Source organism: Enoplosus armatus, chromosome 19, assembly GCF_043641665.1.
Source record: "Enoplosus armatus isolate fEnoArm2 chromosome 19, fEnoArm2.hap1, whole genome shotgun sequence".
NCBI classification, from domain to species: Eukaryota; Metazoa; Chordata; class Actinopteri; order Centrarchiformes; family Enoplosidae; genus Enoplosus; species Enoplosus armatus.
This window is the reverse complement of record NC_092198.1, coordinates 8,030,122-8,164,634: the sequence shown is the minus strand read 5'-3', so window position 1 is coordinate 8,164,634 and position 134,513 is coordinate 8,030,122. Positions and strand designations below refer to the sequence as shown.

General features: G+C 41.7%; 1 protein-coding gene across 1 annotated transcript; it reads right to left on the bottom strand.

Annotated features, from left to right (window-relative positions):
- Nucleotides 1–33,862: 33,862 nt before the first annotated feature.
- Nucleotides 33,863–130,234, bottom strand: plcb1l (phospholipase C beta 1-like). The gene is made up of 33 exons (XM_070926091.1): nucleotides 130,136–130,234; nucleotides 125,725–125,802; nucleotides 103,055–103,123; nucleotides 76,724–76,864; nucleotides 76,205–76,284; nucleotides 73,809–73,862; nucleotides 72,015–72,090; nucleotides 70,271–70,371; nucleotides 69,330–69,496; nucleotides 64,551–64,697; nucleotides 63,144–63,301; nucleotides 61,103–61,185; nucleotides 60,736–60,820; nucleotides 57,066–57,240; nucleotides 55,232–55,318; nucleotides 54,788–54,858; nucleotides 54,442–54,538; nucleotides 54,058–54,142; nucleotides 53,651–53,775; nucleotides 53,263–53,417; nucleotides 52,980–53,144; nucleotides 52,765–52,864; nucleotides 52,426–52,530; nucleotides 52,209–52,324; nucleotides 50,023–50,161; nucleotides 49,424–49,477; nucleotides 48,850–49,069; nucleotides 47,595–47,763; nucleotides 46,414–46,490; nucleotides 46,214–46,303; nucleotides 45,810–45,867; nucleotides 45,495–45,581; nucleotides 33,863–34,087 (listed from the first exon to the last, which is right to left on the bottom strand). Exons 1-33 carry the CDS (start codon nucleotides 130,232–130,234, stop codon nucleotides 33,863–33,865), a joined length of 3,738 nt encoding a protein of 1,245 aa, XP_070782192.1.
- Nucleotides 130,235–134,513: the final 4,279 nt, after the last annotated feature.

Sequence of the window (134,513 nt, the reverse complement as noted above, 5' to 3'; positions counted from 1 at the left end):
TAAATGAATTGGGGTCTTTACTCCTGAAAGAGTGTTATTAATCCACTTCAATAAAAGCACTATAGTAAGCAAAACACAAAAAAGCACTCAACAGTTAAATGATGAACAGAAAAAGAGCAAAGTATTTAATAATGTAGCGATTTATCATTATGAATTTATTTCACATTTTACACATCCACTGATTTCACATTTTGCTCTATTTTATTTCTGAGTGTTCTGTTTTATAAAGTAATATAATAGATGAGATTTCCTATTATATTATTGATATTTGGCATACTATGCTCAGTCCATTGAATCCGTCTTGGGCGGCCGTTCACACTCGTCTCACACACACAGGATATTCCTGAAGTACTGTATCCCACATTTCAACTCTAAAACTCAACTTCAGTACTCATATATTAACTTGTGTTATTTCTAGTCGGCTGTTTTCAGACCTAAAACATGAACCTCAACAGACACAGAGATGTGGGCTTTTACATTAGGTAGAGATTTTAAACAAAGCCATGACCCATTAAGTGACAAGATAAAGGGCTAGCCTTGGACTGGCGCGCAATGACATTAATGGAGATTTCTTAAAGTAGAAACAAATCAATCACCGCAGTCATAAAATCTGATTTTGCTTGGCTCCGAATCGCAATCGCTTCATTATGCAGTTACTGGCAGCCCAACAGCAGACGTTTTAAAAAAATACCTTGCATCTCAGCACAACCCTCCTCCACAACCTCTCTAAACACATGCCTTATTCAGCCTCGCAGTATTTCAGTGCAATGTTTTATCCAACAAGACAGGCATTGCTGGGTTGTTGAGTTGCAATTCAGAGTTTGGATCATATATATTTTTTATTTATGCTTGAAGGAATACAAACCCTAGAAACTCTAACTGCCAAAACACGGAGCCTTGCAATTTTAGGACTATTTCTAAATGTTTTAAAATGTTTATCTTGGCTTCGCTCATGACTAGCAAAAGTTTTTCAATGTGACATGCAGTAAGAAATTTGCTACAAAGTTACAATGAATCTCTAGTAGCCTCACTACGCCAGAATGCAATGGAACTATAATATGTACAGTATAAGTAATGAAGCATAAGTAGGCAAGACCACATCAACACAGGATTAACCCCTGGGTGGGACTGAACAACACAGCATATCTGACAGTTCGGAGGGTGGAATTTTCCATTAAGTCTACTTTTATCTCACACTTGGCCTCAAACAGTCTGGATGTGCACTGTACTCCTTGATTCATGTGACACACCTGCACGTGTAGCATCACACCAAGATATCCAGTTCGGGTAGTGGGAGGGGGTCCTGACAGGAAACTGTAATATTGTTGATGACACCACCCAAATATAGGCTCTCCTTACGTCAGCCTCAAATGTGTCAGGCAAAACTAAGAGGGAGAAGTGCACTTGATAACGTGACATACTATGTATAGTCTGAGAGCTCAGCCGGTATTAAGTCATTATGGGAATACTCTGAGGTGTGATTCGACTTGGATTCGGAAGTGTTTCAGCCTATAGGGCTAAGATTCCTTCATGATAATAATTACAGACAGTATGTACAATGTCTTGTATACAGAAAGGTACATATAACATATAATAAAAACAAGCATATACTTTCCGGTGGCTATAATGTAGTCTGTACTGAAGGTGTGATTTATTTTAACCTCTTCACCACAAATTTTATTGGTGAAAATGTCCGCCTGCATGAGTGTGTCTGTGTGTGGAAGCACCCTGCTGTTTGTCAGTTAGCTCGGAGACTGGAGTCCCACATTTCATGCAGAAAACCACCCATTTTCCTCCCAGGGATAAACAGAGGGAAAGTGGATGTTGATGGGTGAGATGACAAAGATGGAAATAGAGGAAGGGTGATACAGAGAGGGAAATAAATAGGGACAAACAGAGAGTAAGTGTTAGAGAGAGATGGGAGGAGAGAATAAAGGCACAGGGAAAATGAAGCGACAGATAAGAGAGGCAAGAGAAAATAAAAGCAGTGGACTAAAAGTAATATATAAAGCCAGTGAGAGGTAGGAAGAGGTGACAGACAGAAGGATGAAAGAGAGAGAGAGAGATGAGAGACAAGGAGGGTGACATGAGGAGCGTAGAGATAAAACAGAACAGTGGTGGGTAGGGAGAGATGGATGAGTGAAGCAGCTGTGTGTGACAGAGGTTGGCTGGAGAGGCTCGGGGACAGGGTGGCGAGTACAGCGGGGGGGGTGCCTGCATTTGATGTGGGGAACACAGATCAGAGACAACATCAACAGCGGCTACAGAAAACTACTAGCCGGGTGGGCTACAGTCCACCCCAGGGCATGACAAATGCAGATGAAGAAAGGCTTTTGAGATGTCCGTAAGCTGTCATTGTGAAAATACAGTGATTCAGAAAGGCTGAACAATTATACAGCGACTAATAAGAGCTAATCTCACCCGGTTCATTAGGTTCATTAAAAGATACAATTGCTCGGTGAACTCAGAAAATGAGAACAGATACTACTATTCCTTTTATCTGGTCCTGACCCAAAAGTGTAGTCTGCTATATATACACAGTGCTACAGGACATGTAGCAGCCAGGCCAGGTCAATACACCCAAATAGCCAACTTCCTGAGACCCAGCCCTCAACCATCTGTGGCATCCTACCAGGGGACCATAACACAGACACACACATCCTTGTCAGAGGAATGAAAACACAGATGCACACTTCCTGTGGAGATTAAGAACTGAGGCCATGCAGGGCGCCAACAACACAACCCGCAGAGAGAAGGCCTGTCTGGATTATTTAATAATACTAAACCAAATCTGATGGAAATGTTACATATTCCTAAATCGGATTCAAAATGATTCAGATAGGACAAATCGCATATCTAATTTGGACTAATTGGGTTGTGCTGTCCTGTCTGATGTTAGCCTAGATCTCGCCACTCTCAACAGTATGCATTAGATAACATCTTCCTCAACGGGATGAAATCTGTCCAATGGCAGCGCGGCACGCTGAGGTTCTGTAAGGCCATGGCAGCGCCCACATCAGGGCCTCCGAGCTCCTGGACGTGTGAGTGTGCACGTGAGGAGCCGAGGGAAACTGAAGGAAGCGAGTGAGGTCCGAGCCCCCTGTCCAACCCCTGACAAGGAGATAATTACGATAGATAGGAGCCCCGTGAGGCACACTGTTCCCAGCCTCCTCATCTAAAATGGCAGCTAGGGTAACACCCAGCGGTCCCACACCTCATAAACTAAAATTAGGCTACATCAGTCAGCCAGTGGTGCAAGGGTTGACTGGGGACACACTCAAATGGACACAAGTGAACAACACACACGGTGAGGCCCATCTGACGTGGCTGGCACAATAACTAAAGCTCTCTTTTAATGCATAATCCACAGCAGGTATTAAGTAAAGGGCTTCAACGTTAAAAATAACACTTTTTAACTAAGCAAGTGAAACCACAGGAAAATGAAGGAGAAAACTTTCATGCCTCATTTGACCATACAGCACAAACCATCACCTGATGTTTTCAGCGTTACTGTCATCATGCATTCATTTAATATGTGACCCCATCTGAGCCAACGTTCAGGATAATACTGATAAAAAGATGTTGAGTTATGGGAAATGAGAATCTCCAAAGGCTTATAAAAGCACTACATCTCTGCAATATCTCAAAATGATCTAGATTCACAAGAGGCTCACAGGAGTTCTCGCATAAACCAGATGAGTACAGATTCTGAGAAACCTGAATTAAGAGTACAGTACTAACATTATCATTACAATAAAACATACGGTATTGCCATATAATCATAAATCAAGACCATATTCATGTTTGTTACTGATTGTTCTCTTACCTTGAATGTGGCCTTGGCTGGGAAGATACAGTACAGGATACTGTAAATTAATTATACACTCAGGAGTCACTAGTCTATTAGGCTGAAGCTGGATTTATAACAGCTGGAACAGGATTGGCCAATCTCATAGCCTCATAGATTTGAAAAAACAAAACAAGCTTCTACATCAATGCCTTACAAGTATTAAAAGTATTCTAATCCCAGTTAAACATAATTGTCCTGCAGTCCTTCTATAGCCTCGTTGCTCACTGTCAAACTATATCTGAAACAGCTGGTCAGAGTTACAGCAGAAGATAAACGTTACATATATGATGGTCTTCATCATCAACCTGACAGTGATTGCCCAGGTGCTCGGTGTTTGACCATGTATGGCCAGACTCTTAAAAAATCTTGAAGTTACAGTGTCAGTGTTGGATCTAGGCTGGACCAAGAATTATTTGCTTTACTTTAGTACATACACTGTATATTGCCTCTTTGTTATCTTTCAGGACCAGAACTGTATAACCTGGCAGATTAACAACAGACAGTTAAGCTATTATACAACATAACAGGAGAAAAAAACCAAAGGCAAGCAAAGGTAAAGCAAACTATTTTACAGTGTAGCACTGAACACAACTATTAGAGTTATTAGGTGTATTTTTTCCACTTTTGACAGAGTTAGCAAGCTGTTCCTCCCCACTTTGCCTGTGTGTTTTGCTTCACTATACATTTCCTGGACCTTTGTGGTGAGCAGAGAGATTGAACTAAAAATAGATTTTCTCATCTGACTATGGGTATGAAAAAGTAGCTTTCCCAAAATGTCAAATGTACTTTGAAGTGCTTATGCACTTTTTGGTACCACCCATGTCTCCAGACTATAGGCTTGCATCTCAAAACATTAACTCAAGTGTCACTTCATAACACAAGACTACACCCATGAGTACTGCTAGTTTGACATTCTTTAGGTCCATTATTTGTGCATGTTTTTAAAACATAGCCTTCTTTTTCTGCCTGTCAAGCAATAAAGCAGAAAAAAAACGAGTTAAATAAAGTGATCTTTACCTGTATTCATTCATGTCACCATTCTAAGAAAAGTGGAACTGAAAAATCCCAGGCACCTCCACCTCAGGTTTCAGAAATATGCATTTCTATCATTTCCTGGGAACGTTTTTGTCCTCTCTAAAGGATGACTGTGTCTGGTTTACAAAATGCTGGGCCCACTTGCTGTTTCCATGGCATCAATGAGCAGGTGAAAGGTATCATCTCTAATTGCTATCAGATAGTAAACCTACTTCAGTAATGAAGAGGATGTGAGGATTAGAAGACAGGAGATGACACACAGATATTTAAGTTTCTCTGGCCCATTAGACCTATTTTCAGGTTCCATGTTCCATGTATACTGAATGACTTTGCTCCTCCTGCCTCAGATTCTAGGAACTAGGAGTGCAACAGTGCTTTTACACTGTACTACTGCTCCACACCCACACTGCTGTGTTAGTTTTAGAAAAAGTCAAGTCAAACATGCTTTAACACTAATGGCACTCTGGCATGATAGTACCATGGCCTTTATTTTTCCCCTCACTGGACCTATGTACAAGTCTGTTTTATTGCACATGTACGTACAGTACAATCACATTACTGTCTCACTGCTGCATCCGGGTCTCTAATCTAAACTCTACATATGACAAAGTGTCATCATGTCCTCTTATCTGTTTGTCTAGGATATTTGCCTTGTCTTGCGGCTACAAGAGTGTGGATGTGAAGGCACGTAACACACCGCTCCTGTCTTTCTGCATACAGCAGGCTGCAAACTACTGACCAGTCGTAACAACATGAGTCTATATAGAAGTGCTATTGTCAAGTATAACAATACAGAGATGCAACTGAAAATACTGAAAGCATTTTGCTTTTTCATTATACACTTCAGCCCTATGCATGCCTGCTAGAAGGCATAGAAAGCCATGAACATAGAACGCCTCTTATGTGGACCCCCTACACTATTTCTTAATGTGCCTCTCCTTCAACAAGACCATCAGTCTTCCTCTCTCACTATTAGGGTCAGAGCAGCCCTTGAGGCTGAAGCAATCTTAGGACACACACATCTAACAACTCACCTACACTGACTCTCTACTACCCAAAAGAAATCCACCGCCACTGAGAGCAATTTTCTTCATGCCCATCAGAATTGTCAAAAAGCCAAAGATGTGAACCTTCATGTTTGTTTAGTACCTCCTACAGTCGCCTTCTAAGACAGTTTTTTATAATACAGAATTTGGATACATTGATGACAGATAACACTGATCATTTTCCTCACATTACTTCTGTCTGCCAGCCTTGTAAGTCAACACAGGTTGTTTAATCCAACAATGCTTCTGTGGCACTTGATAAGTCTCCAACAAATTACATATGTACGTACAATATGTTGCACACAAGTGTCATTATAAATCTGCTGGCAAAGGCTAATTAAAGTTGAATTTTCAAAGTGCTGGCATGTCATGTCATTCCTGTGTCTATTGTGTAAGGCCAACTTTTCATTTTTATCATAAAGACCCAATTGTCTTTACATGCCTATCTAGAATGAATGTTTCTTCTAAAATATTACTTCTGCCATGATACATTACAATAAGAAATAAACAATTATATTAATAATTCAGCTGCATCACATCATATTGCAATTAAAATTGCATTTTAAGGATGAAAAATTAAACAGCACTTTGGCAGACAATTTGGAAAGAAAACTATGACGCACGTGGCTGCTCCCTACTCCCGTTGTTTTTGGATGAGGAGAAGAAGATGGAGACAGAGCGAGGTTTGGAGAGAAAAACAAGATTAAGAAGGGGGTGAACCTTTAATTGTCTCCAGATTTTAAATTTTTTTTTTTCTATAGATTTCATGAAAAATGCTAACATATCATATTGCTACTGTGGTGTGTAGTCCCTGCCGAGAAAACAGAGCCCCTAGAGTGTGCGCGCATACAGTACACACACCTGCAGGGTTCCTGCACTGAGCAGGATCGGCGGGGGGGGGGGGGGGGGGGCTCGGATGAGAGCAAAGGGGAGGAGATGAGGAGAAACCCTGAGGCCAGGTCATGGGATACAGTTTGTGGCTGCATTATATTATAAAGTGTTCCTGTCGTTGTGAAACCCAGTTGCTCATCTGCACATACGATGGGGACAAAATAACTGGAACACCTTATAACATATTGCAATCCAAGACAATTATGGCACAAAATGTATCGTTTTGTTGAATCAACACCTTTCTGACATGGCTTCAATACAAATGTAACACAAGCTTCACGATGGTAGAATTTATTGCAGGGCGTTTTGATTGCGTTATATTGAACAGGTGTTCATGATATTGTGGCATGTTTCCAGTATTCACACTAAGAGGGAAAGTGAGGTGGGAAAAAAGAACACACCTCAGGTCAACTGGTTTAGTTAAACAGTCCATGCCTCCGGCAAGACAACCAGAATACACAGGGAAAAAAATGACACATGCAAAATATCCTGGAAGCAAACTTCAACAGGCTGCCCTCCTGATGTGACATTGATTCAAGATCGTAGACAGACTACAACATTCTGCTGGTGGCAGGTTTGTTCAATTGCATTACCATGAATTAGATTAAACTCTGCCCTATCAGATAGAATCCAGTTAGCTGAAGGGTTCACGTTTGCCCATACTTTGCTCAGTCACATAGTGCTCACGCCGTGAGACACAGAGCAATAGCATAAAAATGCTGCTGTTTACACTGTATAAAAAGTAGTCTTTAATTCAATGAAAGCCCTTAGCAAGGCATATGGTGTTTTTACAACACCCAGAAGACCTTTGGTCTCTGAGCAAACAGCACATATGGCAGTGAAATCAATGTTACTATCTCCTGCATCTGTTTTTACATTTCCTTTAGTCATTAAACTGCAAGGTGGTGTAAGAGGGGACAGTGATCGCTAAGTAAACATGTACTTCCCTTAACAAGGATGGAGATCCTGTGTGCCTGTGTGTGACCTGTTTAAGACCTCTGCTTTCACTGGCTTTCACACCTCCTCAACTCAACTCAGCTCAACTAAAGCCTAATGTAGCATGCCAAATTGTGGGCTATATGCTACTACATGAAAACCTGGCATGCAGGGAACAACTTCTGAACAATTTGAGAGAGCTGCAGCACTGATGAAAGAATGAGTAGGGAGGAGGGGGGAGTGGAAAACCTGAATGGCGAGACCCACCACTAATCACTACTGAAATTCTCTGTAATTCCCATTTCGCTCGTTTCAATTGATCCACATTTGTGCTCCACTCTGCTCACTGACTGTTGAGTGTCAACTGAGGTTTCTGCAGCCCCTCCAGCAGTGTGTGACTTTATGTGTTTGTATGTGTGTGCCATGGCTATGTCTGTGTATGTGTCCCCATGTTTGTCTATGTCCACGCCTGTTTGTGTCCATGTGTTTGTCAACTCATGTGTGTTTAAGTTTGTTTTCTTTAGCCCTAAAGAGTCACTAACAGGAGCTATTGTTCAGAAGATAGCTCCGGGTTAGAGAAGTAGGGTTGTGATGAGAAGATAGCAAATTGTGATCTCCACACTGTGTTGGAAGAACCGCACATTCAAAATCAAGAAACAACAATTTTTCTTCCTTCAACAACTGGGAAAAATGGGACCCGGTGGCCTCCCTTAAGTTATTACAGGCTCCGTACAGACTTCAACAAAAACATAAGTGGACCGCAAATCTATAACTGATGGCACTTCTTTAGTTCATTGTAAATTAACTTGGGAAAGACGTCTTCATGATGAAGAGGTCTGCTGCTTGATTGTTTGTCCCATGACAAAAAGACAAGAACTGTTTCCACCCACTTGTGTCTCTTTCAAAAAAACAGAAATGCCCTTGAGCAAGGCACACAACTTGAGTAAACAACTGCTCCAGTGAAGCTGCTAAATGGCTAACAGTAAATTGTGACCGTGTACGTGGCAGCTCCCAAGTGTGAATGTGTCAAACCGAGAGAAAACAGGTGAATACCCTTACACAATGGATTATGGGAAAATCAAGGATTAAGGATTGTTCAGTGTCCACAAAAGTAAAAATGGGTTCCTGCTTGGTACCCTCTCCATATTCTTGTTTTACAAAATTGATTATGGTAGTTTCACCAGTCATTACTACTATTAAAAATTGTAAACTTTAATGTTGATATACCAATTCTCTCCAATTAAGACATCTACTGTAACCCTATGTAGTGTGTAATATTTTATATAACTGTTATAACTGTTATTTATAGAATTTTTACCAGTCTATAAGCAAGTTTCTGATCACACCTTAATGGCAAAATTGCTCTTTCTGTGCAGAAGAGAGAGATAGGAAGTAATTCCTAGTTAATAGAAATAAGTGTCAGTTGGCTAATATAGTTTTTCTTGGGTGCTATGCACAAAAAGCTGTAATCACCATTTGTTTCTGTGGGATTGTGGATGAGAAAGTATTATGCCGTTGAAGGGAAGAATGTCTTTTTCCAAGCCAAATGTCCCTCTTCTTTGCCTTTTATAGTTGAGGATCACCCTGCTCACTCACGCTCCACAGTCCTGGGTTACATAATTAACTTGAGCCTGGGATGGAAACTGGCTGTCTTTCAGTCATACACACTGAGTACAGTACCCAACTGTGGTCGGACAGAACGTATGTGCAGATAGGAGCACTTAACACACACACAAATATCATACATAACGTGCATGGACGTCAATAACAATAAGAGTCCCACATTCAAATGAAGCAGCAGGATCTCCCTCACTTTCAAACACTCGACCTTTTGTCAGGGCAGTTTCCAGGGTTCATCCCGACTGAACAGCAGATGAAGATGTAAATTAGTTCATAAAACACACAACCATACTGGGACACACACATCCACATACTCAAAGAGTTCTATATATAGTCATCCACATCCACCTTCTGCCAAATTGAGTTACACAAAGAATTTAACACATGGCCTAATGGACGAAGCGTCCTCCTAATAAATGACGGCCTAAAGCCTTTGCCAAATGGTGGATATTAGTGTGTGTGTGTGTGTGTGTCAGAGAGAGCCGAGGGCCAATGACTGCCCTCACAGTGAGGCAACACTGAGGCCCCTCAGAGGGAATGAGAGGAATGGAGGGAAGGAGGTGAGAGAGGGGTAAGGGCTGTCCCCGGGTTATCAGCAATCTTAATCAGAGGTATTTAGAGCACTGTGCGTGTGTGTGTGTGTGTGTGTGTGTGTGTGTATGTCTGTTTAAAAAGGCACTTAGTCAGGGAGTTCCCTGAATGCAATGAGGTGGAGGGGCCAGGCTAACGCATAACTTATCCCAACCCGGCGACTGGGACACAGCTCTCTGGTCGAAACCTCCCCTGACCAGCAGATCTGTATCACAACTACTTTTATTTGCGAGTATAAGGAATACACAAGGTATTTAAGTTAATTGACAGTCAAATTGCAAGAAAGTGAAACAATACTGAACTAAAACTTTAGGCTGTGTCAGCAATGCAGAAAAGACTTTTACATTAATTGGGGAATCCCTATTACAGCAATATTTTAGGTAGCTTTGTATGGGGGAAATGAGTCTATAATATAACCAGAAATCTTTGCACAGTGATGAATATGTGTAACTGAAGCCACCAAATGGAATATGGAAAAGACCATTTTTCATGAGGTGATGGCGAGGAGATGGTATCCGCGTCTGGTTAATAATAGAAACATCACACCGGAACACTGGTATTAGAGAGACTTAAAAGTCTATGCAGTTGATTTTAAACAGTGTGTGGACATACCATGGGTAGGAAATGTTAAAAAAAAGAATAGCACAGAGGAGTGATGTGGATGGGACTGAAGAGTGAGCCTATGAGCAGCCTGTGTAAACGGCAGTTCAATTTCTCTTCTGACTGATGACTACAAAATTAATCTCAATCGCTTCTGAAGTAAACTCACTTCTATTTTGGTCCAAGCTCATCCTCAGGAAGTAACATTGAAAATGCTTTTGCCTGAACGCAAGCATTAGGTTCATATTTGGTTTTGTTACTTGCAGAAACGTTCTACTATTTAATATAAAGTTGTTGCACTGCATAATTTCTCTGCTGTGTTGGCCCCTAACAAAGTCAGTTAATACTGAAGAAGCACTTTTGGCTATTTGACATCCATGTTATAATATTCCTGGAGGCATGTGAGGACACAGCCAGAATCTAACTCAAGGCTTAGTCTAATCTTGGCATAAATGGATTGATGTTTCACTTGGAGGTGATGAAGGTAGGTGCAGGGCAACCTGCAAAAGCCTGTTAATTTGGGCATGGAAGTTAGGTAACTGGCCTTTGCAGAGGGATGCCTGTAGAGTGAAAACACCAAATTATCCCAAAATTACTATGTTACATCACAGACTCTGCTGTACTGGGCTGTGCGGCACTGTGCTGTGTGTGCGACGGTCTCATTTAGACCAGATTAGGAGGTCGAAGGTTTGGTTTGCCCAGCTACACATACCCTGCCGAGGGCTCTTCGTGGGCCAGGTTTGCCCAAACATGGTCAAAAGATACTGAGGACACACACACACACACACACACACACACACACACACACACACACACACACACACACACACACACACACACACACACACACACACACACACACACACACACACACACACACACACACACACACACACACACACCATATTCTGGTTGACCTATGTGAAGTGTTTGAGAAGCCTCCGAATTGCATTTGAAAAGGATTAAATTTTTCTCAGATAAACTCAATCCACTTGCAGTTCACTGTGCTAGCTACTGCAAAACGGCACCATAGGGTACGCGATACAGAACCTAAACGGGTTTAAAATGTTCCAAATGAACAGATACTCAAACAAACTCCATTGTCAGGTCTGAAATGCTTGCCAGAAATGCGGCTTTCCACCCATTCCCCTTACTGCTGTCCATGTCAGAGGGGAATGAGGGATACCCCAGCAAGAGAGGAGAAAATGAGTAATAAATAGAAGCTTGAGAGTTTGAGACAAGGAGAACTGGGCAGGAGGAGGACAGGGGGGAGGGAAGTAGGGGTTGCTCAAAACTATGGGATTTCTCCCATTGCCCAAATAAGTACCTATTAAAAGAGAATTTGTGCCCTGCTGAGCTGCCGATAAGGCAGCCAGGAGAAAGGAGCTGTGGAAACAGAACATGTCCATATAGAGAGGGGAGCTGTGGAGAGAGGGAACAGGAAGGGGGCAGGGGTTAAATGCTTCCCCAGACTGTGTGCTTTCCACTGGCGTAAACCCAGTGAAAAGAGTCCCCGAGTCCTTGCTGATTGACACAGCCTGACACAGTAGGCCCTGTGAGCATGATTGAGCACAGGCGGCTGAACTATTGCCCAAGAAATCACAGCTTTTAAATCGGTTTCACATTAGAGTGCCATGTTTACCAATGTTTGAAAACACTAATGAGACTAAATTAGTCGGGAGATTTTTCATCAGTCAGCGTTAGTCTTTCCAAGTAGTGAGTTTTTGACTGCTACACTGACAGAGAAAGAGAGAAGACAGAAAGAGGAAAACCTGTCTTGACAAACACCCCGCAGATGTTGCTCCTCTCTGACAGCACTGGTCTCCATAGCAACCCTACTGGACAGTAATAGCCTCTAGCTCGCCTGGCTGCAGCAGCATCATGAAGACGCGCACACACATTCACATACATACACACACACAAAAAGGCACATTTCAGCCTCTGAATGGGATCCCAGTGCGTATTTATAGAGACAGAGGGACTTACTAGCCCACCCAGCCAAACCACCCCCTCAGGCCTTACCAGAGAACACACATATCTAAACAGAGACCATCTACCCCTGTCATTAAAAGCCCTGGCCGCACACACACACAGCCATAAAAACAGATCCACCAAGTCCCTTGGTTCTAGTAAACAAGCCCTGTAATTGTCGATAACAGATAGCTGGGAATTATACATTAGAGATGGCTTGTGCTGTCCCTTTCCCACTACGTGCAAAAAGCACTGGCTGAATTGTCTGCTTAATATTAAGATGTACACTCATTTTGACATGAAGAAATTAAGCTTTTCTCTACATTTTATGATGCACCATCATGAACAGAAGAAAGCTTCCTGTAACCAAAACATTCAGATTCTGCACAGCATAGTTTTCATTCAGAACTGAATCCTGTTGTCAACAGGTGTCCTTGGCACAAATGCACCCACAGAATACCTCAACATATTCTTTCTTTACTTTTTGTTACCTTTAATGTGATGCAATAGCTTTGTCTTGTTCTAACTAGCAAAAAAATATCCATAATTTAAACTGAACTGAATTGACATGCAACAGGTGTGGGGTTGCTGGCCTTGTAGTGAAACAGCAACTGTTGTCTCTTGTTTGACAATATTACAAGGGGTGTCATAAAGATCTGAAAAATGGCTATTTGTTTTATTTCTGACACTTTATAATAATGACATCAAGTATTGTCTGTTGGACTTTTCCTGTCTGTCTAAAGTGGAAAATAACAACACCCTAATACTCACCAGAGATATGTATATTGTATATGCCTATCATGTGCTACTTTACACACTGCCAACTTTACACAATGCCTTTTCATGTACATTAGCAAAAAATTATGTGCCTTTTTATAAAAGGTGACAGCAATTTGCAGTTCAAGCCAGCCAGTGAGCCGATGATTACATAAAGGATTGAAAAACACAGAAAGCTGCTGTAGTGTATATGTGGGAGGTGAATCTGTGTGTACTTACCAGGTGACAGACGGAGGGACAGAAAACTGAGGGGAGGGGAAACACTGGAGGACAGCACTGGACCACTCTAAAAAGAGATTAATAGGAACAGAAGGAGAGGGAGGGAGGGAGGAAAGAAAGAAAGAAAGACAGGAACAAAAAAAGGACAAAAAAGAAATTAGTGAAGTGTAATTTGCAGATATGCTGCTGACTACGTGCTGCTGACTTCATTATTCAGCTTCCTCTTGTACACTTACAGGAATATTACAGATGCTCGTGATGCCTTCAGGGGAGACACCGACACGCAAACACTCACACAAGCATATACACGCACAAACTGGGGTGTAATCACTGGCCCCCCCTCATCCTATTTGGCTTGTGCAGAATTTTAATCATTCCTCTGGCTTCTGCTTAATAAACGTTTAATAGGAAGCTGCTTCCCTTAAGAAAGGCTGCCTTCGTCAGAGAGAGTGGTGGAAATGAGCTGGCAAATTAGACAAACGGCACCACCTCCGCATCTGCTCTGCCACAGTTTCTGAGTGGTAGGTATGTCACTGAGGATAAGAAGGTCTACTAAAAGCTTAAAATGTAAATGTAAAGTACAGGTTGAGTCAAAGGGACAGACAGAGAGAAGGAGCCAAACACAAACAAAACTATAGATGGAAAGGAGGATAATCCTCCACTTGGCAAGTCATCTTACATCCTTGTCCGCGCTGAAGACAAGACAAATTCCTCAACACTTCCTGTACTTAGCAGTGACTGTGATTCTGCTTGTGTCTCTCCTCACCTCATCATCACAGCTCCATCTTGCTTTGCCCAGTTCAGGACAGGAACTGTAGCGGTAATGGTTTCTTTATACAATCGTTGTACAAGATAAACTTTGCCAGATAAGCGTAGACAGGGAAGGATAGATTACTGTTCTGCAGATTGTATTTACATCTGGGATTATCGTAGTTTATTAATGTTTTGTAAGCTCAGTCAAAAAATGTATCCTGTGACTGGCCCCTTGGTTCTATTTTTCAGAAGGCTCATCATACAGCACATCATTTAGGTAGAAAGAGGAAGAAAGGACGAGAGGAAGAACAATGGTCTATATTAACCTGTATCATTCACAATGTCAGGTCTTCTGTTGCTTTTTCAGGGCATTTTGGACATGTATACGCAGGATGAACCACAGTCTTTAATGCATTTTGCAACAGACACAGCTATCCAACTGTTTAACAATGCATGCTAAAGATGTTGTCCTGACACATTTTCCACTCTGTCATTTCCATTGTTTGGCAATTTACACAAGCTCTCTGCCTATTACTTCCTGTATGGCCATTTCCTGAAGTCTTTCCCAGGGGGACCCATCTTTAGTGAGTGTCATGTACACAAGAAAAAAAGAAGGTTTTTGCAAAATGTGGACCAAAGCAGAACTAAAGATATACCATGTTAAACATAAAAATATATTATTGAGGTTAAGTGCTGAAAGGAAATTCTGACAATCTGCTGTAATACAACTGAGTTGTGTCTTTTTCCATTTTTGTCATTTATATAGCCCAATATCACCATCACACGACACCCTGTGGATACGATTATGAATTAAACGTCTCTATATGTAACCCATGTTAAAGACTTTAGATTAAAGTCAGTACAATTTTATGACTATTGCCCACAATAATCTAATTTCTAGTTTCCTTAAACATGTAAAAAACACACAGTAGCAACCACTTCCCTATATGAGACAACAACTGGTCCAATGGCCACTTAATATGCTCTCTTCGAGTGCTTGTAACCATCTAACAGTGGTGTAAATTGAACAACTGGCGCCTCTAAGCCATCGTAAATCATTAACACAAAGGGCAGCAAGTTGTATACAAGAAATATTCTGGCACTTAGCTGCATATAACCACATTTAAAAAATGACTACAAGGGTGTGTTTTGGAAAAAAATATATTATTTTGGATAACAGACCTTTATAGAAAATTATTTACTTTGTGGAGGGAATAAAAAAAAAAATCAATTTGTAATCAGGAACTGATTTTAGGAGTCGATATTTCTTAGGTAATCTGCCATTGATCCACTCAATATTGATCCTGCTCCATCCCTTCTGTCTTTGGAGTCAACTGCCCCCCATCTCTCTCTCTCTCTCTCTCTCTCTTTCTCTCTCCTCTCCTCTCCTCGTCATGTGGATGGGGCCTCTCCCACAGTGGCAGCTTATGTGGATCAAACATTCTACATGTCAAGTGGCCTCACTGGCCCGAGAGCTGTTCACAGGCCTCTTCAGCCAGGGGAGAGGATCAGCGGGCACGCGCTGCACCAAAAAAGGCAAGCCATGTCACGTATACATAGACCAGTATTTATGTTCTGCGTTTTGGTGAGAACACGACAGTAGGATCCAGAGAGAGACAGAACAGACAGATAGATTGATAGACAGCCAATTCAAATCATCCTTTCTGTGGTATTCGACAAACTAAACAGAAAACCAACTTAACATTTTTAAATAAATTCTTCAACATATAGCAGCCTATATAGCCCTGTAATAAGGTTAATGTGCTCCTGGTGGCGTAAATGTGTACAGTGCAGGCCTGTCCAAAGCTTTTTGATTAAGACAGGTGAAAGAACACACTGTCAACACTAATAGTTTTATTGAAAGTAACAATGTTTTCATCTTATACTTTCGCCAGGCATCCTCTATCCATCAAAATAAGACTCAACTAGTCTAGTAACAGATTGAAAATGTAGCAGCGGATTTTCAAAACTGAGACCACAGTTGGTTCTTGAGATCCTGCTGAGTGTAAATACTGCATGGGTATGAGCTATACTACACTATTATCTCCAATTCTATTTCTTGATTTTCAATAGTAAATCTTGTTCACCTTCACCATAGAAGAACTATACTAGCAAACTAGAGCGCAAAAGGGCTACCATGGAAACTCCCAGCAAGCACCATTACCAGTATAGTCCAGTGATGGATACACAACATCAAACAAAGGATGGATGTACTTTGCTACCTGATAGGCTCTCACCCTCTACGCTTTCTGTGTGTGTGTGTATTTTTAGAAGGTAACATCCAGCGGTGCAGTAATAATTCCTTTGATTAGGGCAACAGGTAAGAGGCTGGTAATCTCACCCCTGCCTGCCAGAGGATTTAAAAAGGTGTAAGCTCTACCATCTTCACTCAACCAGTGACAGCTCTACAGGGGAACCACACAGGGGTGCAGATTAAAAGGACAGCCAACCACACACACTCCCACAGGTATCACAAGATGGGATATGGCAGGGGAAGTGACATTATCCATGTTACCTGGAATAGCCTAATCTAAAAATAACACACATGCACACACAAACTTTTACACGCGCGCACACACACACACACAGAGGAAAAATGTGGTAATAAAACAAGAGTAACATGACTAGAAGAAAGCCTAGAATAGAGCCATCTAATAATAAACATGCATATATATCTTCATGTGCAATATAAAAGTAAATAGCTAATGACAGGAAGGGTGACAGCCACCAAAATGTCTCTTATAAGCTGGTTTGGATGTGAAGAGAATGACTGGGTGGATCAAGAACTAAAAGCATATGTCCCCGCCTCAGGAAATCGACCCAACCGGTAGCCTGACATGCAGCTCTGTGTGAGACTCACTGTTGGCTGCTTTGCTGCCATGAACCGCACCTGTCAGGGTATTGAGAGGATAACTCTGATGCCGTCCCTGATGTCATCTTCCGCTTCTATATTGCTCTTTTGAGAGTCACTGTGACGGGGACATCAAACAACACCAGTCCTCTGACCAATGGAGCACTCTGAGAAAACCCCGCCCCGTGTTCATCATGCAGCTGTGTCCCAAAGGGCGGCACGGTTGAAGTAGGGTCACCAGATTGGAAAGCGCTGAAGCAGTGAGACCTAGGCTGTTTGTAATTGCATACTAACATACTATTCATACTTAGTATGATGTAAAATTAGGTATGTAGAGCGTTCCAACTGCACAGTATGTGGATTTTGTGTACACAAGAAATACCCGGATGTATACTAGATCAGTAATAATTGTATGCGACGTGAGCTTGCTGCACATACACAACTCAGACAACAAAATAATTATGAATGATGGAGAGTGAACGTGAAGCAGAAGCTTCTCAGGACCCAGGATATTATGGTACAGTTAAGAGGAACAAGGTGGGAGCTCACATATGTAATGTATCTGTTTATATGTAGCAACAAATATTTAATATCAAGTTAGCGTAACTTAGCAAAAGGACTGGAAACAGGGGGAAAAGGCTACCCTGGCTCTGTCCAAAAGTAATTTAAATTACTAGCACCTCTAAAGCTCAATAATAAACACTTTACATCTTGTTTGTTTGATCCATACACAAAACAAAAGTGTCTTGTCATCACTGTGCCAGGCAACCAGCTGAGACTCCAGGAGGTTACTGCGCCTGTTTCCAGTCTTTGTGCTAAGCTAAGCTAACTGGCAGCATCATATTTAGCGCAGAGACATGAGAATGGTATCAATCTTCTCATCTCAGCAAGACAGTGAATAAGCACATTTCCCAAACTGTCAAACTCTTCTTTTAAAATGCACAACTTACATTTTTTACTGTCACGGTTCTGTGAGATTGTGTATCTGTCCACAACTTTGCTGTGTTGTGGTTTGCATTACCAGCTTTGTTTTAATACCAATTTTGTTAACAAACGATGGATGAAATAAATATACTGCGGACCACTACTTTTGGACACATATTGCATAATCTGCAGCTGGTCCTAATATCTGCCGTGAAAGGCTAACATTTTAAAACAAACACTATTCTGTATTCTGGTATTTTTTACTTATTATGATGATTTGATGATATTAATTGTATTCTCTATATTATGTTTACCATGTTAAATGTGCCTGGTGAAGAAATAGAAGAATAAACTTTGAAATACCTATGAATTATTTTATTGTTTGCCATGTCTAAATACGTTATACGCAAGTGGCTCCAATAAAATACATGATTTATTTCTTTCATGTAAAATACACCAAAAAAATCACCAAAGAAAAGACCAGCACTGGCTTGAATGGAATGAATGACTTGAAACAACACTCTTTCTTCCTGTCTTCTCCGTAGAACGTGGGTGAAATTGAAAAGGGAGGTAAAGACAAAAGGAGAGGCGTCCTGAGAGAAGCAGAGGATGATGGAGGAGGAGAGAAAGGCAGTCAGACAAAGAGGGAGATGCACGCGCACCAAAACATTTCACATACACTTTGACTTTTCAATTTTTTCTTTTCTCTGTGATGCTGTCAGGAGGCAGCTCCCTGAGGGCCAGAGAGAGAGAGTAAAATCCAGGCAGGAGAGAAAAGGTGAGAGGGAGAGCTTTTCTACTTAGTGAGTCAGAGAGAGAGCACAGAAAGAACATCACTCCTTTTGCCTGGGAGATGATGGACGACTGTCTTTAACAAGGACAAAATTAGGTCTGGGTCTCTCTGCACACACACCCACATACACTGGGAGAGCACTTCTCCCCTTCAACCAATGTGTTGGTTAATTAGTGGATTACATTAGCAGTGATGGAGTCCAGGATCCAGGGCCACTGTCACAGGGACATGTTCTTTACCACCAATGATGGGAAACCATTCAACCTCGGCTAATACTGATAGGTGTTTTACAGCTTAATTTGTGCTGGTATCTGGCTCTGCAGACAGCTGCAAACTTGCAGCACTTCAGTGTTACTTCAGCCCTTTTCAGACATAATTTGTCAAATATTTCTGTAAGCTATGCCGTTTTGGCTCAAACTTAAGTCCTAAGTTGTTAGACAAGTATTTCATTATGACTTTACTCAAACATGACGTGATCATTACAGATGTAGCTGTAATTCACACAGAATATTTGGCATCCGGTACATGAGAGGGAGCGTGGCCCTGCAGCGGTGAGATGGAAAATAATGATATGGAGAAAGAAAAGTCTTCTCTGTTTGCGACTCTCATGTAATTTCTATTTGCTCACATTCTACTACTTCTTTGACACCATTTATGGCCTGCATTTTTTCAGCAATAGCCATTCAATGTATTTACATCTGTATACAGTATATTAGTTTTCATTGTAGAAACAAGGCATGCATGTAATCTATTTTATCAATTACAGCCTCACTGTTGACTCTTCTAACACCATATCAGAGCTGTATTGAGTTACTTCTAATGTAAACTGAACATTTCCTAGTGCTGCTGCTTAACATTAAAGGCATTCAACTGGTAGAACACAGGCCAGCTTTTATTATCTACAGAAGAAATCGCAGGAAACGCAACGTATTTGTCACTGCGGTTAGCGCTGACTGCTATGGTTCAACAAAAATGCATATTCATTGCCCCCAGAATTCTGGGACCTGTAGTATTAAACTGTACTTGCTGTTACCATGGCAACCACAGGTGTTATTCTGAGGATTAGAAGTGTTTAGCTGGATATTCATATTCTAAGCCGTAGCATCGAGGAAAGTTTCAATTTTAGGGTCAGGGAGAATAAAAAAACATATTTTTATAGACTGATCTGATCTGAGGCTTGACATGCAGGCTTATTCAAACCTGTAACATATACAATTTCCAGTGCATTTACATAATCAAGTGCTTGTGTCAAAGGGGCTTTTAATTCAAGGCCTGAGGTGAAAGTAACAACAACAATTTCTTTCAGTATGTTGTACTACACTGAAACTAGTCATACAGTTTTCCTTCTCATTGTAGACTCAAACTCTGGCAACTTGTATAACTGATCTCCATCAGTAGGAGTTGCACAAACAAAACGATCGAGTCAGTTTTAACTGAGCCAAGAAAGAGAAACTTTGCAGTGAAATGATCAACTCACACACATCTGGTATTGTGTTTGGTGACTGGCCACTTCACATTTCATTCATATTTATTTCAGCCAATGTTTTCTGTTCTTTAACTACATGGACCATGGAGACAATGCATGCTGAAGATGCTGGAAAGAGTTTTCTCTGAGTAATTGCCTTCAGGATTACGCAAGTGCAGCTTGGAAAAACAAAATATGTGATATACACAACATATATTATTTCCTGTTCTTCCTCGTGTGGTATAATTGTGTCATTTAGGGAAAAATGTCTACCAGCATTTGCTAAAAGATCTAGATCACTCCTCTTATGATGTGCTTTGATTGTGACACTTTTCTAAACTTTACATTACTTCCACTCTTTGTTATGATAGCCATCTAATGGATTCATGTGCTAAGTCTTGAGGTTTGTTTAAATGACATGCGAGAAGTGTCTGATGAAAAATGGCTGGGGGCCTTTGACAAATATCTGGCACTGTCGGAAATCCATGTGAGGGTACTGTTTGTCTGTGATACTGTGTGTTTATACTCAGCCTAACATTTGTTTATTTCCCTCAGTCCTAGAGTTCAGGGATTGGTTTTTATTTTATGAGTTGAATGCCTGACAAAAACGCCATTATAATCCGTCTTCAATGCATTAAAACAAATAAAGACATAAATTAGGCCCATATTAAATACTTTCCACTCAGGGATATCTGCTGAAAACCAGGCATTCCCTTGCAGCCATTAGATTATGCAAGTCAATACTAAAATAGAGACAATTGTGTCATGCTCGGCATTCTGCATTTCACCTTAGCTGAGTAGGATAAGTGATAAGCTCAGCAGCTAAATGTTACATAATTGCTTGGACTTGTTATCTTGTACAGTAGTGGGCTGATTAAAGATGTTCTTCTGGCAAATACTGTACACACACGAAAAACATCTCTATCTTCTCTTTCCCCGACAGACAAGAGCAGCGCTGTAGAAAGAGGAAGAAGCAACATTCCTGCTGTTTATCTAGTCATCTGATCTGGGCAGAGAGTCATGTGTTGGAGCCGTGTTAGAAGCTCAGAAGCATGCTTTAGGCTAACCCTAGCCTAATGTATTCTGCTATGTCTTCGGCATCTCAACTTGGACACATTTGGAGCTTAGTGGTTTTATGTTGCAGGGAAAATGCTTATAGATGTATCTGAAAACAGTTTCCTCATCCAGCAACCAGCACTGATTTTCTTTCTTTTCTCTGCCTAACAAAGCCTTTGTTGTAAGAAACCCCAAACCACAATCTGCTCTACATTAGAGATGGTATCTCTGGTGATCAAAGGACAGGTTTGGTTACCTTATGTCACACAAACAAATAAATCAATATATACATAGACAATATACAATCAATCAATAGTTAAGTGTTTCTAAAAGGTTTCTTAACTCCCCATCTCAAATATTGACAAATATTGTCAATATTTATCAAATATTGATAAATGTACTAATTATTTTGCTGACTTCAATAATCCTCGTCAGTGCATTGTAAAGCTCTATTCTCTCTATTATTGGGCTGGCTGGGTAATAATAGCTATCCAGGAGAGGATGGTACAAAATCAAGTTTTGCATTCTGGAGCGAAGGTCGACAGTTTAATTGGAAGTGCAAATTGCGTTCACATGTATCCCCATAGTGGATTGAGCCATGGGTAAAGTGAATGTGCACACTGCGAGAGTGTGTGTGCATTTAAAAGGAGAAGGGGGGGATGGAAGGAGGGAATAGTCAACCGGGTAGGGGTGGGTAATAGCTCTCCTATTCAGTTCCAATGTATTTTTAGAGCCACGCGTACAGCCGAACTACAATTATTATCACTGAGGTGTTGTTTTTACTCTTCGAAAGCCTCTTTCACACAAACCAGGATGCTCAGGATGCTCCGGCTGCCTGCTACTGAATCAGCTAAGCTACTGCTGCTGCCAATTTTTTGTTAAGAAAGAGTAAATATTGACTTGGTGACAGCAGCTCCCATCAGTTGGTGGGAGAGCGAGCAGCTCCCTCTCTTTCAGTCCGCTTTTCTTTTCGCTCTCTCTCTCCCTCTCTCTCTGCTGCTGGCTGAGAGTCTGCGGAGAATACCCCTGTCATTATGTTCACCCTCCAGCCACACTTGCCCTTGTAGTGAAGACACACTCTCTCATCATTGATCCTGCTCTTTCTTTAAGCAGCAAAAGACTGCGCTCGCATATTAATCTACAAAATCTGGACCAGTAAGGGTTGAGGCCATCAGCTGTGTTGTATTTGAAGCCTGAGACTGATGGAGTGGCGTTGAGTTTGTCAGAAGCAGAGAGCAGAGGGGGATGCTGGGATTTACTGCGCCTTTTAGTGGTGTCACAGGCCGGCAGAAGTGAGCAACCATGACGATAGTTTCATGTAGTATCTCAGAAGGTTCGCTATAGAAGTGCTCACCCTGAGTGATCTTGTTAGTCATGCCTGATCTTTAAAAGATTTTGTCAAAATAAATAATTTAACTGCACACACACATTCAATCAGATTGTTACCATGATTCACTTTTTATATTACCAAACTAGCTGCTTCAGCATATTCAGATGAACATGAAACCGGTTTTGCCATTCAAGAGGGGCCATTTTCTTCCTACTTCTGGATTACATTTATAGATGCACTTCCTTTGAAAGTGACACCTCGTCTGCCTCAAGTGACTGTCACATCCATATTTTCCAACTAATGTCAAGGTCTTAAAATGCAGCCGAGGGTAGGACAGTGTTTCAGGGTGCTGGATCCATGCAAACACTTTACAAGGCACAGAATTAGGTATGATGACTCTACTGCTGCTGACACCGCTACTAGTCCAGGCATTGTTGATGCATGACTGCTGCTGCTACTAATAGCAACTGAGTTTTCACTGTTTGAGGTGCTTCATCAGAGGCACCATTGAATCCAACATTCTGGGAGCCTGTGATGTCCTTTACTATTACGTCTGTTTCTGTTTTTTATATGAAAGAACACTGAGCTCAATGGTTATTTTGTCATATCACACATAGGTGTCAATTTGCTTTATTACATAAAAACACCTTGATAGATATTGCTATTGCTCAAAGGAGTTTCTATCCAATGTAATCTTGCTGGGTAGTTGACATGTTAAGCCACCTTAACATGAGCAAACACACTTCCCCTGCTGTACCCAATACATGTTGAAATAAACTGAGCCAGGACCACAAAACTGAGAAACGTGAACTGCGTTTAATGTGAGACATTTCATCCCTCATTGACTACAAAGAGGGGGACTGTTTCCCTCTGTCATATTTTTACAAACATGCAGCCACATTAGGACAAAATGGAAAAACTACAAGAGAGTGTGACAGTGCTTGCCTCTTGCTCTAGGCATGAGAACCACTAGAGAATTTGGGGCCAAGTAATATCATGTTTTTCAAATCCCAAAAAGATGCGAGCCCCTGATCAAAGACCAATGACCTGGTAATGTGAGAAGTCATATACAAGTTTGATATTTGCTAACTGATTTGTGTTGGAGTCCCATGGTATGTGGGAATCATAGATTACAGTGACAACCAAAAATAGGCATAAATAGGTAAGCTTAAGAGAAAGACATTGTACTAATAATATATTATTAATATATTAACATTGGATTTTTCTAAAAGAGCTGTTATCTATTTCTTCCCTCAGCACATATCTCTGCACAGTGCAGTGAATTTAAACATTAATATATGTAAAATATATCAGGAAGTAGCCAAGAAATAACAGGGCTGACACTTCAAAAGTCAGCAGCATAATCTCAGATACATAGGATATTGATGAATTAAGAGAAATCTGTCTATACAGTATGTGATGTTTTACGTTTTAAAAGTAGTTAAGGATTTTAAAGTGTCCTTATGTGCCTCATTTTTGCCCCGACAGTGTTAAAGCGGTATTTTCCTATTCATTGTGGTATGTCATATGCATAAATACTTACAGGGTACTTGCAATGAAGCAAATCTAATTTAGGGATAATGAAAATCTCTCTCTCTCTCTCTCTATACATATACATATATATATATATATATATATATAAAAATAAAGCATCTGAAAATGAATCAAGCCCAGCCAAAAGACAGCCTTCATGCTACACATCACATCATTAATACCAATTACATCATTAATACAGAACATTTTATAGAGAGCAATCACCTCTCAGCCCCATTACAGTTTCTAGCTTGGCATGAGGGAGCGCACCGCGGCAGCAGCAGCAGCAGCCAAGCAACCTGCTTATCAATGAGTGATGTCTGGCGGTGGATCGGCGCACGCTGCACATCAGTCTTGCATGAAAGATACGGTGAAAAATTAGGCCTCTTGCTGTCATCACTCAGCAGAAATCCAATAAAATGTCAGTCGTTTCCAGCTCTCAATGCAACTTGTTTGTAATGTTGAACACTTTGAAGGAAAAAGCATGTGTATTCTCTGATGAGACCTCAACGACAGAGTCGCATTAACAAGAGTAAGATGGATATCTGCGCTAAATTTTAGGTGGCAGGAAAATCCTTTTCATTCATCACCTTCTTGTTGGCTGTTGTTTTTTGGTTTCTCCCTTTGTTTTTTTGTGCATCCAGAAGCACATTAGATTACACACTGAGACATCCAGATTACATAACTTGTCAGGCAGGCCTACAGGCAGCATGAGGCCATATGTTTCACACACATTATGCACACACTTTAATCAATTGACTTAGTGCAGACTAAGTTATTAATATGCAATCATGAACCAGGTGCTCTGGAAAGTAGAAACTAATATTGAAGAGGTAGCCTGTGTTAGACTAAATTCTAGGAACAGAGCCTTTTCATCATTTGCTACCATATGGTATTAGCCAGCAGTGCTGTTAGACAAAACCTAACTGGGACAGAATAAAAATAACACAAGAAAAATGTGTATTGCTGTAGTGACCACTGGCAGTGAACAACCCCAAAACTCACCAGTTCAGCATCAATAATGTTCAGCGGGAGAAGCTCATGTCTTGACCTGCAGAGACAAAAAAGGACATACGGTAAGAAGGGGAGAGAATTTCATAAATCACAGAGGCCAGAATCTGGACTTATTTGGCTGAGGTCTAAAACCCTGCCATACAGTAGGAAGGGCAGGAGCTGAGGCGAACCACACAGAGACACGCGCACATACCACATCCCGCTACTGCCCTGCCAAGGAAAACATACAGTAAATCACAATATCAGCAAACAACTTTGCAACAGTCTTAGCTTGTCAACAATGAGGGCAGTAATGTCTGTGGCTGTGAGTCAACATGTTTTCAACATACTACCACAACACTAGGCCTGTCAGTCGGTGTGTCAGGCTACTTGTCTGTTGGCCTATCAATCCATCAGTCTGCACTTCCACGTTCGTAGGTCTCTCTGTGAGGCCTTAAAAACATCCATGAGGATGACTGACAGCTTTTGTCAAGGCTGCTGTGAGAAGAAACTGCGCTGTGATGAAAACCTGATAGCCCCATCGAAATAAAAAAAAAGGGACAGAACTGGAGACAGAGGAGCTAATCAAGACCAGATCCTCGTAATTATGAAAAGAAGCAGCGCAAAATAAATAAGAGAGGAAACGAGGGAGGGAGCACGCCAGGCTTCAGAAAAAGAAAAACAAGCAATCGAGATGTACAGTGAACTGGCAGGCAGAGGGATGGATTCCAACTTAAGTCCCGCTAGAATAAACCTCTAACCTTCGAGCAATTCAATATATTGTTGGCAAGTGCGCCACTGTGAAAACATACAAACAGAGAAAAAGAGATTTTCTCACTTCATTGCTGTTTGGACCGAACCCTACAGCTACATTCAAGCTCACCATAGAAATACAATCATCCCAAAAGATAACACTGGGAAATGTTTGCCTTAGACGCAGTTCACAGCCTAATCAACCTAATATTGTATCTATGGCTGCAACATACTGCAGGTCCCATCTGTAAACCCTGAAACTGTAACAAATTGCTAGGTCTGGCATGTGTGTGCTAGGACTTTGAGATGTTGTTTTACTTTCCTCCATCTCCATTATATGCTGTCTTTTTCATCCAAGAGGCGAAATCTAGTTTTGTTGTTAGCCTCTCCATGACTCAAAGCAAAGATATTGTTATTCTGTCTGGCTAAATGCACAGAGATATCAAAAAAACTACTGCAATGCAGCTTCAATCTATCAAATTCTGAACAGTAAATTAGATCGCACCCCCCCCACCGCCTTGCATTGCACACTTACATGCAATACATTTCAAGCCGGACTCGGTAGGGTGATTTCACTCAGTTTAGAACAAAAACAGAAGCCAGGCCCACTGTGCATGTGGCTACACCTGTCAGATGGGGACTGGCAAGTTTGAGAAAAACACTTACCTTTCTTAAAGCTAAGTTGGCATCAAAATTAGCCAGCCAAACTCTCAAAAGTGGGGCAATCGGTGCTCAGAAAATCTACAAATACCAAAATGCCATTAAATGTGTTATATAATAATGGTTGTTTCCCAGTATGATAACGAAAAGCAATCATAGGATGAAGGAAGTGCAGTCAGTTTTGTTCCTAAAATCATCAAAACTAATAATAGCGGGTGATAATCATGATCACAGTACAGTATTTGCAAAAAATAATAGGGATTACCATTAAAGCCCTAATCATGCAGCCATCCTATTACCTAGTAAACATACAGCAGGATAGCACTGTATTGTGCCAGCCTCCTAAAAACAATTCTATCAAAGGCACTGACCACTGAGTGCGCCAAAGATATACACAGACACTTGCAATGTCATCTGGTCCAAAAAAAATAATAAAACACCTGCACACCCTCAGTTAGCCTTTAAGCTTCTTAGTCCACCTCTATTCATCAAAATGCCTCACAGTCCAGGTTTAAGCCACAGGTAAGGGATTGTTATTGTGTGAGGGAGGGCAATGTTTGCCCCTGTAATCACCAGTGAAACGTTTACGCGGCAATGTCAATAAGCCAGAGCGGAATTTGTTTTTCTTTACGTAATACTTGCGATCTTTCACTGGCTGCAGAGGACACACTTTGGAAGGAGAGAGACCTTCTGCAGTTTTACAATAATAGACAATGACACACTCGGTGCGGTCCCTGACAAAAAGCCTGTTGAGATTAGATACAACATTTCGAATAAACTGTAATACACCTGTGCTGAATTCGACAAGAAGAACACGGGGTTCAGAGCAGGTCAATGCAAGACGATGCAACAAGTTTGACAAGAAGACATCATCTACACCCATCAATTAATTTTGAAGCGCTGCCAAGCCAAGTGAAAACCTCGACCAAAATTATACATTATGGGCTATTTGCACTGCAAATAAGCCTAGAGAGTTACCCACAGGTTATTCCTGAACAAATAACACCCTCTTACCTTCTGGGTGTGTGTGATCAAACAGGTTTTGAAAATAGGATCCTGCTGTCTGACTCTATGGCAAAAGAGATATACATCTTCCCCTCAATAAAAACGGATGAGAAGTTCCAGACAGTAAAATGACATTGAGTTAACCTAGAATTAATGTAAAGGTGTCAACACTGAAATCTAATATTCAACATCTTTTTCACTCATTCATTTGACGCAAGTGGACTGAATGCACTGAAAACAGACCAAACATAAAGATTTTGGTAGACATAACACTAAAGACTGACACTGTTTTAACATCTTACTGCTCATTGGTTAAATACTGATGACACTGAAGATGGGATTAAATTGACACAAAATCAACACTGTTTTTGGAAGAAACTAGTACTTTCTGGTCGGCCTGACAGTGAATCAATGACACCTTACTGTCTGGGATGTATGCATGGCAGCTGCAGCTCCCTGATTCACTTAGCTGCCTGCCCGACTAGCAGCAGCAGCAGCCTTTGGATGCACCAATTCAACAGATTCAATTAACAGCATGTTAAGATTATTTGATCAGATTAATAAAATGTGAATATTACAGTGCAGCAAACCACAATGCACACACATATACAAGACATGAAAAGACAGACTATGTGGGATTGTCCGTTGACTTTTATGGCCACTGTGCAGTGTGCACTGTGCCTGTCATCGGCCGGCTGGCTTCTTATCTGTCCCGCTACAGCTAGCTCCACCGGCTAGCCTCCCAGCCCGCTGGACACAGCAATAACCCCTGCATTTCATCAAGTTTTCAAGCCACGGCGGCTCGTATTTACCTGGAAGAGAAGCCACTGCGCCGAGCAAAGCGAGAGTAAATTCGATATCAAATTGCTAAAAAGGTCCATTTGAATGCGTCTGGCTAGCTAGCTAGCAAGCAAGGGCTTCTGTCTCCAGCTGTGTGTGGCGTGTGTGTGTGCGTGTGTGTGTGTGTGTGTGCGTGTGACAGAGAGACAGTGAGGCAGTGAGAGGATGTGTGATGTCTAAATGAGGAGCAGGATTTGGAGTGAGCCTCTGAAAGCTAGCGTGATGGAGTTCAAACGAAAGGTCCTGTCTCAACAACTAAACTAACACATTCAATTCAACACAGTCTAGCCTAACGTACGTTTAACGGCACGGTAACTCTGAATATTCCGTTAGCAGCTATGAGAGACATTTCAGACAGCGTTGTGTTTGTTTCTTACGTGATTTCGGTGTTGGAGACGGGGACGGGTTTAATCCAACGGCGGAAAGAAAGGATGCTTTGAGGAGTCCTGGTGGGGGTTTTCTCTGTGTCTCTGCCTGTGTGTCTTCCAGCTGCTGCTGCTGCTGCTGCTGCTCTATCCCGTCTCCCTCCGACTGTCTGCTCCGTCTCGCTGCTGCCGGAGTGTCCCGGTGCTCTTGTACCACTCGCCCTCCAGTGGAGAATGAACGGCCCTGATGCGCTTTGATTAGGAACCCCTCCTCAGCTAGGCAGCGCGCGCCCCCACCCACCCCCCTCCCACCAAACGTGCCTGCGCGTGAATGAGTGTGCGTGCGCGCGCGTCTGTGTGTGTACGAGAGTGCGCGCAAATGAGTGAATGAGTGTGTTTTGGGTTGATAGAGTGAGTCATCCAGTAGAACCAGATCCAGCTCCGCCCTGCTTTTCTAACAGCTGACTACTGTAGCCGCCATGCGTCGATAAAGACAAATACTGGCTCCCCCTCCTCCCCCTGTACTCTCACTGTAATGCTGCTCTGCTTTTCCTATAGAGGCTACTGTGCGTCTGACTTTGAGGCGCTCAGTAGTGACTTCATTGCACTTTATTTTATTTCTATCTATGGCATCACTTCATGTGATATTAGTCCTATTGCAGTGGTGTAGCAGATGCTTTTTTTTAAAAATATAAATAGAGTTTACCAACCTTTTTTCAGGCTGACACGAATCTCTGTGACATTAATTCATAACCAGAATTATGTTAAGCTGAACCAAAATCAAGTCAGTTACAGAAGGATACAGTGCAGTGTTTTTTACCCATATTCTGTGACCTATTTTACCCGTGTTTCATTGCTATATAACTTTTGCTGTGATAAATGTCCTTTGGCTATAGTTGTGTGAAATGCATGTTGTTCTGTGGAAAATGGTGAAGCATTGCTATTCTAGCAATTTAGTATTGCTCACCTATAAACTTGGGGGACTTGTGAGCGGCAGATAAAAAATGGTCAAAATAAATGCACCCGAGGCCAAGATATCATGACTATTAGTCTCAATTCCTACAATTCCCATAATGCAGGTCAAAGCATGTGTGTTTCAAACAAGTGTTTTCACAGGATAAGTAGTACCCAATGAAGAGTACACTGGTGTTAATTTGTAAAATCGGTAAAAGTCAACCGCTGCATTGTTTCCCAATTCCTGTGCCACAGAATACAAAAGGAGACTAAACCTGCTGTAACATTAGAACGGAAATCCCCTTGATACAGTGCATGCTCTTGCATTTCTGTGCTATTAAGACTTAATTAGTCAAAAAAAAGATGTGGCGAAAGAATGATGAGGAAAGTCTTCCAAAACAAGGGCACTGTGCTTTTTCCTCATCCCTCTAAAGAGGTTTTAAGACATGGTTTTATGGATAATCTCAGAATTACAATCAAAATTGGATTCAGAATAGATCATGGTGTGGTTTAATGTTAGCATCACTTTTGGGTTAGGTCTAAAACCGGATTAGGTTTACATTGGGTTTAGATTTGAATATTTAAGGCCAAGGACTGAAAGTAGTCAGTGAAGATCCTTTCAAGTAGTACTACAGCACGTCTATTAATGTCTCCATGCGTTTATGTGTCTATTTGTGCGTGTGTGTGTGTGTCTGCTTAGTGTACCTTCCAAGCAGCACCCTGTGGTCCTCTCCTCTTCTGTTGTCCTGGTGTGCCTCATTAAAGCCCAGTTACAGGACACCTCCTCCTCCTCATACCCGCAGCAGATGGACAGACGCAGGGTGATAATATTCCTGGGAGTTTGGAAGGGCGTCACTGTTTATATAACCCAGAGAATCTTATTAAAAAGCCGCCCTCCTTCCGTCCTGAACTCGGGGTTAATTAGCTCACTTCCTAGTTGCCGGTATGCATGGAGGCCTCTGAATGGTCACAGTGGTTGTTATGGACGACCAAGCTTGTCTTATCTCCTGTTGCCTGTTGGGATTCTGCTGAGGAGCTGAGACTGAGAAGGACACAGTGTTTATGTAGTCTGGAAAACACATGCACACACTCTGCAGCACATGGACACAGACATAGTATGCTTTTACACAGAAACCTACAGGCACAAGTCACCAACACTCACACACTGAGTAACAAGCTTTGTTTGAAAATGTGTTGTCACTGGTCACACTCAAAGCAAAATAGTGGCAGCAGACGGAAGCTTGAGTGGATTTTTCAGTCAAATTAAAGTGAGGATGTATAATACAAATATGCCCACAAACATGTACATGCATGTGCACATACTGTCTACTTTCACTTGTTTAGTTATGATATAAGTGCTCTTGCATTGCCAGAAAAAAAGTCCACTCTATCTTAGTCCATAATGACCAAGATCAAAGCAAATTTGCATGACTCGCGAGTGTCGTCCTCAGAAATGAATCTGTATGATTTCAGTGTTTCTCAGGCTTCAAGGGGTGACCAGTGATTCAGTCATGGAAGTGCTCAAATGTTCCTCTTAGGATTATTTCAAAGACATGTTACCTAGGAGATGATAGGAAGTAGGTCATCAAGGCTTTCCCCGCATCCCCCTGCCCCTGCATGTGACATACATACCATACATATACACTCTCCCACATAGATACAGTACATACATGCCCACAGACGCTGCCAAACACACTCTCTGTAGCTTCACATGTGGCCTGCTTTCTTGTAATGCAGCACATAGTCGCTCATCCCCTGTTATTCTTTGTCTCCATCATTATTTGTCAGTCTTTGCTACATTACAAAGACTGTGGGTTATATAAATAATAAAGCAAGACAAGACAAGGACAAGTGACGGCTTTTAAGGCAAACAAAATGCAAACACAACCTGCAACTAAGAACTGGATAAAAGGAATGATCAGAGACCTACTGAGGGTGATGGAAAAGCTAACAAAATAAAGACAATGAAGTGATGCATGAATGACAGTCATTTCCAAATACATGACATACACAGACTTAAAAGTTTAAGATGTAAAAAATAAAAACGAAAAACACAATTTTAGGTTGACCAATGACAAATCAAAAGACACACAACTCCACTCCAGCAAAGTACAATAATAGCCACATTTATTGTAATTACAGGCAAATTCCCTTTACACTATATTTTTTTTTTATCAACTTCATGTTTTATCCTTTATGTCATACATACATTTACATTTCCAGAGTGCATACACATAAGTTGATGAGAATGGGGGGGGGGGGGGGTTCAAGACAAAAAAGAAGAAGAAGGATGTCTCGCATTTTTTATGAGACACATGTCAAATACTGCTCATCACAAGCATTACTCAGTAGTGGTACTGTACTTAAAAGTGCACACGGTCTATTCAATATCAGACAGCTTCATATTATATAATATTAATGGCAATTTAAACAATGATGCATTTCACACATTCAACATCAAACAAGGCAAACCTATTCAAAGGCACAGGACTCTCACATCAATATCATCTTTTTAAAAAGTATTTTGTACTTACATGTCAGGTAATCCTTCACTTTTTTTTCAGCTGAAATATGATTTGATATCAAATGACCCGTGAGTTAAATGGCACTGGACAACTAGGAAGTCAAAAACACTTCCTTGTGGTTACTAAATGGGAACAGCTTCTTAGTTAAAGAGGAAATAGTCCAGTTGTTCATTAGATCATGTTAACGCTGGTGTTTTATTGATATGAACGGAGCGTTTGGGGTCTGTTTAAACATAACTGAACTATTTCCCCTCTTCAAACTACAGCTACCACTTTTGGGTGAATATTGAGAGTAACGCCACATATATGGGCGACATGTTTCCTGTGGTCCCAGGCATCTGCTCTGTGTACTTGGGAACTGAACTGTACACACATTCCCCAGTAGGTACACAGTGAGCCAGTTAAGAGGAAGGCCACTTCTATAAAACTACAGCAGGATCCTCTTCTTCAGTTTGAATATCCTGGTGTGACTGTTTTAGTTAGGTAAAGAATACAATGTGCACCCTGTTAACTCCAACCAGCTACTGTTGGATCTAAGAAAAGGGTGTGTTGTTACTTATTTTAGTCCTGTTCGCTTATGCCACACTGGGTCCCACACTGTTTTGCAGGTTTAGTTTAAATGTTTCAGAGAAAATAGATTTACATTTAATAAACATCTCTGCTACAGAGCTACTGTAACATTTACAGTTGTTCAAATACATGCAGATACTGTACAACACACTTTCCCTTCACTTCCTCTCTTGGCAGAAATGCCCACAAACAATGCAAACTTGTTAAAAAACTAGCCCAAAAAAAAAAAAGACAGAGCACTGCATAATATTACCATGCCAAATATCATACAAACCAAATAATGGTTAAAAAATTATGGGTTTTAAAACAAAGTAGCAGCAACACATAGGCTTAGTTCTGTGAGAACAAAATCGAGAACCAGCAAGCCACCAGTGCCTCTGGGTTAAAGTAAAAGAGTTACATAGTTACGTTGTGAGCCTTCAGTGCAAATATGTAAGGGTGAAATCTAAATCTTATGAAGATGGAAGCTCTAAAGGCTGAATATGCAGTGGTTTCTTTACAGTACAAGTTGACTCCACTTAAATGACAATGTCCACTGTAAGTGAATTCAAAACCTTGGCACCACACACCTCACTGACCGCCACTACTGTCAACATCATGATAATAAAAAATAAGAAAAAGAAACTACTCTCTCTGTGCAATAGTTCAAGTAAGTTATTTCCTGCAAATAGTTAGTGCTTTTTAACACATCCTGTGGCCGTACCGAAAGAGACGACAACATAAAGATAACATATATATACACAAAAAGTTACTATTTATATGAAATGGTTTTCCAGACAAGACTGCACTCTAAGCAGAGAGGACCTCTACTCACCAATTCAGGCTCAGATTTGATCTAATCCTCCCATTGGTTAGAATTAGGACCAAAGTTGGGGCAGTCTCATCCTAGATCTGTGGTCACAAACACATCCACCAATCAGTGTCCCAGTGTGAAGCAAAGCGTCATGGTTAAAACTCTAAAGGGGCGTGTCGTAGACCCGTTCCGACGAACCCTCCTCCGTGTCGTCCTCGGACTGCGACGCCTTGTGGTTGAGCCTCTCTGTTGTTGAGGAGGCAACAAGGTTTCCATGGACACCATCGTCGCTAACCTTGGCCTTGCTGCTGTCCTGGACAAACTCCTGGATCTCCACGGGTAGCCGGCGAAATTTGTCCTGGTACTCCTGGTCCAGATCGCTCTGCAGCTGCGGAGGAAGAACATACACGTCAGCCAGGAATTCCTACATGAGGAAAAAAGATGCAATTAGAAGATGACAACATGGTCACACAAGTAATTCTTTCCCCAATTTCACAAGCTACAGTTCTGCTGATGTTCCCTTGGGTAAGACTATCTCCCATTTCAGTTGAGCTGCTCAACAGCCAACAGCAGAAGAACCAGCCGTAAAAACCAAAACAATGAGCTGAAAGATGCTAAAATGCTCAAGAGAGCTGAAGGAAACTGCAGAGTTGCATAATAACTCTCTGTGGGTTCGTCACTATGATCGACCCCTTTCATATTACATGTAGTCATATGACCCATGTGAATTTAAAAATATTGATTACAACAGCTTTCAAGGTTTCCAACAATCACTGTGTACATTGTTTTGCATGTGTTAGTTTCTCTCATGACTGTCATTTAAAGATTATTTTCATAGGAATTCTTCTTATTTATTACAATAGAGATTGAAAAGAAAGATAGGAGAGAAGAGTGATGGATAAGCGATGGCCTTTGAACCCTGACATTCAGCGCTGAATAGGTACCTTGGTCTGCTGAGGTAGACCAGGATACCCACTGTATCCATGTGCTACACTCCCTCCCCTCACTGAGAAATAGACAGGAGAAGCTGTTTTCTCCCAGGCATAGACGCCCCCAATGATTACAGATGACAAGATTGTATTCATTTCATTGTGAGCCAATAATTGCTGTAATGCTGATTTCTCTGTTTAACTACCCGGCTAGCTCCCATGGGAGAGCAGTAATTAAAAGAAAAGCTGCTAAGATGAATGGTGTCAGAGTCTCACAGCTCAATACTGTCACGTCAGCATTATGAGCGATTGAAAAATACCTGCGAGTTCTGAGAGGACTTATCTGGGATCCATATTTTGTCTGAGAGGCCTTCGGTAATCGAATATGACTCATACCCAACTTCTGACTCAAAAGTGACCAAAAATATCGTTTTAGAAAATGCATCATGGAAAACAAATTATCCTGGATGAATTCGTCTACATCCAGCTGACAATTAATTAATACAGCGGCCATTAAATTCACAGCTGGCAGAGAGAAGCCCTGAATCGTTCAAGACATATTCACAAGAATATTCAAGAACGAGTGAGAGGAGAGGAGAAGAGATAGGATGAAGGTCAAGGACTGCCGTCCTCGACTGCTCTCTTGACTTTCCAATATTCTGCCCTCCCCACTTCAGTTTATGAGATGGCACATCCATTTAATTTAAGAGCACTGCATAGCAAGTAGGACACATCGGATTGTTACAAAGTACTTCAAAGCTCTAATACATTGCTATGCTGCAAATTAGATTCATGTTGGACCGTGTAGACTATGATGTAAGTATGTATGGGTATAGGCCAGGCATCAAACCTCCGCAGCTTTTGAGTACTGCCCTAAATGTGTCCATAGTATCTGGGAAATGTCAAGAATCAAAATTTGTAAGATTGGGTTGTAAGGTTGTAAGAACCTTAGGATGATATGGGAAAAAGACCCGGGTTGTACACGTTGAAACATGGGATTCTTTCCAACAATGTGGAATACATCAGAGAAGCCGGAGGCAAATTCATTCAATATAAAATACTTCATAGGTATTATTACACCCCAACAAGACTCAATAATATGTCTAATTAAAAACAGTTTATGCTGGAAATGTAAAACAGAATGTGGTACTTATATGCACACATTATGGGAATGTCCTATGGTTTTCCCCTTATGGAGGTTCCCCTGCGCTCGGTTGATTCTAAGATGTTGGAAAGAGCCTCAAACTCTACTCCTACACTGAAAATGTGGACAGAACAAATGATGGGATTAGTTGCGTGTGAAAAGATGATGGGAAGACTGAACCGGAAAATTATATGACTAAAGAACAATGGGACAGCTTTGGTGGATACATGTCTGGAGGAAGCAACCTAACCTTGTCAAGAATCTGATGGTCTGATATGTAATTATTGCCATGTATTAATGTCCACCGCATTATTGTAACCAAATAATTGCCTTTCCTTTATTGATGTCTTTTTGCTTTTTTTCCTTTTCTTTTCCTTTTTTTCGTTAATGGACATTTGTGTTATAAAACTGAATAAAACATCAAATTACAAAAAAAAGAATACAACTTTGGCATAGCACATTTGCTCATTATTTGATCAGATACTTCCTGATCTAAAAATGGTTAAAAACATGCCCATAATACCAAAACCAAAGTTATTGAAAAAGTGTTGTTTTAGTATCAGATTGAACTTCAGGTAAAAGACTGAAGTCTACCGCTGTGCCCTGTCAAAGCCTGTTGAAGGCTGCAGCAATTATGTTGGAAAAATAACTGTCAAGTATTCAGTAGTTTAATACCTCAGTCTCACAGTATGCTGCCAAGTTGTCTTAATTTAGGGCTATCTAATTTTAGCAAAGCATTTTCACCTTGCATTCATATCTCCATGGAAATTCATGCACAATTCACATCCACAGAAATCCACAGGTTCCTTTTCCATTTGGTCATTTGTATTCACCACTGTTACTTCTCTGTGAAGTAAAATTTCAGTATAAAAGCTCAACTATATTCTGAAAGTGAAAGTGTGTGCACGAACAAGTGAAAATGCCAAACTAGAGTGAAGTGCAGACTCAATCAGCCAGATAACGCAAACAGCTACTGAACTTGATGCTGTCTGGCTTTGTGTGAAATGAAGGAGCTCTTGACTTGTGTCATTCTAATGTTTTGAGTTGTATAGCAGAGCCCGCTAAAGCCCCCAACCAAGCACTGCATCTTAAGGTCACCTTCTCTGGAACATGCCTCTTTCTCTCTCTCTCTTTTTCCATCTTTCTTTCTTTCTCACTCTCTCTGTGGGTCGCACAGAGCGGACATCCAGCACATGACGACCAGATGGCTAAGGATGCACCACATCTCTCTCGCTCTCTCTCTCCCTGCTCTGCACTGCGCATGACCTACTTAGGGGTGGGACAGCCTGTGTGCATGTACATGTGCAGCCTGCCTTTACCCTGCCTGCTGAGGCACAAACACCCTCTGATTAAAGCTGTCATCTTTCTCCCATCTGATGACTTCCTGGCACATGTGAAGGAGGTGGGAGAAGTGTGTGTGTGTGTGTGTGGGGGGGGGGGGCAGGGCAGAGGAGTCAGAGGAGCACCAGGCAGTTCTCAGAAAGACGCATGCATGTGTCTATCTGCGCGCATGTCTATGTCCTCTGCATGCAATCAACAGCTCAGAATTGAACACCAACGGCTGTCTGTCAGTCGGGGTGCTGAGCGATGACGACAGCACTGTGCTTTCACCAAGGGGACAGCTATGAGTTATGAGAAAATCTCAAGGAATGACACAAAGATAGAAAGATTAGAGAACAGACAGCTAGAGCTGCAGTCTTTTGAGAGTTTCCCCCATCTATGGCTTTATGAGCATCTTCCATCTGACAACTGATCAGTTTGGCAGTGAAGAGATTAGAGGACAGGAAACAGAGTGAAGGCGTCAGTGAAACTTATGCCTCAAGCTTCCTGGACCTGGTGGAGCTAAGTTTTGGTTAATTTTTGTCATGCTAAAATGGACTGAGCTGAACTTTGGGACATCAAGCACATCAACATTTTGAACATCCGCCTGTTTACTCTGTGTGTGCATGTTTACTTTTGCTATGTGTGTTGCATGCATACAGTATATGTGTGTGTGTGTGTGTGTGTGTGTGTGTGCGCGCGTGTGTGTGGTCCCGTTTCGGGTTGGACACCAACCAGCAGCAGTTATCCTGCCAGCTTTTAAATCTGTCTCTCATCTCTGAAGACCTGTCATCTGTCAACAAACCACACACACACACACACACACACACACACACACACACATTTCTGCCTTTCTTAAAATACAGCACTCAGTGACCTTCTTCACCAGCTGTCCTCGTTTTGAGAAGCTATCAAGGGAAGCAGAGGAGGCCTCCATAGAGCCAAATTAATTCTTTGCTTTGAGCCGTGACATAACGCCTGCTGCAGCACCACAGAGAAACCACTGCAGCGCATCTACAGTATGGAGATACGTTAACTGTATTGTACAATCACAGTGAGGAGGTCTAACGGAAATATGTGCTTGCCTTGAATGTGTGTTTTAGCTAACTGATACTCCAATTCAAACCATTTCAATGAATCTGAACATAGCCTATGACATGGATTCAAAAGCAGCAAAGCAGACCTTGAGATATACTGGATATCCAAACACTGCCCAATTAGACTAAACCCAAGATCCCATGTCCAAGAGATGAGACAGAGTCAACACCCTGTCAGCATTACAGGCTTTTAGAAGTAAAAGGAGCTTCGCTGCGCAATGCATGTAAGTTGTGCGTGTGAGAGTGCCATTCCTTAATTTACATTCTTTCCACTATAGCGGTCATACATATGAAAATGAACTACGGCAGCCCAAAGCAAGAGAATCAACACAGGTAATGAAAGAGAGAGGAAGAAGCACTCAGAATAGGTTGCATGCTCCTTTTCCATCTACTATCTCTCTTTCTGTGTGTGTGTGTGTGTGTGTGTGTGTGTGTGTGTGTGTGTGTTGGTGCCCTTTTCCTCAAATAATTCATACGTTGCTTTGCAGGAGTTTTTCCATAGATTCCTCTCTTCAGGTCCAGGAATTAAAGAAAAGCACTCCTGCATACCTCCACCATGCATGTACAGTAATGTGAGTGTTTCCCCTAAAAGGATTGGTTCAGGAGAGGTTAGCTGTGAAATGTGCTTGGTGGTGTCTTGATATTTTTTAATTCAGATGTGGATGTTAACTGACAGATGAACATTTGTATATCACTGTGAAATGAAATGTGATAACTTTGTGTAATTACTGTGGACAAACAAGAGTGATTGTTTGTTTTTAGTGTTTTATCATTTTCGTTGCAATCATTGCAATCATTTTTTTGGCCACACCTGCCTATTTACACATCCAGCAGACACAGAGCAGTATCATTCATTTGGAGATGTGTTTCCAGCAACCTTGGTCTCCACCAACTCCAGAGTGAAATATCTGGCTCTTTAGGTGCTGAATACTCTATACATACTCGCTATTTTCACCAGCTGGTTGCTAACTTGTCTGTCTGTGGTGCACACAGTGGGTTTATCAGAGCTTTTATGCTTAAAAACAGCTGCCTGCTGCTGGAAACGAGGTTGATAGTAGCAGTGAGAGTGAACCACAACAGTAAAGGTGTCACAAGGGCCACAAAAACAAAACAATACGCTTCTGTAGAGCTGAGGGAAAATGTGAGCATTCCCTGTGGGTTTGATCCATTGTTAATATGTAAATATTGAATCATGCAGCTTTAAACCCTGCTGCTCGCTGTCACTAAGAGAATGTCACCATTTTTTCTAAAACTTTCATTTCAGTGAAGAGGGTCAACACATCATTTATCTTCTTTTATTTCTCTTGTATCTGCTAACACAGCACCCTAACGCTGTAAAGCAGTTCAGCAAATTTCTTGGAAAATGTAATTTGGTGGCACAAAATCTAACATGTAGTGTTCAGACTAGTAGAGGCTGAAAATCTTCTTCAGCAGTCTTATTTATTTATGCCAATTATACTAATCTTTGAAAAATAATCCAGTAATTATTTTTGTTTTTGTAGAATGCTACATACTCAAATGACTCCAACAAACTTTGTTACAAAGACCAAACTGTGCTTATGTAGTCCAAAATGTACTAGCAACCATACTGCACTTTAACACTTCCATCTGTGACACTCTTTTCTTCTCACATTCAACCATCCTCTCCCTCTTTATTTACTGTCTATAAATAATCAGGTGCCACAGTCGTATTACAAGGTGGCTCATGCTGAAGCCAGAAACCTCAGAACCATCCTGTAGATTCCAGCAGGAGTTCAGCAGTGAATGTTCCTTAGACAGAGCATAACCCTGGAGAGCTTCATTAGCACATGTGGGCATACATAATGAACACTCGTGCACTGATCTAAAATAGCAGCTAGCATAATAGAGCAGAAGAGTAACCAAGCGTGCAACATGTACGCGCAGTCACACGTACACAATGGATTTTACTTCACTGTCTCTGGTTTGCACTCAGTGCTCCCTGTGGGTATTGTGTGTGTGCGTGTGCGTGTGTGTGTGTGTGTGTATGGGCACAAGTGCATTATTGATGCAAACCCGCCAGCCAGGGATGATGCAGATCAAAGTCTGTGATGAGGGAACATAGTGGCCACCCCTATATCACCCAGTGAGAGGGAGAGACAAAGGGAGAGAGACAGGTTGGCCACATACTTGCTCTCTTCCTCTTTAACTCCGGACCTCCATGTCTCCTCCAACCTGTTTGCTCCCCCGCTCATTATCTCCCCCCGCTCCCTCCCTCCTCCTGCTCCTCCAGTAACCATCCCAGGGATTGCGTCATGAGGACTCAGTTCCAAATTAACAGATTGCAGAGAGTCATGAAGGGTAGAGGAGGATATGAGAGGTGGGGAGGGGAGGGAGAGTGGGGGACCCGAGTTTCCATGACGACCGCACAGGACTCCTGCTTGACGAAACGAGCGTGTGTGTGTGTGCATACATGTGTGGTTCTGCGTGTTGGTTCAAGGCTTGCACAGTGGGGAGACACCATTTGATTTTTTTTCCTTTTTCATTTAAGTAAGAAAGAATGAGCTTGTCTCCTACGAACATTCACATATATTCACACCATACACACACATACACCAACGCACTCTGTTGTGAAACATATTGCCTTGTCACTATTTCATACTCTTTTTCACAGCCAAAAAAGGTGTGTGTGAGGGGATGACTAGTACAGAGGAATTACAACATGGCCTGGTAAGTCTTTAGTCTAGTCCAATCATAAAAGGCTGATATGGATGTCCATTTTATCTGTGGCATTAAAAGTGGCCTCTGACCACATTTGAGATGGTGTAAGAAAAAAGCCATAACAGGTTAGATGTACAAAGCTTAAAGGCATACCATACTAGCTCCTATATCAGACAGAAATCCTAAAAAGATGCTGTGAGTCCAATTTCATAAAAATATGGATTTGTTAAGAAAAGGCCCTTCTTTGAATCAAACTGATTTTTTCACTCATCTCATTTAGCTCACTCACTCTGTTTGGTCAGGACATGCTAGTTAAGTCACATTCAACATATTTAATCAAATAGCTAAATCTCAGCTAAACATTCAGCTGCATGATTCAGTCTCAAAATCTACATTTTAGAAGAGCAGTACATGTGGGTCTTAAACTTACTTTGACAATTGATGAAAAGATAATCGCAATCAACATGAGGTGTGAATAATTTACAGTGGACATATGGTAACGTGAACTCGACCAGGTGGCAGATGAAAAGAAGCAACAAGCCAGGATATATGGTCTTGAGGTGTACCGCAACAGTATTCGCCATCGTGCTGGGCACTGCTGACTCCTGGGGGGCGTTTTGATTGGATCATTAACAGGACAGTGACACCTGAGTGCACATGCTGGGAGTGACGACAAACCTTGCTATGTCTCTCTTTTTATCTCCACCCTTCTGGATCAATACGTGATCCTAAAAGCATCACAAGCTAAGACTTCATTACTAACAAAAGGTTCTTAACAACGCCAACGTCAGAGCTTAGACTAACATATCTGACACACTTTACATCCCTTTAGCTTCACATTGTTTGGAAATGATACCTAAGGCATAAGGCTTGGTATATCACATGCATGTGTACATACATGTACAAACACACACAGCTACCGTTGTAGTGGGCTGCTCAGCTCTCAGGATCTCCACCACGGATAGTTATAGATGTCCATTAGTAGCTGCTCTGAGCCCAAAGGAGAAACTGGGTCAGAACTGTGTGAGAGAGAAAGTATGTTGTATCTTCCTCTCTCTGATTCATAAAGACTAACACACACACACCAAATGTAGAGACACACAAAATGTTTCAATTTTTTTTTTTATTAGCCCTGCCCTGGTTATCTATGCCCTCATCCATTTGCCCCCGTTGAAGCTCTCTACATCCTGTCTTTCAATCCTTATGCTTTCTATGTTTATGTGTCTGTCTAGCCAAGAACTAAATGACTAGTAAAGGGGTTTCCTGTGAGCTAAACAGCCAACAGAGGTTGTCAACAACATCTCCATTTGCCTCAAATATAGTTTTGGGGAGTTTTAAACATGATGAATGGACCGCATTTACAAGGAGCATTAATTACCAGCGCCAAGTGCTTTACAATGGTTCATATTTATCACACACCCATACACACACACACACACACACACACACACTCACAGATGGTATCAGAGCTGCCATGTGAGGCCGATGACCTGCTCACTGGGAGCAGTTTTGGGTTCAGTGTTTTGCTCAAGGACATTTCCACATGCTATTAGGCAGAGCTGGAAAACAGACTTAACACAGCTGTATGTAATCGTATGCTGCTGGGGTGTTGTGCAAAGCATGTATGTAAAGAACTGGGCTCACATTAGCTCTTTAAGGCTGAACTGACTGGGACATGTTACGAGAGTCATACTGTATTTGATGATCAAATAACATTACATACAACATGTTATGATATTGGTGAACTTAACAGTAATAGCAGCAGTTACGTTGCTGGAAGTAAATAGATATTTTAAGGTAAATCTGTCAATTTTCAGTCAAATTGTAAGTCCTGGCTGTCTAAGTCCCCTCAGGTGCTTTTAAAAGAAAAGGGCATCCGAGTACCTGATGGGGTTAAACAGAGTGCAAAATAAGTGAAACATGAAACCAGAGCAGCCAAACACTGGTACAATGAAAAACTATGACAGGCTGTTAGGGATCGTCATATCCTCTGTATCTACAGTTTGAAAACTATTGACAAAAACAGACAGTCATGACAGTGTGAACAATGCCAGGTCGCTTTACATCTTTTTGTCACAGGTTTTCACATTAACACCATGTAACCACGGAAATGCATCCTTAACTTTGGTTTCTAGTCTAGCCTTGTGGGTAGCATCCTGAGTCTTTTAACAAACATAACCCTGGGCTCTGCTAGCTGTCTCCAGAGTTGTGTCCTCTGACATCTCTTGCATACAGATGACTTGTAGTTGCATGAGAACAGATATCGCAGAGATGGTTGATTAGTATGTAATGGCCCTCTTCAGGCGAATTCAATTTGCCATGGTCCGGATGTCGATTTAGAGAAGTGATTGTGACAGCGGGTTAGGTGGGTAGATAGATATTCAGTTGGACTTTTGTGGGAAACGACGACTGCTAATCTGATTGGAGCACTGAAGTGATCAGCAAAAGGAAACAGCAGCATCTCTTTCTCTCATCTGAGGAAACCTCCTTAATTCAACATTAATTAGAGCCTGCTGATCCTGTCTCATACAGCTCATATTGAGTCAGTACTTGTGAAATCATTGTAATTCTGATGTTATTGACAGGAACCGCTCTAGCAATTATTAAAGGATGATGAGGGTCACCACAGGGCCACAATAGAAGGAGCGCAGTTCAATCACCCGAGTGATTTACACAAGAAGACAGTTTCTTAGAAAAATGTGGAACACCTACTGTGTGTGAGATGTTGGGCTGGATGTCTATACTGCACCTCCCACACTCAACTGCAAGTGGTTTCAAAGGAACAAGGAGCTGTCACTTTGAGAGTGGGTGGTTATGGAGCTGTCTCCAACAGAACACTTCTGATTTATGGCTGTCTCTAAAAAAACAAACACTACCTCATGAATAGATATGGTAAATCTACACTATGCTCTTCATTTGGCAACACGAGTAAAAGAAATGAAAGGAGGATCACATCGGAGTGTCTCCTTGGCAAGCAGAGCTAATCTTGATTATACTGGCAGTGTGCCGTAATATGGTTTGTACTGCATTTGATAAAGAATCGTTGAGAGAGATCAAGAAGAGAGGAGAAAATTGCAGCAAGATAAAACGACTGTTACTACCTTTGTGTTTAGTGAATGGATGTACTAGTACCACATGATATTATGTTAGTGCCATGATCATGGCAAACTACATGTCCGTCATTAGTATAATGCTTACAAATGAGCATTGTTACAACTATCTACTGATAGGGTCCACAGATCCTTGTGCAAAACTGTGTGTTACTGTAGTGGCTGAGATATTTATGCTTTTAGTAGAATATACTGATTCTACTGATTTGATATACCTTATTGATAACCCAAAATGGTGACGCTCTTTCCCCATTACTCTCTGGTTGGTATCTTGGATCTTGCTCAAGGACACGTCGATACATGGGATTTAATCCGAGCACTTCGACTGGGGTGTGATCTCACTATAAACAGGCCAATCTGCCGCCACTTGGTGTTATGGTGTTATGCTGACATGCTATGCAGACTACACCTAAATATACAGTAATACAGCCACATTGTCTTTGTCTTGCAAACATATTTGCAATAATTCATAGTGTTCTGCATTGTAGTAATGCTTGGCGGGTCTCAGCCATTACAGATATACAATGCACATTCACTTGTTGCCAGTCAGCGACCCAGGCATATAAAAGCTTGTATATTAATACTGCCACACCAATGCTGTGTTAATACTGAACACTGGGATGCAACGATGGTCTTACCATGCTCTTCAGCTGCACAATCGTCCTACAATGACACAATGACAAGGGTGGGAACTGTGCAACTCATATGGGAAAAGCAGTCATGTGGAAACTACCATAAGCATACTGAAGCATCCACTTCATGATAAACCCATGTTTATGTAGCATATAGCAGAGTGGCATGGTGGTATTACGTCCTCCAGGTGCTCTACTCCAGGAAGCCCATTAATAATGACGGCCAAGGTCAGATGCAGTCACAGCAAGGGAGCTCTATGTTACAAGGCAGTTAACCAGTTTTCACTAATACACAACCAAACAACTCTGTGTGATACTGTATGCAACCACATTTGTACAGCAGGCATCAGTATTTAAACCCGGGGTGACATATTCTGATATCAGCAGAAAGATTTAAGGGGAAAAAACGAAGCTATTGTTTGTATTGAGAGGTCATCTTACAATTTTCCAGTCCCACTAAACCTGGGCCAGGTCGCCCCCCAGTGGTGCAAATGAACAGCCAGTGTTAAGTTAGATATAGTTTGGTTCAAGGACATTTAACCAAAGTTACATCTATGTTGTCCATCCATGATGTACAGAGCAAAATACTGACCCCAGATCTGTGTAAAATCTATGTATTTACTTTGTGTGGCCCCATATTAATCAACAAAAAAAAAAAAAATTCATTTTTATGTTTTTTTCTCATGCAAGGACTCAAAGACATGCTGGGCCCCTGGCTGTGCACCCTGGAGACCCTGATGGTGGATCCTGCCATGCAACAGACCAGTAACTTAAAAAAAGCGCTGGTGAGCATGTGATGGAATTAATGAAAAATATCAGTATCACAAATCAAAAGTTCACTCACATTTGAGTTTTGTTTAACATTTTCTCAATTGATGTCTTACCTTTGGCCTTTCATCTAAGATTTGCTGGCGGATGTCCTTGTGCTTCTCCAGTAGTCTCTCATGTCTTTTACTCTGTGCGTCTTCCAGCTATACACAAACACACACACACACACACACACACACACACACAAATACAGATACTATAAGGTCTTTTCATGTCATCAATAATATTACTGTACCCACAAATGTTTAGTACTGTATGTAGTGGTTGAATTAAGTTGCATGACTTCAACCGCAGTATGGCATTATTTGTACATTATATGGCATGATCATTAGGGACTGTACATATCAGAACATAGCCATATCCTTTCTTACCCTTTTGATATACTGCACCACCTCGTTGACAAACGATCTGTTGATCTCTAGCTTCTCTCTGTTGGGAGAATTGTATCAGCAGTCAAAACAAGCAGCCAGTCTCCACAGAGCCAAATCTTTAGTATTTAGTGACATCTAGTGGTCATACAAATATACCAACTATAAGAACCTACAAGGCCTCCTTACTGTGAAGCAGTGGTAGAATGTAACTAAGTACATTTACTCAAGTACGATACTTAAGTACAATGTTGAGGTACTTGTACTTTACTTGAGTATTTCCATTTTAAGCTACTTCTTTCAAACCACAACACTTCAGAGGGAAATATTGTACTTTTTACTTGTAACAGAGTTACACTTCTTCCGCGACTGCTGTTAGTTATTAATGTTCAGAAACATATACTTACTCTTCTGTCACATTCTTGTCTTTAGATTTGGCTTCATTGATCTTCTCTTGCCTTTTCTTGTCCATTTTCTTCTTAAGATCCTTCTTTTCTCTATAGATGGTGAGATGAAGAAAGAGGAAGATACAGAGAGAGTGAAAACGCGGGATCCCTTGGTGTTTGTGTGAATGTGTGTGCATGCTGTATGCTGAACACAGTCTTACTTCTCACAGATGTCTCTCAGCTTTTTGAGCTGAGCACTCTGGCACTCCTCTGCTATAGTGGTCAGCTTCTCAACCAGCTGGAGAGAGGGACGAAGAGAAAGTCAGCATTTGATACTAAGAACAAAACAGAGTAAAATGAGTGAGACAGGAAACATCTGCTTTTAATTCTTGATTATGTTTCCAGCTACATTTGTTGAGATTTTATCACAATTAAACTACATTCAAATCAGGGAGATAACACAATCTCCATTATGCTTGTTGTCTTTTGCTTGAATAAACCTTCCTGACACCTCAGCTGTGTTCACTGTGCAGGTGTACTGGAGCAGAAGTCATTTATTTTTCCACACCATACAACAGAACATGTGCACAGGAGGGGCGGGGGGGCATTCACTTATTCATTTGTTTGATATGATTAGTCTTTGTTAACCTCTCTGAGCTTTGGGACAACAGGAGACAGTCAGCGCTTTGTCTAATCTAACACAAGTCAGGGCAAGCTTCTGTTTGTGTGTGGCATATGTGTGTCTGTTTATCCCCCTGCTACACGCAGTATGAACTTGTTTATATTATGTATGTTTGTATCTACTGCTTGTGTAGGAACACGGACTACCCCGACTGGCATCATACACTCTGGGAGAGTACATATAAGGAAATTACTTACACAAATGTTTCTATATTGTAATCAATGTCCCTCAACAAGAGCTTAAAGACGGCACACAAAAGACAAGTATGAAATTAGCTACAAGTGTGGTGGCCATAAAGAGGCAGCAAACAGATGTAAAGACAGGACAGGAAATCTGTCATGTGGACTGCATATTATGTGCAGTATATAGCTAACAGTTATTATATAATATTCTATGGACATTTGGGGAAAACGTCTGTTTTGGCTGGAACAGATATGGCTCAAATCTTAATGTCTATTCTCACAGTTTTGCCAATTATTAGCCCATTTCACTACAAAATGCAAAAGTGTTTTAAGGCTCTAAAGGGAACTGGAGCCTTGCATGTGCATGCAAATCAAAGGGATTTGGGTGTTGACAAGACAAGAAGTGTAGATATGGTATCTCTTGAAAGTGAGACAGATTTGTTGCAATCCTGTTACATCCTATTTACTTAACCATTAGCCAATGCTGCTGCCCTCCCACCTATATATGTGTGTAGATGTTGTGTGTGTTTGTGAGCACCTGTTTGATGTGTTCTCGTTTCTGGTACTTTTCGCTGTAGTACTGCTCCTGGCGGAGTGTGAGGAGCTGCTGCTGCTGCTGCTCCTTCAGCTCCGCGAGCCTCTGGCTGCACTCCTGATCAAGCTCACACAGCTCCTGGTCCAGGGTTGACAGAGAGTGTTCGGACCGACTGGAGAAACACACATAGCCACAAACATCAGCTGAAAATGAAGACACCTCTTTCTTTTTCTGTACAGTGGCCCTAACTCATTCTACAGTATAATTGGACATTGTGAATGGATGCATATAATATGCATCTTTATATGAGATAAAACTTCTAGAATTAGGGCATTAGTAACACACATATTTACATGGATGCCTTCATGACAGCATGTCTACTGGTCATCAACTTTTTCAGGGAATGGTGCTATGAACATTGATGTTAATGTTCGAAGTTATTTCAAACATAAGGAGGAGCAATTATCTTGTACCTTGAAGAAACTTGGTTGAAAAGTGTTATCTGTCTTATGCAGTGCCCCTCTGCGGCCCACACTGGCTGAGAGGACTGTAATCTTTGCTGCGTGCTGAGTACTGATTCTTCAGTGTGTCACGGACTCCTGAGGGCCCTGAACGAGTCCCAGAGGCTTGGATGAAGCCTTATCCACTCATTCTTATTCTGCACATAACTCAGCCTTCTTTTCTTTCTGAAGAGGGCGATGTCTGCGCGGTAGTGTTTGTTTTGGTTACGATACAATTTGCAACAGTGGATTTTAGTATTTAGAAGTGCATGGTGTATTGTGTATTTCTGTAGATGGCAGACAGAAAGACAGGAATATAGACGGAAAGGAAGGCAGGATATAACACACACCATTACATATACACATACGCTTAAACAAAATGTGCATGCCTTGTGGTCGCATTGAATTCTGATCTATGGAAAAAATAGTATGTCTTACTGTTGTAAGCGCTTATAAAAAAGCTCTTGCTCTTTGATTTTGAGTAACTGATGCCAAAACCTTCTCTTTTCTTATATTATGTAGTGAACATGTTTAGTGCTAACTGTGGCTTTGCTGGAAATATCTCAATGTGACTCTACATTTGGCCAGTAGGAAAAAAAAGTAGCCAATAGCCTCTTTTTTCTTGGTTGTGTTTATGTGTTTTTGGTGGATTCCCTTTGAATATAGACAGAGCAGAAGGGAAAGACTTCAAAGCAAAGAGGTGAAGAGGGAAACCAATAGTAGGACAGTCTGAAGCGGAGAAGAGGAGGGCTACCTACCTTTTCTTACCGTCTCGTTTGTGGCTCTTTTGCATGGCAGAGCGCCGGCGCTGATGCTGGCTCTGCAGCTCAGACGCACGAGCGGTGTGCTCCTTGATCAGCTCGCTGGTCTTGCGGTGGTGTTTCCGAACCAGCTCCTTCATCTCCTTGTACTGCTTCCTCTGCTCTCGAACAAAGCCCTTCTGTTGCTTCAACTCCTCCACTGTCTGAGCCTCTAATTCTAAACACAGGGGATGGAGGACCAACAGAAAAAGATGACAAACGTCAGCAAGACATGTTCTAAAATGTAGTTTTCAAATCATTTTAGATTTTATATACTGTACTGTACATACACTCGTGATGTTGCTGTTGATTTTAGCTACTGCTTGGTTGCTGGGATTATCATCAGTTTTGAAAGTTACATTATAGTGATGTAGTGATACAGAATTGTCACATTATATGTAGAGAATGTCATTGGCACATATGACTCATACTTTATGTGACAGCTTAGTCTTTTGTCTGAACAATCACACAGATATAGAGTAAAAAAGTTAGTGCTCAAGGATGAAGTTGGATGAAGACAACATAACCTTACCAGTGAGGACACTCTGAATGATGTCTTCAGTCTTCACTGATGGCTTCAATGAGCCTGGTTACCAAAAACAAGTTCACATGTTGAGTTGTACAGTTCAGTGACAAAATATCTCTGTGCTTTTCTGAAATGCTTCTGATTTGTATATTTACTACAAGGAAAATATTTTCACATGTTGTTTTTAAATATATAAATAATATGGTCTGGGGGCCAAGTAACATTTACAGTGAAAATTGTCTTTAACCCGTAATCCTCAAACTGTTGTCCATAAGACATTGGCAGATATATTCTGGGTGTATTTTCAAGATTAATTGCATCAATAGCATTTCATAAAAACATGCTAAATTTCAGTGTTTGAATGTTTACTTAAGCAAATTATATACTGTATTTTCTCAACTAAGAATAATAAATGGCATATATTCTTACAGAACAATTATAATGCAATTCTAATGTTCAGCAGTATATTTGAAGCAAAGTGTTACCTCAGGTGATATTTCAACGTAATGAAAGAACAATGCACATCCAACTTTCAGGGCATTTACAGTGCACTTCAGGTGACATCTTAGCTATTGAGAATATGACAATAGTTATTTTTACAGCACCTGCAGACTGGGGCTGGTGGCCGACCAGCGAAGGGGGTTTCGGGGCGATAATGGGTGTGTGGCTCAGTCCATTCTCTGCGGGCAATGTTACCCTCTGGTCCACCTTAGATTCTGAGGGGGCATCACTTCCTGCCTCCACCTGTCCATCACATGAAAGATTCAACATTCAGATCAATCCAGTGAAAACATCTGTAAATACAGCGCCAACCACTGACTCTTTTTTAAATTGTTATCGTACATTTGAGTTTCTTAAATACCCACAACACATCTCTGCTGCTATCACGTGTTGTAGTTTTTCTTCTTCTTTCTTTAAACCTGAATACAAAGTTCATTAAATATCTCCTCCTTCAGTGTCACTGATTATAATGTTTAAATACATTCACAAAATGTATTTTTGAGGAATAAAAACCTCCTTGAGTGGTGGTATCTATTCAGCACTCTCCTGTTGTACCTGTGTCCTGCAGGATACTTTGTAGACATAGCTTTGGTAACCCACTCTCAACATTGCTTCCTGTGCCGAGGCTCGACAGATCTTAATTTCCCCTTTGCTCCGCTGGATCTCGGACTATGCGCTCTTATCTCTGAAATGTTAAAGCAATTTAAAAAAATCTCTGTTCTAGTCACACTAGCCAGATCTTCTCCTGTCTCCTCTCTCTACCTTCATCTCCCCACACTGTGCTCTGCCTTTCCATGCGCTACCCCTTTTGGTGACTGTTGCCATGGTCACAGCATGAAGCAGCTCTTCGTCGGCCATCCTCGTGGGTAATTGTATCAGCTGGCAAATCAGATAAAAGAAGCCCCTCAGGAACAACCCTTCTTTCCAGTTCCCTCTTCTTGTAACCCTAGATAACCTTGTGTCCCGCCTTGTCTCTCACCTCAAATGTATCCTAACTTCAATCTTCGAAATTGTTGTTCACATCTCTCCTCAGATATTATCCCTTTGTCTGTTCCCTGTTGCATTGCACCTATATTAATCCTTGGCTACCTGCACTCTCTGTCAACTACATTTGAAATGACTAACACAATTACCAAAGATTGCTGCTACTTTGCTCTCAATGCACCACTTGTAAGGTTACCATTCTCCTGCTATTGTTGTAATGTTGATGGCCCATTAGTGTGAGACGTTCGTTGTGCAATGTCTCCTTTTTATATGTCACTTGGAAGAAAGCAGAAGGTCACATTCTCTTAAGCAGCCATGACTCGTTAAAACTCTCTGAGCTGCTTGGCATTTAGATGTTATGAAAGTATGTGCTTTCAGAATTTCAAACCTCAAGAGGATCAATATGAGGTCTGGGGGACTGTCACGGGTATTCATTTCTGTTGTGCTGGATTACAGACATTTGATTGTCTGCACTGGCTGGCACATTGATTATTGCCATGATATATTCATTTGGTTTGGTTAGTCAACAAATCAAATCCCATTTTTGTGCATAGGGAATGAGATTTTCAACATGGTCAGAAAACTTGAGTCACAAACCAAAGTAGAACTTGCGCTGCAGGAACCACGTAAGTCTTATCAGCCATTGTATCATTAAGTAAACAGATTTGTGGAAAATGAATGGTGGTGTGCACAGTGGTGACTTTTGACTTTCTAACCTTGCCTCTCCCTAAAGCATAGACCAGAGGAAACCTATAATCAGAGCCTGCAGGTGGATGCTGGAAAAGGCTTGATGAAATGCAGCAACAATACTGCTAGAGCTGTGGCTGCAGTACAGTTTATCATGGAGTGTCTGGGAAAGAAAAATGGCCAAAACAAAGTCTGTTGATAATATCTATGGGGATCTGTGCTGTACCCAAGCTGTAGTTCATAATCCATCCTTTCACTACAATGGTGCTGGTAGACGGCCATGGGTTTTAAAGTACTTTGTGGGGATATTAAAAACCTCCCCATGCTGCTTCTTTCTAAATTGTATCTTCATAGGGTTTTACTGAGAAAAGGGAACTCCACTCTCTCTCTCTGTCTTCTCATTCTCCCTGCCATATGTTTTGAATTTCTAAACCAGTTAGTTCCTAACAATGAGGTGCGTGGCCAGTTGGTTGAGGGAGTACTCATCTCAACTGATCAGTGGCACAAAGCTTTCCACATATAAATACAAACAATAATAAGCACACACAGGATGTTGTGCATGTGCGATGGAAAAAAAGAGTATAAACACACACACACACACACACACACACACACACACCTCTTTGTCACCCTCCTCCTCTCCTCCCTCCTCCAAAGTGAGAGCAGCCAGCTGATTGGCTCTCTGCTCCATCAGGTTGACATAGCGGATGGGATTGGACAAGGCTTCAATGACATCTGAAGAACAGGAAGAAAACGGAGCAGCCCATTTGTAACACTGAACATGTCTCTGTTTTCTGGACAAAATATTTTACTTGTGGTTTGTTCACCTGACTTACCTGCAAATGTGTCTGGGACATAGTCCTTTACCTCTACATACACAAACAGAGCAGGCAAAGTCAGGGACTGGTTCTTCTCGTTCCTTAGACTGATGTAGTGATAGCCTGCAGGGTTTGAGTCAGATTGAGGTTCTATCAGTTCAGAAATAACAATACAGGAGCTCAACCTTCATCAGGAAAAGTGCTGCAAAGCATCCAGATAAGTGAACACACTTCAGGGGACAACCACAACTTAAGCAAACATGTATACAAATATTACAAGTAATTGTTCTCTGCCATCTTTTCTATTATCGAATGTGTTTTGATGGTGTATTTTAAAGATTTAAATGCTTATCTTACCTGGACGGATGGCTGACACAGGAATGATACGGTGGCCGATGAACTTCCCTCCTTCTTCAAACACAGCTATCCTTAATGAAGCAAGTGTGGGCAGAACAACCTGAGGAAAATGTGTAAAATGCACTCATTATTACATCAAAATGACAGCACAAAGTTGCTATTTTTAGGTAAAGGTAAAGTTGATTAAACAACAATGCACAAAGCTGTAGTCTGACCTTCTTGAAGACAATGGCCTCCTCTTCCCAGACAGGGTTGATGGCGTTGCCCTGAGATGTCTTAGTCTTAAACGCTTTCCTCTTGGTGTCCACCGGTAAGCCGAACATGTCAATCTCCACGTACGTCCCTACTTTTTTATCTGACAGGAACTGGCCGGAGATGATCTGGAAGGAAAAAGTAGGAAAGAAAGCAAGAATGCAACAGAGAGAAAAATGATCAAACACACAGTGAGACAGAGAGAGAGGAAGCTTCACAGACACAAAAAGACCAACACAAACACACCTTTACAGACAGTGTGTTGGCTACTATCCCATCCACTGTGCTCTCAGTGAAAGGGTCAAAGTGTTTGTCCGGCCGTCTCATAAACTCTGGTTTGAGTCTGTAGCCACATTTCCCGTTGTACTCATACATGCCCAGGTTTAACTGCATGGACAAATCTGTGGAGTGAGGACAGAACAGCAAGTAAACAACACTGAAAAAAAACAGACAAACAGACTTTAAAATGTGTACTTTAATGCATTAAAAAAGGGGAGAGTTTCATCTTCTTTCTGTTGCCCTTGGAGCACTTGTTATTTTTCAAAGAGGGCTGACTCATACATTTTCCAAAAGTGTGAAGGAATAAAGGATTTACACAATTTAAAATAAAATGTAATGGAAATGTCTCCCTCACCAATGGTTTGGAAGTTGAGAGCCACCAGCTGACAGCCGGCGTTCCAGAAGAGCTGAGGGTTGTAGTTGGATGAATCCACTCGGGTGCCTTTAGGGTAGATCCTGCTCAGCTGCAGCTTGTTGTATCTGAACAGAGCTGGTTAAGGACAACGCTGCGTGACCTGCATTAGAAAGTACAACTGGTACTGTTACTACTACTACTACTACACACACTTCTATTTATATCATTACCATGTCATTATTACTTTTATTTAACAAGATGAGTGAAATGATCTAAAACAGACTACCGAAGGGAATATAATGAGATCTAATACAGTATGTGGACTACTGCATATATATTAGATTCAAACGTCGTGAGTTATTTTAAGTAGCACAAACCACATGCTTCAGTAAAACTGGGAAGGATACTCCACAAACTCTACAGGAGATTTGGTCAGTTGCTCCAAAGCTTTGGTCTCTACAAAGGATGACATCTGGAAGCTTCGATTGATCTCTGTGGACAGATGTGGTGATATGTTGATCACAGTGATCTCATGGTCACTGGGCAGATTGAAGACATCATCTCTCATTGCTGCATAAACACATGTTTACAGCTCTTCTACAGAGCTGATGTATGGAGTTGCTATTTATATTTAAGGGATTTTATTCCAAAGCACGACTCTTTTCTCACATTAATGAACACGTTATTTCAGAAACATGTTCAGTTTGCAATCAAAGATGAGTTGTGTCTATGTATATCAGAGAAAGTTATTCAAATGGTGGACATCTCTCTCATTCATTGTTCTAACATACTTTTGGAAGCCTCAAAGCTGTTAAACTTGACTGGCTGGATGTAGATGACCAGATTGGACATTTCCTCCGTGGCAAATGCCTCACTGCCTGCTGTACCCTGTAAAACACACACACACACAAGCAAATAAAGCAAGCATGCTTTAGGAGCTTCGTAGGCCCAAAATAATCTCAAAACCCCTGTTATTTAGGACTTTGGAGACACATCAGTAGAAATAAAATGCATTATCAAACATGTACACTAGAGGGCCACCTCAGCACATGACATGCAAATAGTACCCTGAGCTGTAGATCTCCATTATTACTAGTATTTCAACTAATTGCTGAGTGTCACTTGTGAGATACACACCTCATCCATTGAGCCCTTTTTACAGTCGTCATCATCATCATCTTCATCCTCACTTTCTGCCTCCACCTCACCTGAAACATGGTCACAGATAAATACAATAAATAAAACTTGCTGATAGCCTTCACACAAGTCTTTATCTAGGATCTGTTGCCTCCATTTTATCTAAAGCAGGAACACAAATAAGGCTCACACTGACAGGTCACAGCCCACGGAGCTCATGGACTGAGGAAATTCATTTTAATATTATTTCGGTCGAGATGACCCATCCTCTGTGCCCTCATAATGAAAGATCTACTAAAGATTTCCCACTGAATCTGAGGTCACACTGACTGAGGGAAATTAATTTTAGCAGTGTAATGGTCAAACTGACCTACAGCGTCTGCAGCCAGCCTGATGAGAGCACTGCTAACGATTTCCCACAGAATCTGAGGTACAATGACTCACCAATAGATTTTCTGCCCTGTGGCCTCAGGCTGAGCTCTGCACCCTCAGAGGGCTGCGAGGAATCTGCCATCTCCTCTTTGGTTGAACCTGAGTGAGAAAAACAAAGTCGTCAGCAACAAACCGGCATCACACAACAGAACAGCATGTCAACTCATGTAATTTGTAATTAATAACAATATGAATGACTGTACTTACATAGCACTTTTTAATTAGAAAAGTGCTTCATAACCTGGTAATATAAGACAATAAATGACAGTGACAAGCTTTGTGCTGCTTCAAAGAACAACAGGTAACAGCCACACTGATTCAAGGGTCCTTACTTTTCAAAATGCAATATTTTTACTCATTAAAATGTCTTTCATCAGTGCCCTTTTACTGTCCAGCTGCCACAACTGAGATGAGAGTTTATAGAAAGTTTGACACTCCTCTAGGTCTTCAAATGTTACTGTGTGCTCACAGGGATATGTAGTTTAGTGAGTAGCAGCAAGATGAAATTTGACTTTTTTTGCCCTGAGTTTGGCTGTCAGGGCACACAGAGGCTACCCTAAACCTCTGATTAGTGCAGCTTGTTGAGCTTGTATGCAGCCTCAGACAGCTCTGCAGACTCCAAAAACTACTTGCCTTGCTCTGCATGTTTTTTTTAGGAAAAAATATGAAATGTATGACAATGTGTAATTATATTTCTAATTTAAAAAATCTACAGTTATACATCTGTCAAAACTAGGATAGGAAAGGACACTTAATATTTTGGAGTTTGTCCATAATACTGTATTATCTCATGTATTATCACACATAGTTCTCCACCAATAAAACCAAATCAATTCTCAGGTTTAGTGCACTAATTGTACAGAACTTAAGGTCATATTTCTTGTGAAAGGCACAAAGAGCATTTTTGTTATAATGTGTTTTTTGCTCTGTTATTTTAAAAGTAGTAAATAAATGTTTTTTTTTTTGTCTGTTTGAAGAGCCACAGACGTCATTGTGCCCCACTTCTAAAACCAAACCTACGCCGTTCCCCTGATCCATGATTGTCTCAAGGCACAGCAATTAAAAAGATTTGTTTTAATACTTGTGCTGCTTTTTGTCTTACACCAGGGGGCAGTGTGTGCACACGTAAGAATGATCAGTGATCAATGATGATTGATTGCAAGGTCTATTATAAATTACAGCTGAATGGTATACTGTATGTACAAAGAAATAAATACTGGGAACTAGGAAGCACAAAAAAGAAAACACTGAAGCATGCAAGTACACACACACACACACACACACACACACACACACACACACACACACATACAGGACAGGACACATAAAGGACACATATGAAGTGTTGCCAACTGCAGCAGATATGACTGATTAGGGAAAACTAAAACCAGACAGCAGCTGTGAAAATATAAAATTCCATAAATTGAGATACAGAAAAGTTCACCAGATAGTATAATGTACACACAGCCGCATGCACACACACCGACACACTGAAGGCCAGTACTGGCCTGTGTTTAATGCGCCCCAGTGACAAGCAGCGTATATGCCTGACAGCGAGTGTATGCAACAGCCAATAATACCCTCAGCTGATGGAGAGGGCCATGAAAATGATGAATGATAAACAATAGCACTGTTTCGCCACAGTGATTCAGTTTCTGGACGGCATAGAGGTGTTGGTCCATATTACAGATGGACCCAGACGGTTGGGCTACATTTTACATCTGAAACATCATAACTCAGTGGTCCCAGTGTGACTTGATGGCTCTGTTTGTAGGATGTGTGTGTGTGTGTGTGTGTGTGTGTGTGTGTGTGTGTGTGTGCTTGTGTGTTAAAGGGAGCGCTGTACCTGCACTGGGGGAGGAAGGCTCACACACACTGGAAGAATCGCTGTAGGTGTTGGAAACCTGCTCCGACAGTTTCTTCTTGGTGCTTCCGTCTGTCTTGTGGTGTTTCTTCTTGTTCTTCACCAAGATCTTCCCCATCAGCTCCATTGGGCTGGGTAGCGGCACATTAGACTCCAGCTGGGCGGGGTGAAAAGAAAACAAGAATTTAAACAAGGTCATGTAAATAAAGAAAGAGTTCATGAGAAAGGTTTATGCAGAATAAAGTAATACTCTGTTGTATGATTGTATGATGTGTTGAAGGATGGAGAAATGTGGAATTTTCTTTTGTGACAAGCACTCTGAAAATTGTTTCAACACAAGGAAATTGTAAAAACAGATGTTATCAAGTTCCAAATTGTCGCTGTGAGGCTGGAGATTACTTCATTTCAGTCATATTTAACAGAAGTTTGGAGACAAATTAGCTAATTACTGTAAGAAAATACTGAAGTTGTTTACAGGAGAGAGTCATTTAAAATGTAAATTCATGCCAGTTTTAGAAAAAAAAATCTTAGTCTGCTCAAAATTCACTATGGAAGAATTCTGCTGAGTCGAGCTTGTTAGTGACCACAAGGATGGCACTGAGCATTACAAACTCTGTTGATGTAACAGCTGAAAAGTTTACACTTTCAACATTAAAATCAGCTTCCTGGGGGGAAACTGAGCGTTAAACACAAACATTCGCCCTCTCAAGAGAGCTGGCTAGAAGTAGGCAGATCTCTGATTTATTTATGGGGTACACTGCTTTTGGATCACAGTGTTTAGGGATATTAATAATGCATTATCGAGAAAGTCAGCAGCGATGTTGAATAGACACACATACACTCACAACCACAGAGTTTACAACTTATCAGCTATAAACATAACCAAACTTTAAAGCGCTTGTTTCTCTTATTTGACTTCTTTGAAGAGCAGGGAAACAATGATTCATACACCAAACTTAAGCCAAGACTGTCTGTCCAAAAAAAACACTTTCCCAGCTGCCAAACACATCCATCTACACCTTTCTACTGCTGTTGTTGGGAAGTGATAAAATAAAGATTAGACGTCCTGTTTGCCTTGGCTTCACTCAAACACTTCCACTTGAATGGAACCAGTACAAGACTGGATGTGACATGTAATCCTGACTGCACTCAAACGCACAGCACTAAACCTGTTTGACTAAACTACAATTTGGCTGGATGGATTCAATTAAGCTTTTTTCCCCAAATCCCCAAACTTTTTTTTTTTTTTTTTTGCTCAATTGTAATAAGGGAGTGAAAACACGGCATCAATATAAGCAGAAAATGCTCTAAACACACTTCTCATCACTTTCAAGCTCTGACATCTAACCAGAATGTAACTAAGTACATTTACTTAAGTACAATTTTTAGGTACTTGTACTTGCTACACTACATTTATTTCACAGCTTCAAATTTACATTGTATACTGAGATTTTGCAAAATCTAATATATAATATCAACTTCAAGATCAAACTACCAGTATGTGTAGTAGCTAAAATTAGCTCCAACTACAACTGCAAAAATGCTGCTTACACATGAAAGCATCAGTCATAATGATTCAATAATAAAATATATAACAGATATAATCAGGACAAGGTTCACCTTTACTGAACTTTGAACCTGTGCAAGCACGTCTTGCAAGACTCTCCATTTTCAAACCCATTTTAGAAAGTATTCTTGTTTGCACAACTGTATGCTGTATGAATACAAGTAGAAGACTAGGAGGGGTGCTGCATGGCTGGCATTAAGTGCACGGACTGTGATGGAGTCATGAAGTCTTTGTGTATCATGTTAAATTGGTGGAATGTTGTTGTTGCTCGTTACACTAACTCCAACAGCTTATGCTTGTTCTTCTCTTATTCTCAATCATGCCTGCTTTATATGTGCGAGTACATCTCACTTTGCCAGTTCTGCTCTTTCCGCAGCTTAAAACTAAGCCTCAACAAGATTGAACAAACTACAAGAAAAATAGCTTCATTTCCCATTATATTTCATATATTTTGGCAATACAGCCTGAAAGCAGCATAATGAAAGCAGCGATGAGAGCCAACAAACAAGAAAACATGATCATGGCGAATCCAATTTTTAAGTAATTTCAGCTAATTTCTTTTTGGGAAAGAGCAGACTGTTCTCAGTTTAATTGAAAACCCCCCCCAAAACATTGTCATCAGTCTCTCCTATTCACCACGAATGACAGTTTCTTAGAGTGGAGATTGAGGTTGAGCTCGAATTTCTAAGAAAACTGTAATCCTCTTTATTCTCACCTTAGGCTCAGCTGGAGCCAATCGAGCTATATTGCCCTATCTGCCCCGGCTCCTATGCACTAACGGTGATATCCCATTCGCTACGCTGTATACACGGCTGTCTCAGTGCCAGAGGGGAGTGATTGTCATTGCACTCACCTTTCCCAGTTATTACATGCTCAGTGGTAGAAATCTGATTCCTTGACGGTACTTTCTCTTTCTGTCTCCCTCTCTAACTTCTCCCTTGGTGTCTGTCTCCTCATATCTCTCTCCCTCTCCTTCCCTCTGCCACTCCACTCGAAAGGCTTCCCCCTGATAATACTTCAATGTCAAATCCAGTCAGAAGGCTGCTGGGAACTTAAGCTGCTCTGTAGTGTTACACCAACAGAGACAAGACATCCCTGGCGAATAACGTGCAAGGACTAAGTGCTATGTTAAAGCACATATGTGTGCAGCATTGTATATGTGTTTTTCATGTGTGCACCAGACACTTTGACAGGTGCCTGAGTGTGTGAGTTTGTGCGACAAGTGTCTGCATTTGCCTCACGTAAGTGCCTGCGTCACACAAAGACGCCTTTGGGGGGGAAAAAAGAGTTTGGCCACAAAGAGACGAAGCAAGCTTTTGACTGGTAGCCATGGCAACAGAGGAGAGACAGATAAAGGGCTGCCAAGAAAAGCCACGTTTAGATTACAGCGTAAAACACTTCCGTTTAATCTTACACGGCTGTTGTTTGCAGTCTCTCCCGTGATAACAGAGAGGTGATGCAGAGGAATAAAAAATGACTGCGGGATGAATCATTGAAAGTTGGCTTCCATGGCACGTAATTTGCCACAGGTATGTGTGTGTCTGTGGCTGAAAATGAGAATGAAAACTGGAGAGAGAGAGAGAGAGAGAGAGAGAGAGAAAAAGAGATAAAGCCTAGGAGGCCATTTACAAGTGTACCTGGAGTGACATAAAGAGGAAAAACTGTGACAACACATTTTGACAGGTGCTAGAGGACATGTCGATATGTTGCTGTTTGTAAGAAAGATGGAGAAGGAGGGAGGAAAAGGCGACCTAAATACAGAGAAATAGTAGTGTATGTGAACAAATGAATGAATATAGATATGTGTATACATGTGAGCATGCAATAAGTTGTGGCTTTTTGCCTCCTGAATGTATATCTGTATGGGTGGCATGCTGAGCAAGCAGTGTTCAAGGACACTTCTTTGGTGCACTCATCTGTGTGATATCTGCTGAATCCCTCGCTGCAGGCCATGTCATATGTATCTGTGTGTGCGTGTTACAAAAAGAGAGAGCAATAGAGAGACCAGTGTCTATGTGTGTGTGAGCACATGCACACATGTGTGTGTTTGTAGGTTGTGTGTGTTGGAGCATCTTATGTACTCACAGGATATTTCTCCAGAGGTTCTGTCAGTAATGCGTCTCCAAATATTGACCGGCAGTACTCTGCCATCTTAGCCTGCTGCTTTGGTCTGGGGAGTCATCACACACAAACACAGACACACACATCACACATCATGGTTTCTCTGCGAAATATCAATATACACTGAATAAGTATGCTCCTCCTAAGAAGCACCTTGGAGCCAAAACAACCAATGAGAATGCTCTCCCTAAAGCTTTGCAAATATTTACACAGTTGATACAAATGAAATGGCTGATTGGGCCTATTGATGTTAAGACAGTACTGATCAATCAGGACAACAATCACACTGTAGACTTTTGCACCCCTGACTTGAAATGATCTGCTGACTTACGAGTCCACGTGGTTCTCAAAGGACAGGATGATGGGGAAGGGCGAGGTCTTGAAGGCACACTCTGCTATAGCCTCGATCACCTCCTAAAAACACAAACAGAGAAGAAAAAGAATTTATAATATATATTATGTTGAATACACACACCCAGGGCAGAATGTTGTTATTGTTATTTGAGTAATGCACTTTCAAAACAATGAATGTCACCGTTGGTTTATGCGATAATATGCTGTCATTTCTAATCACCCTTGAGCTCGTACACCGACAGGAATCACATCCATTTACAATGATATGATTCCCTACATTTCCCAGAATGCCTGAGAGCCTCCCCGAGAGAACATGCCCAAAACTGTTGAAATCAATAACCGTAGGAGAGAGCAAGAGTGATAAGATAGGAAGATAGTTTATCAGTAGCACAACAAATAAATTACACTCCGCCTTGTTCCAAATGCAACATGTTGTCTGGCTGCTTGGCGTTATGGTGCATTGGCCACTGATGCTGAAGTGTGCGTGTGTGCACGATGGTACATTTTCTGGTTAATAATGTGACTCCTGCAAAGTGTGTGCTCAGTCATTCATGTCCCACAAATTTCAGCATGAATATGTTTACGGAAACGGGAGTTGAGCCGTGAAGTGGTGTCAGCGCTCAACTCCAGTGAAGACGGTTCAACATTTGATATCGGATTTCTAAGCCACTGATTGTCTAAGTCAATTACACCATCATTAACAACGGTGTCAGTTCAGTTAATGCCTTCATTTCCATTTGCTCCATCTCCTCCAATAAAAATCTTCTGTAACTCAACCCTCTCCATCTGTAGCTCTCTTCCATGCTGTCTTTCACAACTCTTCTCTTTTTGTATTTCACTCTCAGACTAATGCCATTAAGCTTGTTCTACTTCTTTTGTTACTCTCATTAGATCTAAATTTCCCCTATCAATCAATCCACCCACTTCTCTCTTTCTTCTTTCTCTCCTGACACCTACTCTGCCCTTAGACTTTCACACCCTGCTCCTCCTATAAATGCATTTTTTTTTCTCTTTGTCTTCTCATCTTTTGAGATTTCCATTAAGCGCCCCCTCAGTGCTTCAGTTTAGGGCCATTCAGTGTGTCCCTGTCCCTTTCAATTTGCCATCTGCTGCATGCGTGTCCCACTTTCTGTTTTCCCACTTCTTATCCAACTCTGCTTTCCTCCATACTTACTTTTATCTTCTGTGTCTGACTGCGTATCTGTCTGTGTGTTTTATTCCCTGCTGTTTACGATATTTAAATTATAATCCTTAATGAAATCAAACCCAATTTTATACTATTTATGGTCAGCATTTTTTCTGCAATAGCCATTCACTGCATTTACATTCAGTTATTACCTCTCTATATAGTAGCTTTTGTTGGTAGTGGCGGAGTTCGCCATTCTCGCACTGGATTCCGATTGCCTACATCCATCTTGCAAGGCTTGGGTGGAAAAGAATTTGCGCTGTGTGGGTATTTCTGACAAAGTAGCTGCTCAAGTGCTGTACTATTGAATTACACTTGCTGTTACCACCAGTAACCACTGCAGTCAAATGAACCAGGACTGAAATCTCAAGGATTAAAGCCACAAACATAAAATTAACCATCTGACGATGAAGGCATATTCATCTAAGCTACTGGACCGTTCTCTTTTAATTTGCTTCACTTCTTTAGTCTGTAACAAGCTTTTGCATTTTGGTGCAAGAGTACAGATATTCACGTAGATGGCTGCCGAAACACTTGACTAGGGGACAAAGTCATGCTTATTCAATAGAATCGATGGGAAATCAACCTAGAAATGTGGGTGTTGGCCCAACTTAATAGTAATCAGTATTTGATCCAGTGAGTGGATCATGTGTACAACATGTGGATTACATCATCTGTCCGAGGGGTCTGTTTACCCAGAACCCTCCTCTGTGTGGCTGTAGACAAAGACATTAAAGTGTATCCTCACAAAAAGACGTTTCAGCCTGCAGTCCCCAACCCGCCCACCCAACCCCTCGCCTATATCGCTATCACTCTGTTCTCCTCGTGTTACCTTGAAGGAGATTTCAGTTGTCATGGTGAAGCCGTGAGTGATGACAGGCTCTTCTTCTGTGGTGCGACCCTTCCAGCAGTCCAGTTCAATGCAGCGGCACCCTGACAGAAGAACCTGCTTGTACATCTCGACTGAGGAGTTCCCTGCGAGCTGGCCGGCTGCACGTAAGCAAGAAAAACACACACAAACACACCACTTCAGGTAACTGTTATATTGATCCCAAAAGTACCAGGATTCCGACAAAAGCATGTCCTCCCACTTTTCAAGAGCTCATTAACCGCATTAGTTGCTAGCATGTAGTAAAAACAACACAATAGACGTTATCTGAAGCAGGCAAATCCCATCACCCTGTCACCATTAGCAAAGCAATTATCTCTTCACATTAGCAGCATGCTTTCCTGCAACATGGTGGGAACTATGTTAAAGTGAGAGGCAGATCTGTGTTCTCACTTCTCACAGTTGGCATCATTAATTTCCTCCTTTTTTCATTTGTCTTCTCCCTCTTTCTTTAGATAGACATCCTAATCCAAACCCCTTAGGGAAACACGGTTTTTCTAACTAAATTAGTTCATGTGTTGTACACTGCATAAAACATTGCTTTAATTTACCATGGATCAATAACATGAAATACATCAAGATGAATGAATGAGGTGTACGAGCTTCTGACAGTAATTATCTTGTGAGTATGTTTCCTGGTGAAACATAAATACTGCAAAATCATTCTGCATTGCCACACTCTCTCCGTTGCCTACAAAAATATCACAATGTGTCATGAAAATACATAAAGAAAAACTGCTCGTGAGGAGAGAATCAAGGACCCGTTGTTTGTTTTTCTCATTTCTTCATTTCGCAGGCTATGAGGCTGGCCTCTTACAGACATTCCATTTTTTCCATCGCTGGAGAAATTTGATCCACTTGAAGGATTCAATGCTCTCCAGTTCCCCCCAGAATAGATTTGAATAGATGAATTATAATATCCATTGAAGAGAAAATGGCCTCTGTATTGTGCCTGCCATGCTTGCGCACTGCCTGGAGCCAGTTACTGTGACTACCAGTCTAAAGAAATATTTAACTCATGAATATCAATGAATTGAGTCTCATAGCATGACTTGATTGGATAACCTCTTGAGAGGTAACGCAAGAAATGGGGCCTCATATGCACCGCCGCGTTTGATTGACTGACCTGCGAGATATAAAGTTGGATGTATTCACTTGTGCAACCACAATTGTATTTGTAAATGAAAGAGTGATTTGTTCATGCGTAGAAGAATAAAGGATGCGCATGTGCAATCAGTCAGGAGGAAAATCAAGTTGAGTGGTAGTACGTGAGGGCAAACCAGACAGAGAGACAGGCATAGCTTACATACAAAACAAGCTTTTGACTTGTGCCTCGATGTATGTGCGTACCTGTGAGGTATGTGTTGTGTGAGGAGTTGATGAAATAGTGGGAGAGGGGAAGGGTCATGTCTTCGCTCTGGTCCAGCTTCTCCGGGGGGATGATGGTGTTCTCCTCTCCATTCAGATACCGGGCAAAGCCTTCCACTGAGATCTGACCTGCAGGAACACGTTAGTCGAAATGATATGTTCAAAAACTTTTTTTTCAAGTCCAGACAGGAACCTGAACTCCAAAGTCTGATGATACTCTTTATTTTTCTTACTGTCAACAAATCCCATGAAAAGACAAACACCAACAATTCATTTATCTAATAATAAGTATTGTCTCTTTAGCCAAAGCCTGATAAAGCCTTATTCCTCAGTGCCATAGAGCTCCATTGTTGTCTAAAATCTATTAAAAATGCATCAGTGAGACACACTGTTGCACTGCAAGAGTAAATGCACGATTTACTCTTGTTTGAGTAACTGAAAAACTGCAGTGCCAAGCTGTTTTAGAAAACGATCTCGCCTTCTTTAAAGATGTACATCCTCAGTATGTATGCAATAAATGGGCCTGGGGCTGAGAGCCACAGACATGGTAGGGGAGTCGTAAAGTATTGACAGACGTACACATTCTGCAGGTGTATTCAAATAAGCAGTTGGAAGACAAAAATGTTCATAATCACTAATTAACATCAAGATTACAGTAGTAGTTTAATTTAGCCGGAACCCTAATTCTCTGTTTGCCGAAAGCCTTTGTGGTTAATCCTTAAAGCCTGTGCCTCAGTGTTTCAGTTTCTTACATTTTACTGTGGGTGTATACTGTCAGATATTAGCCTTCATTAGAAATATTTACGGTGTCTAGGTGGATAAATGCATAAAAAATCTCCCGTTTTCACAGGTAGTTTACAATACATACGTGATTTTCTATATTTCAGGCTCCACTAGCTTTCCTTTAGCATTGCTATTGACCATTATTAGTCATACAGGGATCTGAAAAAGCTGAACTGCCCTTGACGTAGTTCTTTCCTTGTTTTGATTGTTTGTCAAGGTCACTTATGTTAAGCTTTGCCTTTTTACTGTCATCACAGAGCTCATGTCTTCAGCGCTGAATAAATAATAAGCAGCAGAAGAGAAGCTCACATCTCCAATCATCCAAGATTAAAATGTCCATACACATTACCATACACATCACACACCACACCTGCATGGATTCAATTTGGTACAACATATAAGACGTGCTCAAGGCGAAACCAGGACACTTGCAACCTCCTCCACCCACATACACACACACTGACTTGACGTTATGCTAAATATGCTAAATGATGCAAGCTCGACGGGTGCAGCAGGTCCCTCCGGCCACTTTATGCTAATTAATGCGGTGCCGCCCTCTGCAGAGTTGCTGGACTAATTAACGCTGGCTGCTGTCTGTGACATGTGAGCTCAGTCGCACTCAGCGTCTTACTCCCTGCTGACTGCCAGGGCCTCCCTTTGCCAGGCTGAGGCCTAACCTCTGTACCACTCACACTCACACCGAAATAGACACAGAATTTCCTCAGTTCCCAAGACATTTGTAGGTCAAACAGGGAAAAATTGTGTTAACATGGCTGGGATTAGAGGTGTCCTTGACTGAGAACCTACAGGTGTCATTCCAAAGGTGAGGCTTGAAAGGTGGAGTTAGATCTGAGAGGAAGGGTGCATAAAAGGGATCATTCAAGTTAAATAAAAAACTTTGGCCACAATAAGGACTCTGTTGAGTTGAGATGAAATCGCTGTGTAAATGTATTCTAAATCTAATGATAACCTGTGAAATAAGAGACACAAACCTGACAAAGAAAATCTGACAAAGAGCTTCCTCTCTACAATCACTGAAGATGAATATGCGATGATACGCCACCATCCACTCTGGAAGTGTCTTGCTTCATTTAGCATTTTATTTATTTATTATTTATTTTATATGTTGGAACGCTTGCGTGAGCACAGACTAAAGTAGTCACAGACAATGATAGAGCACTGACGAGATGAATGGGGGGTATAATATTCACAAAATCCAAGCTGGAAATAGAGAAAGAGAAAGTGCGACATAGAGAGTGAGCAAAAAATCAACTGTTCACCCATTCCTCTTCCTAAATTACACAGGCTATTTTGAGGGAGACCTAAGGCACCATATGCATTTACGCATATTTACTATATGCATCCACATGATGCTTTTTCAGTGCTATGTAAAAGCACTCGCTTAGTATGCACAAAGCCACCCATGTCCATTTATATATGCATGTATGAGTGTCCTTGAGAGAGGAAAAGTGTGTGTATATGTGTGCATGAGTGTTTGTGAAGGTAGCATGTGGAGGTCTGGACCCCTCTGCAGAGCAGATGGCAGCACTTCCTCCGGCTAGATAAATACTTCACATGGGGAAATCTGTCACTGGGACAGAGAAGGGCACGCTTCCAGAGAGCCTGGGACAGGCTGAAACCACAACATCACAGTACGAGCACATCACTGTGATCAGAGTCAAACACAGGGTGGTCAAACTGGATATTTGGATATGGTTTAAAGAATGATTTGATCTAATTTAGACGCCTGTGGTTCATTTTGTCACACATTTGAAAAAAAAGTAAAGTAGGCACTTTACTCAAGAGAGTTTATTAAAGCGGCACTCATGCTCTGCTTGAGTCAGTTGAGGTCAATTTAGGTTCAGTGTAATCAGTAACTAGAATTACTGCCCCACGGTAGTATGCCTCTGCCAACAAGTCAACTTGCAGTTTACATCCATGTCTGTCCAGACTCATATAATATATGGAGGGAAGACTTGGAAGGAGTTGAATAAAAGGTATAAAGTGTATTTTTGGCCAACTCAGATCTAGTATTGATTTGGAAGCTGACGACATATGTCACGTCATCAATAAGTCCCATTCGTTTAAATGTTTGTACACACAGATCTTTAACTCTTGTGGAACTCAAAATAGTCCATATATAAGAAAATAAATTACAGTACAAGTGGTCCTGACTACAACCCTTTAGATGGTTTAGTATAACGGGTGGATGGGGGGAAAAACAACCCAGTGATTTGCTTGAAAATAAACAGAACACGGTGTTAAGTAAGTCACCCATTCTGGCACACTTGTATAACACGCTTTCCAGCAGAGATAAAATTTGCATTGGCACACACCAGACCTTGATGCCTGATATCTGGAGTGGGAGGTTCTCCAGTTTTGGCAGCTCTCTGTTCACAGACACTTCAGACGACATAAAAGCACGACATGTCCAGGAGTGTTGGACTCCCTATGCTCATCCATCTTGGTTGTTCATGAATTATTCTGTGCCACTCCTGTTCGTCAAATACTGCGCTACTGCTATTATACTACTGCCTGTTAATTTACTTTTACACATGCAGTTTTGGGATGTTGATTATTATTTTATTCCTGTTGTTTGGATATTAAGTTTTAACATGTAGATTGATGCTGCTACCTATGGTACTATACAATGGCAGAGTCGACACACATTCAACAATTTGACAACACATACGCAGAATACAGGAATGCACTACAACAAAAGCAAATACAGAAACACTAGCCTACAAGTTGCCAAACTAACACTGGTTGCCTGGCAACTGCCAGCCAAGAAACAGTCCAGCACATAACCCCCACATAACATGCACTTACACACAAAAAACAAGACATAACATGGTAATTAGAGAGCTTTAGAGGAGCTGGTGGGCAGGTTTTGTTACCTTGGGACAGAGCCAGGCTAGTTGTTTCCCCCTGTTTCTAGTCTTTGTGCTAAGCTAAGCTAAGCTAAGCTAACCACCTGCTGGCTGTAGCCTTATATTAGACAGATACAAGAGTGGTATGAAACTTCTCTAACTCTCCGCCACGAAGCGAATAAGCATATTTTCCATAATATTGAACTATGGCTTTAAGTTGCAGTGCACTGAGCTCTCTAAGCCATAATTATAACTAACCCTCAAATCATTGGTCTGTGCTCATTTTATGGATCAGACTGTTTTTATTTTTGGAAACTGGAAACTTTACAGTAAGAGACAAAAAAAATGTGTGAATTATACTAAGAAGAAAAGTAAAGAGCAGTAAAATACTGTGAAAGTAAAGAGAAAGACATATATGACTCCCTAACAGTGTTTGTGTACATATATTTGAATTTGTGTCCAGCAGTGCCACATAAGTTCAGTGCTGCACTCCACTTGCCACTTGCTATTTGTTCAAGCTCTCCTGAAGCGCAAACTCACACCTCTCTCTATCTTTTCACTCTCTCTCTCTTTCACACACTCGCTCTCTCTCCACTCAAGGATTCTACTCATGTAATCCCATTCTTGTATATAAAATGGCAGGGACTGTCCTCTGTTCATCTTGGCAGTGTTTGGAGTAGGTGAAACATTTTGGTGGTGGTGTGTGTGTGTGTGTGTGTGTGTGCGTGGTATTTACAGACTTATAACATTCCGTTCTCTGGCACCCCACTACGTCCCCTCACTTTGTGAGCGTTGCTATGGTAACACCCCTGCCAAATTTATTGTGATGGAGGGGGCTGGAGTAGAGGGTTTGAGGCAGGTGGAGTAGGGTTGAAAGAGGTTGAGTATGTCTGGGTCAAATGTGAAAGTGTTTTCCAAAATGTTTTACTACAAAACACAACCGCTCTTTTGTTTACATAAACATATATTAATCACGAAAAATGACTTTATGAGCAAGTTATTTTATGTATGAGAAGTTGGTGTTGACTGTGTCGTATGTGTGTTTTTGTGTACATATAAGCATTATATTGTGCCTGTGTTTGTACTGAGAGACATTTGAGCCACTGACCTTTCTGTGCCAGTGAAGCATTGGGCTCATATTTGTCCACCAGCACCTGGACCTGTTCTGGTTTGAGAGGAGGGTAGAGTATCTCGTTCAGACGAGGGTCTCGCTGTTTACTGTTAATAAACTCCGTCATCTGCTCCACAGTGAGGTATGGACGACTCTTAGCCCCCCTGAAAAGAGAGGATAGGAGAGGGAATACAAAAAGGGAGAAGTTGAGAAAACATGGGTGGGTTACTAAGTGAGAAGAGGGCACAGAAGAACATGAAATGTGGAGAAGATGATGGAGGAGAGGAGCGATAATTAAAGCGGTGAAGAGATGTGGCGAGGGAGAGCAACAGACGCGCAAAGGAGCAGAGGATTAAATGCTGTGTTGAGTAAATTATGAGATTTGATTAAACCGTCTTTCATATCTGAGCCTGTTCTGAGCCTGTAAATTATCATCCTGTTATCCTCCTGGCTCTCATGCCATCTCACTTAACTGTGATTAAAATCTGTGACTTGGAGTGACCCCAGTCGTGCTGGCATGCTGCCTCGGCTGATGGTCTGAGTCCCTCTAGGCCAAGGGGCAGCTCTGCTTCTGCAGCACCAGGGGCCACAATGCCAGGCTCGAGGACCACAACCAGGGCCATTGCAACACACTTTCCTGTACTAATTAAGTGCTAATGATGATGCCTGTCTGTGTTTTGATGACTCTAATGAGTAAAAGCAGGTGTCTTAAACCTGCAAAGCCATATCGCCCCATCAAGGATGGCAGCCATTATTCTAGCTGCCAGTTTTAAAAGAGCAACAGATGGCTGTGAAAAAAATGATATCAAATTAATCACTCTCACATTGTTTCAAGTTTTTCTTTTTTACTGTATTCTTCTGAGGTTGAAAAGATGCTTACTTCCTGACAGACTTTTTAAAAAGGCAAATGCAACAGAGATTAGAAACATGGTTCTTACACGTCAGAGAAGATGTGGTCCAGCTCGGATCTGGGGCAGATGTTGCTCAGGAACATGTTGTAGACCTCTGGAGTGAAATCTTCCTGAGGGATGGAGTCATTCTGCAGCAGACAACAGCAATATGGTCACATAAAATCATGGGGCAGCAGGTCGCCTAGTAGGTAGAGACACTACAATAATAACTACAAATCTATAGCATCTGTAGGCTCAGAACTGCAATCCACTAGGACTGCTGTGCTAGGAAATACTATTATCAAATATTTACAGTATTGGCACCTAAATATGGATGCCTTTATTGCTTAAACTGAATATATGTGAAATAAATGTGTTCAATTATATTGTCAGTGTAGCGCGTGGGTGCTACAACTTCACAACTTCGAGGCAACTGAATAGTTTGCACACAATGAGCCCATTCACGTGTATAGAAAATCTTATTTGAAGTTGAGCCCGCCATTAGTGTGCTCTATACAAGTTTTGCAGTGCAGACTTTCATTTGACTAAACATCTATCCACCCGACTGATGTCTATAAGCAATACACGTCTTTCATGCAATGGGATGTTCTATAGCTGACCCCAATCTCTGGTCACCCCTCTAGAAGTGATGACACGGGCATACATTTCAACGGCATATAATTAACAAAAGATGAATTTGCACCTAGACTTACACAATCAAAAAAAAAAAGCTGTGGCCACGAGGGCTCCTTATAGAGCTATCAGAGCCAAACAGGTCTGATAAAGACACAGTGCGCTCAGCAGCAGGCAGTAGCATTGTGCCAGCCAAGAAACAGAGCAGAACCAAACACTCTTAGAGAGGAGCCAGAGAAAAGAAGATGAGGGAGGATGCATGGAGGGAGGAGGGACGCAGGTCAAGCCCCACCGAAACTCAGTGAGTCACTTTAAAGACCTTGGTGTGAACTCCGTCGTGTATGCGCTTTTGCCTGTGAGTGTGTGTGTGTGTGTGTCTTTGAGGGATTAACAGCACTACCGTTTAGCTGTAATTACCTGTGCGTTGGAACAACAGTAAATCCCACCAGACCGTCATACGGCAACACGTTCTTACCTCCTGCTCTCTGAATGCTAATTATGTATAGCTTGGTGCTTGCTTGTTGCATACTGTGTGTGTGTGTGTGTGTGTGTGTGTGTGTATGCGTTTGTATTTCTGTGTATGTGTTCATTCTGATTGTATTTAGAAGCCATTCATTACAGCTACCTTGTGTCTGCCCTACTGTATGTGCATATGTTTCAGCATGTGTTCAGAACTGCATTAAACAGCATTTTCCCACTTCCAAACATGCAAATTGCTTGCTACTGCTGGAATACAGAGCTTATTTGCTGTGTTGGGGGACTGTTTACACATCTATGCATGAGGGGGCAGCTTCTCTCTAGTGATAACTGAGAGAGGTAAAGATAAAACAGCTTTTGTCATCTTTATTGCTCCCACTGGGTCTATTTGTTTCATTACAACCAAGGCTAAATCAGTTCTGAGTGGGAAGCCATGCAGACACCCAGAAAATAAGACTCCAAACAAATGAGCAAAGCAGCTATCGGCTGCTGTTTCAGGAGAATAGAGAATGAGCTGAATGGTGAGAGGACAGACGAGGAGATGGATGGATGGAGAAGATGAAAGAGCTCGGAGACTAAGATAAGAAAGAGGGGCAGAGAAGGAGGGAGCAGGTTCAGAGACGGCGGAAATATGAGGATAAAGTAACACTGAAAAAGGAGTTTCAGTATTTTGGTGTCTCACTCTGCCAGAAGGGAGGTTACAGTTTTCCAGGGCCGTCTCCACTCGCTTCCTGTCTGCTGAGAACATCCTGAAGATACTGTAGGGAAACAAAAACACACCCTCATGAGTAGTACAGAAAATCCTACAGAGAGAGAGTGGGCTTCCCTATGAATGAGAGTGTGTCAAACTGATGAATTCATTGCGGCTTTTAATTGATACGCATTAAGGATATCCTGCGAGAAAGTTCCCTTGTAGCAGCAGCAAACAGTACAAAGGTTAGAGGGAAAAACTGAAACTAAAAAGAGTGCAACGTATGGTTGTTAGGAGAGAATACAACCACAAACTGCAGGGAAATTTATGGATTAATAGACAAAAATGAGACAAAGAAAATGCCTGGATGAAAATGTTGACTCAACTTTCTTTGGAGGCTGTAGTTTCTGGTGCTGTTGAATTATATTTCATTACACAGAGAGCTTTTTTAAATAGTATACTGATACAAAAGCGTATATTGATATAGATCTACAAAGGTGAAAACTATTTATAACAATATAACCTCAAATATGTTTACCAAGATGTGCACAAAAAGTTGTACGGCTGTCATTTCTTCTCATCATTATCATTACCATTACAATGACCATTACCATTATCTTTATCAGTTTCTTAGACCGTACACATCTTATCTCACTAGTTGCAAAACTAGGTTTTTGTCTTGTGTAAATAAACAAAAGACATGCAGATAAAATGTTTCCAACTTCACAACACATAACTAACCATCATATGATTTCCTTCCTGTGAAGGCCATGCATCTCCAAAGCATCATGAGCTGAGAAAAACAGCCCTGTTTTCAGCTTTGTGACTCTGCATTTTTCAGATATTCCAATGTTTTGTTTTTTTTCAGCTTTGGAAAAACACGGTTTTCAGTGGACACTGACAATATGCCTCATCAGTCATTTTGAGTGCAGAGAGAGACAGTGCTTCTGTGTGGTTGGACGACTGTCCTCTGTTATAGTCTAGTGTATATAGATAATAAATGAGATTTACTGCAATGAACTCCACTATCGTTCCAGCTACTGCTGGCTGTTTAGGTCTGTTTCCGCTGGCCGTAGCCTGTTTTAATTACATGCAGAGGTATGCCTGTGCAGATCCATGAGCGCACACTGTATGCTCAGTGGGAGAGCAGAGTCAAGCTGACATTAGTCAAGCTGACATGTCCTCCCAGCTAGGAGGTTAATTCCCTAAACGGCAAGGAGTGTCTCTCTGCCTCTCTGTGTTGACACCCACTGTTTTCCTCCACGGCTCTGTGGGAGGTTATCGCTGAAGTTCACTGTTGCCTGCCTGAAAGCTCAACTTGACTAATGGCGATGGAGAGAGTTGGATTTTCAAAGAGCTGATGACAAACTCCCAGATAAGTGAAACTGAAATTCACAAAACTGAAATTTTCACACACATGGCACATCCTGAGCTGAAGTTAGTGAGACATATAAATGGGGCTTACCCAGGGCATGCTACTTCACATATAGACATAACACACACACGCACAAACCAATAAGGATGGGCTCTTTACAGATAGAGTAAGAGCAGTGGTGGACACAATGGAGCAAATTTTACCGCAGAGCTGAAGAGTCGTGGAAAGAATGAAAGACGACAGAAGGGAGGGGTAACATAGTCTAATAAATGCACACATATACGCAGAGAATGTGTGTATACTGAAGCATATACATGCTGATAGCAACAAGAGAAGGGAGAGGAAGCTGCGTATTGATCAAAAGAGCAGCGAGGTGGCAGGGGAGAGAAGGATGAGTCAGAGAGACTTACTTCTTGACGGGGATTCGCCCCTCAGGGTTGAGCTGCAGCTTCAGCCGAGTGTATCTGCGTTGGACAGAGCAAACACCTTACACAACGTGAAATCAGCAGTTTGTCTGTGTGAGTTATGTACTTGCTGAAATTGAATTTCTGTGTGTGTGTTTTCTTGAGTGTGTGACTGGCGTACATGTCCATAACCATTTGCCATATCTGTCTATGAGCGAGTGTGCACGTTCATATGACTGTACATGCATCGCTGTGGCGAAACACACACTTGTGTCTCTATAACGCGGCTGGCTGGATGTGTGCAGCTCTTTGTGCACCACCATGGATATTTGGCTGTGTTTACATGACAGGTTTGAATTGTGGCTAATCCCTGGAAGTCTTGCATTGGCAGCACAGAGCCATGCAGCAGCAACACAGGCAGCTTGTAGCCTGAGCTATAAATAGCTTAGCTGAAACAGGAGCCATCATTACAGGCTGGGCTTTAAGTGGCTGCTGGCTAATAATTAATATCCATTACAGTGTCCACTTCATAGGGCAGGATGGCTGCCACGGGCAAAGTCACCGATGACTGTAGTGGTTAACGGGGGGGGCTAGACTGGGTTTTGATTGAGCTGTTTTTTTCTTTAAAAAGGAGGGAAATGTGAAGTGAAAAACATTGAGTGTTGGCAGAGAAAGAGCTAGTTGACAACAGCTGACGTCACTAAAGCTACATAAGGTTGGTTTTTAAAAAAGGAAAGGATGAAAGGCTCAGGAGAAAGGAGGGAACAGTGAGGTGTTTCTTGATTCCCTCATCTTCCTTACAACTGCCTGTATTATTCATTAAGACGAGTAGGGGACAACAGATTACTTGCATCTGTGTCCTTTTCTGTTGTACTACTCACTTTCGCTTTCTCCCTTCTGTTTCTAATCTCTCTCTCTAGTTAATGCTAAACCGAGAAGGTCAGGTTCCATTTCATCGACTGTAATACAAATACTTATATCTGCACATCCACTTGCTTTTTCTAGCATAGTCACGGGCTATCCCATTGTAAAACATGCAGTTCTAACCCTAATAATTGATGCTCAAGGCAACATAATACAAGAAGTGGCCTCAGCACAATTGCATTGATCTAAGAAGTACATCTTATAGCAAGCAGCCACTTGAGGACATGCTGGGTTGTGTGTTGTTTCCCGTCGCTGTGAAAGTTGCCCGTCTATGCTGACCCCGAAAAATGTATGACGGCCTTAAGAGCTAGCGATGAGAGTTAACCACCAGCATAAGTACATGAATCAGGTCTCCTCATGCTGTAGTGGTGGTATGACAGAGAATCGCCTTATTTGTAAGCAAGCGGTGCACAAAAACTTCCGCTGCGAGCAACCAGCGTGACTGTGAAACCTGCTCTATTCAACTCTATTCAAGTCTCTGTGTGCTATGTGGTCGATGGCCACTTTTATTGTCTCATAAGTCAATTATCCTCCTCAGGGGTGCGAGCTAATGGCTTCTGTTCACTGATAAACATCAGACAGCTGGGAGTTGTCACCTGGCATGTTCTCTCAAGACAATGCGGCAGATTCATATTTACGTTCGCGCCGCATGAGCTTCACTCAGTCACCCACTGCACACATAAATCAGCTGTGAACTATAGATCACTGTGTGGGCTCTGATCAGATCAATACGAACGTGGTTCTGTCAGCCGTTAGATGCAGTTACTACACAAGATCAGAGGTGGTGTGAGGGCGATTGATGATAAAAAATGTCTTACTGGCAACATTTTTACACCTCCACAAGTGCAGGTCAGCAATCAGACCTGTTCAAGGATCTACGGACACAGGTCTGTCCTTAGGTCATTAATGCAACAAAAATATAGGCTACAGCACCAAATGAATGCACGCTCACACGCGTACATGCTGTTACATATGCACTCTTGCACTGAGAAGCGGATAAGCCAACTGAGACGCACAGAGTCAGGTTCATGAACTCATACATATTTCCAGCTGTTTTATTTATCCTCCTTCTTCCTTCCTGTCTGCTTTCTCTCTCCATTGATGTGAGGTGAAGTGACCTTTATAAACTCAAACCCTCAGGCTGCCTTGTGGAGTTGTGAAAAGCAACTTCTTACCTCCTGCTTGTGTGTCAGTACAGTACAGCCCATATGTACCATGGTGTATGCATAAAGGCATCTGTGTGTGTGCTGCAAGGTTTAGGCACTACACTCAGTCAAATGCCTCTTTTACAGAAGATGCCTCATTGCTTTTTCCTGCTGCTTCTGTTTATGTAAAATACAGTACACACCTGATGTGACGCTTGTGACGACTGACATATTTTTGTTTCTAGCAGACCTGATTTTCATATTTATCTTGGGGCTTGTGGATTTACATATTTTGTGTGACTGCTTGCGTGTGTGTTTGTGTGGATCACGTACACTTTCTCAAGGCAGGCCTCTCTGGACATGTTCTGTAGCAAGAGGTTAGATGCCAGGTTGAACAGCTCTTCCGCCCATTCCTGCAGTAAATAAAACACAGACACACACACACATAAAAAAATAAGGAAGTTGAGATACTGATCACATTATTGTTAAATGGCCTTTTCATAATTCTAATGAACTTTTGTCATTAGAGCAACCAGCCAAATCCCGCAATATTAACAAATTAATTGTTCCTATTTTGTCTTCATTATCACTCACCTGCATGTCTGGTTTATCACTTTATTCAGTTGAAAACATTTCCTCTGTGTTTTCTGGAAATGTTTCATAAACACTGATCCGACAGACATGAATGGAACACTCAGTTAAAACACTGAAATGATCAAAGGTGGAGGAATGAGGTTTTCATCACTAGCAATACACTTGCAATATTTATTGCAGTTGATGGCTGCTGGTTGTATCTTTTTTACAAGGCTATCATTATAATTGTTTTGTTGTTGTTCTTGACAGGATATTTACCTTAGCCGTCTCCTCCTGGAAAGCCATGAAGTTCAGGTAGGTGATGTTGACCATGTCAGGGCCGCTCACCACGGTCAGCATCCTGTTCTCCATCTTCCCCGCCAGCGTGCTGACATCCAGCAGCTCACGCAGCTTGGCTTCCTGAACAATGAAACAGAAACGAGACAAAGATCAACTTGTGCAAACCAATGAAAGTCATCAAGTGATGGTGTAAAGTGCATTTTCATATGAAAATCAGCCCCAATAGTGGGCTACAGTTCATCTTCAAGAAACTTAACAGCCCAAACAAAATGTTCGTCTGTGGAAGGGCGTCTGTGGAAGGGCAAATGACAGGCCGTGTAAAAAGACTTGGCATGCTTTTTTTGAGGAAGTGAGAGACAGTACTGCTCTGTGTCAAGTTTCTTTTGTTTTGATGTTGTTTTACAACAAAACTGCTCTCTGAATGCACTGAACTGAAACAAGACCTGCCAGTCTGACGCCTGATTTGTGTGATTAATGAGAGGTCAGCTGTCTGAGGCAGACAGTGTGAGGAGCGAGGTGAGACGCCACAGTCCCAGTAGATCCCAATGCGGCTTGCAGCTTCCATATTACAGGCAATAAAAGCAGCAAACAAGGTGGGTTAAGCAGCACTAGGACAGGAGACTTTTTCAAGTGTAAACTAATTAAAGGGGCTGGAGGCACTGAACTGACACTAGTGAACTTGCTGGCACAATATGTAGACTTTTACTGTTTCAAACCACACAAGACCACAAAACATCTGCTGGGGATTTGTGGTGCTATTTACTATCAATGACCCCACGACAACTCTCCAAATCCTGAGAGCTTAATGGTTTTCAAACCTTGCTTTCCAGCTTGTTTTCAGTTTGGAAGACATCCTCCTGTTGCATCACATTTTCAGCTTTAACTGTGAAAGATGGTACTAAGAGGAGCTGCTAATGCATAGCAGTAACTTGCGACCATGCATAACATCACAGGACCAAATGTTTCATTAAAAATCATCAGTAAATTCACTAAGCTGAGGAGATCCCATGAGGGTTGTGTTTTTGCTTTGAAATGTTTTTAATAAACGCTTTCAATACTGAAAATTCATGAGAGGAAATTATCTCCACCTTGAGCAATGCAATTTAATGCAATGTAATTTCACTGCAACCTTCATCATCGAACAAATTCAGCAGGTTAAATGAGTCTGTTGTAAGAAGTCTGTTGTCGGTTTTGTGACAAAATGTTGGGTGCTGGCAACAGTTCAGTTCACACAGAGAAAAAACAAATGAAAAAGAATTTGTATTCAGCGGCGGTAATTGTCTAAGGAAAACTAAACCAAACTAATTTTTAGCAAATATACATTTAAGCAGCTCATCTTTGGTGCAAATCATATAAAAAAACTAACTACAATGCCTCTGAGGTGCAAGACAAGAATAACAATGATCTTTTTCTCTCCTTTGCGGCCCAGTACGCAAGCAGCATACAAAATGGTTGCTCTGGTTTAATTAACACAACAAAAAAGCCCTGTAAAGGATTTTGCAGTGAAAGCAAATGAGCTCCCACTAATTTAACCAATCAAACAAAGAGCATTGTGTCCTGTGTCACGCTGATAAATGTCCTCTACACGTCCCTCACACCCCCCAATCAAATTGTGCGGCTTAGTGGCGCCCACTATTATCACGCTGAACTTTTCGGAGGCAATACATTTTCCCCTATTGAAGAATCTCTCCACTCTGATAGCCTGTCTGTCTGCCTGCCTCTCATATAAGCATTCAGAGTTTTATGTGACTGCATGGAGAGCTGCTCTCTTGAAAAGAATATGCCTTACTATAATTTCCAGAAGAGAAGAAGGTGATATAACTAACTGTACGTATGGCACACAAATGACAGTTTTCCAGCGTTCTGTGATTTGCAGATGGCTTTCACTCAGAAGGTTAAAGTTACACGATCCTGGGCTTGACCACCAATCAATTGAGCACAAAGTGCTGATTTGAACGGGAATCCATCACTGCCCACTTGCGTGTTCTGAATACCGCCAGCCCCATCAATCAAAGCATAAAAAGCCACTTTCAATTTGCTAAAACACACAATGCCCAAGTACCCTTTGAGGGATGCTTTGGCAGACTGCCGAAGATGAAAGGCTTCTGAGAACAGACGAGACGACAGTAAGATACATATTTCATTTATTACAGCGCTTCAACGTCAATACAATTTGATACTGTTTTGATGCTACTTGTAGCCATTAGCTGAACATACAGCTCATCTCCTTGTGAGCAGTCAGCGCAGGGTCTGATCTGGGAGGGAGCTGCAGGCACTCACAGCACATGAACTTGAGAAACATCAGCAGTTATGCTGAGGAAGAACTTAGTCGGAGAGAAATGAGCTGATGACAGGGAGGCGGACCCTGCCGGGCAGTGTGTATGTGTGTGTGTGTGTGTGTGTGTGTGGGGGGGGGGGGGTAAAACCATGAAAAGAGAAGAACGGAAGAGGAGAGGAGTGGGCTCAGCCATGTGAGTGAAATGTAATTTGTGCTGGTGCATTGTGGGAGCCATTGGAGGCACGCCTGGAGTCCCAGTTACCACAAAGATGAGAGATTTCGAGCCAAACAGGCTATGGGTAGGGGTTGGATGGGATTTGGGTTGATGGAGTGGTTGAAGCAAGAAGAACATACTTCACTGAGACAGCTTAGCCTCTGTACAAGACATTCATGGACCACTGAAGTCTACAGTTTCCAGAGTGTATGCGTGTGAATGTGTGTCATGTAGCCGCGAGTCCGTGCTTGCGAGTGTGTGTTTATTCAGGCATACATGGTGCATGTTAGCAGCTGCAGTGTGCCAGTACGGCAGCTCCTCTCAGTCACTTAGCATTCAGGTGGAGCCGCAGCCTCAGGAAATACACAGACTTCCTCTTCCTGCCTTCGTTTCTCACAAGCCCTACCTGTCACCAGCCATGCACTCAAACTGTGTCACACTCTGTTGGGCACCAGGGAAAGGATTCAGATTGGCAAAGGGAAGTCAGCCACACCTCAGGTCATTAAACCTGCAGCACGGCACCTGTCTAAACTCTCACACACACGCGCACCAGCTTGGAAGTGCACAATCACACACACACATCCACATGAGAGTACAAATGCATCAAACTGTGCTCAAGCTGGAACAAATCAAGATACACACATGTGAATGCACACACAGTCACGTGTGTGAGTGTGTGCGTAAATACACACACAGGGACATCAGATCAAAGGAAATGTCAATATGAATGATTGATGATGACCCAACTACCTACACACAAGCCACTCAACACTTCCTATGTGTAGGCAGTGCGTTGCAAAATATTAAAAAGTTCCACAGAGGTCCATTCTAAAATAAGCAGAACAGAGGATGCCTTATCACACTGTGATTCTCATTTTTGGACAAGCAGTAGCGGCAATATTTCATGTTTTTCTGAAGTGTTTCCCTTAAAAAATATGCTGGGGCGGTTGAAATAATTGATTAGGTGTCAAGGATAGCTGTTTTAATAAGTGAACAGTGCCTTGTTCAAGGAAGGGGCCGCTGGTGTACAAATTGATGTTACAGGTTCTTCAGAAGTACTGTTTTTTTCTCCTTAATGTGCCAAATCTCACAAGACTTACAGTTCACAGCATGGTGCGTAAAAAAAAGCCACTTTGGTTGGCGTCTTGAGGATGCTTGCACTTTCATTGACCCTGCCAGGGTTTGTTGCAGTTCACACTACATTTTTCAAAGCATCTGCACTTGAAAAATGAAGGGGTGTTTAAGAAGCACAAAGTTTAAGAAATGTTTCTAGGGGTTTAAGATTTTGGAGGATACAAATATTAAATATTGTATGATTTATATAAGCTAGGCGTGGCAGTTGAAACCTGGCGTAGACAGTCAGATGCAATCATTGTCTGCCGTGGATCACCTCATCCGACCTCACACTCTTCATGAATTCCTAATCCCTTCATCTGACAGAACACCCAGTTATGGCCCTATCAACCCCAGAGAAGCACAGGTAGAGATAAACACAAGCTCACATGAGCATCCGACTATAACATCAGTATTCAGAGGAGCACGTCTTAACATATGGAGCTATGACACTGCAGAGCAGCAGTGCAGGTTACGGAAAGGGCACCAATTCTCCTTCTGCTGGCTAGCCTTGTTAACTAACAGAGCGGGAAGATGCTGCTGGTGGGGAAGTAAAAAGCCTCAGGCATTTGGACGGAAATTATGGGATATCAAGCTGGGGGTGATGTGCTCATTCTGCCATGCAAATACTGTGCAAATGCATGTTTTGTCATTCTTTTTATGTGTGGGAGTAGATGTGCAAGTGTGGCTAGATGATGATCTGCCTTATGTCAATTACCTTTATGTCATGTTAGTGTTGTGTGAAGGGTTTGTTCAAGTGTGTAAGTTTGTGTGCCTATTTGCTGTTACGTATGCCCTCTTGTTTATCAGACAGTATGAGTCACAGAGTGTACGGAGCATTTCACCCACAGCAAAGCTAATCCTAAGACGACTCCCTCTCCTGGCGATGCAGTCATTTATTTAAGAGGGTCACGCTGCATCTGCAGAGCATGTTTTAAACATTAGCCACATCATAACTTACACAGAGAGAAAGCATTGAAACATCGATCCCAATAGAAGAAAGAGCCCTGTCTTTCACGCCAAGCTAAAGCCGTTTCCCGAAAATGACCTTTCTAATCACATGCATGTGCACACGCTGACACGCACAGTCACAAAAATGTAGACATCACATTCTTCAAGAATCCAGATACCACGAACAGCAGTCTGCACTCACACGTAGACACACAGACACATACACACTGTGGAGGTAAGACTTGTTTTATCTGTTCTCACACACAGGCACTGTATCAGTGACTATATTTGCCCTGTAAATGATGTGCTGTACATTCTGCATGTACCTTAACAGCAAAATGATCTCAGCACAGCATGACCATACACATTGCATCAATCACATTTATTTAACAAATTTATTTCAACAGAATGGTCAATAAACAGATTAAAAAAAGGAAGACACTTAAAAAATGCTCAGTGCAGAAATCAGAGGATTTCAGTGTAACATTTTTGGCAAGTTAAACAGCCCTGCAGCTAAACGGATTGTAGAGGCTGCATGCAAAGACACACACACACACACACACACACACACACACACACACACACAAAGAAAGAAACATACAAACAAAGAAACCAGCAACTTCAATTCCTTCACCCTCACAGTGGGGAACTACAGTGTGGAGCATTTTTGCTACAGGGGGACACCATGTAGTTCAGCTTTAAAGCTTTTCTGCTGATCAAACGGCCTGTTTGATTCAGCCTCAATAGCAGCAGCTTTTCATATAAGGATGGAAGAGCTGTCTGCTCCCATTACAGCTCTGCAGTTTCATATTTTAAACTTCCTCAGCTTGGAAACCGCCTTACTATTTTTTCTAGCTTTGGGAAAAACTCAGCCGCTATACAGCGCAGTGTGTACAGACTGGGGATAAGCCCACAGATAAACCTCTGACAAACAACTGCATTGTAAAAACGATCAAAGTACGTGAATGGGAACAGAAGAGGATGAGATGGAAGGTGCAGGGGAATCGTAGAGGGATCAGGAGGGAGTCTTTGATTCTGGGGCATCCATCCTCCCATCTCCCGCTATCTGCATCCTGCTCACATCCCCTCATCTGTAAGGCTCACTGTCTCTGTCTTCTTTTTATTATTCTCCCACAGGGTCATAATTCATTTGAGCACTCAAGTGTCAGTGGATGCAGACCACCACATTTTTGCGAGGCGGAGAATTGCCTACAAGGCCAGGAGTAAAAGGTCAGTGCTTCATCAGTCAGCTGTCAGGTGATGCATCACTGACCACAGTATGGAACCAAGTGTTCGGCTCTGTGTGCCCCTGCAATCGTCAGCCATAAAAGACCTTCTCAAAATTGGGAAAAGGGTTTGCTAGTGTGCCAAAATGATGCTAATTTCTTAAAATGATACTTATTTTCCTTTAAGCCATCTGGCTCTCTTGCCTGTCATGCAGCTGTATTGGCCACTGTCCATCAATGAAGCATCAGTGAACACAGTGTGAGCTCAAGGATGCAGGATTAATAACCCTTCGATGCTAAATATTTTCTCTTTATATTAGTTTGACTGAGGGGTTTAATGATTAAGGAGTGAATTAGAATAACGAAAATCCCAACCTGATTAGAGCAAAGCTTTAGTTCATCATTAGCTCCCCACTAGAATACATTTGCCAGGGGTGATGTGGCGTTGGCGCTCATGCATGTAGGCACAGGTTGAGGAAATGCGTGGGAGGAGGTTGAAAGCTCATATGGACTTAACAATCCCCCGTTCCAGCTCTTCAATGGGGGCATTTCATTAACCCCCGAAGCAGTGAGACATGAAACGAGAGGCAGAGGGGTGGACGGAGAGCACATATCACGCCATTTCCAAAATGCCAGCACATCGGCAATAACTTGTGGTGACAGGCACCCATTTTCATGTGTTGGGGAAGCGGTCTAACATTCACACCCAATGCTAATCATCTCATGACGCACAGTGGAACTGAGCATCACAGACTTTAAGGGGAAAGTGAATAATGCATTTTTTAAAAAGAGCAGTTATACAACCAATGTATTTCTCATTTTATCATGACTAATCTAATCACGGACCGCACAAACTTATTACAGAAATTCCTCTTTCTGATCAGAGTTCATTCTTCTGCACAGCTAGACTTCTGTCAAACTGTCATAAAGCCTGCAGGGCAGCTGGACTCACTCCAGGAAAAAGCGTTTTAGAAAGAAATTCACAAGTTGAGGTGTGTTTGATGTATCGTTCCAGAAACTTTTATAATTTTCATGGAACTACTCCTAATTCCACTCAGCACACTAACTAAAACAATTTACTGAGTTTTCATACCTGGAGCACTAACCATTCTGACAAAGTGTCGCTTGCTATCATGTATCAATGTTTTGCCAATGCAAAGATGCCAATGCAATAAATACAGTTTTTTCTGAATGTGATCTTGAATTTGAGGCAGTTGGTTTAATCATAAATCAAAGATTCTGGGCTTAAAACACTAACGACATCCACCTACACAAGAACAGACTTTGAGGAAGTTTGAAAGGAAGACAAAAGCCCACTATCACAGTGTTTAAGTGGAATAAAAATGCAGATGCCTGACAGCTGTTGACAGCTGTGACTGCCGCCTGGGCCAGAAAATGGCAGAAACCCCTAATTCAGTCTGCCACCCCGCATATAAAAACTCTTGACGTCTCATTCAGGCTGCTGTGTCATTTGAGGAGAAACATCCTTCATTGGAAACATAAGGAATGCTTGAAAGCATTTGACTGAAAACTGCAGCCTCCTCGGTAACTAAATCATCTGATTTAACTGTCACCCAACAGACAGTGTCACAAAGAGTCGGCCACAGAGGAATTCTCACCGCTTCTGACATTTTCTCCGTGTTTTTTTTCTGAGCTGGAATAAGTGTGTGTGTGTGTGTCTGTTTTTGTGTTTATGTGTACACCTCCTACAAGAAAATATCTCATGGAGGACAACAACATAATTGCGCTTCGTAATCGCTGTAATATAATTTCAAATCACTTCATTCTTCAAATAATCTCTGATATTCCAGCATGCTAAACAAATGTTTTTCATTTTATGGTCAACATGACCGCAATCTTTCCAAAAGACAAATAAGAAAAGAATCTCTATTGGCTGCACATGATGACCGCAGGGCTTTGAAGAGAATAATGCTCCAGAAATGGAGAGGAAATTGGACAATCTTGCTGAGAAATCTGCTTTGCTCTGGCACCAAGGTAACAGGAGAAGCAGAGTGAAGAAGAGTGACACTAAGGCACTGTAGGGACAAAAATTATTGGGGTGGAATGTTATATTTAATTTCACAAAAAAGCAAGGCCCTCGCCTGCTCATCAATATTTTCAGCATCTCCGTGCCTCCAAACCCTGTTTTGAATTTGTTGGAAGATACAAGGACTGTTCAAGGACTTCTCATATTTTTCTGTTCTTTTTATGATAGTTGCATATGAACTCGCTGATGTGCATTGGTCTTTAAAGACGTATATGAGGTTTTGAAAATATGCAGAAGAAGAGCAGAACCGCAGACTTTAAATGTATTATCTATGCATTTATCTTTGACAATAAATCTCACAAGGAAAGACTAAAATTAACTACAAATATAGGACGAGAAAATCCCCTGCCAAAAAAAGCCACCTTTTTTTACAATGAAGTCCTGCTAAATAGAGGGCTATTTAGCAGGACTTCATTGTAAAAAAAGGATTCTTTAAAAAGAGTCAATGCATGTTCACAGAAACCCAATCAAAACTCATAGCAACACCTGGACAAGACACCAGAGAATACAAGATTATACAGCCATTAATTGCAAAAAACAGACTTTTGGAGCAGATGCCTGAGTAACACAGGGAATAGCAGGCCTGTAGGGAAGCAGACTGCCAGCATGGATTAAGAGGGAACATAAAAGCTTGGAGGGCAGGACATAAGGACAATTATACAGAGGAGACTAGCCACATCTCTGTCACAGAGAGTCCCTTTGCACCTGGGAATGTAACCTGCAGAATAATCTGTTACAAGGGCACACATTCTGTATGCAGTAGCAAAATGAGGTTGTAAATTTTACATGTGTTCATACACTTGTGTGCGTGCACACATGGGTACTTGTGAGCATCTAAGAGTAGGTCGGTGTCTGACGGAGAGACAGTTAGAAGGAGTGAGGGAGAATAAACGGAGAAAAAGAGGCAAGAGGACGACTCACGCTGTGTGTGAATCATTGTGAAGGAAAGACGGAGAGACAGAAGGGGCAAGGGGCAGGTTTGATGAGGTGGAAGTAGTCTACCTGGCAAGCACTCTTCCTCTCGCTGGCTGAGCTCACATTGGGCAGACAGGAAGGCAAGAGGCACAGACAGGAAGGAGCTGACCTCAGATACACCACATGAACTCCAGCAGGAGAAAAATAATCAACCGCTGTGACTCACCAGCTCAGCACTTCTCATTCGAACGCGCGGCGAACAAAACTGGGGACTTGGTAGCACACGAGTCAAATGGCTGAGCTGGCAATCATATCAAACACGCAAGCACACTTTGTTGAGGAATTTAATAAAGCACGACAAGTGTGTTGTGTAATCACATGATATACTGCCAAAAACAAAGCTAAGAACAGGCAAATGTCAAAAAGAAAAAATCTGGCTTACAGATTTTTGATAGCTTTCGAGTGTGATGTTATCCACTGACATTTAACGAAGCTAAATTAATTATATAAAAAGGGATGTAAACGTTTTAGACAAATGGTTAAATTAAGGGTTAAACAAAAAATGTAACCTAGACCACTCAATCAATGAAGTGAAAAGCTAAAAATTCTTATAAGGGAATAAATGACACCATTTGATTTATTTCACCCAAAGTAACAAGTGTAAGACTCAAAACTTTGAAAAGTTTGTCATTCTGCCTGACATTTTTCTCTTGTTGCTTAAAAGTACTTCCTCCGTCTCAGCGTGCCTCAGGTATTCTGGTCATTACTCCCACCCACTCTCTGTGAGTCATTCACATCAATTTGTGAGGTGGATGAACCCCATTCTGTTCAAGCTGTCCATCAAGTGGCAGTCTTTCAGAGGTGGCACTAAAAACAGCTTCCGGGCACCAGAAACTGGCAGGTACATAACAACAGTAATTATCCTGCAGTCGTACAGAAGCTCTAATTTAGTGCGGGCAGCTAACAGCAATCAGTATGTACAGTACAGGCACACATGCAAGCGACACAAGCCTGTGCACTGGCATCCGACACGGCACAGATGCATATACACCCACACAAAGACTAATAAACATAGTGGAAAAATAGACACGGAACAGGAACAGTCTTGAGATTGCGGGAACAAGCATCCATATTTTTGATGCATCCTTGAACTGGACCCTGGATTTCCACCTGCTGTATTCTCTAAGTGACCCTGAACCCCCTGTGGAGGGGGATACCAAGAGGGGATCAATACAGTATAATACTATTATCAGTATTAACAGTAGTTGTGTAAACTCAGGCAGAAGGTAGACAAACACACCACAGATAATTCTACAGATGTGTAACAGAATTTCACCATTACAAACACTGGTACAATGGTGGGTTGTATTGCCAGCTAGCAGCAAAACAGGATACAAAAATAACGTGAGAACATGCCCCCCCCCCAAAAAAAAAACCTAGCCTAATTTCACTTTCTCCTCTTCAATCAAGATCAGCCTCTTTTCCTCAAAGTGGCCTGCAAAGACTCACAGTAAAGCAGCAGGCTGTTTGGAAAGAGGGCCATTTCCAGCCTTCAGTCTTCCCTCTGGCACCCTGCTTGGGCCCTCCAAGAGCCAGGAGCCCCATGGAGAGAGGCCCCGCAGGGGAAATGTCCACAATGGGGTCCAGGAGTAAATAATTTATACAAGTCCCTGTTGACACAGAGCAGCCTTCGGGCTGTAGATGCTCTGCCACTGCTGCTGCTGTGAGGAGGCAGCATATGTCCTCTCCCTTTAGCTGTTTCCATTCTTGCCGTCTTTTACTTACAACCCCCCCCCCCCCCCTTCCTTTTTTCTTGACGAAACACTCCAATATACAGGGCTCCTTGCTGTGTAGAGGACACTAAGCAGATTCCATCCCCAATGACATCTTTAATAATTCTGACCAGAACCAATTGGGTTTATTGGAGGACATTCCTGCAGGACTAAAGGGGAGGGCTGTGTAGCATCAGAAGTAGTCTCTGTATAAAGTAATACTGAGGCTGAAGAGAAGGGGCTGTGCTTCGTCTTTCTGCTGATGGAGACATACACAGAGACCTGGTTTTATTCATCCCAGAGATGTGGCTTTGCCCCGATTTGTTAGGCTAATTTGAATGACGCACAGGAGTTGTGCCATAATACAGTGCATGGCCTACAATTCTAAGAAGTGTACTGGCCTGTAAAATAAATCCACACAGTATAGAGACACAAAATGTATTGTCAGAGTCCTGCAGGGAACTTTACCCATGCATCATGAGCTTTTCTTGCTTTTACATCATCTAATAATTACTCACAGCCAGGGTAATGATATAGTCTCTACACAACATAATATGGCGACTGTAAACTCCAAGCAAACTAATATAATAAGGCTAAATGGAAGTGGAGAGGATATTAAGTTTATTTATTATATACAGGCTCTGACTGAAATGACACGTTGTTGCCAAAAAATCTTCATATTCACTCATTTACTTATATTAAACTAATGAGAAATGTAACACAACATGTTTCTTAGAGTCACTGTGAAACCGGAAGTGAGAGCGTTATCGTCTTCCATAATGTGGCGTTGCAAGAGGGATCATCTTTCAGGTTTGATTGGATCGCTCAAAGTGGGGTGGCTTAGCGAACTGTGGGGAGATAAGGAGCTTCCTTTGGATCAGGAGGAAGAGGATGAAGGAGAGATGAACAAATTCAACTTCAACTACATTCTTTGGAAATGTAAACAAAGTTTTTGCCAACTCAAATACACACCTCTGATGATATCACTCGACTAGCTGCGATGACCAACAAGCTAATGGTCAAGGGCAGTTTTATATTATTATTTATATCACATTTGATTGAAAATGGTCGATTAGTTGTGTATGTATGGAGAAATAGAAGAGGGATTTTAATATGAAAATACTCAAAAATCATTTCTTACTATATTTGGCAGAGATAACTAAACAGCTGACACGAGGACACAGGATTTGAACTTGGAAAATGCATTTTTTATTTCACTGTCTTTAAAGCATCTCAGTGCTCCAACTGGCATTAAATCCTAATGTGGCTTCACAAAATCAATGTTACACTCTTGAGGCATTCATGCCTGCCATTAAGGTGAGTCTCATAGGACAAATCTACTGCTACAATCTACAGCACTGTGTCACGGCCAATCTCGAGTGAAACAGAATGTTACTCACATCAAAGCTCATTATTTTTCTGTGAAACCACAGCAGAGCTGTTTCATGGGAACGTCTTATGCCAGCGAGGAGGTCAGGAGGTATATGCTTCAGACAGCCAACACAAAAAAAAAAAGTCTGAGGAAACAGTTGTTTAGCGCCACGCTGTCAAGCCAGTTCACACACACTACTGTTCCGCACATAGAGAGCAGAATTTACTGGGTGACATAATTCTGAGCATAAACAAACCTAATTGGGCCTCCAAATCCCTCTGCAAACATTTGAGGATTCTTGGTAAGCATCGTGCAGTCATAATTGTGATTTATCCTCTGTCTGTAGTCATCATTTAGCCTTTTGCCATCATTAGCTTCGCCGTCACACAGAGAGCCTGCTGTCTCGACATCCCCAGACCATCTGCCAGGCCAGGCCATGCCAGCCACCAACCAACCAGCCACCTACCACCCTCGCATAACGCCCCATTTGGTATGGCATCTGTGTGCTCCACTGATCTGCCAACAAAGGATTATGAATGTTCAAACAAGCCCTTGGATATTTAACAAAATTCAAAAGGCCATTTAATCCTATGGTCTATGTTTGAGCTAATGCACTGACAGTGATCTGGGGACACCCCATTTCAAGATGCCACGATGTTAATGACACACATGATGGGAGAAATCAACACCCAGTGCGGAACTAGCCTCCATGTCTGATTGGCTTTGATTCTGTGAGGCAGATCTCTGATAAAAGATAATTATCAGTCCACGGTTGTTCCGTCCCAGACAACAGACACCTATGGCACCTCTAAGCTTAATTAGCCAGTCTTGGTTTCTAATGGCAGACCAGACAAAATGCCTGCCACCTGTTAACAAGACCGACAATCCAAAACAGCTGATTATCAGAGAAACCTTTGACTTGTGATCTGCAGCCAAAAGTGCTTGGAAATGCTTGGGATTTTTTTGGGATTTAGATGGAAAGAGAGAGAAACAATAAAATCCTCAGCTTTCACTAGAGTCACGGCTTTTGTTTCTTGGCCGTCCTTCAGGAGTAGAAACTATGAGCAAATTATGGAAACAGACTCGAAGGGTTTCGTATAAACACTGCATTTGTAAATCGTCTTATTCACTCATGGAGTGTGGTAATTTGTAAAAAGCTTATCTAGTGTGGATCAAAGGCGCAGGCAGACCAAACATAATTTCATTGCCTTTTCTATCACCAACAATTGTCAACCTACCGTGCAAAGCCACAACATTTTGGACAAATCAAATCAGACATCTGTCCTCTTCCACACTCCTTGAAGCAGAGCGTATGAAAACTTTCATCACGGTTGGTGGACATTACAACTGCCTCACATTACTGTGAGTGCATATGGATACATGTCTTGAAGATACTTACGATACCATGCTATAAATATCATCAATATACACAGCACCAATTGACAGAGGGAGACTATACTCATGACAGTATTTACTGGCAGAGACCATTATACATCCTTCTCAAACTAAATACCTGCCAGTAGCTTTTGATACTAGTGCTTCCTGCAGTGTAGGCCAGTATATAACAATAGGCCTTTGATCAGAGTAGCTGGGCTTAATTCAATAATTGCAGTACATTACATTACACAATGGGGTGATATAATTCCACCTTTTTTATGCGTAATGCCTTTAACTTAAGATATTTCTGAATCAAGTGCAGTTTTCCTGATGCTAATGGAATAGTCTGCCTTAGTGCTGAATGTTAAACTAAAGAAACAGTTTAAAAAGTAATGAAATGTAGCGAAAGGCTGTTTTAATGAGGTTTGTAATAATAATAATAATTTGTAAGCTTATTCTACAGACAGAATTTTCACTTGCGTTTAAGAAAATAGGTTTTTAAAACTGCACATGAGGCTACAATACTCATTATTGGGACATGTTTTTCCAGAGAGTGTTGTCAGCATCTCTGGTAAGTGTTACACTTGCAGACTGTCAGCTACCAAACCATGTGGTGTCCAGAATGGACGGGGGGAGGGGGGGGTTTGGCCAAACAAATGGCTGCAACAAATGTAATACAACTTCCCGTGGAAACAAATGCACAGATAGCGAAATCATTCAAGAAGAAAAAGGACCAAGTTCTCGGATCCGCACTTAGTTTGTCGGAACATCATTCAATTGAGAAAAACAAGCAAGAGAGAACAAAAAGGCGATTGTGTCTTTTGCTCTGGTCTTTTGGACAGGAAATAGTTCGAGAGAGCTCTGTGGTCTCTGGAACAGCAGCTTTAAGAATCAGGCATTTTCTTTACTAACCCTCCTGAGATTTACTATCGAAAACCAATTAAGTCTTTGGCGTGCTTGTGTGCTCGGAAGGGATCATTGGAGGGAGTGAGAAAGGTCACTCGTCTCTTTATGTCTCGGCATTGGAAAGGTCCCTTAAACACACACACACACTAACACACATTTATACATGTGGCCACAAAAACGTTCACACAGGCACACCCATGTGCGCTGCACCCACCAGTCTTACCTGTTTGATTAATGGTGTTAGGAGCTGACTAGTGTGACCGAGGCGGCAATCAACAGAATTCCCAAGAGCTGCTATATCATCTCATCCATCCTCCACGATCTGTTCACCACATGTCTGTTATGAATAGATGGATGATAACAGTATGGTGGGAAACTCGGAGGAGATATTGATCACCCCAATTAAATCCGAACAAATTAGAGAGGAAAGGGGAGAAACTCTCTCCTGCCTGCAGGCTTGTCTGGATGTTTATTTAACTATGCAACTGCAGTCTGTTTCTAAAATGAGAAATCTACAGTTTGAAATGATCAATGATCATTAACATTGCTTCATTAGCGCTGCTTCATTAGCATTTGCTATCATTAGCAAAGTAAGGCAGATTATAGTTCGTAATTTAAGTCGCTTCCAAAATCATCAACTTTTGAAAGGTAGATTAATTTCTCCAAAAAATCTTTTAGGAAATTATCATGAAAATGGTTCTGAGACTCTGCCAGAGGAGCTTCATATCTCCAAGTCCATCTAATAGCTTACTGCAGATTTGTGAACATTTGAAGGGCCACAGAATGGCAAGCCTTAAGTGCCACATTTGCTGGCTTTGATTAAGAGCCGATGCTGCAGTAGACTGTGTTTTGGGGAAGTTTGATACTTAATGAAACAGAATCAAGTGCTCAGTCAAGCAGAAACAACGTGTACGTTTTAAAAACTCTTGTCCTTAAATCACTTTGAGAATCACAAGTCTGAAACAGACAGATCTCCGCGAATGTTGCTCCAATTACTGCAGTTAAACAAACTCCCTAGACTGACGGAGACATATGCTTTTCAGACGAAATACACTGATAGAGAAGCACAGAGAAGAGAAGAGAAGAGGTGTGAATGTTTCTAGATGAGAGGAGACTTAATTAGTGGTTGATGTGATCGTTCCTATGCTCTCCTGTCAAACGGAAAACTACCATGTGTCAGAGAGCCTTTCCTGCCCTTGTTAGCTCTATGTTCATCCTCCCCTCCTTATGGTTTCCATGGTAACAGACCATCAGACTGGTCGTAACCCCTCATATTTCATACTCACCTGCAAGGTGGGCTTTTTCTGGTTTGTTCATTTTAAACTCAAAAACTACAAACCAATCCTTAAAGTCTCTCACTTATCAATAACTTGCCTGTGATTTAAACAAAATAAGGTGCAAGGTTAGGATCAGTCTACCCAATGTAGTCCATTTAGTGAAGTCCATTTAACATCAGCATGCTAAGTAATGATTGGCATCCCTAAATGATAGCTAGAAAAGAACAACTGGTTCAATATATTGACACGTGGATAAAAGAGTTTAAATACGTAGTTGGCTATAAGAGGATTAACTGTTAAAATAATTAGCCAAATTAATGGATAAACAGTTGAAATAATGACCAAAAGTTAATGGATAAACAACTGTCAGCTAAAAGCAATAGATGAATGGTTGAAAGATTCATCTTCTGCCACTCCAAGTGTCAGCATTAAATACTCAAACTTTATCAAACTGACCTAATGACCGTATGAAAAAATATATAAATACTTAACTTCCATTTTAAAATCAGTGAAAATGAACACATGGAACATGACACGGGTTGATGAAGGGGTACTTCAGCTCATCTGACAGGGATGGGGGGGTACATCTATCTATCTTGACCGTAAGTGTGGACTGACCGTCGCCTGCCTGTAGCAACTAAAATGAAAGACGAATGTGTGTCCGTGTTAACACATTTTTCTTCCCCACCTAAAATGCTGACTTTCTGCTGGCAGCAGCTCTGCTCTCTGAGTCTGAGCGCTCTCGTCTTGACTGCTTCTTATTTGATCAGTTCCAGTTCCACTGGGACAACCTTTGCAGGGTTAACAAAATGTCACATCTGATTTCACTGCGGGCGTCAAGTGACTTGGAGACGTGTGCCAAGTTCCACTAGAATAGACTGACACCAGCACAGCGACAAAAGAAAACGGTCATCACGAGCCAACAGTTCAGCAATTCATTTGTTTCCATGCTGATAGTTTTCAGTACTTTTGTTCTTTCAGAACTTTCTGACCTTGTAGGGATACAGATCAAACCACCACCAATGCAACCTTTGTATGTGTATATAAACATTACTCTTGTCACTTTTTAGATGGCTTTGGGTCATTTCATGTCTTGTGATGAGTTAACTTATTCTAAATGTTGTTTTTGTCTTCCTCTCCAGCTGCTGTGTGTCTGAATTGTTTGTAATTTAATGAGACTTTATGATTGCATCCAACCAATGATACCTTCTTTCATATCTTTGATACACAGCGCAGAGTTGACTTAACTTCAGTTACTTAAAATCAGTAACAGGGACAACTAAGAAACATATACAATACTGTGAAAGTCTTATATTATTGGTGGTAACAGCTTGTTTGTGAAGCTTAGGGTGAAAAATGATTCTTATTTGTTTTGGCTGATCCATAAAGCAGACATCCAAACTCATATCCCCTGTTCTCTCTTTCGTTCTTTTCCCTGCCAAGCTAAAATTACACAATGAAAAGAAGGGATATTCACAAATTCAACAGAAGAACTCTCTTTTCCCAAATAAATAGTTTGAGACATTCCAGCTGGGGCCCTGCTAAAGGTTGGAACTTTACCTGCACAGGTGCACTATTGTGCTTCTTTTAGCCTTTTCACCAAGATAGTCATCTCTGGACCCACTTGGGTAACTCTCCCTCTACGTTGACACAGGCCGCTCTGTTCATCATTAAAGTCTCTATTTCATCTATTCATTCATTCAGTCCTTCTTTTTCCTCATTCATCCTGGTCCAGCAGCTCGGTCTCATGTTAGCTGGGAACAGGAGTAACCTCTGAGGTAGACCAAAGAGAGAGGAGCATCACCTTCGATTTCTCCATGAGCAGTAATGAGATGGCCTGCTTTGCACCAGGGGAATTCATCCGTGTGCAGGGATCACCTAAGTAATTGACTGAAGAATCAAACCCATCAGGGTCCATCACGCTAACCTTTTCTTTGCTTTGTTTTTTTTTTACTCTGCCCCTTTCTCATTCCCTACAGCTGCAGGAGGTTACATTGATGTGCGACGCTGATCAATTGCTTGTCTTTGACTGATGATGAATGGTGCTGCAGTTTTTTTTTTTTTCATGAAAATCAATGAGTCCTTATACCCGTTTACTTTAATCACCTCTTACTGCAAGCTGCCATTTGCCCTGCGGCCAATCCCCCTGATGAAAACCATAGTGAGGAGCAACGGTATCGGTATCCAATCTCTTCTCCACATATTGGCACCGACTGAATTGACTGTTTGATTGAGAGTGCCAGACTGACTAAGAAGAGAGAGAGGGAGTCAAACATGGGAGGGGTTGATACATGCTTGGATATTGTGATGGCATGTTTCAGTAACCACCATAACTCAAAGAGCCATGAGTACGATGGCGTGTGCTTGCATGTTGTGTGTGCATGTGTGCGTGAATCATGACTAAAATGGGAATGAGTGGGAGTTCTCTCTCCAGACCCTGTCAACTGACAGACAGTTTCATGCCTCTGTGCACTAAAATGTCCCTGAGCTGAGCGCACTGGGGAGGCAGGATGAGCCACACTTATAATCATTTCACATTTACCACAAACAAGTCTTTCCCCTTTTTCATTCAATGAATTGTGCTGTATGGGTCTGTTCTGCTCTACCTTAGGAGCATTCAGACAGAGCTCCTCACTCTTCTGCTGCAAAAAAATGTGTCACATTCATTTTCAGCATAGACATTTCAGAAAGTCTTGATATCTTGTTTTGAGCTTTGAAATTGAAAAAAATAGCTAGGAACTGATTCATGACTATGGATTTGACGATTAATTGTGATCAGTGGATTGACTGAAAATACATTTTGATAATCTATTACACATGAAAAGTAATTTCTTTTAGCAAAAATGACAACATTGACAAGACAAACACAGTTCCCACACAACTTTGCAAGTCCATTTTTCTAGATTGTGAACATTAATACATATAGTAGCTCAACGTTTACTCTGTTCCTATGCTTTGTGTTCAGCTGGACCAGAGCTGAGAAGCCACCTCAACAAAGATATGTTGTGCTGAATGATAAGATATGTTTGATTGCATGCGAGACAAGGGAGAGTCAGTCATCATCAATACACCAAAACTGAGAGAGGTGAATTTCCTTTTCAGCATGCCGTCACGTGAAAGCTCAACCAGCGGAGCTTCCTCCTTGCTCTGCACCGAGAAGCTTTCAATGTCGACTCCAAAAGGGATTGCGTATCCACTCATCATCCCTGTGTTTTTCGGGAAAGTAGTCGTTAATTCAGTCCTGCAGTTTAGTGAGATGTATCGTCATAGCTTTTGGCAGAGCATTTCTCCCTGTGGTGTCAAGTTTTTGCATCTCCTAGCAAATGCTGGGAAGCATGTCAAATCTTCCTCTGGAAACGTGACCTGCCCCGAGTGCGATCTTTTTTTTGAAAGCTTCAATATTCTGTCTGTCCAAAAATATTGTGTCCCTTCCCTTGTTCAACTGCTCAAACACATCCGCGAGATACGCCACTTGTGCAAGCCACACTGCATCAGTAAATATGTCCACAATTGGTGAGTTAGCTCTCTGTTTAAGTTCATAGACGCATGAGAGTACTTTTCCTCTCCAGAGCCAGCATACCTCTGCATGGTACAGTGCCTGTGCATGTTCACTGCCCATGTCTTCACACAGCTTCCAAAAACACCTGCGGTTCTTGGGGCTCCGTTTGATGTAATTCACCACTTGACGTCATCTTTCAGTGTTCCATGTTACACTGGCACCATATCTGTAGCTGCTAAGTCCTCTCTGTGCAAAGAACAATCGTGTGAAGTCGTGTTTGGTACTCTTTCCAGAGTTCTCCTCACCACCCTGGAATGTTTTCCAGTCATGCAGGCTGCACTATCAGTTGTTATTCCAACACACTTATCCCAAGTCAGGCCTACTGAACCCAAGTACTGAAAATGTCCTCAGCATTTGGCGGTGGGAAGCTATGTACTACATAGAAACTACTCCTGGAAGTCATCTTCCTATACTTGCTTCACATAAACCAATAAAATGGAACAACTCTCAACAACCGTGGATTCATCCATCTTTAGTGCATAATCATAGTCATAGTCATTGGCCGTTCTACACGCTGTGGTCTGTCTTGAATCCGCCACTTGAATGGTATTGTTGGACAGTGGTATGGTTTTCAATTTATTCACATCAGACTGATTCAGGACCTCTCTACCCATGTCAAGGCCGCGACCCACCAGTTGGGAACCACTGGTTTAATCTACTAATTGTTTCAGCTCTAGTTTAATCCCCGAACCATATAAATTTCAGCTCTGCACTACTAGTAGCTGCAAGCCAGAGATATATTGAGGCCCTCAATCTCTATTTCTCACTCTGTCTCTTGAACACACACACACACACACACACACACACACACTCTCTCTCTCTCTCTCTCTCAGTCTTTCTAACAAAGGCCTTCAGAGAGACTCATTATCATTGATTGTCCTCCTAAAGTTTCCTTTTACATTCAGCTGCTCGTCTCTCAAACCATCAGCGCTCATTTGCACAATTGTCATTCTTAAGGATTTGATCATTAACATGCTGCAAAACACTAATGGTCTCAAGTCCACTATATTGTGACAGTAATCTACATCTGTGACAGCAAGATGTGCTGACAATGTCCATCTGACTATCTGAATCCCATAAGTTAGCACTGATCCCTGCATGTCAGCCTGTGAGCAGGGATCAACTATTATTTCTCTTTGACTACAGGGGACTGTGTAGTTGTGCAGCAGGTGAGACCAGGGTTTGAATTACGATTAGTCCCTCTGGGATGTGGGTGAGGTGGTTGTTTGCATATATATTACTGTGTTACGTCTACAACCCGAGACGCATCTACATAGCACAGATATTATCATACTCCACACACGCACACACACAATCATGCAGACACACAAATAAACCAAAAAATTAGCTCAGTGATACGCTGATGCTATAAGTGTTGAGCATCACAATGTACAATATGCCACCACCAGCAGAGACAGTTAGATGCATGTGAATACTCATCAAAGCTGTTGTTAGGTTATATTTGGTGAGAGATTTTAAACTTAAATTTAAACTTGTATTGCTTCTAGGGAAATCTCCCGTGCCACTGGCATGCAAACCAGAAGTGAAGCTTCTGTGGACTGCTGTGAAAAGTTCCACACGTCAGCAGAGGTCGAATATCTTGACTGTCTGTCACTCATATTGTTACAACTGCAGACACTTATATTGACAGTATACAGTGTGCATTACAGCGTACAGTATACCAAGCACTCTATACACTGTCACTCAACTCTTGTTATCTAATATTTCCATGCTTTCTCAGCAACTCATCTTGTCATGCGGCAGTGTGGATGTGTCCAGGGTCAGACAAAGGCCTTGCCCACTGTTACATCGATTGATCTGACGGGCTGTGATTGTTGCAGCTGGAGCACATACTGTGACCCCGTCCTTCATCGATACACACCAGGCAGCACAGATGAAGGAAATAAACACTGCCACAGCGAGAGAGAGAGTTGTGCTCCTCAAAAAAACATGCCGGAGAGAAGAGATTCAAAAAAGCAGCCCTCACTCATACAATTTCATCTAAAGAACCTGTTAATTTATTTTTGTTTACACTTTAACTGAGTATTATGATATAAGTGAAGTGCAGTCGACTCAGGATGTGGGTCTGATTTGAAAAGAAAAGAAAAGAAAAGAAAAAGAATTTGGAAAGGCACAGCCTCACATTTCCAAAAATAAATTCCTGGACATTGATACTGTATGCACTGTTTCATGTTTACTGTCTAAACTATGTAATCACTGCCTTAAACACTGTCATAACAAAGCTGCTTTGAATATGTATTGGATAAGGGCAGATCTAAACCCTTCAGTAGCTTGCTGTGCACTCGGAGGAGCTGTTTAGCACTTACTGCCGTGGGAGATGGAGCTTTAGCTGACTTTGTTGGCCAGACAGAACGGTGGTGATAATGGCCTGCTGGCCTCTCCCAGATCCTGTTACACTGCTGGGGACACACAAGCTGCTCTGTATTTAGCAGCAGTCCTCTCTGCTGTGAGCTTAGACTGTAACAGAGCCGGCGGCCACTTCCTCTCACCTCACAATAAAAGTCTGAAGGAACAAACAACTCCGGAGGAAATTAACATCGTAGCCTTGATTCTGCTGCCGACTTCAGTCCGTTCATTAGATTTGTGTTTGTATCAAGACAACAATGACAAAAGAAAAACCTTATGCCATTTTTTTTATTCAGTGTTGCTACTGATGTACAGTGCCTAGACAAAGGGTCCATCTTTAAAAGTGACTCACATCATTCATTTGGTATTGTAACTGCACACTGTAGCAACGAGATTATGGGTGTTTTCCAGCTTTGCTTTGGACTTGAGAGTGATTTCCATGTGTTTCTCTGCTGATAACAGTGGCCACATCAGTCCAGATGGTCCACTTTTATAAAGTATCCTCTTTGACAAGACTCCAGAAATCAATTTGTTCCCCTCTCAGTTGATTGTGATTATTTTATGATTATCGGTTTATTTTTTGTGCAAAGCTCCACAAGCAGCCATGCCTTTGTGTGTGTGTGAAATTCACCAATACTACAACCAAAAATATTCTATTTTGGATACAACTCCTCTTCCTGTGTGCGACCATGCGAGAGTCAATACAGCCATCTGCTCCACTCAGTCAGTCAGCAGTACCCCAGTCTGATCATGCATGTATCATGGGATGGATGAGCTATGTGATCCTCATGTCTTGTTTAACACACACACACAGCTAAATAATCACCTAACACATGGCAGACTCAGGCTGGGGTTATCTGAATTATAAGACCACATAAGACCCCCCCCCCCCAAAAGGGGTAGCAGCGGCTGTGCTTGATGTCTTACTTCCATTATAAAATATGAAACGGTCTGAGAATGGAGTGTGCGGTATAGAATTGTAAATCATTGAGGTTTTCAATTTTCAAGACCAACCCTGAACTATACAGGCACTAGGTACACGCAAGGCATTTCTCAGACAGATACAGTATCTGTCGAAGAGACAGAGAGAAAGCATGTCATTTTTTCTGTCAGACACCTACTTTAAGCAGCATGGTGAGATGCTGATTACATTTTCCTCTTTGCCAGTTCAGCTAAGAAAGAACAATTCAGACAGAAGAACATTTCCAGAAAGCAGAAGGACGGCCTCACAATGTGCCCCTCACAGTGTGCAAGGAGGCAGAATGAAATAGAGGGGAAAGCAGAAGTTATCTGAACACAGTTGCGTAGGAGTTAGTTGTAGCGGTGTGTACACAAGAGGTCGCAGATGTGATTGGATCTAGCTGTTTGGTTGGTGCTGATGAGAGGGAACATGCTGTGCAGGAACAACCTAATCTACTGATTTAATAAAGAGACAATATGAACGGATGGTTTGGAACAGCGGGGCCTGACCAGGGGCTTTAACACGAGTAAAACAATAAACACATTTGAAAGAGCATGAATTGATCAGTCTGGGCTCAGTCCTCTGGTTTACTTTTTCTACAGGTGAGTAATGTCTTTTTTTCCTTTCCTTTTGTTGGGTATTTTTTTCTGCCTCCAGTAAAGTGATTTTGGATACAGATGTTACTGTCCATAGTTAACTTAACTAAACTAGAGGCTCCAGTATTTTTCCTTCGTTCCGTTGTCTTTACACGTTAGAAAATAAATTGCAGACAGTATTAAGGTGGTTACCAAATATCAATGGAAGGCCAACATCCATGAAAGAATAGTGAAAGAATGAAAGAATAATCTCCCATACATGTTTGTCATATTTAAGACTGTAAAGTAGATGAAGATGCTGTAAATTTCAAGATTCAACATTGCAAAAATCCTGTTAAATACTACTAAATATTTGAGGTTCACAAAGTAAAGTGCAAATGCTCATCCAGCTAATGACTGAGTTACACTGCCAAAATGAAATAGACACTCACTTCCTTGCCACCACAGTTTCAAAACCACAAAAGCATGTAAAAAGCACCATATAAATTTAGCAACAGCAAATGCTTTTGTTATCTTTATGCCCTCTGTTTCTGTGTTGATATGGCAAATCTGCTAGCTTTGTGGTCATACGAAGCGATGATTATTAGTGCTGCGCTTTGCTCACCAGACCTAAGGGTGTGTGATTTATTTCTGGAGCCACCCGTCAAACAAAGGTTGCCTCTTGTCATTCTGACAAGCGGCCAATCTAATCAGCCTGAATGATGGTGGGGTGGACACATGCTAATTAGCATCATCATCCCGAGCATGGTGGAACAAAGGGCACTGCTTTCGTTGTGCTTTGTTATTCTAGTCAGCGCAGGCGTGTTTGTGCTCCTGTGTGAGATTTGTGTCAGTTGTAAGTGTACGCTCCTCTCTATCAAATGTAGTGGTGTTTTGTGTGTCTTCACAGTGAAAATGTATGAATCATAACCGAGTAGCTGGAGCCCGTGGGCAGGGTGGCATAAGTTCATCAGAGGGCAGACGAGTCGCCCACACACCACGGCGAGCTGATGAACACAGCAGCGCGCTCCAAATCTCAATGACGTTCAGGCAGAAATTCCGATACTGCTCAAAGACAACATGCAGTAACTTGAGCTGTAGTAGAAACGAGAGCTACAAAAAGAAGCCAAACCAGTCTTTCCATCTGGAGCCCATTTCTTGCCAGTCTGTTGAGAATGATTGTATCTGAGTCTGACAATATTCGGTTGAGACGCAGGACTCCTGAGTAGCACAATGAAAGCACTTCTGAAGCTTTTTGCGGGCATGTCATCGCGAGTCCTACATCTCATGCTCATGCATCATCTCCTGCTAAGTGTGTTGGTTTCGTGCAATTTGCATGAATGAATGAACGCTACTAAGGAAGCTCTTGAGCGGGAGCAGAAGGAGAAGTACGAGCTTTACAGAGGAGAGAGCATATAAATATAAAACCAACAAGACACAACAACAACAGTGTAAAAGTAGGAGTTTTATGATTTGAGTATTGAGGTTTAAACTTGAAATGTTGACAGGAAAAACATTCCTCCTCCTTTTACCCTCTCATGTACTAAGATGCAACCATGGACAGATAGCACTGATACATTCCTGTATTGATCAGTTTCAGTGATTTTCATTGGAAGGCAGCATTTTTAACCAGGGTTACTTTGCTGTGACAGTTATTAGGGTGCATGGTACTCTGTCGCACCACAACATAAATGAATGTATTGTGACTTTTTTCTCATATGGGTCCACTATTCAGATTTCTTTACCGGTCTAAATCAGTATTATGTGTTCTGCATAACCCAATACCATAATTTTCTACAAGCTTGTTGTTTGACTGGAAAAAAAAATCTTTCAGCTTTTGTGCATTTCTTTCAACCTGAAGTTAGCTGCACAATGATCCTTGCAAAACCTTCAGTATTGTGACAAGACCCTTAAGAGGTGTGAAGGAGAAATGTTTGAGAAGCAAGCCATGAAAAGTGCTGTCCACTTACAGCAACTGCTGTCTGGTATTATCTGTGCTTCTCGCCTGACATCTTCTGTTGACCTCACATCATCTCTCTGTCCTTCCTCCCTTCCTCTCCCCTTCTGCAGACTTTACATAAGAAAAACTCCTCTTGCTTTTCCTTCTCCTCTCTCTGCTTTCCTGCCTCTCATCCCCACAGCCTCTTCATCACCCCCCCTCTCCTCTCCTCATCTCATCAACCCTTCAGACACTGTGTCTCACTGGTGCTACCATTACAATGCCCAGGGTGCATCACCGCTCCATCTCCCAGTAATGGATTTCCAATGCTTCGACCATCTTACCTGTCACGTGGTCATGTCTTCTCCCTGGGTAGCATCACTCTGTAAGCTGTTTAGAAATGCATGAATCCTCTCTGTGTTATTGTACTCATTCCATCATTACTCACTCCCCAGACAGAGCAGCAGTGCGCGACCCCCACTCGCTTCTCCTGCTGCACTGAGTCAAAACGATGAAGACTGCCGCTGCTATGTAACAGCAGCTCATCACAAGATTGACTAGATCCAAAAGATATGTGAAATTGAGTCATTATGCGGGGAGATATCGTATGAAAGTGGATAAGAATGCAGGTTATTGTTCTAATCCTCGCTTGGTAGGTGGGAAATGAACTGCGAGAATTTGGCTTTGTAACTACACACAAATGTGCCAAATTCCTTGACAATTACCATGTGCCAGATTAAAAAATGTGTGTAGGAATTCTTCTCTGATCGCTCACAATCAACAGCATTTTAATTAGCTGTGAAATAGCAATTCGGATACTTGTATGCTTTCCTGGGAAACCATCCATGTACTGCAATGGTGTGGGTTTGAATTCAAATCATAATTGTCCATCTTGGGTGTCATTTGATCTTTACTTCCTCACTTTCATCTTCACATCACAGTCTAACAACTGTACTAAATATGTGCAGATGAATTGTGAACAGTGTCCATACAGTCACACACAGTTACACACAAATACATATCAAGACAATTACATTAACCACACCTCCCATACAAACAACTACACCCAAGTCTCATGCTTAAATGTCAATCATTACAGCCACCTGAACCAACTTCAATCCTATCCATAAAAGAGTTCTTGGCTAGATGGATGCAGACAGTGTCTGATTCATGGTTGAGCTCACACCCACTCATGGCTTTCATTTCTCTGCAAAAATAAACACTTACAAAGCATATCATCACCCAAAAAATCTCCTGTCCTTTCAGCACACTGCTCATTGTGTTCCCAGAGCCTCAACAGACAAAAAACAAGAACAGTACTGAAACTATTGTTCCGGATTCAATACATAGTACTGCCAAGACGAAAACACAGCCATAAAGCATCTTAATTAATATTTTTCATACGTGTATCCAAGTATGTCGACTGGGCAAGCAACTCAAACGAGTTACTTGTGAGCTTACCTTTGGCGTTTTGGTGCACTTTCCATTTCTGGCATCTTTTATGTACGCTATATCCAGTAGTTCTGTATCCTGTAAAGAAGAAGAAGAAGCACAGCTAAATCAGTATCAACATTAACCAAGTGCTATTTCAAAGGCTGTTTGGGATCTAAGGCGAAGGGAAACGCTTTGCATTTCCAAACCTGCCACCTGTGGCTGAAGGCCTTGTGTGTTTGTATGTGTGTTTGAACAACCACAAGTGTTTAGGGACAGACATTAGCCTCAATACCGGATACCATGTGGGAGTCATTCAGTGTAGATAGATGCAACCCTAATGACACACTGCAAAAGTGTCATTGTAGTGTTCTGCATAAAATTAGGACAAACATGTTCCCATGCTGACTGATGAGCTGGCTAATTGAGAACTTGCTCTTCACAGGCACAAATACTCAAAATAGGTTTTGGGGAATTTCCTTGTGAAATCTGATACCGGACTGGTGCGACATGCCAGACACCAAAGTAAAAGGTGCAGATTGTGTGTCATGACAGACAATATCGTCGCCTACAACACACCACTGGGATCACCGCTGGCAAGGAAAAAAACTGTTGGATGCAAAACACTTCACACATACACAATGTTCTGCTGCTGCATGATGCTCTGCCATAGGGCCTTGCCACAGCTTGGCTGGAGCCAGCTGTGTGATCGTCAACTGGCAAAGAGACATAACATGGCACCCTAATGAAGACAGCCTTGAAAACAACATGAATGATGATTCAACCAAAAAGTTAATTAAGGCTCTCTGTAACAGCATTTCAAGTAAATGGAAAGCTTGGCTCCACTGTTGATTCATTATTGATACAGCATTGTGGGAAGCCATGTCAGAGCTTCTTGTTCCACCTTAAACCTCCAACATTTCACATCTATACTATTGTGATGCAGAGGCAAAGTTGGACAAAAGTCGCTGAAAAAGAGCGCTGAAATAAAGACACCATGAAGCAATGTGCGTAGGGAAAGCGTCTGACAACGTATAGTGCAAAGTGTTGAACTTTCATCCCTTCCTCTTGAAGGAAAACATGTCCAAACATGTGTTTCCGAAGAACTTCCTGTTCGTGATCTTGGCATTTAGCTCTCCCTCCAGCATGCCAAGTTCATGAATCGACCAATCCATCCACCAACTGCGGTTAGAGGTAAATACATTCTAAATGCAATTGTACAGAAGGCCCCTGCTACCTTCCTTCAGTCACCACATCCCTTTATCAGTCTGGATTATCGCTCTCTCCATCTCTCTGAGAGGGAGCCAGGACATGAGGTGGAAAATTAACCAGAGTGAACTCCGTGTCCACTCAGCATTATCTGGGGAGACAAGGAGCGATGGGGGCATGACTCAATCTCCAGCAGCAACGCCGCTATCTGACCATCTCAAGGCCATAAGGTTTGTGGAAAATTGCACCCGGCCATTCTTCCTTATCTACAAATCCATACCTACCTTAGTGGTCCCCAAAGATTAGTTTTAATTTTAATTTATATTTCTAAAAATTGCGATTTGTTCTTATACTGGCCGTACAATGATGATACATGAACTTGGACAACAGATCATTTTGTTTTTCAGTGTAAAGGCATATTTAACCCAATGAAAAGAAAGAAAATTTAAATCAGCACTTCTTGCAGCCATGTACAGAAGCATTTGTAGATGCAAACTATTGGTCACAAGAGGTCGTAACAAAATATTACTACTTTGCTACAGTAGACGCACAACCACTGTCTGTCTCCATATAAGAGCACTCTATTCCACAAGGACAAGTTATTCGTTTTCTGCAGTGCATAGCATCAATTAGGCTGCCCCTGTTTGCATAGAGCCTCTGAGTCAAAGGTTAACGCCTACATTGGGTCTGCAAATGCCTTTGAAGTCTCTTTAGAGAGATGGAGCTCCACATGGGGTCCTGGTGGAACAGCGGGGCTTCAGGAAGCAGCTCGCTGACGGGTTCCTTCTTCGTGCCCTCTAGCCCTGCACAGTTAACACTGCTCTAAGCTGGTTGAGTGTCGTTGGTTAAGTGTTAACCTATAGAGACGACTCATTAAAGGTAAAGCAAACTGCCACTGTGTGGATGACAAGCTGCTCACACAGTGTGCGACTGAAACGTTACACATGTAGCCATTACCATAACATCCAAAGGCCTGTGTCAGCATTTGCTACAGTGCACCGATGCTTGCTCATTGTGCAGATGTAAATAAAAGTTGATGCCAATGATATTTTATTGATATTGACTTGGATTTACAATTGCAGACACTGTTAGCTAATTGAAGTACTTTCTTTGAGTCTGGCAGTCCAGCTATTTATTCTCCTGTTTAATTTCTCTCATTTATTTCCTATGACATATGTTCTTTATCTGTTCATTTCTGTCATCTCTCTCTATTTATCACACTGCCTCTCGCTCTGTCTTTCTCTCTCTTATTTCCCTTCCTCTCTCAGAGCATTTCTGTGTGCATCAAAACAGTGAGCAGGGATCCAAAGCCTATTAAGATCCACAGCACGTCCAGGAAGCAAGCAGGGCCAGCAGGAGAGAAACTACAGAAATTAATGAACATGCTTAACATGTGCTGGCCCTGGGCTCTGTTTTCTGTGCCTGTTTGTCTATCTCTGCTGTTCACGCAACATATGCAACATGCCGCCTTCCCTTTAAAATTAAGCCCATTCCTTTTCCAAGTAGAAGTACGGAGGGTGGTGTTTATATGAAAGTTTGCAGGAAATTCATCATTGATCTGTGAGTCATTTTGTTGTCAAATGTGCCTCTGCTCCAGGCACATCTAATATGTATGCCATGCTTTTTTTGTTAGACCACTCTTTGTTATCCTTTCATTTGAAGAACATTGTGTTCACTAGTGTATGAAATGTGATATACAAAACTTGACTTGAGGCTAATCGTGAAAACCTCTGTGACAAGGTGCTTTGAATAAAAGCGTCTTTACTGAGTATCTACAAGGGGGCTTGCAGAGTCTGGACAGGTTGGTTGGTTTTATAACAAAGAGTTCTGTTGCCCTTTGAAGCAACAATCTTTCACAGCTTTAGTGGTAAAAGCAAAGGGGGGATGTGCCAAATGGAAGGTAGAGAAAGAAAAAATGGATAAGTGGAAGTAGGGAGGCTGAAAGCCACAGGTTAGCTTTGCTCATTTACCAACAGCATGCTTGACAGCCTCCACGGTCAAAATGGATGTGCACTCCACAGGGCTCAGGGCCTCTGCTGAGAAACAGAGACAAGGAGCAAAGAAAGTGAGGGCAGGAAGGAGGGAGAGGGGAATACGCACAGAGCAAATGAAGGGGGAGATGTTTGAGACTGTTTTGTCTATTGTACCGGGGCCAGAGTGGGGAAAACACACGGCATACTCACACTTTCATTTATAGAAGAGTGCTCTATAATAACAATAATTCATTCATGTTTCATCAAGAAACCTGCACGTCCATGTCTTGAATCAGGTTGAGATGTGGTTTGTTTACAGGACTGCTGACAGGCTGCCGGTTTGTGTCATGAGGTTAGTCACACACACCATACTGGCATAACATGTCAGGGTGGCCCCTAACCCCTTCGTGCCATCTCATGGACCAAAATATGCTCTCATAAATACAGTATGCGGGACTCTGTGGAAGCCTGGAAGGTCTTGCTTTTGTCTATACATACAGCGGACACAACTTAGAATGCAAGAGAAGAAAAAGATAAAATAGGCGAGAAATGTGATGCAGAGCTACGTGAGAGTATTGCACAACAAATTACACTGCTGCATTCTCTATGCATAAGAGTATTCAAAGGCCCGCTGACTCAGGGTCAGAGGATTCTGGGCATGGATGTGTTCCCTTCATTATGAAGAGAGCTACTACTTATGTGGAACAAAACACACTAAAGCCACGCAGGTGCTGTGTCTGTCCCTGTAAGTGGCCCTCCAGTGACACTCAGCTGCCAGGAAACATGTACCGTTATGAGGGAAAATGGCTGGTGGAGAGCTGTGCTTGAACTTGGTTGAGAGTCACATCCACTCTGCTGCTGCTGCTCCACTCCTGGGTTCCTATAGAGCAACTCTCACAGCCCTACAGAGATTAAGTCACAAACCTCCTCACCTGAAGTGACTGACTAAAGAGAGAGAGAGAGAAAGAGACAGAGCTGCAAAAAGTCAGACAAAAGCGGAGGAAGCTTGTATGTAGGAGGACAATTACTTTGTGGACATTTTGCATAAACATTTCTGCACATACACAGTACATGCGAGCAGCCTTTAAAGACATTGCACTGAGGTTCTGAGGGCTGCTTTCTGTCCTACCAGTAGTGGAGGAGGCCCTATTACGTTTCAAATTATTTCCATGGATTAAATGCTTTATTGGGAAGTATAAAGTGGAGAGTGACAGCAAAAGTGGGGGAGAAATGAGGTATGGCATGCGACACAAGCCTTGAGCCAAATTGGAGTGTCTGGCATTGCCATGAGGCTGCCTGAGGGCCTATTAAACTGAGCAACTAATTCATGTTCCTGTTCCATGTCTCCGGTTCTCTCCCTTCCCTCCTCTTCCTCTGCAACATAAAAAATTGAAATTAAATCTTCAAACAAATCAATGCTCTGTCATGAGCAACCAGCAAAGGACAATTTCTCTTTAAAATGTGAATACAATGAATTGGAAGATCATTCAGCCCACCACAGTTGTGTATTTTCTCTCTCTGCACTGTAGAACTGTAAAATGGAGCCTTCAAGTCTAATTCATAAACCACTTGAATGGGCTTCTCATGTACCCACTCAGAGCAGAGCTAGTATCTCTACCCGTTACCACTGCAAAAGCTGGGGTTTCAAAAGGGTACAGTCCTCTATCTCAGCCAACAGACAAATGTGTTGGGCAAATGCAGAGATCTCAGCCAGGCATTCCTAGAACCAGCTACCATGAGGGAGCAACACAGTTTCTTTCCCCACAGTGTGGCTACTATGGATGCTACTGGTACCATTGTAAATTCTGCAGAATTCTCCAGCTTGTCTAAAGCTTTGAGTAACCCATGTACCCCCTTGGTTCAGTGAATGCCATCATGCTCTTGAGCATTTTAAAGCTGTGATGCGTTGCACTCCTGTTTTATCTGCCCTCAATTTTACTCTGACATTTAAAAGACGTGAATGTAATTGGAGATTTGTCACAAGAGTGGTGACATGCTCTAGAGCAGTCTAAAGCATTATTATCATTATTATATATGGGCTGGTGTTAGGGCTGCATCTAACGATTATTTTTTGTTAGCGATTAATCTTCTGATTTATCTATTATTCTATTATTCATTTAGTCTATGAAATATCAAAAAATACTGAAAAAATGTTCATCACAGTTTCCCAGAGTCCAAGGTGTTATCTTCAACTGTTAAGTTTTGTTCAACCAATATCTTTGCACTATTCTTGCTTGATAACTGACAGAAATAATTATTCGATTATCAAAATAGTTGACGATTTTCTTTCCTGTTGATCGACACGATTAATTGACTAAACATTTCAGCTCTAGTTGGCATATTACATGCTTTTCTTACGTGTCTCTTGTGCTCTCTATCCACCTGTCATCTTTAACAGGTGCAGTCGCCCCTTGTCCACGCACATCCTTCTCTAGATTTGACTTTGACATTAAGTCTGTGCATGTTTGAAAATGTTTATTTCTCTGTTAAAACTCTGGAATTCCTTTTGTAGGCTGTCGTTCACAAGGGAAGTTTTGGTGCAACCATTCTTTGGATATCCTATTCCCTTCCTCATCCTCTGTGTGCAGCCTGTCACTCCGTATTGTAAATACTGCAAATAAGCGCTAAATTGATCCCTTAATCACTTGTTCACTGTCACTAACATATACCTTCCCCTGTTGCAACCTTCAAGTCATGTTCCATTAATTTACTGTAACATTTCGAGGGTTGTTGGTTGCCATGTCTGTCTTCACAGACACCAATTACAACACAGACAGCAGAGCCAAGTTTCCACAGACTTAATGCAGGTTTTTAAAATGTAGGTACAGATGTTACAAGTAATGTAGTAAGGACAATATGTGAGCAAGCTGGAGAGATTGTGGACGGATCCTCTTTCAGAATGTAGGATTTACTCGCACCTTTAGGGATCTTTAAGTTATCTGTTGAGTCAGAATTAGGATCACGCTCATATCATAATAAAGTTATTCACCAGGCATGTCTAGAAATATGATAAGAATTTATCTCATTAATTAACATTAATTAACTACACATGTAGCGTTAAGTCATAAAAACATGAGTTAAGTCATAAGTGGGATCACGTGACTTTCAGTTTGAGTTGGTTTCATGGCCAGACAGATGGGGAGAGGACACAGGGATTAAAGGTCAGAGGCAATGAGGGAAGAAAAAAAGGAAAGGTGGCAAGGAAGGAGTGGCTATGTGGGGAAAAAACACTGAGGCCGAGTGATGGAGGAGCATGGCTGTGGCTGATAGTGGCTATCAGCAGCCGACACGCTCCGCAAAACAACCAATGCTGAGATAAAGGCCGCAGGAAGCTTTGTTCTATACATCAGCGCACACATTCATGCTTGCTCACACAGGTAATACACACGCTCACAAACACAACTCTTACTCTAATAAACACACACATATACACACACATACACACACACACACACACACAAACTCCAACTCCCCTCTATCATCAATCTGCAGTGTCTGCCGTGTTCAGTCATTATAAACATTCGGGCGCTGAGAGCGATGATGTGACCGGCTCTTCAGCTGACACTGGTCACCAATTTCCTTGGAGCGCGCTAGACCAATCAAATCTTGGACACACACGTGCCGACACACACTCGCACGCACAGTGACGGATGCGGTGCAGTGAGGGATACTGGAGGGAGTGTACTTCTCTCTGATAGATAGCAGAACAGAGTGGGATGACAGAGAAAGCAGAGTTGCTTCCCTCATCTGTCCATCATCCTCTGTTGTTCTCCCTCGCTCCGTCTTTGTTATGCTTCTGGCTGGATTTTTGCTCTCCCCTTCCTCCTTCCCTCACTTATTCTGTCCTCTCTGTTGTCCATCTCTCCGACATCTCCGTTGTCTTAGACGTGGTTTGAAATGGGGAGGGGGGTTGGGGCCTGTAATTGTAAATATTACAATATATTTTCTTGGACATGTGCCTCTCTGTCTCACCTATCCTCTCCCTGGACATCTGCCTCCTCTGTTCCTCCCCATCCTCCCTCCCACCGTGCTTCCCTCCTGTCTTCTTGCATCTTGACAGCAGCTCTCGCGTCGATGAATGATGGTTCACATCTTGTCTTGTCTGATCCCCCGCCGAGACACACGCGCACGCTAACACACCACCCCCATCCCTTCTTCCGTCTTCTTCCGTCCTCACTCCTCCACACCATTTAAGCCTGCTCCTCTATCTGTGTGGCTTCCTTCAGGCACACCGTGAATGGCTCTTATCTGCTGCAGTGGAACATCTGAGACCCCCTTCAGAGGACTTGCACACATGCAGGAATGCTTAAACACACACACACATATATACATGTGTTAACTCCCACGAAAGGATGAATTAAGGTAATTAAAGGCCAGACAAGTCACAAACACACTGCAGTACATACACGTGCAAACTACTATACTCACATACTATAATGTACTTCTACACGCACACAACTTTTCAATGTCATATATTGTTTTCATTCAATTATAAAAATACTGTTTCCTCTGGGTATCTGTGCAACATATTCTTCTTCTTTCTGAATATTAAACTCACCATGCCTTTGCAGGTAACAGTTTTAATGCAAATTAAAAGGCACATCTCTGTATTCGAGACTATGGGCTGAAAGTCAGCGCTTGCTGTATGTGCCTGTGCCGGGGCTCTCCACTGAAGTCCTTTGAGAATCACTGCCAGTGGCAGATACAGCGCAGCTCTGGCTCTCATCTTTCACATCACCTCATTTAGACACCTCCTAAGTGCAATCCATGGGCCCTTTGAAGTCAGGACAAAGCGGACGGCTAAGAGAAATGCATTTTTCACTTTCTTTCTGCAGGCAAAGCTCTCTGTCTCTCCCCCTATGTGTCTGTGTCTCTTCTCCAGTTATCCTTCCTCCTCCCTCCACACTTTCTCTACCAACAGCAGTTTGATCAGTACAAGTGAATACAGCAGGGCGAGGAGATGAGCAGAGGACATTGGCTTAAATGCAAAACTAAAAACTTTCCAAAATATGATTTACTCAAACGCCACTGCAAACTGAGTGAAAAGCTCCTTTTTCAAAGTTGTCATTTCCACATTGACATCAACTGAACATTTTGACCAAGTACCCACTACAGGCATATAACAAGATGTTAACAAACATCTGAATATATCAGCATCCTTGACTAGAGTCAGACAGACACTGGATTCTTCAGATCAATACAAGAATGCAACAGCCGGTATTTGTTTTGGGGTTTTTTTTCAAACTATGTAATGGAAACACTAAATAGCCTCAAACATAACTTTAACATTTCTGTGCTGCAACTTCTTGATACTTATCGACATATATGCTGATACCACTATGTCTATAATCCAGGTTGTTGGCAGAAGTAAACATGCCACCATTACTGCTCTAGCGGTTATTTTACTTGTCGTTACAATTACACTGTAATGCATGTAAAGGATTTCAACAGCTTTTGCAAAGAAATATGTCCAAGATCTTCTGTACAACCTGTTACATGTTCGAAATATAGTCATTGCAATTTGATAAAATTTACCTCACCAAATTACCTAAACACACTTACTGGGCTGTGCTGTTATCAGCTGCCCCAACAATAAACTGCAGAGTGCATGGTTGTCGACACGAGAAGAGGAGCCGAGCTGGCTGGCCCGAACTATGCAGTGAGTGGAGCTTGTCGAGTTTATCAGGGTTCAGGTAAGGCCTGCATCCATTCTTGGCATTCAGAATATAATAAGGCTCAAATCACCCAGACATAAAAACAAAACATTTTACTTCCTGTGCCATAACACAATTGTTGTGTCTTTCTTTCCGTCAACGTGATACTTTCCACATTAACACAGGCTACCCTCATCTGTCAGACATCTCTGCTTCCACTGTCAGTCAAACTGCGTTCAGTTCAGCTGTGTTCGCCACAGTTACGGCAGCATTGCTACAGAACAAAACACATAAATATGCCAGCCATGCCTATGTGTCGGCCAGGCTCTACTCGCTGCTTCTCAGAAGCCGAGTCACTTGTTATCCTCTGTCGTGTCAAAGAAACCACAGGCAATTATATGAGTTTGTCAACAGGTCCTAAAAGCGTTTGATACAAATAATAGAGCGAAGCCACAGATGCAAAGACAATATGAGCATCAGCAGAGCACAATGGGGCTGTGGAGTCTAAAAGGTTTCACTGCCACCCTGGCTAATGCTTGTCTGCTAATGTACTGACGACAACTAATCTTCCATGTCCCTGACTTCCTCTCTTCTAATGGGCGAGGTGTTGTTCCTCTGTCTCCCGTCATGTAACTCTCTCGAGGAAGGCTCTTGGAGAGGAGCCGGTATCTTAAGTATGGCAGACTGCTGCGCTTCTTGTCTTGCCCCAGAGCACCTCCAAGCTGTTTAAATTTGATACCTTCTTATCATTCCACCAAATTGAATTGACTTTAGTGGGGAAAGAAAAGCGACTGACCCACATTTGTGACACACTTAGTTGCTCGAGCGGAAATGGAACAGCGAGAGGAAGAGGGGAGTCTGAGGGAAATTTCGGGGATGGACAACAGAGTGACTGCTTGGCATAAAACGCTCAAAATTCACTCCAACACACTATTTACCAGTCAAAGTACATCGAGGTGACAGGTCATGTCTGCAATGTATGATACATATAGCACTGTGATAGCCCAGTAAAGCATGTACACAGACTCTGTCACACAGGGTTGTGGTTCAGAATGTAATGCCTTCTGTTGAGGTGGAAGTGTCCTTTCTTGCACTTTTGTTGGTTTCGACAGGATTTCTTTGATTTTCTTTCCAACTTGTATTCAGTTTGATCGTGTGTCTAAGTAGAGATGTTAATAATCTACAATAAAGGCCAAAATTAGTCCCTCAGAGTGTTGTTAATACGCTTTCTGACATGAACATTCGTAGACGGAGAGACAGCAGCTAGATAATTGCTGCATAGTACAAAGGAATTCAGCTTAAAATGAGAAGCAGCAGGGTGGCACGAAAACCCAGTAACCCCGAGCTGGTGGGAATTACGGGCCCTCTTAAACATCAGAAACTCATCTAATGTAATTATTACGATTAGTCTGCATCAAAGCAATCAATAATACAAAGTAAAGTCCAATTCAGGGCTGAAGAGTGAACACAAGATATGCAACCCTTTTTAACATGCTTGTAAATGATGAACAAGTCAATGAAAAAAAGCATACTCTTTCCTCTGTGATTATCTGTACTTATTATCCCATTGACCACTGATCACCACTCTGTCTCTTTGAAGTTAGTTAAAAAAGTTAAAAGTTAAAAACCTCTTCTTATCAGTCGCAATTGGTCATTCGTTCATGTGCAGGAAGCACGGGAAATTGCTCGAAAGCAAAAATGCCTGTAATTGCCTTATTAGCAAATGGGACTTGAGTGTACGCCCTCCACTGCCCTGATTCCTCCAGCAAAATGAATTAAATAAAATTTATTGAGGCTTTTCAATGAATACGGAAAATCCAGCTTGAATGATTTGAGAGGTAGGGGACGAGAGACAGAAGCGTGAGGGGAAAGGAAGACAAATGATAGCTCTTTATATATTAACAGGGTTAATAAATTAATGCAGTGCTTATGCGCAGCGTTATGAGAATGAATAAGCATGATACACAGTTATGAAATGTGCTGTGAAAGAAAAAGGGAGGTTCGAAGAGGCTCATAGTGTTGATGTGTACTCTAACCCTGAGACATTAAAGCCGTATGTGATGTTTCTGTTAGCATGCTGAAACCTGCGGGCTACTTGAAGTCTGTCAACGTTCCCGAACAGGACACTGATAATGTTGTTGACTACTCAGATAGTCAACAATCTGCACGCTGATAAAATTTCGTATATTCTCTGTGTTTGGCAAGAAAGTAGCATGACAAAGTCTCATAACACTGATTGTCTGCAAGTCCGTCATGGCGCGTTTGTGTCCTTGCACTTTGAGATCTTAACATTTTATTTCATTTCTCTCATTTATGACATCTTGTGTTCATGAATATAACATTAATACCAAACAGAAAAGTGCCTTTAGCTAATCACCCTTTCTATTTCAAGCGTCACATGGTTGAATACAGAGTATACAGATATTGTTCTTGTCTGAGTGTTTTTTTGTATATGGTGTTGTGACTGTTAACTGGGTGTTTTCTTTAACTTTTAACATCAACCTTCCCACTGTCTGCAGATGAAAAACCCCATTTTGCTAATGTCGGCATGAAAGAGCAATAACACTTAGTGTTCGCTCTCAATAATCATGAATTTGCCATCAAAGCTAAGTTTGCCTTTCGTTAATTTTACAGCATTCTTCAGAGGAGAAAGGAATAATCGACGGCGAGCAGTTCTGACTTCAATATTCTTTTAATTTCAGTTCTCATTTTTCTGTTCTCAGCAACAGTGTAGATAAAAGACAGAGAACTTCATTACTGGGTGAACTTCCGACCTACACCGCACAATCAAAGACCAAAACTTAAAGGGAAACTAAACTGCTTAACAAAAGAGAGGTGTATTTGCAATCAAGCCTTTGAATCAAAACTCACCACGAACAAGTAAGTTAATTCCATTTTTTTAAATGTATTCTTCATTCTTTCATTTCGGTTAGGTTGCTTTACCATGATTTGTTAGCAGTTGTAAGGCTACGAATCAAATCTGTGCATTGAGTGTTAGAATGATTCATTATTGAATCACAAAAGGGCGGCAGGGTAGCTAAATGTTTAGCAAAAATAAATTCCCGGGTTCAAATCTCCTCGGCCCGTCCTGTACAGAGTTTTCTCTTGTTCACCTGATTTTCTACCAGTAAAAAGAAAGTCAGCTGAACTGGAAACTCTAAATTACTCGTACTAGGTGCGATTTTGAGAGTGAACATGTCTGTGTGTTTATATGAGTGCTTGCCTCTTCCTGTCTTAAACCTGTGACTGAGTACGATCTGGGTGATCCAGGGTGTCTCTTCGCCATCGGCTGACAAGCTTTCAGTAACGCCATTTGGTTGTTCATGAGCAACATGAGGTTGTGCTCCATTTAAGCTTCCCCGTGAAAGCCCGGGATGAAACAGGAAGGAAGTGTGTTCTCTTATTGAGAGCTTGTCTACAGTGGGACTTCAAAGTCTTTTGGCTGAATGCCTTTATTTGAAAGGGCTCCCCGAGGAAAGCAGCCACCTGGCTTGGTACGGCGATGGCAGTCAAATCACAGCAGCAGGGGGGTTTTGAGTACTTTGCAGCATCAAAAAACAAGCTGCATGGATTGGATTGTCATGGCAACTGGGCTGGGTTGGCGTTTGAAGTGGAAGGAAGGGAATGGAAGAATAAAAGAGAAAGAGAGAGAGAGAGAGAGTCAGTCTGTCTCTCTGTGTACCAGTTGACTCACAAAACACAGTCCTCACAAATTTTAAATGTCAGTTTAGTAGAAGCATCAGCGTTTAAATGTCTAAGCTATAAATTCTCTACTGTAATCGATTTAGCATAATTAAAACTAATAGAGCAAATCAATGACTGAGAGATTTAATTAATCTCTTCTGACCTCTGATAGTAGCACTCAGTTATCAGAGATCTATAAACTACTGTGACCGTCTGTAACCTCTGATTTTTGACCCCACAATCAAAATGTCAGGTCATCCCATTGCAACATACAAACCACAGCTCTCCACTGACATACACACTGACTGACTGAGCTCATTAAGAAACACTCCAGTGAATCAAGTTAAATCATTCACAATGGTGTTAATAAGGGGTAGGAGAAAAAAATGTTTAATTTACAAACTGCAGTTTTCATTGATTGATTGTTTACATATTCAACACGGGTACAACAATGCTGAAAATGCTCGACTGAATCAACACATTCATTTTTCTTTTGTTTATAACCATGTTTTCTTTACGAGGGAGTCAAATTGCTGGACCAAAAAATCAAAATACAAACATGGAGGATGATTACAGATAAGTTGCACCTTCCAAGGCTAGATAAAAGGCCTTGCGACATTTAGAATTGTGCTGTCTGGCAATTTTTGTAATTTTCTGATAATGACAATTCAACAATGATACAGCGATTGGTCAGGTGTGTAGAGGTGAGGTTTGAGCTTGTCTCTCTCTTTTCTTTCTTCACAAAATTCCACACAAAATGATTTTTTCATGTGTAAAAAATGAATGCAACACAGTAAATGTCTTCAAGGAGAGACTGTCCGAACATGTGTGCTTTGATACCCATGTGTGTAATTCATCACGTCTTGCTCCCCTCGACACGTCGTACCACCTAGTTTGTTTGAAGCATGCTAAGACCTTGAAGTTGTAAACAAAAACACTGGTGTCGTGGGAAATCTCAGTTGCCCAACATAAGACATTAGAGGCAAGGCAATTGAATAGTCATAGTGGTTAGTCTTGATTTTCTTTTTCTGACACTACATGCAGCCTTTACTGGTTCAGCTTGGTGGCGCTGACAGACCTGTGCGGAGGGCGGAAGCATAAACAAGCTGATACTGACTGATTCAACTGTGTTGTGATGCAGGGCTCAACCAACAGCTCAGTTCTGTCGCAGTCATGCAAGGATCTAACTGACAGCTACAACTGCAGCCTGGCCTCCGCTGCTCATTTAAATCTATTCAAATCATGGCTATTGCAGAGTGACAACTCCAAACTCCAGCAAAAAATGCTGCCTCAGAGCCGGTAAGCTACAGAGCCTTACTTCTGACGTTTCATGGGTTTAAATGTTCAAGGGTCACGTTTGGCTCATCTTATTTTCTGCTTATGATAAAGTTACTCCCAGTTGCCTCGGAGGACAATGTAACTTAGTGTACAGAATATATGAATATTTGAGTTTTATTCCTTGCACAAAGGTATCAGAAAAAGCAATCTGGTGGGCGCTGGCGAAGATGAGCTATTAATTGGCTTATTATAGCTAACAGTTGTTAATAATAAAGCACAGCAACTGTCATTTCATCAAGAATAAAACATTACTGCTGTGAAATAGGGGTGGCCACCCTTAGAGCACTGCATCTTATTATCTCACCAAAACCAATATATGAAGCGGGCAGGTAATAATGATGAGGTAATCAGCATGTCCAAAGACAGTAATGACAGAGTGCGCCAAGAGAGGCGAAAGAAAGACAGCGGCAGAGACAGAATTGAACCAAAGCAGGGGAGAGTGAAGCAGACCTCTCAGCTGCAGACTGCAGTCTATTGAGCAGAGATAAAGTCAATTTACCGGCATCACCGTTAACCATACATCTCAGTGCTCCACATCAAAATTTCATTAAGCCCTTTCGTCTGCAATGGAAAGGCATCCTTACACTTCGTTTTCATGCTTGAAATAAGAAAGGTTTTTCTTGACATTGTTCAAGTGAGTGAAACAAGACAGCTAAAGAGAAAGGCAGTGCAATTATCTGAGTCATCCTCATCCAAGGAACAGTCTCTCTTTCTTTCGGTCACTCTTCCCTTTCCGGCTCTGCCTTTCCACTACTGTGACTGTGTGTGTGCAACACCTCCATCATACAAAACCTGAGCGCTCAATGTCAAGCTGCATTCTGTGTGAACTGTGTCAGATGAAAAGGGATCAACATAATAGAGATGAGTTTTGAATAAGCAGCCCAGAAATAGGCCAGCATAAATGATATAAATACCTGGACCCATGAGACAATGAGAAGCTTAATCATCCTCGTCACTCTGCACACATTTTAAACGGCTGGTCAGACAGAGCACCATTGATTGGGCCAACATGAGCTGTTATCTGTTGTTGTGTTATTAAAGCCATGTAAGAAAACAAATATTATAATATACATTGTGCAGCAGAATGTCTGTGCACACTGTAATTTATTTAAAAAAAACAAAAAAGACTTCTGGTACAGTTGGTAAGGCGAACATGCAGTGGAACAGACAGCGGTGGCTATTACTAGAACACAAGGTTTAGTCTTCATGGGCAGTAATAACAGTGATAGGTGGTGCTGAGAATCACACAGAACAGTGTTGGCACCATTGGAGCCTTAAATCAGTCAAAAGGCTCTAAACGGAAAAAAGCCCTCTTTCCGGATCTGAGGCTCCAAGTTTTGTAAACGGAGTTTTTCAGGAGAGAAAATGAACAGAACCATGTCCCTCCTCCTCCTCCTCCTCCTCCTCAGTGTTACATTGTGTATGTGTGTGCACTCTTGCTTACTTGAGCATGTATTTGTCTACCCGTAGACCAGCAGAGTGCAGTGGAAAAGAGGTCCTAATCGGAATTCAAAGAAGAAAACAGGGCTAACTCAAGCGCAAACAAAGCCTTCTGAACTCACCCAGGAATTGCTAATCCAAAATTGTTTGGAAACGCTTTTCTTCTTTTAACACTTTTCTGTTTCTGCTTTTGACTCTCAGCTCTGATAAAGAGTGATTCACTCCACAACGCCAAGTCCACGCATATACAGGCCACTGTTTCTCTACATTACTAAGCAGACAGGCCAACAGTTTACGTGCTCTTGTTTTAGGGTGGGTGTGCTGAGCCAAGCTGTTGATCATGTCACCTAATAAAAACTGAAAGATGGAAAAAAGCTATCCATGTTTTACATTTCATTCTAGGGAACATTTGCTGTTCCCATATAGCATGGCATGGAGTGGCCGGCTTAACTGTCAGAATATTTAAGAGCCGGAGAGACAACATTGGAATCAACTTGTGTTCAGCTAATGAAAACCAATAAATAACATCTATAAAGTCTCAGTACAGCGACATCTAAGACCGTTACCAATAACCCTAGCCTGACCTTTTGCTGTAAGCTTTAGCCATTCAGTGTTGATTGCAAAGCCTAGCCCTCACTGGCTGGCTGTAGGTAACGGTACTGCCTGAACACCTTGTGTTCATGAGGAAAACATTTGACACTGACAGAGAACCTAGATGTCAGTATTTTAGGGAGAAATATTGTGTGACTATCACGATTTTCTGGTACTGTATTTATCATTTTGCATATTTAACTATTGAAATCTGGTTTGAAGACGCAAAACGGAAGTTTCATGTGGAATGACAAGTTGATTGTAGTACAGATAATTAATCTATCAAAAATGACAATCAGTAGTGCTGCGTGTGTCAGTCACTTATCAAGTCCAATCTTTCAGAAAGTTTAGCACTGACAAATTTGTTCATTTATCGTTAGTAGTACAAGGTAACTATGGTAAACTTTACACTTCTCATCTGAAATGCATTCGGTATTACCTGTGCATGACAGAAACATCCAGAGCTCATCAGACGTCTTCAAACTTGTGACCTGAATTCTGCATGTCATTTGGATGCAACGCGACAGCTGGAAAGGCAGATCTGTTGAGTCAAAATGCACCAAGACTTCGCCAGTCTTGCAATCTGATACAGAATATGATTTTCTGGATTCAATACTGTGCCGCCACTATGTGTTGGCTCTCATAAATAGCATACTTGACAAATCAAAAATGTCAGTATAATTGAAATAAGTGAGTGACAGTTTATCAATGACAAACTTTCTAAACCCAAACATTATAAGTCACGCAAGGTTCAGCAAATTTACATCAGCAATGGTCCAATCTCTTAAAAGCCAATCAAAATGAAATGTCAGCCTAAATTATGTCACCGAAATTAAGTCATAAAATCATTAAGTAAATGAACTGATACCATGCCACAGCTAACAAAGAGGAAGTGACATAATCATCATCATTTTCTTCTTCTTCCTTTCTCTCTGTTTTTCTGTCTGTCTCCCTCTGTCTCTGCTCCTCTCACTGCTGGTACAGATGAAATAGAGCCTCTGTGTGCCAGGCTATAACTTGGCAGAGGTCACAATTCACTTTCAGTAGATTGGCTGCAGATTTATGCCTCTTCTCTCACCAGCATATAGTGCTGACGGAGGTGGAGGAGCAGCAGCCTCGGTAATCACAGAAAATTGCTGTGTTGGGTGAAACAGATGTGTGAACTCCGCTATGACAGAGCAGAGAGATGAGGGTGTGTGTGTGTGTGTGTTTGTGCGTCAAGTGTGTATTAGGTTTAACATGGACCTAAAACAGCCTTACTCATGCTCTGGATTAGGTCAATTCGAGGCTCGTTCAGAAATGTCGCACACACACCAGCTGCCAACTGTGTGAGTCTGGTTTTGGCCCGGGGTGAACTGTCTTTCACCTCTGAACATCATTCAATGCCATATGCCGAATGCTTGTCCAGTGAATGTCCTGAAACTGGCACACTGCTGAAACATAAATCTCCTGAGAGAAAGCATTTAACCTTTTGTAATAACCACAGCCCGCTCAGGAGAACTCACACAAATGCATACACACACAAACACACACACACACACACACACACACACACACACACACACACAAGGAAACAATAATATCAGTTTCAAAGCGGCAACATTCTCCAGAATATGAGCGGGGGCTGAAAGAGAATGTGACATTTCCAAGGTGTGTGCTGTTGCATGGCAACTATGGCAACTAAACCAAAAGGCTGTTAATTTGACTGAGTCAGTCCACCTCTCAGTGTTGCATAGCTCCTCCCCTTGAAACAGGCTCAACCAACAGGAGCAAAAATTATTTTTAACCTATGAAAGAAGCACCTGTTCCTGGTTGGACATTACAGGAATGTTGATGTGTGTGTGTGAGCGTGTGTGTGTGTGTGTGTGTGTGTGTGTAAGTTCTTACACGTGTGAGTGTGTGTGGGTGTATGGGTGTGTTAAGTTGGGTGGTGGTGGTGCATGTGTTAATGCAAGGAAGTTTGTTACTTGCATAACATATACATGTATGTAAATGTGGTCATATGAGCTGGGTCTAAAGACATCACGCTGATCTCTGGTTACCATGGCACTGTAACTGGTGTATGTAAAGCAGTCAACCATAGCGGAGGGAGGAAATAGTGACTAATGTCATTACAATAATGGATCTTTGTAATCGCCCATTTCAAAGTCACTGATGCAGAATTGTTGCAACACCCCAAAAGGGAGTCATTTCAAAACTCTGGGCAAGGAAACTATAAGTATATTCAAATTCCCTGTTCTTAAGTGTAATGTTCTTTTCCTCAAATAAGGGAAAGCACCTCACCTGTTGTTATTTAATAGCTAAGGGAAACTTACCAACTTTTAAATTGTTACTAACCTTTGCTGATTCCCAGTGAACCCAGAGAAGCTGTAGTGACTTCTCTCCCACATTTCTGACACATGTTGTTAATGTATTTCTAATGTTGGATGGGAATATGTTGACATAAGGTCACTACATAGTATTCATTTGCATTGAGTCGACACACATTGTTGTTACCGATGTTCTCATGGTCACCATTATTATCGTCAAAAGCATCATCACTGTCAGAGCCATCATTGTCGCCACTGTTGCTGTTGTCAAATCTTTCTTTCTCTGTGAAAGTGTTTGTGCATTGAGTGTGTGTGTATTCGCAACAGTGGGTCTTTCAAGGTGAAGGAGAGAGCACGCAGAAACATAAAAAAGCCGGCCAAATGGACTCTGAACCAAACACATACAAACACGGGAGAGTTATGACTGCAGGAGTTTACATTGCAGTGCCCTGTTTAAAAACTCAGCAGTGTGCAGAAATGGAGACGGAGCTCACATCACACCAGAATCCACACAGTTTATACCTGAGAGAGATGGCGTAATACCCTTCAGCTATATCAGACTATATGAATTATCCTAAACATGAGTAGCATTGTTCAAACTCCTGTTTTGGCAAGCATCCACTAGTGGAGGAAGGGAAGCGAAAAATCAAATTAAACTTATCTCTGGAACCAGGATGTCTTAGCTCGTATTAAGAGCTGCTGCCATTGTTAATGTTACCTCGATTACCCTGACAGACTCAATCGAGAATCAATAATACGTATTTTACCACAGTTCTGACAAGTCTTCCCCAGAACACTATCTTTTTGAAGCTGAGGCCGTGTTGTCAGCACGACTTACTGTCACTACAACAAAGGCATCAAGATGAAACTAGAGGAATCCTTGAGTCTTGAGTCACCAACTAACAGGCTAGCCAGAAAGAAAAGGCAAAGAACAACACGCCTAAACAGATCTGACGTTGAGTTTTTGCTGCCGTCAAAACTAAACTTTGCCTTTCTGACCTTAAAACATGGCTGAAGTCCACGGCTGGATCAGACTCTGACAGAAGAACTCACGGCTAGATGGAAAAGACGAACCTCTGGATTAACAGCAATGTCTTTCTATCACCCTTCCCCTCTCTCTGTCTCAGTGTCTCAGTCACACACATCAACACACCCTATACAAAGTCACAAGAAAGTCTCACGTCTCTATTAAAAGGTCCCAAGTCCTAAAGTTTGTTTTTTGACTTTTAAACAAGTCATTATGGAATTATTAGCGCTTAGCTCATGTTAGCTTAAGCCATACGCTGGCTATAGACCACTAATGTTAGTCTCACCTCACTGCTGTTTGTTTAGCCTCAAATTTTTTAAAACACAGTTGACAGTTGAAGTTTATCTGTAGCTTTTGAGCTATATGTTTTGAATGTTGCCCACAGCAGAGTCTTTATAGTTGCATGTGATAGTCCGATGATAAATGATAGTATCATTTTTTTCTCGTCCTGCTGACGTCAGAGACACCTTTCCCTGAAATGTAATTGGCTACTGTCGTTTGACTCAAATAATATTTTCTGTCAGGAAAATGAAGAGTGTATTCGCTGCATTCTTGCATACAACATCATTTGAAATCTCTGGGCTTGGGGGGGATATCAAGTCATTCCAAGGGGAGTCACCAGTCATTGGTGTGAGAGTCACCATCGAGCTGCAAGTCCTTTCTGTAGTCAGTCAAGTCTAAAGTATTCAGATTCATGACTCCAAGTCACATGACGAGTCCACAGCTCTGACACCCACTAATAGCCTTAAAATTGTATTTTACACAGCATGAGTTTAACAATTATTTTCCTTTTCAAGGAGGAAAAATGTCTTAAATATAAAATGAGTCTTCTGCAGTGTTAAACTGGTTCAAGGCCTACAGTAAATAGAAAAACTGTAAATACAGTAAATAGTAAAAACTGTATCCATCAGTGACATCAGTGTGTTTGAAAGTGAGCGCAGTGGGCACACCGAGTACAGTTCTGTTGTGCTTCTGAAGAATCTGAGGAATGCTTTTACTCTGCAGGCCATCAGGCTGAGCGGCTAACAAACACACACATAACAACTGGACACCGCATCGTAGCTTGTTTAAATTGGTCTGCTGAACAGATGTGCAATACCATCATGAATACATGTGAGCAAAAACATGAGACCAGACTTTATAAACACACTTTTGCGTTGACTGTGGCACTGAGGAATACTCTTTCTTTATGCCCTAATAGAGTTTTGTCCGGGCTGTGCTTGGTATCAATTTGAGTTATTGTGTGTGTGCGTCAGGATGGCTCTCAATGCTGAGAGACAGAACAGACACCCACACACGTAAACACACATACACAAAAGCCTCATCGTTCAAAATCCTCGCCTTATGACAAAGGCACAGGAAATAATGACGAATTGATGCCAAAGAGCCTCTCTCAATTCTCTTAGTGGAGAATCACACTCTGCTTGTTATCTCTGACCACAGACACACACTTTTCCACACACACAAGCAAGCCAGACATCAGCAGTGGTCCTGTCTGTCTCTCTCTCTCTCATTTTCCAGAAAGGGAAGTCTTTCCTCATTGATTGTTTAGCAGAACTGCATATACACCCTGAAGAAATCCCTTCTTTTTCCACATATAATGTATTACTTAAGAGTAGGTTGCCAACATAATAGGATCCTTTCTCTGTTACCAAACAGGAGTAGTGGTACACTCATAAATGACGTGTGTATGTGCACGTTTGTGTATCGATGTGTACAAAGGTAAAGTCTCGGTCAGCACTCCTGTCTACGCTCTGGTATGGCTGCAGTGAAATACCCTCATCTAGGCAAACATAAAATCAATGGGAGCTATTAATTAGTCTACCTCTGACTGCCGTTGCTGATACAGTTATACACGCAAATAGAACATGAACACATTACACTCGTCGAGCTGTTTGGAGTTGGATTGGATTTTAAAGAATAGAGGCGCAGGACAGGCAGACTTGTACTGAAGCTGTAAGTACAAAAAAAGAGCAAACAACTTGACCAAACTTGACTTAACAGCCTCTGCAAATTATGTATACACAGTCAAGGTTAAACTGAGAGAAAGTCACATGCGTAACAACGTTAGTCTGATAGCATCTAGTATCTTAAGTTTCACAACCTTGTTCCTGGTTATTATGAAAGTCACAATGCACTATGGAATATTCTCACAGGTGTCAAGTTAAGCACTGCAGGTGCAGCAGTTCAGATTTCTTTGTCTCTTTTCCAGCACTGCTCTTTTACTGGCTTAAGTCAAAATGGACAGGAAGAATCTCGCTACCTGGTGTGCTTCTAAGATTGTGAGTGAAAGAAACACACACTCAAAAATGGTCACCAATGACAAGTAGACCACTTGTCCCCTGAAACATAAACATGTATCACCTCAAACGTATCAGGCATAGCAAAACAAAGACACAAGATAACCCTGAAAATAGTCTGTAAAGCATCACAATGTTGGAAAATATGTGTTTCAATCCTGCTCAGGTCCACCTGTTCCATTCAGCAATTTCAAAGTGCTTAAATGCTTCCCAGAGAGCCTCTGGTCCTTTAATAATCCTAGGTGTACTATGATAAGTATTGCAACTGGAACGTCTAACGTGGCCACCACAGAATTCTAATGGTGTTGCCATGGTAATGAGTACTGGATCGTGCAATGATAGAAGTACATGATGTAGTTGGATAGCTTCAAGCAACTGTGATATCTTTGCTAGCAGCTTTTCAAGCCTGCAGCACTCTAGCATCATTATAGAACACTATAGAAACCCATGCTTCAACAGCTGACCCACGTTGTGAGGCAAGATTATACTGTATAAAGTTTGTAAACACAAAGGTCTATTCTAATTGTGCCTGCAGAAAACAGAAAGTACTTTGGTGCTTTGGCACTTCCCCTTGCCAGTCATCAGGGTGTGAACAAGTTGGTGGACACCAAACCTCCTTGTAATTGAATTTTGCCTGGGCTCCACTTCCTTCCCTACTCACTGAGAGCATTCAGACTGACAATGGCACTGTGGAAAAACACAAGCTTCCTCATTCATTTCAATGAGACTACTGCATTGGTATATCAGGGGCTCCAGGCACAGGGGGCTCTGGGAAAAATATGCTGAGAGGACAGCAAAATTGTTTTACTTTTACCACAGTGCACACTGCGTTGGTCAAACAGATATGTGTAAGCACATGGGTGGAACACTTCGTATCATGTTCCTCATAGCATTGTGCTAATTTGATGTTGAACATTTCAACAGTGAGATGGAGGAAAACAATTATGTGATAACTCTGAATTAATCTTGGCACAAAGGAGTTATAAACCATTGTGTGCTGTCTTGCTTTACATTTGCGTTTCTTGGTTTGAATTAAATCTTCGATCTGAATGCGTCCAAAGAATTAAGAATGAATAAAAGTTAGGACTGACAAAAGAGTTTCAAGTGCACTTTACAAATGCAAACTTCAAGGCTCTGTAGGATCAAAACAGTTAAGTTGGTGTGCAGTGTCTCACCTTGTTCTGGTCGGTCCAATACAGAAAGTAACCTTTGGGGTCGACTGTTAGAGTCACCGGGGTCACAGTGGTAGAATCCTGGAGGGAAACAAAGAAAAAGACATCTGGAGTCAATGTGTGTGTCTGCTTACGTCTGTGTATCCCTGTCTGGGTCTGTGTTTTTACACGAGTGCATGCTTTTGTGTGTATGGCAGAATTTTCACTGGGTAAACCAATTAATTTATTTCCCAGGATCAAAGCCTACTTTTTGCAATACCGCATGCATACCAGAGTCAATGACATTAAAAGTGCTGTTTATGTTGTAAGCATGCACACAATCCTTTCCTTCTACGGTACTTTCCCCACCTAAACTGGCATCACCACAAATGACCAAGGAGAGCGTGGTGTATGAATGTGTGTGTGTGTGTGTGTGTGTGTGTGTGTGCATTTGAGACCACTGCAATCATGAACTGCAGGTTGTTTCACAGCTGATGTTTCCATTTCCCCCCTCTTGTAACACACAAATGCTTTCCCACAGTTCCCACATACAGACAGCTCCAAGCCTGACACACACACAAACAGTCTGACCCTGAGGCATACATGGCAACGCCAGATATTATTGGATGCTTCTATAAAAAGAAAGAGCCTTTGCTTTGTCTCCACAGTGGCCGTGGTTCAGCTGAACAGTAGCATATTGTCCTCCTCAATCAGCCATGGCTGCGAGATCAGAGAGATGGAAACCACATTTGCTGCACAGAGCAAGAAAATCTTCAAAGTGTCTTCATGAGGCCTCTAATGATGTCCCTATCACAGCATTGGGAGACAGAGCTAATGGTCTGCATCTGCTACATGTTTGTCATATTTGGGTGCGACCCTAAGCGACTTGTAGTGTAGGATATCATGAAAGGGTTGAGCTGGGAGCTAGTAGACAACGGAGGAGTCTGTGCTGAGGTGCAGACAGCTATTGCTACTCTGAAATCATTTCATACTGTCTAAATAGGACAGTCACAGTGTATGGAACCGGGCACACCTGCTCTATGATAGACCAATACTGAAATCCACCCCTTTATGAACCTATGGAGCAATTTAAAAAAAAAAAAACAGACAGAAAGAGAAAGAAATAAAAAAGGGAAGTGAGCGTAAATGAGAGACTCGTTCAATGCCGCATCAGAGGCATTTGCAATAAGGACATTTGCTATGGCAACCCTACCATTGCCGTGAAATCTATTAGAAACTCAAGAGGAATCGTTTTGGTTCTGTTCACATGACTGCGCAATCTTTGCAGGCTTGATTGAATGACAAAAGACACAGCTCATACCACTGAATGTATGCAGCATAAGCACACACAGTATTTAGAGCCCGAGGGCAGGAAAAAAAAGCCTTATGTTCGCAGTTCTTCGATACAGCATCGCATGCCAACTGCAGCCCCATATCTTGGCTCTCCACAGATTAATATCTCTTTCCCAACCTCCATGAAGACATCAGTCACTCCAGGAAAACTTTCAAAAATGATGAGTTGGATCAATCATTTTACAGTAAGTTAAAGCAAGTTGAGAATGCACTCAGGATTATCAGTGATGTCAGAGAGAAAGACAGAAGATGGCTTGAGAGCAGTGGGAATCTGCCTAATGATGTGAGAGCAGTCATTTTCACCAGCTTCTTTCTTAATGTCCCAACTCTCCATGGCCACCACTATAAACACATTAAAGCCATTATGGACTCTTGGCAAGATTTTCCCATGGGTTTGCACATTTACGAAAATACAAGTACTTATAACATTGTGGATTAGAGTTCAGAGTGACTGCTTGTGCTTTTTATTGTCAATTGACTGTTTGTAGGACTTGTCATTAATGGGAAGACATTAGGCGGAAGCAGCCTGCTTTTTTTGCTGAATTAAGATGAGATTAGTGACTGACTTGTGAAAATGCAAACACCCTGAAGAAACCGATCCCATGCAGGAGACGTTGCCTTTTTTTTGTGAAGAGTTTGTGCCATTAGCCATCACCTGAGGGGATGTGTTAGAGAGGAGATTTGAGCTCAGCATATTTCTGTTCTGTATGCTAATGACACATTCTACTACTTTAAAGGGGTTTTAGGCTCCCCTGTGGAGCCTGATAATATCTTATTTAATACACACCAGGCCAAAAGGTGTGGCCTGATACAAGCATAAGCTTTTAAAAATGACTGTTTACATGGACCCAGCATCATCTGTCACATATTTCACATCTTGCAAGTCTGTCAGTAATCTTTAAGATGAAGGGTCACTTTCCTAGAGACTTTGGACGTCTGCCTATCCTCCACTCTCTCATAACAGAAAGCCATTGCTGCTGAATGTGCCATTTGAACTGACAAATAATAACACAATCCAAGCAATGTTTCAAAACCACAACCAGGCCACTGCAGCAGCCAGTTGTCTGCAAGTGGCAGCAACAAAAATACACGGTGTGTATGCGCCTGTCTGTGTGAGGTGGGTTGGGGAGGTCTGGGACTGCGAGGATTTCACAAACACTTGGAGAGGTTTTCTGATTGTTCTTCTTTTCTTTTTCAACAGTCAACCACCGAGCACTGTGTGCTGAAGTCTGCGGGGCTTCTTTTCACCGCTTCAGACAGTCTGCTTCTGAAAACTCATGGCTGTTGTTCATACAGTACAGTATGGCATCCTTACACAGTAAACTAAACTTTACACCTTTTTTTGTCTCCACTGAATATTCAGCAGTGAGACAAAATCTGCAATTTTCACTGAAACCAGAAAAAAAATCCCTTCTGCTCATACACATTAAAATATTGAAATTGCTTATACAATTTCTTGTTGGGAGAGGTTAGAGTGGAGCCCAACATCCAAAGCCATGATAAGAAGAAAAGGATTTAATTCAATCCTTCCTCACTGACAATGTTTTCCAACCGTCTCTCTCTCAGTCTGTCCCTCCTCTGTGATTCTTTCCATTAATGATACAGAGAGGAAAGAGGAAGGAAGGAGTGCATGGGAACAGAGAAACTGTGCATACGTCTGTGTGTTTTTACAGGAAAGGCCTGGTGTGCATTTGGTTCTGGAGTCAGGCCCACATGTACAAACTACAGTACACAAACACGGCTGTTAGGGGAAACAAATGCACACCTCACGCACCCCCTCTCACAACATACCAACCACAGAGCTGAAGGGGTGAGCGCTCATTAGTAATTTAAGTTAAGGAAATGTTCTTATCTAAGTTCTCTTATCTAAGCATACGATTGATGATTGACAGGGTGGTACGTTTGCAAGTTTGCATAATTTCCTTTCTGCCCTCTGTACTGATCACGTTCACTCTTATAACATCACCACTGATAACATCTGTGCTGTGCTTGAATCACCTGAGCTCAGTGAGTAGGATTATTACACTGTGTTAAGTAAAACTAGCATAACTGCACAGTTTATTACCAACACCTGAATGCCCACGCACAATCCACATGTATCATTTACATACAATGTGATCTTTCACACAGGACAAAGACTGTATAGTTAACTCACTGTGAACAACAGTTCCAGGTGGCCACATTGTCAGTGAGGGAAAACAAGCAACCCACATAATTCAGAATGAAAGAAACTGACTGTGCTCATATTGAAATGCTCACACAATAAAGAGGGATCAAGGTTTGGAGAAACCAGAGGAAGAGATTTGAAACAAATATCACAGAAAGTCCCTTTCAGAATATAGGGAGCCATTATGGCGACAACATAGGAGATGCAAATAACCACTAAGTAAAATAAGGTCAGCGCAGTTGAAACTCAGTTTTAAGTGCTACAGCTATATGTCAATTCTCTATCCAGGATCATTGGAGGGATGTGTTGATTTGTTGTTTGGGGGAAGGTGCAGTGCGCCATAGCTGTCTGTTAGAAGATTACTACTGTTATGTTTCCGCCGGCCACTCAACAGCAGCGTGCAATCAATTTTAATCAAGGTCATTTCACTACAGCTAGACTGTTAGTGGTACGGACGAATGTTAAAACAAAACAAAACCACGACCGTTATTCAACTCTGCCATCCGCGTGTTGATCCCGATACACTTACTAATTGCAGTTAATTGATAAAACGTTTCCAGTGAGGGGGGGCTTAATTCAAATGTTTAATTTTATTTAATGAGCAGTGCACACATTCACACACACAAGCACCGTCAAACACGCGTGCACCCACCCACCATACACTGCTGTAGACTGGGAAATGTAAACAAAGCACCTGTCAGTAGACACTATAGCCGCCGCGTTTCTTTATACCATTAACCAGCTCCCATGACAATCCAATCTATTGGCTACTGTTGCATGAGTAGCCTATAGATTGTGCAACACATCCTATTGAGCAACACATCCTTGTGGTACATGCATGCAAATAAAGCGTGCAGATATCATCCGCCAGTGAAAAAAACAAATTCACTGCCGGTCTCTCTTGCCATTACTTACATCATCCCATTTCATAAATTTGTTGCCCTTTCTCAGGCTCTCGGGCACGGACACTGGCTTGAGCTGCAGCGCATGAACTCCAGGCTGTGCCCCTGCCATTGACTCATCTACTCTTCTCGACGCACGGCAGGGGTTGAAATGAGTCACTTCACTCTCTTCGACTCTTATTTCTCCTCCTCGCCTTTTGTAATCAGCTTAAAAGCAGGCTGACGGAAGCCCACTACTGCTGCCAGTATGTCATGCCCGCATTGACGGCGGTGGCGCGTCTCGGCTTTGGAGAGCTGTGGAGGCGGACGCAGGCGCAGCGGACCGGGGCCACTGACTGACTGACTGACTGAGCGACACGCGGCTAAGGCACAGACGAGGAGAGACAGAGAGAGAGAGACAGAGAGAGAGAGAGAAGGAGAGGGGGGGAGAGGGGGGGGGGGGGGGGGGGGGGGGGGTTGGTTTCAAATTGTACAAGTCAATACAGGGACAGGATCGATGCTTGAAGTGATCTAGCGCCGCCGTGCGTCCGAGGCAATAAGATGGTAATAAGCTTTGAGCAGATGAGAAGCCAGTGGTGTGAAAAACTTCTGAGTCAGCAGGTGCATGCACCAGTGATGCTTGGTTATTGTTCCTGGTTTGGGAAATTATTATTTATGCATTCTGTAAGATTTCAAGGTATTACTTTTTCTTGGGAGATTAACAATTTATATAGGTTTGTGTTTGGGTGTTGTTACAGACAAATCAACATGTTACCCTCACGTGTAAATTGTGATATGCATTGGAGGATAAGATTAGAAATATCTCATCATGACTTCCTTGTGTTGGGATTTTAAAGCTCATTCTGATATTTTTTTTAAACTCAACATCTTTTGACAGTTTTTAAGCAAAAACGATCAATTAAAATAGTATGTAGGGATTTCAGTCATCCAACTGATGTGGAATGGATTATTATATGAATGTAGAGCATGTACAGTGCTGATGTTTAGCGCCTAGGTTCTGACATGGTCACTCCCTACAAGGAAGCACCTAGCTTAGCAAAGCAGGGAGTGACCATAACTTCCGCTCCAGAGGGGCTTTCTAAAAATACAATATTATTAAGCGCTGTGGCTGCCGGCTTGCAGCAAAGAATGAGCAGAGCACTGACAGCTAAACCACGCCGCTGTAATCAAAAGGGTGCGTTAGATGTTACAGTGAGAGGAGTATGTGAGTGTAGCAGTGGACTCAATTTAATACATTTGCACGCACAACCTTAGTATTTCTAAAATCCTATCTATCCTCCTCAGAAGGCAAGTAAGATCTATTATATTTATAACTGTATGGAGGGTAACAGGTGCTACTTTAATTTAAGAAATCAGTCCACACCCATCAGCTAGAATGGACACTGATTTCTTTTTCAGTGCCCACACATGGCTGTGGGCCTTTTTACTTCTTCATGACTAAACTTCTTCAAAGTTCTGTGAGTCAAGAGTGCGTCACCGCCTTTAGGACTTTTTTTGAGTGTAACACTCTTATTAAATAAAGCATAGAGCCTCTTGGGCCTTTGTACCGCCCACACTGTTTATTTTCTGCCATTCCCAAAAAGAGACTACAGACTATTTGAGTCCTCCAAGCAGTTTTCCCTCTGTGGTCAGTCACTGACCGGCGCTGACCGTCAGACATGTCAAACTAGTCAAACCTGTCAAAGTCTGACTGGCACTTCTCATGTCAGTCGTAACAGTAGTTTGTTTGAGTTTGCCTCCCGTCATTAATGATTGATTAACAGTGACAGTTCGGGGACCAGGCCCTGAATAGAGTCATAGTTGGGTGACAGCTCAGGAAAGTTAGAAAGGATTACAAGTGTGTGTGAGAGAGAGAGAGAGAGAGAGAGAGAGAGAGAGAGAGAGAGAGAGAGAAAGACAGAAAGAAAGAAATTTGCTGTCACATTTAAAGAGAATATTTTCTGGTGAGTCAGAATTCCAAAGTAGAAGAACAAGGGATATACAGAATACTGTCATACCACTGCGGAGATACAAATGTTTTTATACCGCGAATGAGTCATTGTTATCCTGCATGCCTCAGACTTTGGTATCCGTCATCCGTCTTCCTATCAACCCAGAGGTTCCAACTAGCTCTAAAATCAGGCACAGCACTCTCGCGTGAAAGACAAGGGTCTACAGTAAGAAGAAATAATTGGGTTGTCAGTATATAAAAGCACTAAGGACTTAATTCTTAATTCAGAGAAACAATGAGCTTTTAAAATGAATTCATCCAAGTTGTCAATGGAGTGTTTCTTTCCTTTTTGTTACAATTAAAATGTGGATGGAAAATGCAATCAAATCAAGAAGATTTGAAAGCAGAGATTAGAATTAAGAAGGCATTTATTAAATAAGTACGCCTCTGTCAACAGAGACCCAAAACTACACACACATAATAATTTGTGTTTTACAGCTGATAAGTGGCAGCAGTAGCCTACTTGGTGGAGGGGATCAATCCATGTTTTGGAAACACGACCTGTCCTCTGGAAGTGGTGTAGAGATTTATTTAAACTGACTTCCTCCAGTGCACGACCGGATTAACCTGTTAGATGTTAAAGGTAATAAAACTGCAACTTGACTACCTTAGGATCCTTATCCATTTCAGTTTTTGATAGTGCTCTATTTGTGCAAACAAATTTACAACTAATCAAATTATGATGGGCTTTCATGTTGATCATCTCCAGTATGCTGGTACTAGATCTGTTGATCCAGGTGATGATGTAAAGACAAATAGTCTTCTGCTGGAAGGACAACTGCCCTAAAAACTGGCGATTACTATATGGACCTACCTGTAGTTTGCGCTCTGCAGCTTCTCACAGTAATCTTCTGCAGGTGGAAACTGCACAACTCAGACAATGGTAGATCTCTGTGTTGATTTCTACATTTGAGGAGAGAATATTGATATTGGTAAAAAAAAAAAAAAAAAAGTGTGATTCTCATGTTCAAGGTTGGCTCTTATGAAAGGCAGGACCACTGGTTGGCTGGCTACTTGCTGAAGGACTGATGAAGGACCGGCCACCTTTTTGTATTCAAGACAAGACCCGGGGCTCCGTAGCATTCAAGAGCCGTTGGAGGTCATTGGTGTTGTCGCCTGCACACTGAATATCCAACATGCTGCACTGACCTTGCTCTTGACCCTCAGCCAGTTAAGGTTGCAGAACCTGCCATATATACCGTATATACAAATACACACTACCCTCACCAGGCCACTATACGGGTATTGGTGAGGAGGTGAGATGGGTGACTTGCTTCATATGCAGTGACAGGAGGGAATGAACAGCAGTGTGTCGGTGTTTCGACATGCACATGATGAGGAACAGGTGTTCTCAAATGACTGCCTGCTGGAGCTTTCATTATCAATATTAACTCAAGATCCCTCCTAAGCTGCACATTCAGCATACAATTAACCATCCTGAAGCCCAATGTGCCCAACCTGCGTGCCTTTCTGCTCTTTCACCTTCAAGCGTCAATCGTTCATTTTGCTTGTATCATTCAGCTTTAGATGCCAAGACTGGCTTGATGTTTACAGGTTATATCCGAGTAAAACCCTTTTTGACTAAATGTATGTTTATGAAATAACCTGAAGTTATTAACATTAGTAGCTGAAATGGGGTTCATTTCTTCCTAAATTCAGAGGGTTCTATGCCAGCACAGCTCTATGTGAGAACAATGCAGTGTTGTTTTGCTGGGTCTGACAGGATGTGAAAAACATTTCATCAACCACAAAGTCAAATCAGTTTGAGATAAAACTAAAATGTGAAGTTTGTTTTGGAGTCAGTTACCTAGCCTTTCAGATGTGACAGTGCGAGAGCATGGAGGACTGCAGCATATGAATGTATATACAAGGCGTCTGGGAATGGCAAAGGGTCTGTTTAAGTTGATGCCCGCATTGTCCTCTCTATGAACCCCGACAGCAGCACACGGCACAAAGGCAGTACATTAGCAGCATCTTCTGGATCTCTCTTGCCAGTGCACTTTGTGATAGCGTGTGTTTTCAAACTGGTCTACATATGATGTGTCATACAACTGAATTTGGCAGAACTCTGGGAAAGGATTAAGGATTTCTTTCAGCTGGTAAATATTTACCTACCTGCGTACAGTAATTTATACAATGTTTTAAATACTTTCTGATAATGAATACTGTATATTGAATAGAAATGATTAAGAAAAAAAAAACAGTGCATGGCATATGATCAGGCTTTTAAGATTTAAACCGAAATCATAAAATAGAAGGATTAAAATCCTATTTTCATAATATTCATCCAAGTGTATTTGAAATTTGTTCCATCACAGACAAAGCTGTGTAACAGACGCTACATTGAAACTAGGAGAGGATTATATGGTTTAAATCCTCCTCATATTGTGACATTAACATA

What these genes read in the sequence shown, in the direction of transcription:
- plcb1l (XM_070926091.1), bottom strand. Translation starts at nt 130,234, where the DNA reads ATGGCAGGGGCACAGCCTGGAGTTCATGCGCTGCAGCTCAAGCCAGTG. An exon ending in CAACTGAAATCTCCTTCAAG is followed by an intron (nt 61,186 to 63,143) that starts GTAACACGAGGA and finishes TTGTGTTTTTAG; the next exon opens with GAGGTGATCGAGGCTATAGC. An exon ending in GCCTTCCTCCCCCAGTGCAG is followed by an intron (nt 55,319 to 57,065) that starts GTACAGCGCTCC and finishes TTTCTCACTCAG; the next exon opens with GTTCAACCAAAGAGGAGATG.